The 144,179-nt window shown below is 41.6% G+C and overlaps 3 protein-coding genes across 8 annotated transcripts in view; 1 reads left to right on the plus strand and 2 right to left on the minus strand.

Annotated features, from left to right (window-relative positions):
* The first annotated feature begins 14,231 nt into the window (after positions 1-14,231).
* Positions 14,232-32,365, plus strand: LOC114647628 (gametocyte-specific factor 1-like). Of its 2 annotated transcripts, none has more exons than XM_028796234.2 (8): positions 14,232-14,381; positions 19,624-19,673; positions 21,724-21,827; positions 21,934-22,060; positions 22,407-22,493; positions 26,042-26,102; positions 26,183-26,253; positions 32,184-32,365. In XM_028796234.2, coding segments are annotated over exons 2-8 (486 nt in total). In that variant the 5' UTR covers positions 14,232-14,381; positions 19,624-19,639; the 3' UTR covers positions 32,186-32,365. The 2 variants fall into 2 exon arrangements, with proteins under 2 accessions (XP_028652067.2, XP_028652068.2); XM_028796235.2 differs by having other exon boundaries at positions 22,410-22,493.
* Positions 32,366-38,800: 6,435 nt separating this feature from the next.
* atf1 (activating transcription factor 1) lies at positions 38,801-94,097 on the minus strand. The gene is made up of 7 exons (XM_028798566.2): positions 93,874-94,097; positions 57,559-57,681; positions 53,482-53,582; positions 44,176-44,309; positions 41,418-41,600; positions 40,484-40,643; positions 38,801-40,125 (listed from the first exon to the last, which is right to left on the minus strand). Exons 2-7 carry the CDS (start codon positions 57,679-57,681, stop codon positions 39,981-39,983), a joined length of 846 nt encoding a protein of 281 aa, XP_028654399.2. The 5' UTR covers positions 93,874-94,097; the 3' UTR covers positions 38,801-39,980.
* A 28,693-nt stretch (positions 94,098-122,790) lies between these two features.
* The window catches only part of dip2bb (disco-interacting protein 2 homolog Bb), a 265,832-nt gene continuing 244,443 nt past the window's right edge, over positions 122,791-144,179 (minus strand). For all 5 annotated transcript variants that reach the window (XM_051925024.1, XM_051925021.1, XM_028798568.2 and 2 more), the window contains 5 exons: positions 142,837-142,894; positions 129,781-129,855; positions 129,518-129,692; positions 125,285-125,408; positions 122,791-125,187 (listed from right to left, as the gene is read on the minus strand). In XM_051925024.1, the coding sequence (XP_051780984.1) occupies positions 124,935-125,187; positions 125,285-125,408; positions 129,518-129,692; positions 129,781-129,855; positions 142,837-142,894 (685 nt within the window). In that variant the 3' untranslated portion in view covers positions 122,791-124,934. The remainder of the gene's footprint in view (positions 125,188-125,284; positions 125,409-129,517; positions 129,693-129,780; positions 129,856-142,836; positions 142,895-144,179) is intronic.

Raw genomic sequence — 144,179 nt, forward strand, 5'->3', positions numbered from 1 at the left:
CGCCACAAACAGAGTCGTTTGTTGTATGCCAATGCTCATTTAGACAAGCCAGATTCATTTTGGAACAAAGTGCTTTGGACTGATGAGACAAAAATGGAGTTATTTGGTCAGAACAAAAAGGGCTTTGCATGGTGGAAGAAGAACACCGCATTCCAAGTAAAACACCTGCTACCTACTGTCAAATTTGGTGGAGGTTCCATCATGCTGTGGGGCTGTGTTGTTAGTTCAGGAACTGGGGCCCTTGTTAAAGTCGAAGGTCGGATGAATTCAACCCAATATCAATAAATTCTTCAGGATAATGTTCAAGCATCGGTCACAAAGTTGAAGTTACGCAGGGGTTGGATATTCCAACAAGACTGACCCAAAACACAGTTCGAAATCTACAAAGGCATTCATGCAGAGGGAGAAGTACAATGTTCTGGAATGGCCGTCACAGTCCCCTGACTTGAATATCATCGAAAATCTATGGGATGATTTGAAGCAGGCTGTCCATGCTTGGCAGCCATCAAATTGAACTGAAGTGGAGAGATTTTGTATAGAAGAATGGTCAGAAATACCTCCATCCAGAATCAGACACTCATCAAAGGCTATAGGAGGACAGCGTCTAGAGGTGTTAGATTAACAAAAGGAGGCTCAGCTAAGTATTGATGTCATATCTCTGTTGGGGTGCCCACATTTATGCACCTGTCTAATTTTGTTATGATGCATATTGCATATTTTCTGTTAATCCAATAAACTTAATGTCACTGCTGAAATATTACTGTTCCAATAAGGCATGTCAGATATTAAAAGGAAGTTCAGCCAATGAGAAACAAAAATCCAAAGAATTAAGAGGGTTTCCCAAACTTTTTCATATGACTGTATAGAGAGGGCACAGGACTCACTTCTTCCACTGATTGATTCAGAACTACTGTGTTATTTTTTTGTACCACATTCTTTGGCAAAGTCCCTCATTTTAGGTTAAGCCTTCAATGTCTGGGACCCAGTCGAGGCTACAATATGTTGTAGATTGTGAAATACCGTGTTAGATTGTAGCTGATTAGACTTGTTGATATAATAGATTGATACAGGCTGTAAAAGTGTAATAAATTGTGTTTTTATATATATAACAATTTCCTAAATATATCTAAATAAAGTATATTTTAAAAAATGAATGCTAATAAAGACCTCCTTTTGTTAAATTAAAATATTGTGGCTTATTTTTCTTCCGCATTAGCCATGTGGGGCTGATGATTTCCAGCAGTCAGTCCTGCAGGCCTTTCCTCACTGATGAGGATCATTGTCTGAAAATGTATTTCTCAGCCTTTGAGAGTAGCCCATCTAAGCCAGTCTGAGTTCTTCTGTTAGTCGGTTCCTTGCCCACCTACATCGTGTTGTGTCCCCTCATCTACACACAGCTTCTTGGGCTTGATGCTGCTCTTCAAGTTGTTCCTGATAAATTTCAGTCGGGTCTGGGGTTGTGATTGAACCACTGGAAGTGACATTTGAATGAAAAAATGAAGACCTTCTTGTGATCCCCACAGAACATGGAGGTAAGTGGCATGCTTTGAAAGCCCTCGCTTAATACAGAGACCGTCCATACTGTATGTAGGGTTCCCATTTTAATTGATTTTTTTTCACTTCACTATATGCAATGATGAACATCACAGAACGCTTTACACAGCCATCCTTTTTCTGTACCAACTTCTTTTTTTTTTACGTAATTATTATAAAGGTCCATACCAATTTTTTCTTTAAAGCCCCCATCCCATGCGTCAAGTGCCACATTCGGTATACAGAACTATTGTGGCACTGCAATATTGAACACTGCTCACTAGATGAAAGATACCATGGATTTTTCTTTCTGCACACTTTATTGTGTTGTACATTGAATTTGAAATGGATACATTTGTCATTCTTGCCCATCAATCTACACTCAACAGCCCATAATTACAAAGTGAGAACATGTTTTCAGAAAGATCTGCAAATGTATTAACAGCTAAAACTGAACTCTGGCATTCATAGAAGTTCTCAGACCCTTAATGCAGTACTTTGTATCCTCTTTGTAAATCTCTGCAAGCTTTGCACACCTGGACTTGAGCAGTTTGTCTCATTCTTCCTGGCAGATTCTCTCAAGATTTATTAGATTGGGTTGAAAGTGCCTGTAAGCTGCCATCTATAACCTGAAAGATGTCTGGAAAGGACTGAGCATCATTACTGGACTCAATCAAACCAATGGTTATGGACAAAGCTAACCCCATGAACCAATTTTTTGCTTTGCACTTCTGCCTATTACCACCCCCACAAACCCCCACCATAACAAATTGTCTATGGAAGAGGTGCAAAAGCTTTAGATTTGTCAAAAATTTTGATCTCCTTTTTTCAACAGATCTTGACGTTTTAAGATCCCCGATGCCGAAAACATTGCCATCTCGATGATGGGTGTGAGTCTGTGTGTCCCAGTTTCTTGAGGACGGTCTTAAGCTAAGACAACTGGAAGGTTGTATCGGGGTCACATATGGAGTTTTATCATCACTCGCTGAAGGAGGCCCGGGCCGGTTTTGAGACCCAGTCCGCTCCTGCTGTTGAGTGTTAAATGTGAATAACTACACTGGTTGCACCGATTCCTGTTTTTAAATTGGGGTCAGTGCCTTTGAACAGGTTTGCACTGTTGCGGCGGGGCTTGTGGGATTTGTACTTTGTGGTTTGTAGGCATTGTACAAATAAAACCGCAAGAGAAGGATGTGGCGGGACTTTTTGATTGTGCCATTTTCCAAGAAATTTGATCATCAGGGGCTCCTAAACCTTTCATTAACTGGAAATTCCTAGCAGAGAAGGACGGTGCTTGGCTACCGGATTTAAGAATAGCAGTGGGTTCTTTTTCCTCCCAATCCAGTCCGCAGATGATCTTTAAGAAGAGGCGCGCCTCTGAATACTGTTCTTCTGGATTCCGGTGGTTGGACAGTATTGCACTATCCAAGTTCCGGGAAGCTGTGATTAAAAAGGAGCATTCCACACTTCTTTCCATCCTTTCGCCGTGGTTTACGTTTCAAGAAACACTTCCATCACTTATACAGTATGACTTTTTTCAGGACTGTAAATATCATCGAGTGGGGGTTAGTTTGTAGGGGTTGTTTAGTACTTTTTGTGCTTGTAAGTAGTTATTCTAGCAAATTCAGTAAGGAACATTTATATATTTTTGTGTTTGGTGTGTTTAATCCTTATGGGCATTTTCATGGGGTTTTGTGACTATTCGGGTGACAGGGTAGAAATGCAGTAGGGCTTAGGTGTTGGCCTGAATGTATCTGTCCCTCATTTTAGAGCGGAGTGGTGGCTCTGAGGCTAAGGATCTGCGCTGGCATCCCGAAGGTTGCTGGTTTGAATCCCCGTCACTGCCAAAAAAGAGATGCTACTCTGCTTGAGCAAGGCCCTTAACCTTCAATTGCTCCAGGGGCGCTGTACAATGGCTGACCCTGCGCTCTGACCCCAAGGGGTATGCGAAGAAGATGTATTTTACTGCGTGTTGTCTTGTATAACTATGTACTATGTGACAAATAAATAAAGAATGAATTAAGTCTGGTTATGAGACAGGTGTCTGGTCACACTTACAGGTAATCTAATCTAGACACCGTTAAAATATCCGACTACGCCACCCAGTTTTATTAAGAGACTGTGTACTCTTGAAATTTAACGATAATAGCACGCAAGTTTCTTTAAATTGGGCGGTGCGTAAACACACAATGAAAGACACAACAGTAATTTCTGGAAAAGCAACAATAAGTTCTATTACAAGACAATATAAAGTACATTAAAAAGATAAATGAACATGAAAAAACTAACAATATCAGGAACGAAATTCCCTTTTTTAAAAAGGAAAGCACACATTCCACAATGTAAAAGTCCGTTAAAAACAAGAATTGCAGGATACAACCTTTAGTGGTGCAGAGTCCAGTTTGCACACTGTGTTACCACAACAATAAATCGTCCAACTGTCCACGGATGCACTCTGTTCACCAGACGTTCGTTTCCCAACAGAAGTTTTGTCAAATCATTGAATCCCTGTCAGCGTCTCTTCGTTGTTCTTTCTATTCCACTCTGGGCTCCTTGTGTTGCTGCGACCTATAACGTCTCGCTTCTCGTCCGCCAGCTTTGTTCGGTCCTTTCATGTGGCTTCCCTCTCTCGTTGGACCCACAACCGGCGTCTCCTTGTGGAGCTGTCTCTTCTGCCTTGGAGGTAATTGTTGCCGTCCTTATACCCAGGCCCGGTCTTAGGTATTATGGGGCCCTAGGCGAAAGGGGGGTCCAGGGGCCCCCTGAGGGGGGCAGAGCCCCCCTGGAAGCTCTGTGAAATGCATGAAAATTAGACCAAGGAGTCGATTCGGGGCCCCCCGGACGCCGGGGCCCTAGGCGGTCGCCTACTTCGCCTATGCCTAAGGCCGGGCCTGATTGGGACAAATAATGCTGTAGTATATTTAAGTATATATGACAATTGCTCACTCGGACAATTTGTTTTGGGGGCCCCAAGAAGGCGGGGGCCCTAAGCTATAGCTTGTGTAGCTTATATGTAAATCCTGCACTGCTTATACCTCACGTTGTACCAACCACGTGCCGTACACTGTAAAAAAAAATAATGTTAAAATTACGGTAAAATACTGGCAGCTGGGGTCGCCAGAATTTTTCCGTAAAAAAGAAGGTGACAATATTTTTTGGTCTACGGTACACTTTAAAAAATGTTACATTTACGGTAAAATACTGGCAGCTGGGTTGCCAAAATTTTACTGTAATAAATAAGGTGACAATATTTTTAGGTCTACAGTATAATTTTGTAGTAAAAACTATTTGTTCTTTGCAGCAAATTCCAATAGAAGGGAATGTTTAACCATAACCAGAAATTCATGTTGTGTAATAAATATGCCAATCAATAAACAATATGTATTGTCAGGGTCAAACCCTAGTACACAGTTTGCATCAGTAAAGTAACAACAATCAATAGCAAGCATGTACCATTTAATTATACACATTGAAAACAATTCAATGTTTAAGGAAGTTATGGCATGTTGTCTGGTGGGGAAGTAAAGTTTGCTTTTGTGATGTATGGTGTCCTACTTATTGAATACAACCCACCATAAATCAACTTCCATAACCTCAGAAAACCTTCAGCACGCAGGGAAAAATAAATCTGTTTAATAAGTTTTTTCCCTACTATTCAAAGGTATGCAGTTCACCAGGAACAATATGGTAAAAGGGGGCGTGTCCTTATGCAGCTATCGTAACCGGTTTTACTGAAACAGCAATTTACCATTTTACATTTTACAGTTGTTTACCTTCGCTATTTAACAGTTTTACACTGTAAAATTAACAGATTTTTTCAGTGTAACTGTAATGCATCAATTTACGGTATTTAGCATATTTTGAAGGTAGAAAAATATCGATTTTATAGAACTTGGCTGTAAAAAATATTGAAATGTATTGTTTAAGATATACAGGTAATTTTTAGTAGAACATAAGGTAACTTTCCTTTTTTCATAAAAGGTCTTTTACTTTCACCATTTACAGTATTTTTACCGTTAAATTTACTGACATTTTTTACAGTGCAGACTGCCTGCTAGCCCCTGTGCTCTATGCGAGTATCTTAGCAGCGTTCTCAGTGGACCATCCCTCTCGCTGCCTTCTCCTGCCCAGAAGTTTAAATGTCCTTCAGTCCCTGCCTAGAACAACAGGATGATGGATTAAACAATGGCACATCCAAATTTCCTGAGTTTAACAAATAGTGTAAACACAGGTTAACAAAATGTATTGTTACCAGCAGGGCCGGATTTTCCTATAGGCTAACTAGGCTTCAGCCTAGGGCCTCAAGATCAAGAGGGGCCTACATTCAAATTGTTAGCAAAATTAAAATTACACTATTCTAAAAACAGTGAACACTAAAACACTGAAATTCTGCAATTAATAAGGAGAAATTCTACACATATGACAAACATAAACAAACATAAAAATGTATTGGTTAATCACAGTAATGATGTATTTTATTATCTCTCATGTAATTTACAAACTTAAAAATGGAAGGTGAAAGGGCCTCTTTTCATATAAATCCGGCCCTGGTTACCAGCTATCAATGAGTATACATATGCTGATTAGAAACCAATATTTTCAGACATGTTCATTTCTAAATCAGGTTAACACAAACATTTTCCAAGGAAGGAACATTTCTTTTATTACAATTTTGTATAGGACAGTAAGGAGACCTGGGTTCACGTCCCTGGTCCTCCCTGCATGGAGTTTGCATATTTGCCCCGTGTCTGCGTGGGTGTTCTCCCACAGTCCAAAGACATGCAGGTTAGGTGCATTGGCAATCCTAAATTGTCCCTAGTGTTTGTGTGTGCCCTGCAGTGGGCTGGTGCCCTGCCCGGTGTTTGTTCCTGCCTTGCGATTGGCTGCAGCAGAACCCCATGACCCTGTGTTAGGATATAGCGGGTTGGACAATGACTAACTGACTGACTTCTCACCCCAGTCCCACTATTGCCTCTTCATCTACTGTGTTTTAAATGTAATATTTGCATGTACCTTTGCCTATGAGAGACATTAAACCACCCAGTCTACAACAAAATGTCCCCTTCTGACACTAGTAGCAACCTCCGCTCTTACTGGAAGTCGGGGGTTAGCCACACGGTAAAATACCAAACTCGAAACTTAAGCCTGTTATGAGATGACGACGTGCTGATTAGTTTTTAAGCTAAATCGTGCAAGAGAAAGAGGCACTCTGGAGGAACCCTCAAATATCGTAATTCTGCAATTAATTATGAACTCTTCTCGTGAATTGCTATCGTGCTGATCTATTTAATGATCAGAAAGGTCAGCATCAGAGCGGTGAATAATTACTGAAATGTTAGAGAATAGTTCGGGTAACTTGGTTCCTCGGGTGCAAAGCCCGCTGATGCTCGCGTCCGAATTTTTTTTAATAGATTTTCACTCCCACTGCGCCACACCATCACTGCTACATCAACCACAGGTACATGTTAAACAAGCACTATCAAGAATATGTCCAGATTGCTATGTGTGCTATGTTGTTTTTTCAAATACACTAGCAAAAAATGGAAATTGAATCACTGTGACAGTGTTTTCCGATTTTCACCACACCTCATAAATGATGAAAATGATATACATTACAATTAATTATAACCACAAGGTTCTTAGACATTTTAAAGTTTGAATGAAAAAAAAATGTTCCCATGCATACGTTAGTGTGACGTGGCATAGGCTCAGTTAGAGTCTGGGTAACACTCTGTGAGGTGCCCCCAAATTTTGCCTTTCGGGCATTTGAGGCTATGATCTTCTGTAGGCCTCCTGTGTTAATAATAATGATAACAATAACATATCTAATGATAAAAAACAACTGTGCAAAGGCGGCAGAATATGCTGCGTTTCCTCTAACACAGGGGTTCCACAGAGGTGTGAGATGGCATTACAGGGTCTGCGACTAAGAGGAAGGCTGAATCACAAACGGCCAAAATGGAGTGAAGTGCGTTGCCCGACTTTATTATGGTGCAATCGGGATCTTGCAGTGTGCTGTCATTTGTAGTTCACTTATTAGTTGTCACTCCTGTTCTATAATATGAAAAGAGTCAAGCATTGCAAGCGCGATTGTCACCTGTGAATGACTAAAGGCATAAAGGCGAATCGCTTTCTTTTAACAGAGTGGGATTTCGCCCTTGCAATGATCCGTAAAGAAGGCTGAGGTCTGATTGATTTCTTTGCGAGAACTGATCGAGGTTGAAACGTCACTGATTTTGAGCTGGGACTGAATTGGATGCAACACCTACTGCATCCACTCAGCCCACCTCTCCTGCTGGTGGTCCTGGTGGTATAGCACAGCAATGTTAACTGTGCACCACATCCATTCTTGAACTGCAGTGTAGGTGTTATGAGACAAAGCACGTTGACTAGGTTTCATTGCTTAGCGGCACACCGGCACCTAGAGCTGGATTAACCATTAAACAAAATAAATATGTGCTTAGGGCATCAAGGGAAGGGGGGGCACCATAGAAATTTTCCATTTCTGGATTTACTACGGACCATATGGTGCAAAACTACAAATGGTGCAGCTGAACCGGGTTCCACAAAAAGGGGCTCCCTTATTTAATGAAAACATTACATACATATCTCTATATATAATCTTCATTTGGATCTTGATCTTTGTTTGTCCGCAAATTAATTAGAAGAAGCACTAGATGGCAGTAGAGAGACAGCGAAAACATAGGTATTGCATTAAGAATCTCCTCCAGGCTTATAGTACTGAAGACTGTAGTACTCCAGTCACACCTCAAAACACAGACATTCAAACTAAACAAATTGTTGTGCATTAAATTAACTAATCTTTATATATAATCTTCATTTGGATCTTGATCTTTGTTTGTCCGCGAATTCATGTTCCCCTGACACTGCCTTGGTTGTTACTTTTCTTTATAAACACTGTCGATACCACTCTTTGTGTTTAGATCTGGTGTCGACACCTGCTTCGTTGTCGAGACTGTGGTTTTTTCTGTTTCTATCGACCGTCGTTGGCAGCACTTCGTCCAGATGGAATGTTCACCCGCTTCTTGGAGTCAGCAGTCAGAGTATATAAGTCGGACACACTTCTGTGATTTTCCATCAGTCGGCGTTAGGAGTTCAAGAAAGAAGCATTGGTTCTTCCTTACTCTTTGGATTGGCACAAAGCAACCTGCGAGATTGGAGAAAGGTTGAGAAGAGATCGCGAGAGGAAACAACAGCGTCGTGAAAACGAGACGGACTGTGAACGGAGAGAAGCAGAAATGCTCCTCCACCACCACATAATTACTATTTGGACAGTGATTCCGAGTAGGCCGTTCCTATCGAATCAATGTCCGAGGGTTTTCTTTTGTAATTTTGTTTCCCTTATAAAAAATCATAATGCTGTGCGACGAAGGGCCCAGTTCATGACTGGCAGCCGCGTTTAAACAGGGAGCCTTCACAGACAACTTTAACACGCGCAACGTAGTTGGGCACACATGGCTAGTATTGTATATACAATAATAAAAATAATAATAAAATAGTAATAATAGAGACTAATTATATATATTAATCTTAGACATACAACAAAATTAGTATACTTGAACGATATTACATTCAGGGCCGGATTAAGGTGGGTGCTATTGATGCTGCAGCATTAGGCCCATTCCTGAAATAGGCCCAGATGAAAACAGACGAGTGAGTGTCAAATGCATATGCACCAATGATGCCGAGAAAAAATAAGCCTTTTTTGCGCTGCAGCATCAGGCCCAATTTCGTCTTGATCCGGCCCTGATTACACTGTAAAAAGTTGTAAATTCTAGTGAGAATGGCAAGAAAATGGCCATTAACAAATGAAACGAGACAGACCATTTATTACCCTTAGAAGTGTAGGCCTTTCCTTTGGAGAAATTGCAAAAAGAACACATCAAAGTGTCACTGAATATAGTGGTGTCCTACACAATTGAAAGGCAATTGGAAACTGGAAGAAACTCTGATAAGAAGAGAGTTGGCACACCCAAAGTCACAACTCAGTCAGAAGACATGTTTCTGAGGGTCAGCAGTTTGCACAATCACAGGCGCCTCAGTGCACAACAGCTTCAAGCACAGCTTAACAGTGGAGGTCGACAAAAGCAAGTGTCAGTCTCAACTGTGAAGAGATGACTTTGTGCTGCAGGCTTGACAGGGCGAGTGGCAGTAAGAAAGCCATTCCTTAAAGGACAGAACAGGGCCTTAAAATACGGGCTGTGGACTACTGCAGACTGATGAATCCAAATTTTAAATCTTCACTTCATCACCATGGGTGTTTGTACGCCGTCAAGTTGGTGACACCAACTGTCAAACACACAAGTGTGATGGTCTGGGGTTCTTTGGCTGAACACAGAGTTGGTGACTGACACAGAGTGACTGGCATTCTGAATCAAAAGGGTTACCACAGTTTGGCTGTTATAGCAGCAGAAGGTGTAGGCTACTTTGATGAATTAAAGCTTTAAACAACACTTTGTACACTTAACGATTCCTTGACTTATTTTTTCTATTTGTCATTGTTTATTTGTTCTATGTCTTGATTTGATTAAACATTAAGGTATTAAGCTGTGTGCATTGCCGGAAAAACTGGAAAAACTGAGGGTGTTCTAAAACTTTTGACTGGCAGTGTAAATGATAAACCTGCCAAGTCACCTGCTTGTCCGACTAGTGTGGCAAAACACAAGCAGACATTTTAAGGATAGCGAGCATCCTCAAAGAGCCATGTAACGAACAGAGAGTCCATCTATCGTGGTGCTCAGCGCCGATGCTATGTTGGTCTCAGAAGTGGGTAGAGAAGACCTACAGTCTGATTTATCAGAGAGCCAAGTGCATCAGAGACCTAAAACGGACCTGCTTGGCTCTCCGGAGGAGTTGCTGGAGAATCTTGAGGCTCAAATCTGTAACCTGGAGTGCCATCTTAAGCATCAGTACAGGTGGCAGAACAGCAGAGAGACTCCACCACTGTTTCTCCATATGCTAAGGTCCATTAACCCGGGTGTGTGGATTCCGGTGGAGCTTCGGCTTCATGGAGCTGGGGAAATGTGTGGCAGTTTGAGTTGCCACTGATCGCAAGTGAGCTGGTGGGAAAAATGCACAGGCAAAGGACAAGGCTGATTGCAGAGACATTGTGACACAGCGGTGGAGGGAGAGTCTCAAAGTCGAGATCCTGAACTGGAATGCGGTTTGCAGCTCCAGTTCAGTGAAGGAAAACAGCCAAGAGACTGGTACATCTGAATCTCCACTCAAGCCTTACTTGTCTACAACTGACCAGCGTTAGATGCCCCTGCTGCTCTGCATGACATCCCAGCATTCAACATCGCAATTGTGCCATTTGATAACATGGCATTCACGATCCCTGCTGATGTGCCCTCGTCACCAGCTGCACGACTGAAGCGAGACAGATAACCATGCTGCTGTTTCAACAGGTTTGTGCACCATTGCAAGGAGTTCAGTGAGAGGGCTATGTAATGGTGCGGGCAAGTTACATCAGCCAGGGATCAGTCAACCAAGTATGAGCTGGCATTACATCACCAGTGGCAGGGTGCCGCGATGTCGGTCTCATAAGGTTTTTCGGGCAGCTGTGCAGAAGGCGACTGCGCATTCGGCTTCGGACGGACGTGAGTGAGTGAGTGAGTGAGGAGACTGGCGAATTATGTATTAAGATTACTCAGAGATCAGTTGCTGTGAATAACTAATGTTCCTGAGGGATGTTAGATCATCATTTAAAGATTTCTTTTGATTTACAAGTGCTCATTTAAAGAAAAGTCATGCGAAAAGACAATTTCGACTTGGAGGTTAATGAATTACCTGTAGAGCAAATCAATCAAAATGAAAAATACACTAAAAGCCATTTAAGGATTATGTATGAATTGCCTATTTTTTAATAAACTCTTTGAATAAAATATACAGTGTCAAACTGATATTTAGGGATATCTGTAACTGACTTGAAGATATCTTTAATTCTATATCATAAAGATATTGTAACGATCTGGGAAAGAAATTGCCACTGAGGCAGTGTGTTCTAAAAAGTTAAAAAAAGACAGAGACACAACTGCCACTCTTAATAAGCAGCCTCTGGGGTGTTGGGGAGGAGGGACTTTTGAAAAAGGAGGTGCAGGTAAAAGCATAGACATATATAGATAGACGCCGCATTCACTGTGTTGCCCAGTCGACAAGGTATGTCAGCGTGTACGCCATATTGCAAGTGGCAAAAGTGCCATTTCAACTAATACAGGTAAACGTGGAAACTGGGTTTTCTGATGAAAAAACAATAACGTTTAAAACAGTATCATTTACATACAACAGATTTTGGCTAATCGTTTAAATGCAATTATTTATATCCATGTATACACTAATAATGACAATTAATAAATAATAATATTATTATTATTAAATAATTCCTCCCATATAAGTAACATTTCTCGGACTGCCTTCTTCCATCTCCGAAACATTTCTAGACTTTGTCCTGTTCTTATGCAACACAGTGCTGAAGTATTGGTTAATACCAAAGTCACCTCACGTATAGATTACTGTAATGCTATTCTATCTGGCATCTCACAAAAACGTATCCATCGCTTACAACCTCTTCAAAATTCTGCTGCCAGGATAATAACCTGCTGTTCTAAATCCACTGAACATATTACACCTCTTCTCTCTGAGCGTCACTGGCTCCCTGTTAACTACAGAATACAATACACAATACCGCTCTTAACATTTAAAGCTCTCCACAACCTCACTGATCTCCTCCAGACTTACACTCCTCTCGCTCACTCAGATCCTCATCTGCAGCTCGACTTTCTGTACCGCACATCAAACTCTGTGCTATGGGAGCTCGAGCGTCTCTCCTTGTGCTCCTCAACTTGGGAATTCTCTTCCCTCTCATATCCGTCAGCTCGATTCAATAACACATTTTAAAACTGCCCTCAAAACAAAATCTTTTCAAACTGGCATACCAATTGTGAATTTTGCACTATTACTGCCAGTTATTTTTGTTTGTCTTTCTTTTAACAGTGAAATGATACTCAATGACAAAAACAAACAATTCTATTGTATAAAAATTGGCTTAATAATTTCTGAAAACATTTCACTCATTCCTCTCTCAATCTCTCTCTCTCACACACACACACACACGCACACACTAACAATGTGGTTACTTAAATACAGTATATACAGGAAAGGATCTAAAATCCATGACACAGAACTGTCTTCCATAGCTTTTTCCATGTGTTGCCACTCTGTAATTTCAGAGTATTCAGTCTGGCAATATGGTGCAGCCTTAGTTTGTGGAAGACAGACACAACTAAAGACATGAACATGAAATGATGGTTGTCAATTTCAAACTGTGTTTCCTCGATGTGCTCCTTGAGAAAAAACACATCATCTGAACCAATCTCAGCCGAACAAACTGATTGATCAAAGATACACTGACAGCTTGCCCTAATGTCGACTGTCAGATAACACGCTCAGCTACTTTGACCACCTTGACTGGACCCTCAGAAGGAATCATCAGACCTCCTCTGTTTTTTAATGTGAGTGAGTGGTAGCTTTGATCATTTGATGCCAGTACAGCATCTGTTACCAAACTAGCACGGCACACATCACAGGACAGCTTTCTCAAAATCCCATCTAAGGGTCACCTCCCACTGCTTCTTGAGGTGGATTTATTTGGGAAAATTTCAAAGTTTGAGAAATGTTAACAGCTAACAACAATCTACATAGTTAGTGACTAAATACGTTTAGCCAAAACGTTTTTGGAGCCTCACTTGAGCACATAAATGCATAGCTTTGCTAGCTTAGCCTGGCAAGCTAAAGTTAAGATTATAAAACGGGATTTTCTAATGGCCAACCAAAACAATTGTTCATCTTCACCTATGAAATGTAATCCCTGTGATGTGGTTTGGAGCGTACAGCGGTTTGTACAATCCCAAGCAGCAGATGCGTGAGGCATCTTTATCCATGACTTCACTCCACAGCAGTGCCACTCGCAATATGGCGGCGACATTGACGTACGATGCTGCTGGTCATGAGGCGTCTAGTAATTCTATGTCTATGAGTGTAACGATCTGGGAAAGAAATTGCCACTGAGGCAGTGTGTTTTAAGAAGTAAAAAAATGAGGGGCAGGCAGAGACACACCTGCCACTCTTAATAAGCAGCCTCTGGGGTGCTGAGGAGGAGGGGATTTTTGAAAAAGGAGGTGCAGGTAAAATAAGAGTGTGTTTAACTCGTGGTGTGGGATGGTTTTTGAGTTTCAGTGTGCTTATGGTTTGTCCTGACTACGTTGTTTTTCGTCTTGTGAAGTCAGAAGAAAATAAATAAAACCATTGATTAGTTTTTTTGGACAATTACCACCACTTGCTTGCAAGATTTATTTGCCCGCCTTAGAAGGGTTATTACAATATCTTTAAATGATGCAAAGAAATGTTAATTGCATTTTAAAAAAATCTTTCATTGAGAAGTTCGTATTTGCAGCGTCTGCCTTAAATCGTAAATGCATAAAGAAAACAAGGGCTTATCTTTCCCCCATCCCCCAAGAAACACTGTTATCTTGACCCCGCACAGCACTGCCCTATTGGCGCCTAATGATCCTGCCCTAATATTGTGTTACCACGCCCACTCATGTTAACGATATGCGAAACAGATGCGGCTACAGCTAGAAATACTCACGTGAAAGGGGGCGCTACCAATAACTGGATGGATTTAAAGTAGTTGGGCGGGGTTTCGTCTTTCATTTGTCTTAACGGTGTCAGACCAAACACAGTAGTGTAGGAGTCCGCGAGGTGGTTTGGCTGGAGTTCAATTTTTTTTATCCCTGTTTTATTTAATTTTGGAAGCTACGAGCACGAAGTGGGTACGTAAAAGCGCAGTACGGTAGCGAGCATTCAGTAAAGTGTTTTAAAGTGTAACACATTGGTTTCATGGCGCGGTTTTCCAGTCCAATTCGAAGTACTGTACTTTGTTAGCGTGACACTGAAAAAAGTATGTGGTAATAGCAAAAATTTAATAAAGATGTCTGTTTTTCATAATTCTCTGAAAGATGTAAATGATTTCGAGTGAAATGTTTGTATTTTTGACGATACAGCTCGTGGTAGCTTTGAAGAGTGTCGAGTTATTGCTGGCTTCGTGAACTTTCTAAGAAAGCGCTCGTTCGTGCAGGGCTACCTTTTAGGCTAACCGTTTACTTTCTAATATCGATTAGGTTTTTTTTTTTTTTTTTTTTTCCCCTCTGAGGTTTTATTGGTTAGTCTTCGAATCTAATGGAGAAACGTCTGGAAGACCAACAAGAGAAAGCGAGCTCAAACGCACGTCTTGGAACGAGCGGGGCTGGCGTATAGCTGTCCTCGTGGGATTCATCATATTAAGTGTTTTCATTTTATTGAATGTCTTTAAGAAAGCCATGTAGTAGGGTGCTGGAGGGTGCAGTCTGCCAATATTTTTAACTTCTTTAAATAGTATTTTAGCGAGAACTTGTTTGGGCAGTTGGTATTGAAGGCTTTTGATTCTAAAATTATTGTAAATGAAAGTAATAAGGTAAATGCCCTAGTCTGGGCGTGTTTCTCACATCGATCAAAAATGCTTCGTTGGATTTTGTTTTAGAGGTTAATAGGGCCGGGTCATACACTTTTCTAAAGGTGTCGCCAAACCTCTTTCTCCAGCTTTTCTTGGGTTTTGTCGTTTTTGCCCAAAATAAGAACATCGCTTTAGCCGATTTAATACACGCGTAATGCATTTACGGAGAGTTGCTTTGGAATAAGTAAAACTTGTACAGTAATCCCTTCTCCATCGCGGGGGTTGCGCTCCAGAGCCACCCGCGAAATAAGATGTCAGAAAGTGAGAGAAAACCAAACCAATCAATAGGGCTGTTTGCCTTTTAAGTATGCGAAGCACCGCCGGTACAAAGCTGTTGAAGGCGGCAGCTCACACCCCCTCCGTCAGGAGCAGGAAGGAAGGGAGGGAGAGAGGAAAACAGTCAATCAAATGTAAATGCATGCTTAGTAGTTGGACGCCCAGTGACTGGCTGCAGTTTTAGCTTCTGTGTATAACTAACGTTTTTTTTTTTTTTTTTTAAGCAACCTGACATTTCATTTTGTCCTCACAGGTGGCACAGTGGTAGTGCTGCTGCTTTGCAGTAAGGAGACTGTGGAAGATTGTGGGTTTGCTTCCCGGTTCCTCCCTGTGTGGACAGCGCTTTGAGTACTGAGAAAAGCGCTATATAAATGTAATGAATTATTATAAGAATTCTAGAAGTTATTGTGCGCTTAGGATCCTCCTAGATCTGTGACTCGAAGCTCTACAGGCGTTTCCTCGGAACTCCTGGTTAGGTTTTTGGTTACTTGTAGGACCTTCCATGCACTGGTGTGTACATTTTACTAAACCAGTCCAATCACCGGAGTTAACCACGGGTAGATTGCAAGCAAGGTGTAGGAACCTCTCGGTGATTGCCAAAATAGGGTACACCCAAGCCAAAGGGCCTGAATAGTTGTATCAAATAGTTTTTGTTAACGTTTTCATTTTTTTTTTTTTTTTTTTTTTTAAATCCAGTCTTTTTGCTTTTGACATTCTGGGGGTTTTGGTGTCAAGTTCAAATGTGAATTGAAACTGGTTTTAGTATAAGGCTGTAACTGTGAATACTTTCTGAATCAATTTTCTTGGGCTTATTTTATAAACTGTATTAATGTAGTATAGGTGAGAACAAACACGCATGTTAGGTCAATTTTTAGAATCCCCAATCTGCCTAACCATGTCATTGGCCTGTGGGAGGAGACCAGAGAAAACCCATGCAAACTCCATGCGGCTTTACTGGAGAAAGGCAGTGCCATTAAGTATGTTTGTTTGTTGGTTCTCCTGATAATGGAACTAAATGTTAAGGTGGCTAATGTAGTGCTTTGGACTTCAAATCCTGAGGTTATGGGTTAAATGCTGTCTAACTCTCCAGCCATGAAGTAGCTTCACCTGCTTGTGCTCAAATTTTTTTTAAATAGCCAAGGTTTAACCCTTTTAGGTCTCAAGTGTTACTTGCCAAAAAAATTTTAAATGGATTCCCTGTTTGTTGCTCATGGTTTAATTTGTGGTGATTGAAAGGACTGTTTTGCTGTTGCTGCCCTAGTTTGGCAAGTGTGCTGACACTTAAGCTGCTTATTTACATGGTGCAATGCCAGACTCATCCCCAGGCTGCTGCAACACAGATTAACCTGACATTCCAACATAAAGCAACAAATGATTCTGTAAACTTTGAATAATTTCAAGAACACCTTTTTGTTTTAATATTTTGCCTATGATAGCATTTTATTTTTCCCAAGTGAGCATATTGCTTATTACAGAGGCAAAGTTAAATTATGAAAAACAAACCCCTCTGAAGTACACCAGAATGACTAAATGGCTGTCAGACCCAGTGAAGTGTTCTACGGGCATATTGCAGTTGGTATAAAGAAGCTACAGTAGCATTTCTTTACCATTAACGGATTGTCAGCAGAAGTGTAACTTTACAAAGCCCAAAAGAGTACAGCTCCCCTTAAATTAACTTATTCATATACTTTATGTAGCAATAACAAGTATTGCACAGGTGTTTGGCACAATCGCAAGCAGCAACATTCTTGTCAGTCCAATATGCAGTGGACTAAGACATCCATTGGTGTGCAAACGTAAGTATTTGGGACCGTCTGACTGGCTGTTAATCTTGAGCAGATTTCTTCCTAACACTAGTGATTTTCATTGCCTTCAGGATTATTTTTTGGACAATTTTGAAAAGTTCACTTCTGTCCAGCAGTAGTCTTGGCAGATGGATAGGTTTTCACCATCTGGAAACTTCATCACAAAATAACTAATGCATATTTACACCATTAGTGCTGAAGAAATGGGTGAAAGACTAATGCTTTGTCACCTTTCAACATGATTGGAGCACTTTTGCCTTGTTCCCCAGGTAAAAAGCACAAGTGTGAATTCCATGAAGTGCCTTGCATAAATCGACACCTGCTTATTTCAGCGGTCCAAAAGGGTCATGGCAAGTTACACTTGGTAACTAAACATTCTATAGCGACTATCGGTGTTGATCATCAACTTCTAGTCAATGAGAAACTTGACCTCTGAGGGTTTTTATTAGCAAATCTAATGTTGCCGAGTTCTCATTTAAATTTTAGTATTTCTTTCAAAATGGTGTTTTCAATGGATAGTCACTTACGTTTATTTGCTTGGCAGACACTTATCCATAGTGACTTACATTTATCTTAATACAGCATTCATTTTCATTCCCCACCTTTGTCAGCAGTTGAACTGCTAGAGTAGTTTTTGCATGTAGTTTTCCACATTTAATCAAAGCCAGTCTGCTGGGGGGATGCATCAGTAGAGTAATAAACATTCTACAGAATTAAGAACTTTTTTTCCCCATGCTCATCGGAGTAATGTTTCTGTGGCTTTAAGGTTGTAGGTATGAATGTAGTTAAAATTTGAGCTTTGAAATAAGTGCCTTGAGCATGGGAAAGGTGCTATAGAATTCACAGCTTAGGTGACACCATAGTGCACAATTGACATTGCCACATTGGTCCGTATGTATGAGTTGCTTGTGATAAACTGGCACTCTGTTCATGCTATTTTCCTTCATTGTACCCAGTGCTGCCAGGTTATGCTCTTGTTCCTCTGAATTGTAGTAAACAGGATTGTTGCCAGTGAACAATTCACAGTATTCTCGAACATTAAGACCATAAGAGAAAATAAGGTGATTTCTGTTAAAGGGATTAGTGTCCTTTTTCAGACCTGGGTGTCTGCTGTTGTGTAGTATCCCACCTCCACTTATCTTGAACCAGGATTGTGGGAACAATTTTTGGTAAGGTGTGGTCCTGACTACAAACTATACAGTGTGCATAAATGAACCATGTTGGCCCAAGTGACCTTCATACAGAACATGTATGAGGGGTTTCCAGGTTTAGCCCCTCTGCCACCAATTTATAAAATGCAAAAACAGGCTTGTTTTGCAAATTTTGTAGGATTTTTTGTTAAACCTTCAATAAACTCTACCTCTTCAATATTGTGGACACCTTACCAACTCTCTAATTGCATGATTGTATTGTGCCATTGCCAAATGACCTTCACAAACTGATTTGTCAAGATTCTGCTCAGTGAGACTTTAGTGAAATCTCTATTAGTGCATTAAGTGGCTTTGTTTTCAATTGAAGTGTGAAGTAACAGTGGAAGAAAATGCTAATGACTTGTTTCTGTGGCCTTTGTTAGCTAGAAGTCCAGCCTTACTAATACTCTATGCCAGCTAAAAGCAGTGCTGTGGCACTCTTCCCATGCCCCTTCCCACATCCTTAAGCATTCTTTGTGTGTCGGTGAATGTTTTGCTGGTTAAGGATTAATGCCAGTCATCCCACCCATAAACATTTTAAAGAAATGGTGATTAAGCATCTTGAAGCCTCAAATTGCCAGGGGTGGTCATTTCAAATTGAAATTGAATGAGCTCGTGAATTTCTGGAATTTTTGTTTTAGCACAAGAATATACTTTAACCTTTTAAGCTTTCAATTTAACAGTTTAGTAGTTTTAATAGTTTGACATGCAATACTGAGTCCTGCTGTGCAGTTGCTCGGCTCCACAGAATACCAGTTCTACCACTTCACTCTGGTCAATAGCAACTGCAGCAGGTAGCTAACATACATATGAGCTTAAAATATATCCAAAGAAATATATTCATAAGTAACTAGGTAAAATTATTCATTTTAAAGTGGAGATTGCTTAATTTTGTGCAAAAAACTTGCATATTAGAATTTGTGGGAATTACATAATTTGTGTGGGATACCCATAATCCTGTGTTGAATAAAGTTGTCTGCATTGTTGAACCAAAAAATTAATTTAAAGCATGAAATGTGCATAATCACAAATCTTAATCCCTCACTAGTGCTTTATTTTCACAATTGTCATTTTTAATATTGGGAGAAATTGTATTAGTCTGAAATGTGAATGTAAATTTTTATTGGTGTAGTGCATGACTGAGTTCAGCCTTTTGGGCAGAGGTAGGTGTAAAATCTGTGGCTGTTAGATCCTGTGGTTTGACAATTTAATATCTAACCCTACTTAAAAGGGATTTTTTTTTTTTTTTCAGGTTCCTGTAGAGGATCATGGCACAATACAGTCCTGATATCTCTGATTCTAGTGAGTTTTTTTTGTTACTGTCCCCTTGCCTCAGACAGCCATGTTATCTCTGGATCAGATCTGCCCAATCACATTTATGTACCTGAAACCGCACTGCCCAGTGTGCATGACTTGTTGCTTTACTTTGGAACTTTTAAAGTGGGCATTATTCAAACATCTCTGCCAGAGAATGTTTCCTCAACCCTAAAATACTCAAACCTCCAACAGTATAATCCTAAATTATGTACTGTTAAGATGCTGTTTGATATGGCACACCTTTACCTTTGGGACAATTGACCGCAAGTGGGTGGTTATGAGCTGTTACGCTTTTTATAAGTGAGCCCTCCTTTTACTCTCCTCCAGTGAGGGAGAAATCTGAACCAACAGAACAGGAGTGTAGTTTCTATAATTGTATATTAAACTATTGTCTGGCTCCATAAGGCTACTTCAAAAATTCAAGGTCAGTTTTCTGTGGTTTCTAAGGGCCGGTTTTATACTTCACGCTCAGAACGTGTACATGAACACATCATGGATGCCATGCGTTCCCGGTGTTCCTTTTATGCATCCTCTGAGCTCATCCTCCGAAATTAACATAATGCGGGCACAAGTTGCAGTACCAGAAAGTGTTTGGTGCAGTCATGCTCCAACTTGACCATACATCAGTCGCTATTTACTATCGGCATGTGACAACAAGCCACTTTGCAGGTCCTTCGGGGTCAGTGTTTGGTTTGTGGTGAAGCAGAATGCTGACATATAGGTGTCACATTTCTCAACGTAATGCCACAATACATTTTAAAGGTCTTGCATGCCATCTTGTGGGTTTTTTTTTTTTTTTTTTTTTTTTTTTTTGCACCTTCACAGCAGCATCAGAATGCCCAGAAGTGTATTTGAACCACACAAGAAAAATTAGGGACCCAGTGAAAAGGTTTATTGATTAAAGTGGAAATCTGCTTTAATCTGTTTCCACTGTAATGACATGACAAACTGTGATTAAAGTAGGCCATCACCCATCTTAAAACTGACCCAGTTAATCACTACATGCTTCTGGGGCTTCCTGAGCAGACAGCAGCTGCAGGCCACAATTGCTGCACAGAACGCTAAATTTGATATTTCATTATTTGAGGATTGTTAATTACTTGTGTGGGTGGTATGGTGGCAGATCGGTAGGGAGTCTCGTCCCTGGAGTTTGCATGTTTTCCTGGTGGTTTTCAAGTGCGCTCTGGTTTTCTTCCAAAGACGCAGGTTTAGTGGATGTTTTGGGCAACTTTCCACACACAGCTGAAAATGTTCTCACCATGGTGATATAGCACTGCCATCTTCCAGATGTAAAGTACACACAAGTACAGTAGACCCCTGTGAAGATGCAGTTCAGAGTTCAACAGTTCATGATTTTTACCTAGAACCTAACTAAATATCCTTTTTTATGGCTTTTTTGTGGTAATACTGCACTGTACAGGGAACAGGAAGCAACCGTAGAGGAAAACATGGCTTGGAATAGTGAAAGTAGCCAATCAAAGAGCGTACTCTACTAGAATTTGAAACTAACTCCCAGCGGTCCCTGTAGTGGCTCCAATTTGGTCGTCTGCTGAGGGTGCAGGGGCTGTTGGGGTCAAAGGATGTCAGCGTGGCTTTTAAAAATGGGGCCAGTGAATTTTTGTAATTTGTTTCAAGTGCCTGTCTCTCTGCCCCTTCTGTTGGGTTACCTGTACATATTTGTTTTGTCCTGGATCGTTTCGTGGTTGGGGTACAATCAGTATAATACCATACAGTATATGGGTTTACTTTTACATTTTTTAGGGAAAGTATTAAGCTGAGGTTGAAATGAAATTAGTGTTTTGGGGGCATATTTAGGGTTTAAACTATAAGTAGGCTTTTTTTAAACCACATCCATAAGTTGCAGTTTTTCACAATTCGTGGGGTTCTAGTAACGTAACCCTGTGAATTTCGAAGGTGTACTATACAAACGATGCACTGCTTGTATAGCAGTAGTGTCTACAGGAACATGTCGCATGAAGTATAAACCTGTCCAATGACCTCAGATTTTGATCATTCTGAATACTGTTGTCCTTAGATGTTGACCCCTGGGATCCAGCGGCATTGCAACAATGTCCGTATGATAAAAACCATCAGATCAGAGCCATCCGTTTTCCATATCACCTCATAAAATGTGGCAAGGTAACTATTCCCCCCCAGTTTTTTTTTTTTTTTTTTTTTTTTCTTTTGTCCCTTCTCCATTCTGACTAGAACTTCTTCTTCTTCTTCTTCTTCTTCTTGTTTACAGAACCATCCAGAGCTGGCAAAGCAGCTAAAGTCCTGCCCCTTCAATGCAAGACATCTTGTCCAGAAACATGAGCTTAGCAGCCACATTGCCAACTGTGAAGATCGTGTTGTTGTTACACATGAAGACTGTAAGCCTGTTGTACTGGAAGCCCTGTGTAAAGCGGGGGTGCACAGCTTGTAAACTGGTCTAGATCAGACCTGACAGGCACATTCTTTGCCCTACAAGCAACATTTAAGGCTCTCCCAATTCTATAATTTTACACATTTCTACCTACATGTTTAATGCTATGTTATGAAATCAGCAGAGATCAGGTTCCTCTGAAAAGAAACTAGCATTCTCTCCTGCTGGTGGATATCAATCTGTCCAACATTCAAGGTGAAGCTGTGCACCCCTACTCTAAATTCTGTATTATTGTAGGCAAAAGTAACTACAGAGTAGTGATTGACTTTAAAAGCTGCCTCCTGTTTCTTTAGCAGACACCCCAAGTATGAATTCCAGATGGCAGCCAGCTTCTGTGAGTAACTGGCAAGCTCCACCTTGTGAAGAGGACTGGGATCAAGGTAATGACTGGATCTGAAGCTTGGTCCTGAAAATCCATTGTGGTGGTTGAGGGTTTTTTTCTAGTCTCTTTAAGCTTAATTTTACCATTTGGAACTTTAAGTGTAATAGCTCAAATATTCTTCTAGTGCATCTATGAATCTGAAGTGAGAAGTAAACGAGTGACAAGTCCCAAACTGACAGTTGTGCATGTGTTAACTCATACCAGTGTTCATTTAATGCCTGCTTTCTCATGAGCCAGGGATTTTAATTTCTTAAACATTTAATTTTAAACATGTATTAATAGACATTACATACATGGACAACCTGCATTTAACAGTGCATAAACATTCAGAATTACATTTTGGGTTAACACTACCTTTTTTGTTCAGAGGTTTATATAGAGTGCTAATGTGTGATTACAGTATGTGGATTTTATCCTTCTGTAATTTTACTGACTTTGCAAAGTGCAAAGAATGTTTGCATGTACAATGAATGCTGCTTGATAGCTTTGTGTGTGGATGGGAAATGGACAGGTGGTCATCAAATGATCTGTGCACTGCTGGGGGGGGGGGGGGGGGGGGGGTTGGGGGAGATGTGATTTTTGCAAGGAGTACACAGAGCATTGGGTATTTTCAGAAACGGGAATGGTTGCTGCAGCTCCAATTTTTTTTTTTTTTTTTTTTTTTTTTTAAATAAGATTCATAGCATGGATCGCATTTCTTTGTCTTCATACCAAACCTGTTTCCTAAAGCTGTTTAGCAATATTCAGTTTGGAAGATTAATAAGTTTTTTGGGTGAAATGGTACCAAGTTGGTGGTTCCACTGCTGTGATTTTTACCTTGGGTCATTTTTTTTTTTTTTTTTTTTTTTTTTTTTTGCTAGCTTATCCTAAAGTGCTTAATGTTTGTGAAATGTGGTTTGCATCATCTCTGCATGCTGTAGAAATTTCTAAACACTGCATGCTAGCAGATATTTGTAAGAAAAGGGTGATCAGGCTAGTCAAAGTAACCTGTAGGTCAAAGTTTAACAGGCATTTCAGATAAATGTTTAATGGAAACCATTAGGAAAAATGAGCAGCACATGGCAATTAACACTGTTCTAGACAATGTGTTTTCAGATGGGGAAGGTTGTTTCAATAGTATGCTGGAATTCAATGAGGTGGCAATACTGTAGCTGGGTAATTGGCTTAATCGGATGAATTGCAGGGTTATGTTGAGACGAACTTGGTAAGTTGGGCCCCCCCCCACAGATCTGTGCTTAGGTTGCAGCTCTTGTACAGAGAGAATATGTATATATCAAATGGGGAAATTCTTTAACAGAATGCTGGATCAGCTATTGCAGTGCCCCTGGAGCAATTTTCAGGTTCTTGCTCAAGGACCCAACAGTATAGGATACCTTCTGGTATTAATGGAATTGGAACTGGCAATCCAGATAGCAGTGGATCCCTGGCCACAGCCACACCACTCTGCCTTCCTGCTTAATAAAAACCAACTAGGACGGGGTGGGTAAAGTCGGCCCTGGAGGGCTGTGGTGACTGTTTTCTAACAGTTGGAACAAAACCTGCAATCTTTTTGTAAATTTATTTAATGGCTTGTTAGTGCTTTAAATTTGTCCGGTCATTCTCGTATCCTAGATTTTTCTTCCCCTCCCCCAAAGATATATTCAAATGATTTGAATTTTTAAAATGAGTAATTCAGTCCTATTTCTTGATTTCCATATTTTTAAACCCAATAGTACACAATACGCTTGTAAATGGAAGCAAGCTAAGTGGGGGGGGGGGGGGGGGGTTCTTTGGAAGATGCTGGTTTCTTGTCACAAGCATCTTATTGCTAATAAGGAGCAATTTAAACAAAATAATGCTACAACAAAAATGAAGCCCAAGTTGCTTGAGAAATAAGTGCTTCAGCAATTGGGTTGGAACAAACTTGTAGCTACTGTGGCCCTACAGGAATAACTTTCACCACCGCTGATCTAGGTGACGTGCTAAGATTCCTGTCAAACTTGGTCAATACTTTTTTTTTTTTTTTTTTTTTTTTTGTATAGAGCTGTTCACTTATTGCAGGCAGAGTGCTCTGTGGTTTGTGTCTAGAAAAGGCACTTTAACCTCAAGGTTTTTTATATTGGTCAATAATTTAATACTGGAAATGCCAAAACTGTTAGCCTTGATTCACACAATAATAATAATTCATTACATTTATATAGCGCTTTTCTCAGATGTCCTGCAAGAGTTACCTATCTAACTTTTAACTCTGCACTGAGAAATCACAAATACAAAGCAAGAATATCCCCACCTCAGCCATTCTGCTCAGGAGACTTCCCTGCCGGGATTCCCTTGTGTATTGCCCAGTTTTCAGATTGCTTATCTTGAAAGGGTTACACTTGAGAACATCCCTGCAAAAGACCGCTACTCCTGCCAGGCTCTTGTATCCCGATGGCTACCCTTTGAAAGGGCTACAGTCTAATCACAACCCCTGACAGTAGGATACCTAATCCACATTTGTTTCATTAACAATTCAGACTTTGTGAACTGTTAAAACAGGGCCACTTAAGCACAGCAGTACACAACTATTTTAATCTGTTTATTTGAAGGAAAAAACAGGTGTAAATGTTGGAAATGAAAACCTACAACCTGCGATTTAAAATCTGTCAAGATTCATTTCAGGGGCCTATGGCTTTGGTTATTGCAGTCTTTGGTTTCTTAAACCAGCCATGATGCTTCAGCATACAGGGCCGGTCTGTAGGTTGCAAAGTCAGAGTGGTCTTTGGCAGTTTCTTACACTGAGGTTTAAGGCAAGTGCTTTGAAGCACTGTTTACATGAGTGTCATTATTAGTAAATCATTTAATGACTGTTGCTGTTGTCTCCCTGGCAGGGCTTTTTTTTTTTTTTTTTTTTAAAACAGTAAAACTTTCCCTTATGCAAGATACTGTCATTCAGAGCTTGGGAAGAACAAGCTCCTGAAGTATGATTCAGATCCACCCAAAAGTAACCAGTCCCAAGCCTCCATTTTACATATTCTTACAAGCATACACACACTGGTCACTTTCTCAAAGCTTAGATTTCAGTGGTGCGGAAACAAGTTACATCTGCCAGAGATGAGCCATGTAAAGAGTAGTGCATTCATCCTTTGTGGTGCTCTGTGCCAATGCTACAGTATACATTCTAATAAACAATGATGTTTTCTACCAAAATTTGACAGTCTTGGGGTACTACCTCATGAATGTTGATCTAAATGAGGTCATTTGTACCTTCCTGCCCTTTCAAATATAGAACATTTCCCACATGAGTTCAGAGCCCTTATCTAAATTCTAAAATTGACCGAAATAAAGCACACAAATCTTGTATTTAGTATACTGTAAATGCTCAATGTTCCAACAGCATTACATGCAAAGTATTCTTTAATTCAGATCTGAATTACTAAATACAGAACTGGTATAGAAGCTAATCTCCATTTCAAATAAAAGCTAGGCTTGCAGTGTGGCTTTTGTACAAAATTAGCAAACTGTACCATGTAGAGGTGTTGACTAAAACGCAGGAATTAATAATTTTTTTTTCGGATATTTCTTTAGAAGCTGAACTAAATCCTGTTAAGCCATTCTTTTGGGGAGAGACAGATTTCCTGAATAAGGGGTAAGGTTGTATGGTTTTCTTTTTCCCTCCCCAACCACTATGTAATTAATGTAATGGACCCTGGTACCTCTTGTTCCCAGTTTGCAGAAAAGTTCGGAGGTCAATGTGGCCCCTGGCATACGGGCTCCCCGGGTACTTCCTTGGAAGAACTGTAAGTAGGCAATCTTGGCACCTTCTGTACTTTCCAGACTTTATAAGGGTGTTGTACCATGTTAACCATTATGAATGTAGTGAGAAGTCGAGCAAAACGGCACCTTTTATTGACAAACTAAAGATTACAATATGCAAGCTTTCAAGGCAACTCCAGGCCCCTTGAGGCAAGATATCAATTACATGATTGCCTCTTGCTTGAAGGGGCCAGAGTTGCCTCAAAAGCTTGCAGACTAGAACTAAATTTCATTTTTTTTTTTTTTTTTTTTTTTTTTTAAAATGCCCAGTATACAGTATGATCTCTTGCAAAGATGGCAGATTCTTTCCAATTTTTCAGTTTTGGAAAAACTACAACTTTTTGAAAACTCCTCAGATATCAATGGGGTGGGGGTAGAAATCCTACTAGATTATCTGTACTGATATGGACTGGGTAATGTTAAGAATGAAAGTGTGCCAAATTGTTTGATGGAAATGAAGATATCACTGTCCCACCACCAAACCAGTCATGCTGAATGAAGTTTCAGGCAGCATAACGTTCTCCACGGCTTCTCCAGACCCTTTCATGTCTGTCACATGTGCTCCAGGTAAACCTGCTCTCAACTGTGAAAAGCACAGGGTGGACCTGCCAGTTTTGCTATTCTATGGCAAATGCCAATCAAGCTCCACAGTGCCAGGCAGCGAGCACGGCACCCCCTAGAGGATGTTGGAGACATTCACACCAGAGTGCCTCCCTGCTGGTCATTTTGTAGGCTCTGGCCGTGCTCATCCTGTTGCTCCTTGCCCAAAGGAGCAGATACTGGTGGGTCCTGCTGATAGGTTTAGGACCTTCTAAGGCCCTGTCCTGCTCTCCTAGAGTAACTGCCTGTCTCCTGGAATCTCCATGCCTTTGAGACTCGGCAAACCTGGCAATGGCACATATTGATGTGCCTGCCATCCTGGAGAAGTTGGACTACCTGTGCCAGATCTGTAGGGTCCTGGTATCTCATGCTGCCAGTAGTGACACTGACCGTAGCCAAATGCAAAATGAGTGATAACGCAGATGAGGGTAAAATGTCAGTGGCCTCCCTCCACCTGTTGAACCATTCATTCCAGTTTTGGAGGGGGGGGTCGTCTCATTGTTGCCCCTCTAGTGCACGAAAGCAGTTGAAACTGATCAAGCCCCTCTGCTACTTAACAGACCAGATAAATGGTCCACAAGCGTCATTGACTTGATGCTGTACTCAAGGTTTTTTTGAGCAGTATATATAGACTGATTTTTAAACGATTCAAATTGGTAAAGCCTTGCATAGCTATCTTGCAAGTTGGTAACCCCCATACTGATGGAGTGAATATCAGTGGCTTTTGCAGCTTTCCAGAAGTGTAGTAGGGTTTTTGATCCTAGCCCCAGTGAATTGTGGATTCACTGTACATGAGGCTTTTATGACCACATCAATTTTGTGGCATGGACTTCACTAATAAAATCAATTCCTCAATCTGGCTCCAGCTTGTGTAGCAGTTGACAGATGAGCTTTGCATGATGGAGCCTTGGGACTTTCCTCTCCGCCCAATTTTAACCCTTAAATTATGATCTTGACTGTTTGCTGGCCTTGTCATTGAGTTGATATGCCTTTCGTGAACAGGTTAACACTCTTACCTGTGTGGCAAGATGCATTATCCTGAAAACTTCATTGCCAAACCTACTTTTGATTGGAATGTGTCAAATTTTAATCTACACCTTTGCATTTACTGTAGGGGTAATGATTGCCATCTCCCCGGTCCTTTACCTGACATGCAACCCCATATCAATGTGTGTGGATATTTGCTAGTTCGGCCAATCTTTGTGTGGGTGTTTGGGTTTTTTTTTTTTTTTTTTTTTTTCCTCCCCCCTCATTGGAATGGCACCAAACAACTTCCAGCATCTCATTGGCCAATGCAACTTTGACTGTAACCTTGCTTTTGTGTTAATCAAATTTTGACTTCGGCTGATTTCTTACAGTTCAACTTTTTTCTGCCCTTTTGCTGTGCATTTCCTACTTTCCAGGTATAGTTTGGAGTTTTCTGTCAATCCACTTAGAAATATACATTTTAAGCCAAGGAAGATGTCGCTTTCCAATTTGTTTGTACTTGTTCCAGATTTTAGACACTGCTGATTGGGAACCACCATTTGCCACACTCTGTGGTGAATCACCTTCTTGAGGGAGTTTTAGAATTCTGATGAGGGCAGACTTTCAGCAGTAGTGACATTAGAACATCACACCAGTCGTCTAGAAAACTAACAAACCTTGGAATGAAAAACATCCTTGAAATGCATAATCCAAATTTGGACTTTCTTGCTTCTTGGAGTTGCTAAAATACCTAGTCGACGTCTGACTTGCAGATGTTTAAATGGCTTGTGCACATTTAATAAGCACGTTTTACACACCATGTTCCAAGTCCAACTTGGCAGCTGCCTTCCTCTTGGAGTCCTTGCACATCCGTCTGATCATTCTCCACTATTTCCAGCAGTGCTGTATATTCTGCCTTTGCTGGCCATGTCAGACTCCCTTAGAGCTCTGTATTCCTTGCACAGCTTTTAGAAGCCTCTCTGGCACAAGTCCAAATGAGGACAGCTCCCAGATTTTCTGGAAGATCATCCTTAATTTCTCCTCTACCAACTTTATTTAAATGTGATACACCCAAGTCTGTAAAGCCTTGTCTGACTACATAACAGCTGTGATGGCCACAAACTGCTCCTTCTGGGAGGGTTCATCAGATATGGATGAGCAGAATAGTTCTCAAGCTGTCTCTTTGCAGAGATCACTGATTAAGTCAGTGACCACCACTCCCATTTCAGTCTCTGGAGATTTAAGCTTAAACCCTGGTCCACTATTGATTCACACAACAGTCTGCAAGTTGTTTGGCAAAAACCCAGGAACTCTTCCTGTTGGCACAGAACTATGAAAAGGGCACACTTTTAAAAGGATGTTAGTGGTGACAAACAAAAGGAAATTAGTTGGGGCACAATATGTCAAAACAGTGTGTGGGGTTCTCTCCTTCCCCTAAAGCAGTTCAAATATTCTGTCGGGACTGAATTAACACACCACCTAAGTGGTATGGAGTAAATGGGGATATGCAAAGTTTAATTATGGATTTAGCTTTTTCTTGTGCACTAACCTTAACACTGTCCACTTGGGCTGTGCAGGCGTCACTGTAGTCGGTGCTTATCACTCCTCAGTACTCCACTCAAGCCCAGGCTAGCAAGACTCCATGAACCACAGGTGTCCATGAATAACTCCTAGATCCTGAAACATTTGGTTAATGGTGTGCACTCAAATGGACTTTCTCCTTTCTGTTCTGCTCACTATTGGAGATTTATCTGCTTTTCCTATTGTTACTAAATCTGCCCAGTTGGTTTCCTGCATGTACTTTTGATTCAGTCATATGCAGACAAGGATACATTTTAAAAAGCAAGGTAATGTCTTGAGAAATGACAGAATATAAATAGCAATGTCTTGGTTTAAAGCCCAAATAGAGATGCACCCTTGTTAGGTAAAGGTATTAAAGAATATGAAAGCTGAATAGTACCACAGGGGTGTATGGGGAGATTCCGTGTGAGTGAATGATTAGCTTGTCTCCATTTCAGTTGGAGACCACTTATCCTGACAAGGAAGTCTGCTTAGATGGTATCCCTCACCTTGTGGTGTCACCCACAAACTGTTTTGCAGATAATCTAAAGTGATTGAAGCTTTTATCGGTGGTTCACTTATGCTGTAAGGTTACCCATTGTTACTCCTCTATCATGTTTGTTATAAATTTACTGGTCATCCGAAGTTATTCCCGAAGAAAAGTACATAGGATTATGAACTAAACCAGAAAATGTATTCCTACAGTGCCACTCACAGGGTCTCATGGCTTCACTCAGATTTCCAAAATTCAAATGCCGTTCTTCATACATTGCCTGGGCAGACCTTGTAGAAAAAAAGTAGTCGGCTGTAGCTTTCTAAGCCAGATGTGTGCAGTCAGTTTGTCTCCAGTAAAGAATCCATTCCCGGGAATTCAGGAATCCATTTCATTCCCGGGGATGGCCCCCGTGCACGGGCATCTCGCATGAACAGTTTTAGAACAACCGACACTTTTATTAAAACTACTGCAATATGTTGACACCAGTAAGACTAACCTTATCTACAAGCAGTTCATACTGTCAGATAAGTACATGGATCTTTAGTTGTGGTAATAAGAGCATAGAAAGCACGTGTCCAGCGTGCGGTCGTCCAGGCGAGAGCACACCTTTGTGCAGATGTACACCAGCCGCTGAGAGAGCACTCTGCCTCCACTGAAGTAGGCGGCACAATCATCAGATACTGATACTCTTGTTCTGAACAACGCCCGTGGTTGCCGTTTGCTCTGAAATGCTGCCATTTCAGCTTTTACTGATGCATCAAGTTTCTTGTCGATTCTGTGATGGCAAGTTGCTTGGCACAGATGCAGATGCAACAGACGGATGCATTGAAATTTCAAGTTGCTGTTCAAAGCTGATGTCTGAAGTGCAAGCTGTAGCAATGGCACCACCTTATTTTCAACTGTTTTTTTTTTTTTTTTTTTTGTTAAACACCATTTTATATATATATATATATAATATAACACACACACACACACACACATATGCGAGCGTGGCTGTTCCCGTTTTCCTGGGAATGCAAAATGTCCAGGGAGCCCGGGAATGGATTCCCTAGTCTCCAGGCCCATTGCAGTGTGCTGCCTCAGATGAGAAAATCCAGACAAGTAACAAAATGAGCAGATACAGGAATTCTGGGTAAATGACAATCCAAAAGAAGATTAAAATGAAGTGAAATAGAACCTCCTTGGTGTTTACTGTAAGATCCTCTTCCACTCTGAATTATGTAAAGTTAACCCTGAGTACCTCTCTGGGTGTTAATCTTGAATAGTCCACTAGATGGCATAATGCTTAATCCTCTATTTTGCCACTCTGGTAACCACTATTCGTGAGTTGGGTACAAAGCTAGCTTCAGAACAAACTGAACAATTTAATTGGGCAATGCTGGTGTTTGTAAATTGCTCATCAGACATTGACCTGGATAGTGAAACAAGCATACAGTGCAGCAGGAACCACAACCCACCCCCAAAACAGCGTATGTTTAGTCGTGTGAAGCTTCACTGTGGTTCAAGGTTTGTGGCAAAAGATCATGTGAAAGGCAAGTCATTTGCCCCAAGTAGTCTTTGCAATGCTCAAACTGTCTTGTAAGTCATTGAGCCGTACACTGTGCTGGCCTGCATTAACACAAGGAGTGCATCAAGCATGCAGAACAGCTATTGACATTCTACTGTCATGCACAAGTGCATAGAAAAACACTTGTATTGTCCAGAGTGCAATGCCGTGTTGGCTGTCTTGGCAAATGTCCTATGAAGCATGTGTGCCAAATATGAATCAGTACAGCAGTGGGCACTGAACATGCCTTTCCATCTGTGAGATTTAACATTTAAACCCAGTTTTTCTGGGGGTAATCCTAACACGGGAGGTTAGGATTGATGGGGTTGTCAAAAACAATGGGAGTGTTCTAGTCCTGCTCCCTTAAAACTGTTGTCCCATCTGATCCCTTGGGGTCCTGTGCTGGAGCAGACCTATGAAGTAGAGCATCATTAGCAGCCTTTGCTATCAGAGGTCATTTTGACAAGGAACCCATGTCCTGCCAGGGGGGCTGCATATTTCTTCAGTTGACCCTCCCAACACTAACTAGTGTGTTCAAGTGGCCAGAAATTTAATCTGCTGCCATGTCTTTTAAGCCAGCAGGATGTTTTAGGGTAGTTGATTTGAACTGCTATTGCAGTAATGCCAAGGTGCAGTTTGCCAAAGGCTTTGCTAAAAGTATGAATATATAGGAGCCTCAAGCTGGCAAGTCTGTGTGAACCCTGATCTGCGCTGTGCTCACGGTTCCTTTTTGTTTTCTTTTGCAGAGGTGTTCCTGCTCACTGGAAGCTGTGCTGTTCTGTTTTGTCTTTTGTATTTTTTTGTTTCTACAGTGTAAGGGTTTTAATATTTGTGTTTTAAAGTGGGTTAGGGTGGGTACTTTAATGGTTTTTAATGTTGGTACTTAAATGTTATGCTCCAGCTGTTAATAAAAGTTTATTCTTTTGAATGGAGAGGATGCCTTTTTTTAATGTCCGTATTCAAGTGGGTCTTTTGTTTAGCCTACTTTTGTAATTTGACTGAGTTCTTAATCTCTCATCCTTTTAAATTTTACCATAAATAACATGTATGTATGCATGTGCTTCAGTTGTCTTCTAGCCTGATGCCATCATCAGCATGTGGAGATCTGGATGGTCATCCTACTACAATGGAGGTTCCCAGTTTTAGATGGGGGTGGTGGAGGGAGGAACTCCAAGATTCTCTTGTGGTGTTTGTTGCTATAGGAGCTCCAGACCTATAGGGGCACCCAGTATGTTTATTACCCGGCTCAGCAATCTTTTTTTTTTTTTTTTTGGGTGCTGGCTGACCACTCTTGAAGATTTGGGCTCTCGGGATCATTTCTCTTCCACCCACCATGTGCAGACTGCCTGGTTCGTGTGGGGAAGCAGTCTGTGCAGGTCATTCTGATGTGGGACAACATGAAATTGTGTAAAGTGAAGATGAAACCTATTTGGATGTCCGCATGGCCTTTAAAGTTGGTAGTGAAGTTGGAGCTTTCCCTCCACATAGGTACCAACTCGCCAGTACCATCTTAAATCAATGGGCAAAAACATTAACCTAACAAGACTGCTTTTAAATCTGGCTTGCACTGAGACATTTCCAGCAATTTTCAGTCGCCACCTTTCCAAAACTGAAGTGTCTTGGGCAGTTGCAGGAGGTGGTTATGGCCACCCATCCTGTGGAGAGCCACACTAAAATCAAATTGTGAGATTCAGCAGTGGTAGCTTTATTTTGTATTTTTCTGCAGTGTTGCCAGTCAGCATGAAACTAGACCACCTATCGATTGTGTTAAGCTGGTGAGGGGACGGACTACTCTCCCTTGCACTTGTGACAGTGTTGTATAGCAAGAAACCAGCCAGACTTTCCCAGTTCCATGTGCTTTAAGGGGAAGAGTTCCTTACAGATGACACTGCAGTTGACCCACTTGGCTGGCTACTTTAAGCAGCGGTTTAAAACTGATCCTCCAGCTAGGATGTTGGATATCTCTGGGTCCACAATGCTTGAGGCTGAACCCCCAATCTCGCTGAAATTACACAGGTGGTGAACTAGTTAAGGAGGGAAGGCTGCAGGTATCTGGGGTGAACTTCTCCAGGCTTGTGGTCAGGCTGTCCTGGCTTTGCAAGCAATCTTTGCTTCCACTTGGGAGGTGGGCGTCATCCCAGCTGCCTGGAAAATGGGACTTCTGCTCCCTATCTGGAAAGGTGAAGGGTGATTGCCTGGATTGTGGTGACTTTGCTTAGGGAGTAACACTGCTCTTGGGGCCAGTTAAGGTCATCCTCCATAGGATCTGTGGTCACTTGCTCATTTAGGCGTAAAAGCAGACTGCTGGTAAAGTCTACCATCAACCACATCCTGGCACGGAGTTCTCATGGAGTGCAAACCCAAATATCGAGTTTCTTTGCAGCCTTTGATTTTCATAAAGCATTTGACTCCATTGATGGAGCTGCGCTGGGGGACATCCGGAGTTTTGTTTGTGGAATCCCCCCAAGGTTGCTGAATGGCCTGTACACTGGTGCTGTGCAGAGTGGAGGCAGATCCTCTTCTTCCCAGTTCATTCTGGGGTTTGTTGGGGGTCTGTTTCTGCTCCTACTCTGTTCAATTATTGTATGGACTGGGTGTTAGTCAGGGTCGTGGGACATCTGTGGTGGAAAATTCACTGAGCTTGACTTTGCTGTGATCGTCTGAGTCAATGGAGGCTCTGATCGGGGCACTTGAGAGACTGAGTGAGGGTCTGGGCTTGCATGCGTCCTGGTGAAAAAAACCAACATCCAGGCCTTTAATGACCTCTTGGGCTCATCAGCAGTGTGACTGTCTGCAGAGAGTGTGTCAACCTTCTCAAGGTTTACTTACCTCAGCAGTGACAATTCAGGTCTGTGGTGACTCTTCCTCTGAAGTCAGACAGCTTGGACGAGGTCACATGAAAGGGGTGTGTGGTGCCCCCAATATCTCTGTAAAAGGATAAAGGTCCAAGTCTTTTTAGAGTCCTGGTGCTTCCTGTCTGAGACATGGACACTATCCAGTGACCCGAGATGAAGACTGGACTCCTTCAGTACTATCTCTCCCTGGAAAATCCTTGAGTACCACTGGTTTGACTGTGTTACTCATGGAGTCCCGAATGAGGCACATTACCTGCATTGTGAGGGAGCGTCAGTTATGGCACTAAGGACGTGGTGAGATTACCTGTGGGTGATCCAGCTTGTTGGAGCCTCATTGTTGGGGGCCCAATTGGCTGGACCAGGCCAAGGGGGTCACCCACATAACACATGGCTGCAGCAGATAGGTCATTTCTGGAGGGTGGGACTGGACTGTGTTCGCCTGAGGGGTTGTAACCAACTGGGATCCTGAGTTGTATTGTCATGTGGTGACACACTGTGCCAGTACCTGCTCCCCAACGACTTGATGTGATCTTTGTTTGCTCGTTTGAAAACTTAAATTTCGTCATGGCAACCCCTAATGTGACTCGATAGCATGTATGGCCCCCCACGTGCCTGTATGTGCTCCTGACAACATCTGGGCATGCTCCTGAGGAGACGGTGGTCTCCACTTAGCTGTTTGGGGGTGTATCCGTGCTATACCAGAAATAGCACATGCCCAGAGTGCTTGCCGGAGATTAAAAGTCCACTTTTGAACAAACCTAAACACACGTGTACAGAGGTTTAATGAGTCCCACCACATCTGCAGAATAACATTCATGGCAGCCTGTATAAAGAGGCAGTGTGTTGTACTTCTAGAAATATCACAGCCTGTTTTTCTGTCTGTGCACAGGTCAATTTTGGCACAATAAAATGGACAGTAGTCCATTAGTTGTGGCTCCCTGCAGATACACCAGCAACTTCAAGGACTTGGTGCACCCAGCCCAAAATCGGTAAAGGGGGCACACTTTGTGATAACAAACTCCTCACGCTTACTTATTATTAGGCTGACACCTTTATCTAAGCTGCCTTAGCATTTTGAGATACAGCTGATTCAAATGTTTTTCCCAACTGGAGCACAGGCAGCTAAAGTGAGCTCCTTGTGGTCAAACTGGGGGGGGCTTGAGTAAATGCGATTACATCAATCTTGATGATAACAGGCCATTCAGCCCATCAAAGCTCAATTATTTAAACATAACCAAGTACAGTTTTAAACGAGCTTCCAACTGTGTTCCCTTGTTCTTGATAAACGTGTTTTAAAGTCCCAGCGTCCCTCCACAGGACACCTTCCCTTAATTTTAAACACTTCAATCTTGTCACCTATTAATCTTCTTTTACTTAACTGTAAAGCACGGGTGTCCAACTCCAGGCCTGGTGGGCCGCAGTGGCTGCAGGTTTTCATTCTAACCCTTTTCCTATCAGTGATTAGTTTTCACTGCTAATTAACTTCTTTTCCCATCATTGTAATAGCCCCGTTTTTAAGGATTCAGCTCTCCAAATTGATTCTTTTCTTCATTAAATGACAGCCAAACAAATGATATGTGAAATGAGCCGAAAGATGACCAGCTAAATTGGGACTTCAAACTCCAGCCAATTTCACTCCCACCAGTTTCTTAATGAGAAGCAAATTATTGTTAGTAATTAAACCCGTTATTTAATTCCACTCTTTTGATTTTGTTTTTTTTAAGAAGATCATCAAAAAGTTTTGGCAACCTGAGAGATGAAGCTTAATGAGTGAGACCTTCACCTTTCTTTTCAGATATTGTGTGATGGGCACAGGTGGGCCCTCCAGGACTGGAGTTCAACACCCCAGCTGTAAAGGCTCAGCTCTTTTCATCTTTCCTCATAACTCATCCCCTGTAGCCCTCAATCAGATTTGTTGCTCTTCTCTGGACCTTTTCTTGTGCTGTTATGTCCTTTTTATAGCCTGGAGCCCAAAACTGCACCCAGGACTCCAGATGAGGCCTCACCAGTGTGTTATAAAGTTGGAGCAGACCTTCCTGTGACTTGTACTCCACACATCAAGGCGCTATATAACCTGACATTCTGTTGTTAGCCTTCTTAATGGCCTCTGAACACTGTCTGCCACTTGATAGCGTCTCGATTTTCAGACTTCCTATTGTGTATTCAACCCTCACATGTTCCTAAGTGTAATACAGGAATCCCTCACTTATCGCGGGAGATAGGTTCCAAGGCCGACTGTGATAACTGAATTTCCGCGAAGTAGGGACACTATATTTATTTAATTATTTAACATGTATTTGGACGTTTTTAAACCCTCCCTGTATTGTTTACAACCCACCCTTTACTCTATTAATAACAAGGACAACTGCTAAGCAATATGAAATCGGTAGATAAGTTTACACTTACTGTATAGCGAAGTACACGTAGCAGCTTGTAGGCGGTCATGACGTCATTGACCTTGTTGCAAAGATTCCTAAAGCAGATTCCATCCAGACTACTGCCTTATCATGTCCACTTGCAACTCATTTTGCACTCTGGTTAAAGGACACTGCAGCCGTAGATCTTATATGCTTTTCCTCCTTTTTAAATAAAGAGAATCGATGTCCTGCAGCGGTGTAGCTGTTCCCTTCCTTCAACATATCCAAAACGTTTACCTTTTCTGCAATCATTTGCATCTTCTGTTGGTGCTTGGACACGGCCCCTGAAGCATTAGCACGTTAATGATGAATGAGTGAGATGAGACTTCCTGGTTAATGCAGCACTCCATCGCTGAGCCAATCAGCAGCACACAGGAACTTAACTGCGTGCTCTGATTGGGTAGCTTCTCAGCCATCCGCCAATAGCATCTCTTGTATGAAATCAACTGGGCAAACCAACTGAGGAAGCAAGTAAAAAGACCCATTGTCCGCAGAAACCCGCGAAGCAGCGAAAAATCCGCGTTATGTATTTAGATATGCTTACATATAAAATCCGCGAAAAGTGAACCGCGAAGTAGCAAGGGATTACTGTACTTCACATTTACTGACATTAAACTTAAAGAGTAGCCTAACACTTGAATATACAAACACAAGTTTCACGAACAAGAGACCATTCAGTCAATTTTTCACCCATTGGTTTAGTAGGTAAGCTGTCCCCGTAGCTCCTCCAGCTCATTCTTCCAGCTTGTTGAGGTTTCTGTTTCAACTCCATGTCTTGGTAGTCTGTTCCAGAGTCCCACAATTCTTTCAGTAGAGGTGCTTCCTGGCTTCAGTCTTAAATGCACTTCCACTTAATTTCCACTGATGTCCCAGAGTATGTGATTCACTGTGTAGTTGAAAAAAATCTGCTGGATCTCCTTTATCAATCCCATGCAGTCTTCTCTCTTCAGACTAAACATCTGCCACAGTAGGACATGTCCTTAAGTCCCATGATGCACTTTGTTGCTCTCTTCTGCACTCCTTCAAGTTTTGCTATGGCTTTCTCATACCCTGGTGACCAGACCAGTACTCAATACTCCAGAGGTGGTCTCACTAGTAAGTACAATGTCCCTTGCGTTATATTCAACTCTTTTCATGGTGTACCCTAACATTTGATTTGCCTTTTTAGTCACTTGTACACATTGCTTAGTCAACGGAAATGTGTCAACATAAACCCCTAAATCCTTTCCAGAGGTTGCTTCCAACAGGCCAGTGTCTCCCATCTTGTATTTATAACTGAAGTTTCTTTTCCCCACACGTAGGCACTAGAGAAGTGTCAGCTAATTGAAACAAATTCAACAGAACATAACTGCTGTCCACAATACCCACATCCTCGCTAGCAGCAGACGCATTCAAGGGCTTCATTCTCGACAGATTGAGCGAGTCAACGTGCAGTGGTCACCGGTGAATTGTTCGCCAAACAATTTCCTAGAAATCTGCTGCACATACAGCTTTGACTAATTTTTTTCCCCAGAGCCCCATGATGCTTTGTAAAGCTAGCATGACATCACTGACCTGTAGCAGAAGACAGACATCGAGCCTACACCATAGCTACTGTGTGTGCATTGGCTACACCACTGTGCTGCAGGCACATGCTTGAATGTTCTTTGGCAATATTTGTAGCCTCTGACCTCTGGTGATCTATTTTGCCGAGTGTCTGTACCCTTGTTTATTATTTTTGTGCTGCTGCATGCACCTGAATTTCCCCTTTGGGATTAAGTTTATCTAATCAAATCAAAGTTGAACAACCTTCCCACAGTGTACTTCCCACCACTGAACCTGTTCCACTCCTGCTAGACACACTGTTGGATCAAGTAGATAAGTAAGCTTATCTTTGAGTGAGCACATCCCATGGCCAGCTGGCATCCCACCCCTGGGTTGGTGTCTACAACTTCCAGCCTGGCTACCAGGATACTCTCCATCGTCCCTTGGCCCTACAGTGGAGAATGCAGGTTAACTGTACAGATTCACATCGTGACGAGGTAACGGAGCTTCGTATGTAATGTGACTAATAAGAATAATAAGATTTAGGACACAACAGAAGACAATTGCTTATTTTTACTCACTGTGTATTAGCAGTAAAATAAAAACAGACACAAAATACTAAAACTGAGCATTTACAAATGTAGACATGAAAACGGTTCATCTAGCAAGAGGAAAGAACCCAGCTGGAGACGACTACCACCACGAATAGCAACTTGAATTTAGCGTTTTGCTGTACTTTCTCTCTCATGTCAATCCTGGACAGGTGCGTCTTGTGCCTCCGATTTATGGAAGAGGCTTACGTGGGCCCAATGGGTGCTTTCCACCTTGCTAGCAACTCAAAGGAGTACGAGTGCGACTTCCCTTAGTTGAAGTGAGGTCCCAACACTGGACTTTCAGCATACAGGGGCAGCACTTGGCTCCTGTTCTGTCCCAGACCCCAGCATCCAATAAAAGGAAAACAAATTAGAAAAGACAAATGTTTCTTTTCAAACCTCAACAAAAATTGGGCATTTGAATTCATCACATCTGTCGCATTAGGCAGCAACAACTGACAGCGTCATGGACCAAAAAAAAAAAATGTATGGACCTTGAGAAGACTGAAGCCAATGTCTACTGGTTTATTCAAATCAAAGCAAGATAAAAATGTCAGCTAAAGAATTGCTGTGACTTTCACTTTTTTGGTTAAAAAGTCACATCTTTTTTTTTTTTTTGTAGACCACCCCCAAACAGCCAATACCGATTTCTGATTTGCAAAGGACCAATGCATTGCACTATACAGTTGCTGATGGCAGCAGTCAAGTTTTCACAAGCTATCAATTAAAAAAGTACAGAGCCGTCGTTTCCTACTGAGCTGGTCCTACGTGATAAGGTGCACAGCAGCCAGCCAAGCAAACCTCACACACCTCACGCCAGCTTCACAGTCCAGCCGTGGGCTCAAAAAGATCTGCCACAGTCCTTAATATTTTTTGTTTTCAAAAAAAGCAACAGCCCCTCATAATAAAGTGCTGACGCTAATTTTTCCATTTTTTTGTTTTTTTTTAAAAAGGTAAAAACACTTTAAAAATGTTGGTCTCTTCTTCCCTCGACCACTTGTTAAAAATTCGCAAAAGGAAAAAAAAAAAAATAATAAAAACAAGAAAAATATAATATTAACAATCCCAACCCCAAAGTCTTTTTTTTTTGTTTGTATTTTTTTTTGTGTGTGTTTGTTTTTTGGTGACAGCGTCTGCAGTGGAGGATGATAGCATTACCCCGTCTTGACGCAGTAAAGGTCTTTTAAAGTCTTCAGCTCCACAATGAGGGTTTTGTTCTGGTTCTCCAAGACAGCCACTCTGTTTTCTAGACATTTGACGTATTCCTTCTTCTTCCTGCGACATTCGCGTGCTGCTTCTCTGCAAGACAAGAGGAGTTCTGTTTAACAGGAGGAATGAATGTGGCGTCACCGTGGAAAGTGAAGAGAGGAATGGAGCGGACTTTTTTTTTTTTGATTTTGTTGGACTAGTCAGAGTGAGTCACTGGGCATATCACACTACACGACTCTACTTTATGGCAGCATGCCCCCTGAATGCTTTGGACTCTTTGAAATCATGTAAATGAGGGTACAAAAGAAAATTGCTGGAAAAGTTGTGTAATGTGACATGGTCTTAAAAATCAAACTGCATTGTAAAAATTGTAAAAATATGTTAAATGCTGCTTCAGTAGAACTGCTCTGATGTAAAACTATCCCCTGGGGCTGCTAGGAGAGCTCACCTGTTTTTCGCTAGCCTGATTTCTCTCTTCATCTGGGGGTCATCTGTCTTGGTTGTCTGGGATGCAATGCTGACAGGAGACGTCATCACCACTGTCTGGGGCAGAGATGATGTTGTTGTGCTACTCCGAATCTGGTAGGCCTGCATGTCACCTGCAGAAGCTGGAGAAAGCGGCACAAAAACAAAAATCTAATCAGTGATGCGTCTGTCACCTGTTCCTTCACTACAGGCTAAACTAAAGGAAGAAATACATGTACAACAATGGCTTAGTCCTGTGGGTTTTACTCCTGTTTCCCAAAGAGTGTGTCATTCTTACTTTTAACTGATCTCACTGTTCCGTTATCTGGACTACAAAGAAAATCCAAAATATGTGCATTCTGTGCCATCACTTTACATGCTTATTGCTCTTTTTCTGTAAAGTCTGCTCCATTAATTGTACTCAAATGCTGGTGGTTAACAGGGCGCACACATGACTGCAAACCACACTGAATTATAAAGGGGATAAATGAATTCACTTTCTTATTTCTTACAAATAAAGCAAACCAGTCAAGCTCCCCTTTTACATTCGGTGTCATCAACATTTGGGCACAATTATTTGGACAAACTCTATAGGAAAGAGTGAAACAGATCAAATGAATATAGCAAAGGAAATTTACGTTTTAGAAAAAACACAAGTGAGAGAATCAAAAAAGATCAGCTAACTAAGCATTGACATTAATTAAAAGTAAGAATGACAAACTGTCATATTGGGCGAGATAAGAATGCACAGCCACAGGGACCTGTAGGACTGTATGGATTTTGAAAGCAGGGAAAAAAAATTGTACTGAAACACATTCAGGGCCTTAGCAAGCACGTTCAAGCTACTGCAGTGCACTACGTGAAAGGGAAATTCTAGTCATGGCACTAACGACACTGACATGTAAAGAATTACTCACTCTGTACCACCACTTGATTACTGGGCACAAGTATTTGTTGTCCGTCAGGTGTCTGTGCATACTGCAGAATGGTGGTTCCTTGTGGGGTTGTGCCAGTGCCTGCCATGGTTAGCGTCTGCAAACCCTGGATCGAGTCTCCACTGGCAGTGGCCAGCTGGATTGCTCCATTCGGTGCGATAGCAACTGAAAAGCAAACAAAAATGTTAACAATTTTGAAAAGTTAGTTAAGCTTAGAAATTGAGAAGAGATGGTCCACAACCTGATTCCATGACTCTCAGTGGCATCTAAATTTCACTCTGACAGTATTCTGCATATGATGTATCGACTTGCTGACCAACCACAAGCGTTACCTGGTAGGTAACCACCCAAACAATCAGATTGTGATTCAGACTACGAATGCCATGAATGTAATTACCCCGATCTACATGCTGTCAAATAAACGAACCACATGCCGTAGCACAGCGTTAGGGGCTTCGCCTCTGGCGCTGACGTTCAAGGTTTGATTCCCGAGAGGGGATGCAGTAAGTGTGTACGCCTGATGAGCCCAGAATTAGGGCGAAACACGTGTCGCGTACTCTTTGCATTATTTGACAGTAAAACTATTTCAACCATTCTATGATCTGCTTCTCGCAACTTAAAGAGGGCACCGTGGTGGATGTTAGCCGACTTGCTGACCAACCACAAGTGTTACCTGGTAGGTAACCACCCATACAATCAGATTGTGATTCAGACTACGAACGCCATGAATATATATATATATATATATATATATATATATATATATATGGTTGAAATAGTTTACTGTCAAATAATGCAAAGAGTACGCGACACGTGTTTCGCCCTCATTCTGGGCTCATCAGGCATACACACTCACTGCACTCCCCCTCTCAGGGAATCGAACCTCGGACGTCAGCGGCAAAGCCTCTAATGTTGCGCCACGGCGTGTGGTTCGTTCATTTGACAGTATGTAGATCGGGGTAATTACATTGCAGGCATTCGTAGTCTGAATCACAATCTGATTGTATGGGTGGTTACCTACCAGGTAACGCTTGTGGTTGGTCAGCAAGTCGGCTAACATCCGCCACGGTGCCCTCTTTCAGTTGCGAGAAGCAGATCAGAGAATGGTTGAAATAGTTTACTGTCAAATAATGCAGAGTATATATATATATATATATATATATATATATATACAGCACATTTTTTTCTTTATTTGAATTTTTATTTTAAGTAATCGAAGGCAAAAAACTGAAATTTAAATGTAATTTGTATTATTTACAGACTGGAGTAAAAGAGGTCTGTGACAGTGCTCTATCCGTGCTAAGCACGTGTGAGATCGCTCATACATTTTAGGAGCGTCACTTACAAAAAGACCCGACTTTCAAACTATTGGTTTATAATTCAGTTTTACAAGGAGACCTAACATTTTACAGTATTTACCTTTTAACTGCTTCTGCACATTGCACGGATGATAATTATTTCTGTAGCACATTTTCATATAAACAACAGAGCTTAAAGTGCTTAACAAGATGTCAAAAAGAAAGTTACAAGAAAAGAAATACAAGTAAGAGTAGGGAAGACTATTAATGAATAAGTAACAAAGAAAAAAAATCTATACAATTTTATCAAAAAGATAAATAACTACCAGAATTTGTTTACAAATAAAAAATAAATATATAATAATGATTTAACAATATAAACCCCGAAATGCTTTTCAGAGGTTGTGCCCTAGAGGCCAGCATCGCCCATCTTGTATTTGTTATTAATATTCCTTTACCTGCATGTATCATGTTACATTAAAACGAGTGTCTGTCTAGTTTTGACAGTTGTCCAGGTCTTTCTAAATATCTTGCGCTGCCCTCCTCTGTTATCCCTCTTAATTTGAGTGTAATCTGGAAGATTTCACGGTTTACCAACATCAAAACCAATGTCATTAGTATAAATTTGGGTGCTGAACCAAGCACAGATTTGAAAAACTCCATTTCATATCCGCAGGTACAGCTTTCTCCTTTAATCTTCTCCCCTTTAAGCAACTTGAAATCCAGTTTTGCAAGTTACCTCTGATGCCACTGGCTTCTAGCTTCAAAATTAAACTTCTGTGCAGAACTGTATCAAAGGCTTTTTCTCCTTCCTCTCAATTAATTTACGTTACATGCTTTACTTTTGTCTGTTACTCCAGTTGCCTGTTCATAAAAGTATGACAGAATTATCTACTGTGATATTTCATTCATAAACCAGGTAAACCCATGCTATTAGATAGCACATTAATTTCCTATAAACTGCCTGCTAATTTAAATGTTCACAGGTATTGACCCAGTGGTTCTGCCATAAGACGTCAACATCTGGTGCAATTTGACACACGGCTCTGACTAAAGTCATTATAGTGGATGAAAATCTCTGAACTGGCAAAGTCACAAGGCAAGATTAACTTTCAGTCAGAAATGTTAGAAACACCTGCTATATTTTACGAGGGCTCTTAGTTAACAATCTTCTCAATACTTTCTTAGTTAGTATCTCACAATTGGCTGAATTAGTTGATGGTCCTACCTTTTAAAAAAAACAAAAAAAAAAAAAACCAGAAAAAGCTTGTGTTCTAGAAACAGAGGAGCTCTTGAATGAGACCCTGCCTGAGAGTTACAGACACATCAGATCTAAGGAGAGTTAATGATTTCCAGCCTAAACTGTGGGCCATCTGTTGACTCAGCTGGACATTGCAGACATGCACATTTTTTCCCTTTTCAGTGTTGTAACCGATACTCACAATATTGCCCAGTGCTGGTCTGGTAGATTGGAGTGGACACAGTCATGGTGGAGATGGCTGAAGAGGAGGCAGTTTCTTCTTCACCTTCATTCCGTGCAGCCATTCCTTCAGAGGACAGCTCATTCAGGATTTTTCTTGTGGAAACAAAACAAAAACGTATTCAAGTGGGTGAAAAAAAGTCAGGGATTCTTGAACGTCTGGCTGATTTGTGTTCAGCGCTTTGCAGATGCAACTGAAAAGCACTGAATGACAATGAAATGCATCTCTTAATATGTGACTCTTTGTTAATCACTGAGAACTTGAACACATTATTACACATCATATACACATTAGCTGGTCTCCTTTTTTTATTTCTTCTGTAATACTTAATACCTTCTCTCAAAACTGTCTGATTTTTCTTTTTGCAATGCAAATGTTGCAGGCCCAGGGCAACGAGCTAATTTCAACACCTCATGGAAAAAACAAAAGAATCATTTTCTGCTTGTTTCTAGTCAGGCGTAAGCAATTATCGAATTTTTGTAACACTCATCTGTCACTCAGTGTGTTTAATAATCCAGTTATTCACAGAAACTGCATTAACATATGTAGATTTCTCTGGTAATAGGACCCTCAATTGGGTTACAGTTAAGGAATGTGTAGTTTGTTCGTGTTCACCTGCACTCTGTTTGCCTGTGCATCTGTTGGCTTCACACACGCCTTCACCAGCCACAGGTCAAACTGTGTGGAGAGGGTCCCGGTGTTCAGGTTTCTGGGTATGGAGCTGGAGGATGACCTGACCTGGAGCGCCAACACCAAGGAGCTGCTAAAGAAGGCGCAGCAGAGGCTGTATTTTCTGAGAATTCTCAGAAAGAACCATCTCCCAAAAAATCTGCTCCTTGCTTTTTATCACTGTTCCATCGAGAGTGTGCTTACATACGGACTTGTGTGTGTGGTACGGCAGCTGCACTTCCTCAGAAAAGAAAGCGCTCCACAGGGTCGTCAGGACAGCAGAGAGAACAATTGGTTGTACCCTCCTCACTCTGGAACAAATCTACACGTCCCGAAGCCGCAAAAAACCAATAGACATTTCACAGGACTCATCACATCCCGGTCATTGCCTCTTCCAGCTTTTGCCATCGGGCAAGAGATACAGAGCTATGAAAACCAGGACAAACCATCTTAAAAACGGCTTTTATCCGAAAGCAATCATGGCCCTGAACTCAGAATAAAACTGCTCCATATTATTCTTCCAATGTGCAATATAGACCTTAAGTCAGCCAGTGCAATTTGTATATTTATTACTATTCGGTTTGTTATTATATTCTGTCTTTTTGTCTTTTTAACTCTTATTCCTCACACTGAGTCGATTGCACCTTCAATTTCGTTGTTCCTTTGTAAAAGTGACAATGACAATAAATATCTATCTATCTATATAAACTGTCCACAAAAATAACTTTTCTGAGGCAAATGCCCAGGCAATCGCATTATTCCTTCTCCAGGTTGAAATAATCTGTCTGAATATTCCAGAAATTGCTAGATTTATGCTGACGAGTTGGTTGTACAGAGTGGCACAATCTCAAATGCAGCAGGGTAACACAGAAAAAGTAACGTGTGTTATGTAGTCCGATTACTCTGTCAAGTAATGAGTAACCTAACACAATACTTAATTTAATGACGTAAAACGCCCATGTTATCATTATTCTAGCATCACTGGGTGTAAGGCAAGAAACACATGTACCAGTATGCTGCTCCTTCGCAGGGCTCATCCGCACAGCCAAGCAGAAGAGAGTGAGCGGAGGGCAATCCGGAAACAGAAACATATTAATAAAGTGTCGGTTTACTTGTAATCCGGTTTGCTAAAGATATGCTGAAACAGTGTGACCGGGTGTCGCAGCAGCCAGGGCTCATACTGCAAATCATCAGAGGCTCAGGTCAAAGATGTAAAAAGGAGGGATGAATGTTATTTATGCCACCGCTTATCAAGGACAGAGTGTATTTATAAAACACAAGAAAATAAACACAGGCGTAATGCTCGTTTGTAGAATCATGGTGGCCAATGATGATGTGTAACTCTTTTTTTGTGCCGTTTAATGATGTTTTTACCACAAGTGGACTTGCGCATATAAACATGGATTTTTAAGAAACCAGGATTCCACCTTATCCCGGTTCTGTGTGTGCATGTAAACGCACTGAATAAAACTTCACTATTCCAAGACATCAACTCCATTTAAGTTCAACAGGCAGAACATCCAATTTAAAGAGAAAGGGAAGGAAAAGACAGAAGGATCCTCATTAAATGCCCCATTAACACACTGATTGCTGAACCCTTTATTCCCAGGAGGCTGCAGCATAGGTCAATGCATAGAAGATAAATCATGAACTCTATCAAAATTCATCAAAATGTAAAGGAATGTATTAGAAAGCAACTCTGACAAAAATGTAAAGAAGTGGTTAATTACTTTATTTAGACCAGCAACATGTCTAAAGGACTCCATTTGGGTCCTTGAAGGATGGCACCATGCAGATTGCAGGCGGAGAGGCACTTGCTCTGTAAACATAGCACCCTTGTTGCACACAACACATTTGGTAGTTAGTGACTGTAGTAGTTCTGCCAGCCAACACCATCACGCCAAAGATCCACATCAGTGCCAGGGCCCACAGGTTCCACATCTTCCAGTTGATTGTCACCATCTCAGTCACTGACATTATCATCAAAATATTCATTTTGCAACAACTCTAGTTGTTCCAAAACATCAGCAGCTTTATACCTTTTTCAGGAGAACATAAATATAAACTGTCTATTTAGAGTAATATTTTTTGTCTCTAAAAGAAAGAAAGAAAGAAACGTTTGTGGTTATCCACTAGATGGCAGCACTAGAGTAGATAACGAATACACAGCAGCAAAGCCAACAGGCCAGCTGGCGGCGGGTATACTGTAATGGCTGTTTCCTGAGATATGGCTTCTCTCATATGTCATATATATTGTGACAGGCTCAGTGAGATACGACTTATCTTGCGCCTCACGTTCAGTGTTAATTCATACTGAGAAAACTATATCCAATAATTAATTAACAACACTCATCACTCTTCTGACAACAGTCAAGGGATAGTGATTTATGATGCAAAATACTAATACTGTAAACATTTAAGCATGTTTGTTGTTGTTTTTGTGGTTATTTTGATTCTGTTGTAGCTGTGAATTGGATGTGGAACAACTTTTCCGCAGTGTGACTCCCAGCATTGAATATGATACATTCATGGAGTTAACGTAATGCTCCAATAGAGACACAGATGTTAAGATAACTTCAAACTTGCCAAAACTATGCTTTTCAAAATAGGACAGTGGTTAGTTAACAAGTCAATTGATTGCAGAGGATGGAACTGTCAGTGCAAATGTATACAAATGGAAAAAAAACGAAACAAAATCTAACACTGTTGGTTTTTAGCTAGCCAGCCTGTTTGTCATTAGAAATAGCAAGTTTTAAAAACAGTAAATAAATGCCATGTGCTTTTATGCAATCAAAGGTAAGTTGCAGCATTTGACTAACGTTGTTTAACATTTTGGAGAATAAGGGTCAGATTCATATTCAATGTAAAACCAACAGAAGTATACAATTTATGCATGAGGTTCAGAGGTAGTGCAATGAATCTTTTCAATACCAGAGCGCGTATTTTAGAGCAAGCAAGTAACACACACTACTGTGACTATGAAAAAGGACAAAAAAAAAAAAAAAGAATAATCTTACTTAAGCAATATATGTGTTAACCAATTGTTACCTCAGCAGCACTGCCAAGGATATAAGCATGACGCAACAGGAAACCAATCAGAACAGTCAGGCTACACGACGCAGCACATTTATTCATTTCATTTTTACTCAAATAAGCACACAAATCATTTTCATCTTTAAAACTCTGCTACTGTATGACAAAGCTGTTGCTCCAACTGTCTGTGATGCTTACAACCTGTAAATCTGAGAGGATTTCCTTATGCTGGGCTCCAAAGCTTCACCATGCAATTCATCTTCTGGGTGCTTCCCCTCTAAAGACGCCTGTCTTGCATTTTCATACTTCACTACCAAATGTCGTAACGGTTACTAGTATAGTGACGAAACTCTCAATTAAATGATTTCTGACTGCTCACTTGTTAAATGTTTTGTAATCAATATTTCACTACTATATAGGTTTCTGACTTGTTTAAAGGGGAAAACATTTGACAAATATGAAAAGCATTTGTTATTTTTTTCTTTATTGTACTGCCTCCTCAGTATTCTTCAAATACTTCACCTCTTCTTTCAATTTGTTTTTGCTGATAACATTTTTTAAAGAACTTCTAGGGATGACTTTTGTATTTTTGACAATAATATTCTGTACCTGCACTGCAATATATATATATATATATATATATATATATATATATATATATATATATATATATATATATACTGTATATATTTTTAAAATGTTGCTCTCACATGATCAAAATCAAATACTTTTCTGGGTAGTAATACATATTTGGGTTAAAAATGTAGATGAATATTTGAAGTTATTATTTAAGGAACATTAACTTGAAGCACCTTGAAGTGTCAATACAACAACATGGACATTCTGATACTTGTTTCGTGTGGTCCAACAACTCTGCCTACCGGTTTGATTTTTTTTTTCTGGTGAATGGAGGCAAGTAGCAGCTTACATACTTTACATGAAGGCAATGCCCAACTGAGAAAAATTGTAATTGTGAAAATATAACTCTATTCACTTGCAGTAATTTTGCTTTGTACAGTTTAATCAAATAATTAAAGAAAAAACTAAATACCCACACTTGCCAAGAAAAACAAAGACTAGAGCCAAACCTTAATATAGTGTACAGGCCTAAATTCCAAAACACATTATGACTGGTAGGGATTTTTAATGTACATAACTTGAACCCAGCGAAAATATAAAATGTTTGTATCTAAAATAGAAAGGATTAGAATGCTGCAATACCAAACATCCATGGCTATAAAAGTACTGGTGGTAGCAGTAGCAGACTTCCTCTTCTTCTTCTTCTTATAAATATGCTTGATCAACCTTCTTCATACAGCACAGTCTTGCACCTCCTCAGTGAGACCCTTTTCCTTCAGATCTTCTTTTACTTTATTCATCCACCTCCACTTTCGCCTGCCTTTTATCCTCTTCCCATCAAACTTTTGCCCACATATTCATTGCCTTTTCTCATCACATGTCCATACCACTTCAACTTACTTTCCTGTACTTTGTTTGATATCTACAACATTTTTGTTGTACCCAATTGTCTCGTTTCTTATGTTGTCCTTTTTCGTAACTGCACACATCCATCTCAACATTCTCGTTTCTGTCACATCTAACTTCTTCTGCCCATGTCTCAACTCCACACATCACTGCTGGCCTTCCCATTTTCTATTAAACCTTACCTTTAACCCTCCCCTTTATTCTTCGATCACACAATCCTCCTGATACCTTCTTGTAATTGTTCCTTCCACACTGCACTCTAACAGATATCCCTAATTCTCCATCTTGGGCTACCACTTATCCTAAATATTTAAACTTGTCCAGTCTTTTCGGTAGCTCTCCATGCTGGTTAACTTTTGAATCCTGATTATCATTAAACCTAATTTTTCTTCAATCATCTATCTTCCAAAGCCCTTTTCCAATCATCTAACTTCCTCTAGATGTCCTACATTCTGGTGTTACACAACACAATGTTATCAGCAAAAAGCCTGCACCATGGGGATTGTTCTTTTATTTCACAAGTCAACACATCCTTACCCAGATCAAAGAGGTAAGGACTTCAAGAAGATCCCTGGTGCAGGCCTCCTCTAACTGGGACCTTGTCTGTTACCCAACACTGCTTTTAACCCGAGTCCTCACTCCCTCATACAATAATACAATACCATTTATTTTTGTATAGCTCAAAATCACACAAGAAGTGCCGCAATGGACTTCAACAGTCCCTGCCTCTTGGCAGCCCCTCAGCCTTCACTCTCTAAGAAGACAAGGAACAACTCCCAAAAAACCCTTGTAGGGAAAAAATGGAAGAAACCTCAGGAAAGGCAGTTCAAAAATAGACTCCTTTCCAGGTAGGTTGGGCATGCAGTGGGTGTCAAAATAATACAATACACAGAACAGAACACATCTTCAATACAGTATAATTTTTTTTTTTTAAATGACAAGTATGGAGCAGAATTCAACAGTATATGATATCACATAATATGATTTGGATTTGTTTAGAGTCATGGAGACCTCAGCCATCAAGCTGCCTCCCCCATTTGGCCATTCCAAAGCTGAAACAGCACTGGGCCAGCCAATCTGATGAGAGGACTCCTCTACCCCACGATTCCTGCGATCCTCCATCAGAGATGACTTTACCTTTGGCAGGCAAAACATCTTGGCAGGTGGGCCGTGGCACCAAGTGCCACATTTGAGTACCGAGAAGAAAAATACATTTCTTGGACAATCCTCACCATACTTCTCTGGTCCTCCTTTCTCTTTCATACACCTCCAGACCTCTTTACGTGGGACTCCGTTATAAATCTTCTCCAGATAAAATAAACACCATATGCAAACCTTTATATTTTTCTCGATGCTTCTCTGTGAGCTGTCCCAATGTAAAGACTGCATGAGTTGTACTTGGAATAAAACCAAACTGCTCCTTCCCAATGGTGTTCTCCTCTGTATTGTAGCTGTCTGCCTATAAATATTGCCTTCCTCCAAATGATTCCACTTCAAACAAAGTCTAGAAGCTTTACAAATTTTTCACAAATATTTGGTACACAAGGGAAATTGTCTTTTTGCACTACCTTTATCTGTTTTCACATTCATTAATAGAAAGGACACTAGCAAGTTTAAGAAAGTTCCCTTCCAGCACTAAATAGTCAAGCCGAAAATGTCTTGCATGAAAGCCAGCATACAGTGATGCGAGCCAAAGAGTGGCCTGCATTAATATAGTTTAGGCCTTTGCCACTGAATGAATGAGAACTACAAATGTGTATGTCAGGGACAGGAAGACTGATGTCACATTTTTTTATCATCACAGTAAGACATAAAACATGTCTAATAGTAGTAGCAAATATAAATACTGTGCCAGGGGGGATAGTACTTTACGCAAAGGCATTTGAACTGTAAAACACATATGTGGTATTTACTGGGTCTGCAACACATACTACTCAGAGTTATGTTTGAGAGATTGTGGTAGAAAAAGAAAATAAGGTAACACATTGAAGAAAACAACGACTACCAACTCCAATGGCACACAACCTCTGATTTACTAGATCTAATTTCTCTATAATGTCATTATGTTACCTTCCTGTAATTCACTCAGTTCGTAATTATACAACTCAAACCAATTTCATGCAGCACCTTTTATATACGCCAGCACTGTGACATGTTTTACAAATCAATATGGTGACACTGCAGTATTAAGAAATAATAAAAGGCATACCAACCAAAACAGACAAACGTAGTAGTCAACAGGATACACAAAATCAGCAAATAATAATGCAAGGTTATAAAGCTTTCACAGAGCACAACATTATCATTTATTCATGTGATCTTGACTAATAAATAATAATAATACAACTCTTTCTATTATTCCACAACATGAGTACTGCATAGTTAAGTGTCTTACTCAAGAATCACGCAATGGGTGAATGGTGAGGACTGCACAGGCCAGGATGTAGTTTACAGTGAAACACATTAATAAACGGCGAGCATTATTTGGATGAGTTTCTGACAGTTTCTTTTCATCTTTTAAAAACAAACTTAATTGTCACTATAGAAGTGAGGGTGTCCTGCAACAGAATAACATCGCATCCACATTTTTTTCCGGCTGTTATTGTTTACATTTCAGCTAGAAATCCAAAATACATTTATGCAGGTCACGGCAAAAAGTACATATAGGGACATAACAGTACAACGCTGGAACGTGACAGGACTGTTAAGGAAATGGAAGCATGCAAAGCCAAATACCCACAATACAGCTTGGGCAATTGAAACGAAGGCTTATACAAATTAAGGATCACTGCAGCCAAATCAAATGTGCCCTCATCGTCAGAAAAAAAGCAAAAGACAACAGCAACCACCGAGTGATTAGAGTCTTATTGATCTAGTCTGTTGCTCTCCATCAAAGCCTGGTAATCCGAAAATACAGTTATCCTCACTAACCCTAACCCTTTCATAGAAGACCACTTTTCTCCATAACTATAAGTAAAAAGATAAAAGCCATTGCTTCAGAGACTGCAAAACAGCATTCCAGTAACTAAAATCTAAATACATACAAAAGAAAAGATATCAAAAATACTAAGGAAGACAGACAGACAGACAGACAGACAGAGGGCCCTCCATAATGTTTGGGACAAAGTCACACTTTTCCTTGATTTTCCCCTCTGGTCCACACTTTAAAATTACAAATCAGGCAATTCAGACATTTTGATTAAAGTGCACATCGCAGACTTTCATTTAAGGGTATCTGCATACATTTCGGTCATAACATGAAGAAATTACATTTTTTCTACATGCCTCACCCTATTCGCAGGGCACCATAATATTTGGACACAGCAATGACAGATCTATTAAAGCTATCATAGCACTTTGTCACATATCCCTTGCATTCAATGACTACTTGAAGTGTGCAATTCAGAGACATCATCAGGTGTTGAAGATCTTCTCTGATGATGATCTACCAAGCCATACGTAGATAGACAGATACAAGCAGAAGATGCTGTTCTATAATTATTAATCAAATTGTAAATATCATCACTGCCACATTTCACTAATATCAAGAAAATTAGTTACATTACATGCTAATATTTTTTTGGAACAGACATTTTTGTTAAGTCGGCAAATGGATCCTTTAAAATAAATGTTCATTCATACTTGGTGTCTATTGCAGCAGCATTGGGCACAAAGCGTAAAGTAACCTTTGACGGGTGTTGGTTCACTGCAGGACACTGGGCCAGGTGTTGTAAACCAAAGCAGCAGTGCTAACTAGTACGCTACAATGTAACCATAACATAATATATTCAGTTAGGTCCATAAATATTTGGACAGAGACAACTTTTTTCTAATTTTGGTTCTGTACATCACCACAATGAATTTTAAATGAAACAACTCAGATGCAGTTGAAGTGCAGACTTTCAGCTTTAATTCAGTGGGGTGAACAAAACGATTACATAAAAATGTGAGACAACTAAAGCATTTTTTGAACACAATCCCTTCATTTCAGGGGCTCAAAAGACAACACAGAGGTTTATTAAGCAGTCACAGAGGAGCAAACGGTGAAATGCTCAAACTGGGAATACTGATCTTGATTACCTGTAGGAGGGACGTCTGGTGAGGATCTCTCTGGATTTCTGAGAGGAAGCAACACTGTCTGAAGACTCCTGAGAGTCTTCACTGTCTGACAAAGAAGATACCTATGAGAAATAAAATGATGAAATTCAGATTACCAGCTCACATCTGACAAACCACAAAACGGAACACAAACAAAACTTAAAAAGCGCATTCCCTCGGAGTGAATGAAGTTCTTTTCAAAACTTGCAATGATTCAAACCTTTTGTTTTGTTAAATTCCCTTGAATTAATAACTGCTTTAAATTCCAAAATAACAATCTGAAAGATTAAACATCCCAGAGTACAGTGGGAAAAGGATCTCCCACTCAACATTTCAGAAACAGAGTGAAAAGCAGCCACGCACAGAATTCACTCTAGTTGCATGTGTGCAAAACATTAAATTATTCAACTTAAAATCTTTTATCGAGCACATCTATCTTCGTTTGAAATTGTCCAAAATGTTTCTAGGGCAAGATCCAACCTGCGAAAGTTACAACTAAGCCCCAGCTTCACTGGGCCACATGTTTTGGGGTGTACCAAATGAACATCATTCTGGACCAAAATTTTTAAATGCCTATCAGACAGCCTTGGTGTCACAATCCCTCCTAATCCATTAACAGCTGAGTTTGGTGGTCTCCCAGATGGGCTTAAAGAGGAGAAGGACAAACTGTAATTGTCTTTACTTCACTACTACCACTTAGACTTGTCTTAATCAACTTGAAGAATCTTAAGCCACCTCTTTTAAGTCAGTGGGTAACTGATGTTATATACTATTTGAAACTGGATCTGTTCAAAACTTTTTAAAACCTGGCAGGACCTAATCAATAACATCTTAGAATAAGCATTTATATTGGGGGAAAAGACTCCTTTCCCTCTTTACTACTCTTAACAGTTTTGCTCTGGTTGTTGGCCTTCTTAAGTTTGATTTGATTGCATGGAATGTTATATGCGTTTAATTAATTCAATAAAAGATCCAAAAAAAAAAAATTCAAACTAATAAACTGGAGAAGAATTAAGCTTTTCATACTAGTAATTTAGCACTGTCTCAAACCTTCCAAAAGATTCTTTCTGAATTATTTTCCAGTTAGAGATTTAATATAACTTCTCATGTGAGGATACCAGCATTTGCAACTTAGGTTCTTGTGTCAGCATAGGTTTCCTTTGGCTGCTCCGATTTCCTCCCATAGTCTGAAGACATGTAAGTTGGGTGGACTGGCAATGCTTAATTGGCCCTAGTGTGTGTGTGTGTGTGTGTGTTTAATACGCTAAATCTAGACACTGCCAGACAGAGACCAATACTTGCTAGATTCAGACAAATGTATTCAATATAAAAAAGATCAGAAACATACAAATTCATACATTACAGGGGATGTTGTAGAAGCTATAAATATTTAACACTGGTCAGGTTTCAAAATGACCAGATATATGCAGGAGTAGCTAATTTCCATTCATTATTATCCTCACTTTACATAATTTGCACAATTGTTTAGATAAATGCATTTATCAGAATACAGAACAAAAGAAAGACAATTTGTTAAGAACATTTGGCCACAAGTAGCTCATTAATTTATGTTCACGTAATGTTTGTGAAATGGCATTGATATCTGAAGGTTCACAATTTACTCCTCCATTAGCTACTACCTGGCAACTTATTTCAAGTATCTGCAGTTCTTTCAGTTAAAAAAAAACTTCCTAATACGTCTGTGGATTTTATTCTTAACCAGCCTCGGTTTGCACCCTATAGTTTTTTTTTTTTATTATTTTATTGAATTTATTAAAAACAAATAACATTAATTACAAGCAAGTTTTACAAAACTAGGTATGAAACCCCCACAATCTTGTAAGAGTAACTGAAGGTATCCACCTTACTTACGTTTGTCATGCCGTCCTCTCACTGTTAGTTTGCTTATTATGAAAAAAAATTAAAATTCATTTTTTTGCTCATTCGCGCAGCTCTGATATCAGTCTTGCTTCTCTTGTATGCATTTACCTTAGAACTCTTCTGTACTTTCTTGTGTTGTACACAGTAAAAGTGCACATATTGTTCCATAAGCAGCCTGAACAGTGTGTTATACAGTTAACACATTGACTGCTGGGCCATTTATAATTAGGACGCTGTAGGGTCTACTACACATATATGATAAATAATGAACTATATCAAAGTTTGCAAAAACTGTAAGCAAATGTATTAGAAAGCAACAATTTTATTATCAATCGTAGCTCTGTCAAATATGTAAAGAAACTGCTAATTACTTTATTTTGACCAGCAACATGACTTGATTAAGAATCCTTAAAGCATGGCACCTCGCAAATTTGAAGGTTTACAAGCACACGTGCCTTAGATATAATGCAGTCTTTTGCACTGTCTGTGCCTGCTGCACACAACATGCTTGGCAGTTGGTGACTGTTTGCAGTCACTGGGCAGCAGAATGTCCATGTTGTGCTGTCCTGACAAGTCAGATGTCTTGTGATGAAGAAATGTTTTCAGGGCAACTATCCACCAGAGCCTACAGGTAATTACCATCAAAATATTAATCTTTTTTTTTTTTTTATTTGATATAATATATTAAATCCCCAAGGGGAAACAGCCATTTGTTCAGCGCCCCTGGAACAATTTTCTTGCAATAAGTCTAGAGGTTTCAAAACTTCACCAGCTTTATACCTTTTTCACGACAACATAACTACTGTCTATTTATAACATTATTTTCCAGAAGCTGTTGTGTCAAATAATAATAAAAAAAATTCTATGGCTATCCACACTAGATGACAGCAACATAGGAAATAACTGAGACGAGTCAGCCAAGGTTGGCAGCAAGCTGATTGCGTCTATAGTGGCTGTATTCTGACCATGTCGTGACTTGAGGCTCACAGATATAACTTAACTCGTACCTTGCAATCAAAGCATAAGCTCATCAGACTTGTACTCCACATATATAATCTGGCATCCTCTTAGCTTTCTCAGTCTCTTCTGGATTGTGTCTAGTTATGGACAACAGCAACAACAACAAGCCCCACACAAAGGATATACTATTAAGTTTGAGACCCCCCCCCCCCATGTAAACATTATTTATAAGCTAACGTACCAGAAAGCCATGATGTGACATTCTCTGATTTACTACTATTTGGTGTAGGACAAAGTGGGCATTGCCCATTTTTATAGGCGTTTAGTAGCAAATAAGGCCTGTTAAGACAGCAGATATAGCAGGAATACAGAAATACAGCTTCACCCCCAACCTGCATTCCTGAGAAGATGATTAAACTGCAGCTTGTACTACAGTTGGTCAGCCCTGTACTTCATCTGATAACAAAAGGTGTAAACTAGAGTTGAGCTGACATTTTTGTAGAGGCTCCCCAAGACATGAAGGTGTGCCTCAATTGACATCTATCTTAGGACTGTATCTGAAAACTGAACTATGCCAGGATGTGGTTGGACAAAATAATGTTCCAGTTCTGTAACTGGAAGTGACCTTCATCAGAGGTAACCCCTTCCTTCAAAATTAGTTTCACTCATCACTGAGCAGCTCTCACTCTCTGAAAAGCTAAAAACGGATGAGCCGCTCTCTCTTTGGGAAATTGAAAACTGACAACCTCTTCTCTTAATGGACTTGAAACCTGAGATCCACTTTGCCAGGTCAAGCTCTGTGCCAGTGACTGAGCCCAGTCTGAAAGGTGTGAAAAGCAGATATTACATCAAAAAGGGAACTTTGATATCTTCACTCTTGTGCCAGTAAGAGTAAAGAAAAATAAAGGTAAGGAAAATAAATGTAGGATTACCAAATTATTTAATTTCTTTCCAGCATTGCACAAGGCAAAACTGATCATTAATTAACCAAGTTAAACTTCTCCTCCTCTTCCAGTGATGGTAACTTACTCCATGCACCTCTGTTTCCCTTGCATGAAGAAAAGCTTTCTAAGATTTTTTAAACAAGTATTAGACAGTTCTGATTCTTTATACTTAATGTTTCCAGTTTCCAGAATCAAATGACATGGCTCAGGTAGAACCTTCAAGAGAGCAGATGGTAATTTAATCACCGCCACTGTCGTGATATTTAATACTCACTTGCACAGTTTGAACCTGTGGGGATTGGATGACTGATGACTGAGCAGTCTGGATCACACTCTGGACTTGAATCTGACCCCCTGGAAGTTGCACAACAGTTACCGGAGACCCTCCCAAAGACATCTGAAGAAAGAAAGAAGAAAGAAAGAGTGATGCATTCAATTGTTTATTTGTGGCAGGGAAGTCTATAAATAAGGGGTGTCACGATACCAGAAAATTTCACTGAAATTTCATGATGCTTGATACTCATTCAATACCCTGGCAAAAACAGACACAGAATATTCAACATATTCACCTTAATTTAAAAATATCATTCTACGAACAAAAAGAAACAAGCAATGACATACAGCCTTCAATTAGATGACAGGTGCTTGTTATGAAATGTACCTCCATTATTCACGTGATTTTATTCTGCAAGTAAGTATGACATATTTAAAAACTACTAAAACAGCAATAGGGAGCTTTAAAAAGGTGGTATGGCCTTAAAGTACCTTATAGTAGTCTGCTAATTTTCTTAAATTAAATAGTGATAAAACAGAGGTTTTTCTGGTAGAAACTAAATCGGTTTTGGATAAATGTGATAATATTTCATTGAGTATTGATAATTCTCTAATCTCTTCTTCCTACCTGGTTAAGAGCTTAGGTGTTATTCTCGAGAGTACCTTAAAATTCAAGGCACATATTAATGTTACTCTGTCTGCATATTTCCATTTATGTAATATCAGCCGTTTACGTCCATCTCTTTCAGCTACCTGCACTGCTATTCTTGTTCTCGTATTGATTATTGTAATTCTATCCTTTCTGGTCTTCCTCACAAACACCAATTGATTCAGAATGCTGCAGCTTGTATTAGTACCAGAACCCCTTCCATAGAACACATTACTCCTGTCCTTCAACAGCTTCACTGGCTCCTTATTAAATATTGCATTGATTTTAAGATTCTGCTTATTACTTACAAGACCCTTTATAATCGGGCACCTCCTTATCTTTCTGATCTTCTTCACATCTCCATTCCTTCTCGTATCCTTAGACCTTCTTCCTCTATCAATCTTATTATACCTCCTGCTCGCTTGACTACCATGGGGTTCTGAGCTTTCAGTCGAGTAGCCCCTCGCCTCTGCAACCCTCTCCCACAAGACATTCGTAATATCAATTCTCTTCCTACTTTTAAATCTCATTTTAAAACATATCTTTTTAAGATGGCTTATTCTGTCTGATAATTTTAGCTGATAAATTTAAATTTAATGCTATTAATGTATTTATTCTAGTTTTATTGTACTGTAATATTTTCTTAATTTTATGTTGTGACTGTTGTTATTAATGTGCTCTGTAAGGTATCCTTGTGTGCCTTGAAATGCACCTATAAATACATTATTATTTTTTTATTCATGAATATCAAAATACAAGGAATTTTCTATTGCATAAAAAATAAACATATGAATCAAGGTTATTATAGTTAACGAAAACTAAAATCAAACCTGAAACTATTATTAAAAAAACATTTTCGTAAAGTGAAATAAAATAATGAACAAAACCAAAATGAAAAACTAAAACTAAATGAAACTATTAAAGTACAGTAATCCCTCGCTATATCGCGCTTCGCCTTTCGCGGCTTCATTCCATCGCGGACTTTATATGTAAGCATATTTAAATATATATCACGGATTTTTCGCTGCTTCGGGGGTTTCTGAGGACAATGGGTCTTTTAATTTCTGGTACATGCTTCCTCAGTTGGTTTGCCCAGTTGATTTCATACAAGGGACGCTATTGGCAGATGGCTGAGAAGCTACCCAGCTTACATTTCTCTTTCTCTTGCGCCGACTTTCTCTGATCCTGACGTAGGGGGATTGAGCAGGGGGGCTGTTCGCACACCTAGACGATACGGACGCTCGTCTAAAAATTCTGAAAGATTATCTTCACGTTGCTATCTTTTGTGCAGCTGCTTCCTGAAACGACATGCTGCACGGTGCTTCGCATACTTAAAAGCTCGAAGGGCACGTATTGATTTTTGTTGGTCTCTCTCTCTCCCTGCTCCTGACGGAGGGGGTGTGAGCTGCCGCCTTCAACAGCTTTGTGCCGCGGTGCTTCGCATACTTAAAAACCAAACAGCCCTATTGATTTGTTTGGTTTTTTCTCTCTCTGACAGTCACTGCTCCTGATGCGCACTCCTTTGAAGAGGAAGATATGTTTGCATTCTTTTAATTGTGAGACAGAACTGTCATCTCTGTCTTTTCATGGAGCGCAGTTTAAACTTTTGAAAAAGAGACAAATGTTTGTTTGCAGTGTTTGAATAACGTTCCTGTCTCTCTACAACCTCCTGTGTTTCTGCGCAAATCTGTGACCCAAGCATGACAATATAAAAATAACCATATAAACATATGGTTTCTACTTCGCGGATTTTCTTATTTCGCGGGTGGCTCTGGAACGCAACCCCCGCGATGGAGGAGGGATTACTGTAGCTGGAAAGACTTACTGAAATAAAATAGAAAATATTATAAAAGTTATAAAATTGTATACAATTGTTCATATTCAGTATCTGGTCTTGATTATGCTTGTTTTTATCTGACAAAAACAAAACCAGATAGTAAACCATGTTATGTTGTAAGCTTCCACTAATATTAAACTCGTATTATATCCAAATCCGTTAAGTGTACAATTCTGATGTCTGATTGTGACACAAAACTAAACTTCATAGTAGCTCCATGCCATAATTACTAAAACTAACAGATATAAACATAAAATAGAAATGTCTTTGTGAAATAAAAATTAAATTTAAACTAAAAACACACAATGAAGGAAAACTAAAACTGAACTGAATTTCCAAGTAAGATCAGAAAAAATATAGAAATAAAAACTAATATAAAAAGGCAAAACTGTAAGAACCTTGATAACACTAACCAACCGATTATGTTTTGAACTGTCACAATAACCAGTATTATCGCTTTGGGAACTTCAGTGTTTGAACATGTCAGGATGGAACACAGTAGAAGCTTAAACAGAAGTTTTCAATTGTGGGGAAAAAAATGAAGGCTTTAAAATGATATAACCTGAACTTTGAGTTAGGCTTGTCAAAAGTATTGAAATATCGATAAATGTAGATTTTAACATTTTCAAATGACTTCAATACTCATTTTTCATGGTACTGATTCTGCAGCCTGCATTACAAGTGCACTTCCAGCTTGCCACAGCCCAATTTGCACAGTTCCACACACTCACAGGTTTTAATATGGCAACTTTAGCGGCTTTGGAGCCTTCACTAGCACACTCAGCAAGTCAGAGGCAGCTGCAGCACACGGCTGTGGATCAAAAATTGTATAGTCTGATATACCCAGCTCCATCAGGCAGCGTATTATTGGCTGTCAGAAAAAGGGGGACTCTCGCATTACTTTGAAAATGTGAAACCGTGGTGGAAACTCTTTAAGCAGTCTTCTAATTTGACATACCATGTGATTTTGTTGGTTGAGTAATCTGACATGATCCAGCAACAAGTACGGCAACTACAGTTGTCAAGTTTAACAGTATATCGGACTAGAAGTCATGTAATGCGACATCAGCTTAAGTCACTACTGAGGACTTTTAAACTCTACCCATCCCTACTAAAACAATAAAGTACTCCTGGACATTACAGGAGCATTTTTATAAGAATTTTTATAAAACACAATATAACAAGGTCTTTAAAACAACTCCACAGACACACTCATAGGCATATGGGAAGCAGAATCGAAAACGATTACAAAGCCAAACCTAAATGGACGCTATTCCAATATTCAGGCTGTATAATAGCAAGCCATGATACCTACTGATCACAGGTAATAGAATAATTAAAAAATATTTGCTATCTCTTGCTGGTAGCGAGATCCTGCCCCAAGTGGAGGAGTTCAAGTATCTCGGGATCTTGTTCACGAGTGAGGAAAGAATAGAGCGGGAGATTGACAGGCGGATCAGTGCGGCATCCGCAGTGATGCGGGCTCTGCATCGGTCTGTCGTGGTGAAAAAGGAGCTGAGCCGCAAGGCAAATCTCTCAATTTACCAGTCGATCTACGTTCCTACCCTCACCTATGGTCATGAGCTATGGGTAGTGACCAAAAGAAGGAGATTGCGAATACAAGCGGCTGAAATGAGTTTCCTCCGCAGGGTGTCTGGGCTTTCCCTTAAAGACAGGGTGAGAAGCTCAGTCATCCGGGAGGGGCTCAGAGTAGAGCCGCTGCTCCTCCGCATCGAGGGGAGTCAGATGAGGTGGCTCGGGCATCTGATCAGGATGCCTCCCTGGTGAGGTGTTCTGGGCATCTAACCAGGAGGAGGCCCCAGGGAAGACCCAGGACACGCTGGAGGGACTATGTCTCCCGGCTGGCCTGGGAACGCCTTGGGATTCTCTCAGAAGAGCTAGAAGAAGTGGCCAGGGAGAGGGAAGTCTGGGCATCTCTGCTCAAGCTGCCGCCCCCCGCGACCCGATCTCGGATAAGCGGAAAAGGATGGATGGATGCCATCTCTTGCCCTACATGTACTTTCAGCGACTTTCCTCTGTATTTGCTCCCTCTCTCGAGTGCCAGCTTCTCAGACTCCGTCATTATCTTCAAGGTGTCTTTTTCACTTCCTGTCCAGTTTAATACTTTCTGTCTTTGAAGACGACTCTCTCTGTGTGCACTTTTACTCCCCCCTCATGCGTCTCAAACTTGCACTTCCCCTTTCTTTGCGTTAAACCAAAGCCAAACTGACTAATCAGATTGCTCTGAGAGGCTGGACTCACAGATCTTCGTGCTTCATTATACAGGAGATAAACGGTAACAACACTTTTTTAGGGTCAAGAAAGCCCCCCTTGATCTGTGTAACTGGCTAACCTTATTGCCACTACGCTTCACACAAGTCCCTCATTTTTTATCAAGGCAACAAGTGGCCGTATCCAACATAAGAATGACGCTATACAAGCACTGCTATATACCTTAGCATACATACCCTTTAAGCTCCAACACACTGCTCTCACTCCTAAAACTTTCTCCTGATGCTAGAAGCAACATGAAGTTACTATTTTAAAAAACTTGTTTAACAGAAAGACTATCAACTGCAGAGTTCTTACTTAGCAGTAGTGCTTTCTGGACATGCTGGGGTGTTGAGGTGTTGTTACCAATATGTGATTTGCAGACGATTCTGTATTTAATACTGAAAGTGAAGGATCTACGGGAAATTTTAAATGTGGGTGTAGAAGACTATGAGAAGAATTAACTGCTTTTATGCAGTTACAACACAGACTTACTGTATAAACCAACCATAACAATGAAAACAAAGATGAACATTCTAAGGCAAAACAATGGGAAGCAGACTAGAGAGCCATGAGATGTTATTTTTAGAAGAATGCGAAAAAATGTCTGGACTGACAAAGTAACAAATGAGCAGTTGAAATGACATTTACTTCCTTAGAAGACTGGCATCCTTCAACATCTTCAGTAAGATGCTGCAGATGTTCTATCAGATGGTTGTGGCGAGTGCCCTCTTCTACGCAGTGGTGTGCTGGGGAGGCAGCATTAAGAAGAAGGATGCCTCACGCCTGGACAAACTGGTGAGGAAGGCAGGCTATATTGTTGGCATAGAGCTGAACGGTTTGACATCCGTAGCAGAGCAACGGGCACTCAGCAGGCTCCTATCAATTATGGAGAATCCACTACATCCATTAAACAGTGTCATCTCCAGACAGAGGAGCAGTTTCAGCGACAGACTGCTGTCACTGTCCTGCTCCACTGACAGACTGAGAAGATCATTCCTCCCCCAAACTATGCGACTCTTCAATTCCACCAGAGGGGGTAAACGTTGAACATTATTCAAGTTATTGTCTGTTTTTTACCTGCATTTTTTATTACTCTTTAATTTAATATTTTTTGCTGCTGGAGTATGTGAATTTCCCCCTGGGATTAATAAAGTATCTATCTATCTATCTATCTATCTATCTATCTATCTAAAGAATAGACAATTCTAATATTTGGTACACGTCATCAGAGTTGAAAGTAATGAAAGTGATGTAGTGCTGAACAGACTCAATTGGAAGACAACAAGAGGAAGGCAGAGAAACACCACCTGTGGGAATGCTCTGAGATGAGTTGAGAACAACTTACGCTAAGTTGCAATGAGATTTTTACTATGGCAAGGAAAAGAGACAGGTGGAAGACTGTGATTGCCAACGTCTGTACTGGCCATGGCACTTGGAGAAAGAGTTAAGGTGCAAGTCAGTTGAACATTTAAAATATCACTTGAAAAAGACCTAAACTACCAAACTAAAGGAATCTAAACCTGCATCTATATCGCCATAAGGAACAGGTGATCTGTGTCACATGCTTTGATCCATAACAAAATGTGAATTGAAAGAAAGCCTTCAACTAAACAACTGCTGTCCCCTCCCCAACAAAGAGGCATGTGACAAAGTGGTATGTAGAGGGATATTTAAAGATAGTACATACAAAAATAAAAAGCAATACCAAAGCAAAGAGGGTCAACATTTACTATGGCCCAATGTATTGTTTAAACAATGTACTACACCATTCAAACTCACTGTTAATCATTAAATACGCACAATGAAGCGGCTGTTGTTTAAAAGCAGGGTTCAATGGAACACAAATGTTGATAGGGAAGTTTGAAAGGTAAATTAGTGAATAAGCCAGATGTTTTCATCTGAAAAAGAGACTCTTGGCAATCTACTATAAAGCTGCTCCCCACTGACTCAAAGTAACTCTAATCAGCAAAGGCAGCTGCCAAGAAATATATAGGCATATGTGCCACTCGAGTGCCAAAGCAGTTTCCAAATTAGATGCTTTTCACGGTTCTTTATTGAAAAGAAAAAAAAAAAGATCAACATTTACAGTTGTTTTTACCTTTAATTTCCTCACAGGTTGAATTATAATTTGTGCATCATTAAATACTTAACATATACCTTTGCCTAAACTGTGCAACCGGATGTCCAAATGATCAGATCAGGCCTGTCCAACCCAGACACCACCCAAGGTAATATGCACTTGGTCAAATTTTAACTTTAGCATGGTTATCACAATGAGACTTCTATTTATCTTTTCAGGTGGCATATGAAAGGCAAGCAGGCACTATGCTGAGGTTTTATTTTAAGTGTGAAAGGGGGGACAGGACGCTCATCAGCCACTGACAGCACTAGCATTTTTGAAGACTGCAGCTATGCCGCATACATGACACATTACCCAATGGAAATATGACTCACTGCTTTTCTACTTGCAGACATCTCTTGTGAACTGGTTTTATTCCTCCTTTGAGCTCCACCCATCTCTCTCATTTTTGAACAGTCTTTTATGTACAACAGCAAAAAAAGGAGTGAGAGAAAAAAAAAAGTGAGGACAGACATAAATCTGAAAAACTTAGGTCTATTAATTTTGCCAGACATATTTGGTAAGTTTTAATTAAATTTGGCTTTCATGTATTGAAAGGGGAAAAAACTGTAACAATGAAGCCCACTGTTCGTTGTCATGAAGAAAATGGGAAAAAAAGTGGTTCAGGAATAATTTTTATGTAAGCTAAATACGAGTAGCATTTCTACAAAAGACAGAGTTTGATAAACATCTAGACAGAGTAGAAGATCTGCCATTAAAGTGGATAAATCAATGCAGATGAACCTGGAGAGATCATCATCATCACTGGCTAATACGAAGCAAGTAAAACAGAATGTGAACTTAAGTAAAGATACATAGAGAACAATTAAAAATATAAATACATATTAAGTTCTGGTGGATCAAATCCGTCCCACTTTGACTAACACTTGAGCATCCCTTTCAAAAAAAAAAATAAGCCACTGGTCTCCATCTCCAATTATCAAATCAGCAGGCAGCAACTATTCAGCAAAAACATTCCAAAACAATGTTATTGTCTTCTTCTCTACAAGTTATTATAGTAATATTTAGTGGAACAATGGATAACACTGCTCGCTTATGGAATGGCACACTTTACGGGACTGGTATTTGCTGTACGCCCAATGCTGCCATGACGGGCCAACCTCCACAAATTTGTCTCTGAATTGGATGAAGTAGTTCTGATGATGTCAAAATGAAAGTTTAAAAACCATGTACAGATGTATGAATACAACACCCAAACCTACTTGGGGACCCTTAAGCATTCACCACATTAGACACCTGTAGTGTTGTCTGTAGAAAATGTCTCAACTATAAAAATGAATGGTTTGAATGACTATCTGGTTTTCTCGATCTCGACTTGAAGCAAGTAATACTATTTAACGATGTTTGATTTTTTTTTTGGTCGTGCCTGTTTATTTGTCACCAGCCTATCATTTGTGACTAAGGTTATCTTTTAAAGCAAATAATTTGAAATGAAAAAAGCAATGCCTCATAATCAACCAGATCTTTTGCAGAACAAACAAATTTACACCTGCACTTGTTATTTAAGATGAACTTACTTCCCTTTCAAAAAAAAAAAAAAAGGCTCAAACAGCTTGTTTTGAAAGCATAACAAAAAAAAAATCACAACTTAAGTTCTGTGAATAAAACAATTTGACCAATAATTTGAATAAGGGCATTCTTTTGATAATTATGGCCAAGCAAAAACACATATTTACAGGGGGGTTCAAAACCAGGGGCCAACCCCAGGAACTGAAGTCTGAACATCTGGCTTAAAATGATCAAACAAATGGCCAAGGTTTAATTTTTAATGCATTAAAGTGTTTTTATTTGGATACATTTCCAAGTGGGCAAGCTCTGATAATTTAAAACAGATTACTATTGCAATACAATAACAGTTGCAGATAAAATACCATGCAGCACAAGCTAAGACCTGCCAAGCTTGAGGGGTTTTAAGTTAAAACAAATCCAATCCTGACCCATCCTTGTTTCTTTTATAAAATGTGTACCTTTCATTTAATCTTGGTATCCGCCATATTGGATTTCAAACCCCCTTATTTAAATATACTTCACAGTAGGGCTGTACTGTAAACACCATGCAAGTCTTGAATTTCAGTGTAAGATTTTTATTTAAATGACCTCACAGATGCCTTTGCCTTCAGAAAAAATTAGACGTGTGCTGTTGTGATATGAAGCAGAGACTGAAGAAAACCCTAAACATTCACTTTCAAGTTTTGACTATTTTAAAAAAGTATTTGTATTTCATTTTAAAAGTTATAGTAAGATGTGTGCTTCTTATTTATTTATATATTTATTATTCAAATTAAAGCTGTTTTATGAAATCCTAATGTAGTAAATTCAGAGAGGGGTGGGGCGTCATGATTCCACTTACGGCCCCAGTTTGGTTAGGGGTTGTACTGCATAGCTATTATAATGGCATAGAGTCTTTGAATTAATCTGAGGAAAGTAATGTCCTATGTTATGGTTGTTAATCCAATAATTTATTTGCAGACTAGCTTTTTAAGTTTAAGGTGCAATGTCCTCACAGGTGGCGCAGTGGTAGTGCTGCTGCTTTGCAGTAAGGAGACTGTGGAAGATTGTGGGTTCGCTTCCCGGTTCCTCCCTGTGTGGATAGCGCTTTGAGTACTGAGAAAAGCGCTATATAAATGTAATGAATTATTTATTATTAACAATACCTAGCCTAGCAGAAATGGGAATACAGTAACACAGGAACAGGGCATAATCTCTCAAACGTTCACACCTACACATATGGGACAATTCAGAGTCACGAATTAATCTAAACTTTGGGATGTGGGAGGAAAATGTAGTGCCTGGAGAAATGCACATGCAGATAACAGACAATAGGTAGTCTGCACTTAAGCGGGGTATTGATAAGGGGGATGAGACAGAAAACAGGAGTCAGGTGGAGAACTTTGCTTCTTAGAGCAAAGAAAACTGTCTGCAACCTAGTATCTGCAAAACCAAGCAACTGTCTATTGACTTTGGCCACAACAAAGAGCCTCTATGTCTGGTCACTATTCATGGGGTGGATGTAGAGGTGGTCCACTCCTAAAAGTACTTAGGGGACCACATTAATGACAGGTTGAGCTGGTCTTGTAACACAGAGAAACTATAGGGCAGAACAGGGTCTTCTTCCTTAGGAGATTGTGCTCCTTTAATGTGGGAAGTGAAATCCTTCACATCTTCTACCTCACTGTGATGGCCAATAAAATCTTCTATACAGTGATGTTACCAGCATAAAACACATTCAAGAGCGGCTCATTGAATCAACAAGTTAATTAAAAGGACAGGCTCAGTTATGGGATGCACAGCGGACCACCTGAGGATAGTAGCAATAGAGAAAACTAAACAAAAACTGAGTGCCATTATGAAAAATACTGTACTGCACATCCTCTCTCTGACACACCAACACTGAGGACTTTCAGCCTACAAATTATTCAGCAGAAGTATCTCAAGAAACGCTATGGGAGCTCCTTTATACCAACAGCAATATGTTTGTATTGTGCCTCATTGCGACTGGGACTTCCAAGTCAGATGTTTACTTTCTTTTTTGTCATTCTGGAGTGTATTTATATATATTTATTTAAAGAGCTACAGTAAAAAGCCAAATTTACTCTGGGAACCAATAAAGTTCAATCTATCTATCTAGCTTATAAAACAATAGCAGCTGTTAACATCCATCCATTTTCCAACCCGCTGAATCCGAATACAGGGTCACGGGGGTCTGCTGGAGCCAATCCCAGCCAACACAGGGCACGAGGCAGGAAACCAATCCTGGGCAGGGTGCCAACCCATCGCAGGACACACACAAACACACCCACACACCAAGCACACACTAGGGCCAATTTAGAATCGCCAATCTACCTAACCTGCATGTCTTTGGACTGTGGGAAGAAACCGGAGCGCCCGGAGGAAACCCACGCAGACACGGGGAGAACATGCAGGGAGGACCCGGGAAGCGAACCCAGGTCCCCAGATCTCCCAACTGCAAGGCAGCAGCGCTACCCACTGCGCCACCGTGCCGCCCGCTGCTAACATCAATCTCCAAATAAGGCTAACAAGTAAGGGCATGGAGAGCTGAGCTCTGCTGACATCAGCAATAAGATTATACAATGCAATTGCTGAGCGCTTTGAGTAATGAGAAAAGCGCTATATAAATGCAAAGAATTATTATTATTATACCCACAGCTATTAAAACATAACAAACTTGGTAGCTCACATATTTTAATGATTACTGGTGCAATCTGTATATATAATACTGCTGCTACTACTACCACTACTGCTACTATTTATATGCCTTAAAAGATCGTTTTTGTTTACAAGTACAGTAGTATAATAAGACATGTTGAATGCCTTAGTAAATATTGTTTGGTTCAAGGTACCAACTTCATATTTTGTGCATTTACTAATTACACCATGCTCTTACCCATGAAGTAATTTTTTTTTTATGGTAGGCATTTCAAATATAGGCATGAAATGACCTTTTCCATTTTTAATGCCTCATAAATCCTAAAGTATGATTTATTTCAGAGATACATCTAGCTGCTAAAGAACTAAAACATGCATTAAAAACCATCAAAATTTAAAAGATCTGATGCGGTTAAGTATGCGAATATTGAAGTCCAATGCTCCCTCCTGACTCGTCGCCTGGATGTGGTCGAGCAGCTTCCTTTACCTTAGACATGAGAGTACATCTGGTGGGAGTGCAAAGCCTAATGGAAGACCTTCCGTGTTAAGCAGACGTCCCCAACAGTAAGTATCACAAATCACAACAGCATCTTCTCTGGCGGCACCCTCAGAACCTAACAAGGCTGCCCCATGGGACTAAAGTTCCCAGCATGCCTTGTGGGTGTCCATACTGGCCAGTCCCACCCAGGGATGCTGCCACCTGACATATCAGGGGAGCATGTAGCCCTGACCAGTTGTCTCCCCTGGTCCTTCTATTTCACTAGTCTCCCAGCCAGTTATTATTCTTTAGTCTAACCCTGCCTGGATCTCAGTGTACTCAGTTCCAAAATGGTATCTTCTGCCAAATTCCCAGCGAAGGCAATGAACACTCTACTTTATTTCTTCTGCTTCCGATGAACTTTCCCCACCCTGGCCAGGACTCCCACCAATGGACAGAGAATACTACTGAATATTAGTGAATAAATGCACATGGTAACACAAGTCAGGTAGTCAATGATGATTCTGTCATTCTTCACAAAACTCCCACTGAACCCAATCCCAAGTCCATGTGTAGTTATGTGGGGAAAGAAAAAATATGTGCTAAAGAAAATCCATCTTGCTAACCGAAGGTTGTAAACCGGATATGGACGCAGGGCGCTGGGCACATCGAGGCGCACGCGCACTGCCGCCTGCCACAGAGCAAAAAAAGAAACGAGAGGATTCGAAGGTTGTATTACAGTACGGACAGAATCCCCACAGGTCCATGCTGTGACAACGTGCTTGTGAAAGGAGTCACGGCTCAAACCAACTGTGACGACGCACGCGCCTACAACGCGCTTGCGAAAGGAGTCACGGCTCCAACCAAACAAAACACAGAAATGAGACTACGACCTGTGAACTACACCTGGGGTAAAGCGTGCACGCTGGGTTGTACAGCCGCCCGGACGTGACTGCCCACACCACCGCATATACCTTCCATGATATGTCTTCACGCAGCGGCTTCCCACCGAGGTGCATATTGCCATGTGGCGCTCGCCCCACAATCTGACGCAGCGGCTTCCCAGAGTCAGTAGGTGGCCCCCAAACAACACAACCTGTTTAAGCAGTCGGTGTCAGTGAAGGCAACAGACTCACGCACACTGCTGTGGTGCCCGCCCCAGAGTCAAACACAGCGGCTTCCCAAAACGCAGCGGCTTCCCAGAGTCGGTACGTGGCGCCCAAACAACGCAACCTGTGAGCTACACTTGCTCTAATCCACTGTACCGGTAATATAGATCACATATCGATCACAGACTCTAACCCAGCGGCTTCCCACACTCAGTGGCTGGCACACAAACACCACAACCTGTAAACTGAACTTGCTGTGCAAAACTCTGCCAGCAGTCGATGTCAGCACAGGCAATGGAATCACGTCTCCACAAAACAAGACCACTTTACTACAGATATGCTTATGTAGTTAAATGACATTTTCCCAGACGCACCCACCCTCCATGATATGTCATCCATCCAGATATCGGACAGAACAGAAACCGATTGCCATTCTTGGATTTCCGATTCGCTAGCGAATCACGGGCTTACTAGTTAAAAATAATACCTGTATCTTTAACTTGCTAACATGCCACTTTCTCGTCAGAAAATTACAGCAGGACAGTCCACCATGACCACTAATACATTAGTTTTATAAAGATAGATAGATAGATAGATAGATAGATAGATAGATAGATAGATAGATAGATAGATAGATAGATAGATAGATAGATAGATAGATAGATACTTTATTAATCCCAAAAGTGCACCTCCTCTTATAAGCCTAGCATGCCATGTACTATTATAAATACAGAATAGTAAAATCAAAACACACAATTACATACAAGAATATTATGAAAGCCATACACTTTGTGAAGGTAAGAGAACCAAACTACCACAATCTAAAATGATTCTGTCGCTCACAGCCAATAAAGATAATTCTTAGATTATAAATGTTACTTGAGCAATTTAACTTCCTAATGCATGTGTAATAAGTTGACACTGATTTGCAGGGCTGCACTGGTACATGTGCATACATGTGTTAGGTGTTAAAGTTGCTTACAGCCAATTATTCAACATGGGCATAGGGAAACCAAAGGAAGCAGTGAAAGATAACATCCATCCATCCATTATCCAACCCGCTATATCCTAACTACAGGGTCACAGGGGTCTGCTGGAGCCAATCCCAGCCAACACAGGGCGCAAGGCAGGAAACAAATCCCAGGCAGGGCGCCAGCCCACCGCAGTGGAAGATAACATTTCATTGAAAAAAAGCTGCATGTTTATCTAGCAGTGCAGTTCAAAGTACAACATTTAAGAATTTTCAAATCTGTATCTGAAACTCATTGGGGAAAAAAGGAGGAGGACATTTGAACTAAAGAGACATGCTGGGCTCTTCAAAAGGTATAAATCTAAGTATCACTGCATGATTGCTGCAAACTTGTGCAAGGCTTCTAAGCCTGTATGCAGTGAAGAACACCATGTAAAAGTGTAATAAATTGAAAAAAACTTTGATCCAAACAAAACTAAAACCCCCAAACAGATGTCGTATTGATGCCTTATCAGTATGAAATGAGAGGCCAGGAAAAAAAGTGGCCACCACAGGAAGTTTTCATTTGTCTGCAGGCACCTGTGTTCTTGCTACAATCTCCACCTTCTCTACATTGTGTAGCACTTTCTTCTTTGTCTTCATTGAGTAAAATTCCTCTAAGTTTTCTTACAAAATGTAGCCCCCTTTTTTACAAAACAAATCAGTGCACTTTCCCCAGCAATATGGCAAATTATTTTGGTTGATTGGTAAAACTCTCAAGTTAGAGAAACAGATTGTGCAATTTTTTTCATTCATTTTTAACACAGTCTCCTAAAATGCTCACCGCCCGTACTCCCCAAATTTTCTTCTTTTGAATTTGGACATTAATAAGTAATATCACCACAGCAAGATGAGAAATGCTTATGCTAATAACAAGGCAGACTCAAGTAAATCAATACTCTTTATTATTCCGGATGTACTGTGTATACAAAAAGGAACAACTTGTGGGTGGATGAAACCATAGACGTTACGCTCATTTTTTGGTTACTTGTAGGTGGAAGAGTGGAATCAAAAAGAAACAGACTCTTACATATTATTGGTTATGCATGTGAGAAAAGCAACAAAGGTATTTGAAAGTAGGATGGAAGGTTGAAGCTAAAGCAACAATAGAAAAACAATGACCAGATTAGGATTTTGATCTTAACCCTACTAACCAGTTCACCGCCAATGGTTTTACATGAAGTAAAAATCACAGAGCAGTAATGTCATGCTTAGGAGTTACACAAACACTCAAGGTACCCTTGACTTATACGTTGTAGATGCCACATGGGCTGGACGGGCATCTCGACCAGAAGAGGGGATGATTCCTTACCCGGATGGGAGGCTCCTAATAGGCAGATAGGCATCCTGGCCTGGGAGGAGAAACAGATCAAACCCTGAAAGATGGACCAGAAGGGGTGCCCACTGAAGAATGAAGATGTCGCTGGGGGCCTTTTCCTCCCTCGGCATGCTACATGACAGCAGCCCCGGATATCAGTCCCCAGTGGGAAGCCAGCAGGGCATGCCGCAAGATGTAGTCCGGCAGAACAGCCCTGCTGGGGTCACTGCATGCCACGCGACAAGCTCCCTGTTAAAATGGACTTCCATTTGACCTGGAAGTACTCCCATCGGGCAATCGCCCTGACATCGTAAGTACTCCCAGGTCTGTAATAAAAGGGGCTGCACTCCGTTATCCAGAGGAGTCGGAGCTGGAAGGAAGACAGGCAACACACTACTGGAGGAGGGCAGTGTGGTGGTGAGAGAGAATCTTGTGAGAAAGAGAGAGAAAGCTGTGCTTTGTGTGACTTTTGAGTATTGTGGTATAATAAACACACCTGTATTTGAACCCGGGACTCTGTGTGTGTTCGTGTTTGGGGCTTGCTGACTCCCCTGGTTCCATCACAACGTATATACTTTTTAGTATCCATGTTTTAAGTAGGGCCAGCCATTCCCAAAATGCATCAGCAGTTTGACATTAGTGGTACCTTCATGAACTCAAGCTGGACACTTTTGACGAGGCCTTCTCCACTTTACAGGATTTCTCAATTTTTAATGGGGTTTCCCATTTTTTCAGACTGTTACACGCACTTTGAGCTTTCATCTGAAGCAATTGATTGAGTGTTTATATTTTTGTAAATATAATTGTTCCCTTAGTATTTTTGTGAGTACTGTCCACGCAGGTGGTGCATTGGTAGGCACTGCTGCCTAGCAATAAGGAGATCATGGGTTTGTGTCCCAGGTCCTCCCTGTGGGACAGCATTTGAGTAGAGAGAATACCGCTATATAAATGTTAAGAATTATTACTATTATTAAGTGTAAAATACTTCTATTCACTTTATTAATTCCCAAGGAGAAGTTGTCTTTCCGCCTGACCTTGGTTGTCAGAGCACAGGGTCAGCCATTGTACAGCACCCCTGGAGCAATTTTCAGGTTAAGGGCCTTGCTCAAGGGCACAATGGAGTAGGATCCCTCCTGGCAGTAACAGGATTTGAACTGGCAACCTTCTACAACCCCAATTCCAATGAAGTTGGGACATTGTGTAAAACGTAAATAAAAACAGATCCTTTTCAACCTATATTCAATTGAATACACTACGAAGACAAGATATCGAATGTTCAAACTGATAAACTTTATTGTTGTTTTGCAAATCTTCACTCATTTTGAATCTGATGCCTGCAACACGTTCCAAAAAAGCTGGGACAGGGGCAGCAAAAGACTGGGAAAGTTGAGGAAAGTTCAAAAAACACCTGTTTTGAACATTCCACAGGTGAACAGGTTAATTGGAAACAGGTGTTTGTCATGATTGGGTATAAAAGGAGCATCCCCGAAAGGCTCAGTCGTTCACAAGCAAGGATGGGGTGAGTTGTCCACTTCGTGAACAACTGCGTGGGCAAATAGTCCAGCAGTTTAAGAACAATGTTTCTCAATGTACAATTGCAAGGAATCTAGGGATTTCATCATCTACTGTCCATAATATCATCAAAAGATTCAGAGAATCTGGAGAAATCTCTGCATGTAAGCAGCAAGGCCAAATACCAACACTGGATGCCCGTGACCTTCAATCCCTCAGGCGGCACTGCATTAAAAACTGACATAATTCTGTAAAGGATATTACCACGTGGGCTCAGGAAAACTTCAGAAAACCATTGTCAGTTAGCATAGTTCGTTGCTACATCTACAAGTGCAAGTTAAAACTCTACCATGCAAAGCGAAAGCCATATATCAACAACACCCAGAAATGCCGCCGACTTCTCTGGGCCCGAGCTCATCTGAGATGGACTGACGCAAAGTGGAAAAGTGTGCTGTGGTCTGACGAGTCCACATTTCAAATTGATTTTGGAAATCATGGACATCGTGTCCTCCGGGCCAAAGAGGAAAAGGACCATCCGGATTATTATCAGCTCAAAGTTCAAAAGCCAGCATCTGTGATGGTATGAGGGTATGTTAGTGCCCATGGCATGGGTAACTTGCACATCTGTGAAGGCACCATTAATGCTGAAAGGTACAAAAAGATTTTGAAGCAACATATGCTGCCATCCAAGCGACGTCTTTTTCAGGGACGTCCCTGCTTATTTCAGCAGGACAATGCGAAGCCACATTCTGCATGTGTTACAACAGAGTGGCTTCGTAGTAAAAGAGTGCGGGTACTAGACTGGCCTGCCTGCAGTCCAGACCTGTCTCCCATTGAAAATGTGTGGCGCATTATGAAGCGCAAAATACGGCAACGGAGACCCTGGACTGTTGAGCAACTAAAGTTGTACATCAAGCAAGAATGGGATAGAATTTCACCTACACAGCTTCAACAATTAGTGTCCTCAGTTCCCAAACGCTTATTGAGTGTTGTTAAAAGGACAGGTGATATAACACAGTGGTAAACATGCTCCTGTCCAGGCTTTTTTAGAACGTGTTGCAGGCATCAAATTCAAAATGAGTGAAGATTTGCAAAACAACAATAAAGTTTATCAGTTTGAACATTCGATATCTTGTCTATGTAGTGTATTCAATTGAATATAGGTTGAAAAGGATTTGCAAATCATTATATTCTGTTTTTATTTACGTTTTACACAATGTCCCAACTTCATTGGAATTGGGGTTTTAGATACCACTGTAGATCCTTAGCCTCAAAGCCTCAAGACACCAGCTATTCATCCATCCATCCATCCATTTTCCAACCCGCTGAAGCCGAACACAGGGTCACGGGGGTCTGCTGGAGCCAATCCCAGCCAACACAGGGCACAAGGCAGGGAACCAATCCCGGGCAGGGTGCCAACCCACCGCAGGACACACACAAACACACCCACACACCAAGCACACACTAGGGCCAATTTAGAATCACCAATCCACCTAACCTGCATGTCTTTGGACTGTGGGAGAAAACCGGAGCGCCCGGAGGAAACCCACGCAGACACGGGGAGAACATGCAAACTCCACGCAGGGAGGACCCGGGAAGCGAACCCGGATCTCCTAACTGCGAGGCAGCAGCGCTACCACTGCGCCACCGTGCCGCCCACACCAGCCATTCCCAATGTGAAATCTCTCCAATTAGCATTTCAGATAGAATTCAGTAAACCATCATTCAGCAAATGCAAACAGTAATTTAATTAATATTATTGATTTAAACACCCAAGTAATCTATATACGATTTAAAACAGAATGTCTGTCTGTCTTTATGTTCCATATACAAACTTATACCTTTAGACCAATCTGAACCAAATTTAGCATTGTTGCTCTCTAGGACCATACTGACAAGATAGACTACTTTGAAAAACAAAATTTTGACTCTGGGGGTCCAACTGTTTTTTTTTTCCCCCACTAAACTGTTTGCACACCAGTGCCACCTGCTGGCTCAGAGCAGGTGAGACATCAGAACAGAATGAAGCCTGACTAGCAGACAAAATGACCATAGTTTAACATTGCTTACCTGGGCAATGTTGTGTGCCGCTTCTATCTACTGTAATATTAAAAGGAGTATCATGCGCTTTTGATGGGGGGTGTTGAGCAAAGGCTTGATGGAGAGTGGAAGTGCAGTGCAACATAAAGGAGAATCAAAGGGTTGCTGTTTAAACTTTCTTTGTTGGCTTTTCTTCACAATTCAATATGGATGACAGACGGGACAGAGAACTTTAACAACAGAGTCACCATTTAAAAAACAGATAAACCTTTGCTTTCTTTCCTTAACCCATTCTGCAAATATACCTGGGCAGCACTGAATACTTTGGCTAGAATAATATATTGCCATCATTATTTTGATTGCCAGGAAACTACCCAAAATATACTGTATGAGGCAATATTAAATGATGTCTGTGCCCAGTGTAGATATTTGTTATGAAAGGTAGGATTCAAAAGTCATTTTAGAAAAGCAACAGTTCTGAACCATTTCAGCACTACTTTCCTTTTGCTAATATGTAGGTAGGGTCAGAGTTGGAGGTATGTATCTACTTTTAAAAGTAAGTTGTGTTGTAGTTTCAAAATCTACTCACGTTGTGACAATATTTTAGTTGAGGGATGCACGAGGATGAGTCAAAAATTATCTGCACTCCAGTTATATTAAAACTTCTGTTGGCAGCACTGTGTTATCTGCACTTTCCATACGAGGTCCCTGTCTCCCCAGTCACTGCTGTGCAGGTATGAACGTGTTACATCAGATCATTTGTAACCACGGTGCAAGAAACAATGGCTGCCCCACTTGTGATTTGCATGAAAGAAAAGCAATGTGCAGTAATTAATCATTTTGTGGTCTGAAGGTGTGCCTATTTATTGAAGACTTTATGCACACTATAGAGAAAGTGTTTTGTCGAGAACAAGTGTGTATGAATGGATAGAGAAGTTCAAGGAAGGTCACACAAGTGAAGAAGGTGCTGGACGCCCATCCACGTCCATGACTGATGACAACACTGAGCATGCAGGTGAAATGATTCTGTTGAATAGACGAGTCACAGTAAATGATGTGGCAAATCATTTGCAAATCAGTCATGGCTCTGCCTACATAATAATCCATGACAGACTCGGGCTTTGAAAGAAGCCCTATGAGGATGAAGATTTACATCTGATGAAGAGGTGAAGACAACAGTGCATTCGTGGCTCACAGCTCAGCCTAAAACATTTTTAATGAAGGAATATGAAAGTTAGTTGACTGATGGACAAAGTGCAGGTAATTTTTGACTCACACTCCTAGCAGATAAACGTATGTTACATTTTACAGCTGTAATACTAATGTCACCTGCTCATAGTCCTACCAATAACTAAACTTACTAAATCCTATTTCAGGGTCAAGAGCTTACCCACGAAGCATTGCGTATAATGCAACAGTAAATCATTAATATGGTGCTAGCGCATCATTGGACACGCTCATTCATACAAAGTCAGTTTAAATTTGCAAATCAACCCAACCTTCATCTTTGGCATGTGGCAGAAAAAGAGAATGGAGGGGGGGAAGAGTTTAAGGGGATTGCAAGTACCCATAGAAATACCCGGGCAAGAAAGCACTGGACATATACTCATAGCAACTGAGCCAGAATTCAAACACAATAGAGATGCAAGACAAAAGCACTGGTCATATTAAAGATAAATGCAAGTTAATTTTTTTCAGAATATCAAAAACTTTTCCATAAAATCTACCCTTTTCTATTATCATACAATTCCTCATATGACTGGAACCTTGGCATGATAGACGAGCTTGTGCAATCCCATGCCAATTTTTTGAGTTTCTGCTCCAAGAATAATTACTTTTGGCTAAGGGTGTCTAATGGGAGGGGTCAGAACAAAAAAAAAATGACTCAAATGTGTACCTTCCAGGAAAGTTTGGAATAAAGTAAAATGTGCCAAGAGGAGGGGCACAGAGCGACGCATGGGGGTGGTGTTCCACGGCAAGTAGCCAGTGACTGAGTAACTCACACAGCCTAGCCAGACTCAGTCCAAAAAAGCAATTTGATGTGTCTGCCACTCACAAAGTAAAGGGTGGGATTGCTAAGTCAAGGCAATGGAAAATGGGTCCCAGAACAGGCCGTGTTATTTTGCTGCCAACTGGAAATGTGTTGGTTAAATGACGTCATAATCATGTCTACACACAATATTTGCTTTGTGACCCAACTTCACAATCAGTTTCTCAATGTTGTGTTTGCCTAGCAGAGAATGAAAGAAGTACCTAGAAATCTGTGGCTAGGAAGAAAGTCTTCCTGATTTTAATCTGTGAAGTGAATCATTATTGGATTTCTGTGTTCATCATGTATTGTCCATAATAGATGCCATTTTTAAAGAGAATGATGCTTCCATGTTCAAGATGAGTTTAAGCCAAAAGTCAAACAGGTCCTGAATTTCATTTGAGAATGAAGAGGGGGCACATTCTACCAATGTAACAACAAACAAGGGATTTCATCAAAGGGTCTATAAGGAATGATATGATTATCATGAACTACATGATTTATCACACCATGTGCACATCCTAAATTAATTCAATTTCAGTTTCGGCTCTGTAACTGCAATATAAATACTGTTTAAAATCAATACTAAAAATAAAAATTCAAAATATATTATTGGTGTGACATGAATGACTGAATATCAAATGTTTACAGGATATTTTAATTTACAGAAAAATCTTTAATGCTGCTTTTGCAATAACATGTTTCTATAATCAATTCTGTCAACCAGTGATGTTTGCTGTTGTGAAATTTATGTTTATATCAGCATATGGAGGAGACATTCTTATGTAAATGTTCCTGTTCTAAAGAAAGCAGATGCCTCTTCACCTAATGACTACAGACCAGTGGCACGTCTCACATCATGAAGACCTTTAAGAGGCTGGTTCTGAACTATGTAAGTCCTCTTGTGGTAGACCACCTGGACCTACTGCAGTTTGCCTATTAGACAAAGACTTGAGTGGAGGATACAATTATCCATCTGTTCCACAAGGCTTATTCTCACCTGCACAAAGAGGGCTGCACTGTGAGGATTATGTTCTTTGATTTCTCTGGTGCCTTCAATATCATTCAGCCATCCCTGTTAAGGGATAAACACAAAGATATGCAGGTGGATGAGCCAACAGTGTCCTGTATGATGGACTATCAGTCAGGCAGACCACCATCTGTGAGACTCAAGGACTGTGTGAGCAACACTGGAGTACTACAAGAAACAGGCCTATCCCCTCTTCTCTTCACTCTGTACATGTGTGACTACAAATATAATAGCAGGTCAGGTCACTTACAGAAATTCTCAGAAGATTCTGCAATTATGGGGTGTACAGATAAGGGAGATGAGACACAGGAGAAGAGTCAGGTGAAGCACTTTGAGAACTATCTTCACTTTAACATCAGCAAAGTCAAGGTACTGGTTATAGACTTTCACCTAACCCAACAGCCTCCATGTCCGGTCGCTATTCAGAGACTGGTGTAGAGGTGGTCCATTCCTACAAATACTTGGGGATCCACATCAGTGATATGTTGGACTGGTCTGAGAACACAGAGAAACTACATAAGAAAGGGCAGAGCAGGCTCTTCTTCCTTAGGAGACTGCATTGATTTAATGTAGGAAGTGACATCCTTCTCATCTTCTACAACTCTGTATGTGTGTGTATATGTATATTTATTTTTCTATTTATGTATTTATTAAAGAGCTTCTGTTAGAAGCCAAACCTTCCCCATGCATAAAATAAAGTTCTATCTAAATTAATATACCTATAACATATAAAAATGTCCATAATCTAACCAAAATCAATGTATTTAAAAATGTTAGAACCCCACTGTCTAGCCTGAGGTAATCATATAATATCCAATGGCAGGAAGTTAAAAAGAACTTGCAGCAATACCAGTTAATTACCCTTGTGATAAAAGGTGTTCCAAATGTTGAACAGGGCATTATTCAGAGGGTGAATGACACTGTTCATGACAGCAAACAACCAAAACACTTCTCTGCCACTATCTCCAGATGGTGCCTTCTCAATAAATGTGTTAAGTCTGTAGCTTTCATCTCAAATAGGAAAATGCTGGCCTTGAGTGGGGATTTTTTTAGGAGAAGTACTAAACAGTGGACCCAATGTCCACAGAGAACATGATGCATGAAAAAAAAAAAAATCCGATGGGGATTGCACCATTAATGTGACTGAAGTAACAGTGGTAGTCAAAAAGACCTACTCAGGTACCTGCCATTGTGTGGCTTCATTTTGTATTAAAGAGGGTGTCTGTGTTCAGTCCATGTCCCTGTCCTTCTGCCACCAACTGTCTCATTCACTTACGTGTCCACTCCATTATATAAAATAGTAAATTAATTTCTGGATGTAGTACAATTTTCCTGGTGACCATTACAGTCATACAAATTCCTAAATAATTAGTTTAATCATGAGGCACAAACTGTTTTTCCTGTATTGTTTAAATTATGACATGAAAGTAGAACCAGCTGCATATATAAGAAAAAAAACACGCTCACACCTGATGATATCGGTGATTTGCAAGAAATTGTTCATAGGCTGTTTGCGCTAACTCAAGAAGTTGCCAGATGTATAAAATGCAACCTTTTGCAAATACAGGAGCACATGAACCAGAAGGAAACCAAACAGAGTCCCATGCCTTTTTTTACTGAAACCTTAATTTAAGTGATCAGCCTATTACTCTGGACACTCATGTCAAGTTTGAATAAATTCAGATAAAATAAGATTGGGAATCCAAGTGGGCAAAACAAGGTTTCTGTTGGTTAAAAGCTCAGTGAAAACTGAGAATTTCAGAGTAGAACTGCTGCTCCTCAGGAACAAAGAGCCAGATGAGATGATTTAGATATTTACTTAGTAGACAGTCAGTAAACATGTAGAACATGCTGGCAGAATCGTGTTGTTGTGCTGCTATTCTGACCCTAGCCAGGATAATCAGGAGTGTGTTACTTTTTTCGGCCTAAACGTAACTTTGCATTGCAGATTTACTGACCCAAACTTTCTGTTCTTCTGCCATTTTATACGGGCCCAACATAGAGAAAATGCACCTACTGAAACTTAATTAAAATACTGTCTTCCTGTAGGAATTTAGCCAGAAACCTGGGTGTCAAGAACAAGCTATAAGGATTTACATTTTACATTATTCGAGTGCCACTGATGATAATACTTCATTTTTACGTTACCATACAATACCACTTCTTGCATCAACTGTAATATGTCTAGTCAGCAGAAACGACAGAAGTGAAATACTGTACCTCTAGTGCCTGTCTACCATACTTGAACCTGTTTTTCCCTTACCATCTTTATTATCTTTGGAAGACAAAACACAACATAGCCATGCTCAGCAACTACATCCTCATAGTTTTATTTAAATGATATAACGGCATCAGCTGAATGGAATTTGATTGGATGTAGATGATACAAACATACAAAATAAGGAGTCACTGTTTACCAATGGCCGGAAACAACTAAATTCTTGCATATCAAATAAGAGCAGTATTCATTAAAGGTCAAGTTGTTAAGCTCATGCCACTTCTGGCTTGTGTATGATAGCCAACATCAAAACAACAAGAACTCCAAGATTATACTTTCATATTTGCTTTCAAGACATACTCTGAATGTAAATTTTCAGGCAAATTATCAACAATAGCAAAAACACTCACTGCGAGTGCCGCTAATTATAATCCACGTAGGCGGCCCCAAACTAGAATACTTTAATTATTAACAGTAGTCATCTATCTGCTGTATAATAAAACCCTGAGGTCTGTGTGTCCAGTTCCTTGAAGCAATCTGATTGGTCAGTTTTGAAACACACAAGGAGGAGTAAAGTTGCACGCTGAGAGAGTTGTCTTCAGAATCTAGACAGTATAAAAACAGATAGGAAAGGTACCTCGAAAATAATGACAGTCTGAGAAGCAGGCTTTATGGAAATTAACTTGAGAGGGAGAGCAGCAATGACAAGACGTTTAGACACATGCAAATACTGAGGAAAGGCATTGAAGGCACACATAGAACAACATACATTTCTAAATTATTCTATAACCTGTCTTTGACAGTCACTGTGGCTAGTAAGACGATATTGTGCTATAGTGTTCAAATGTATTCAGTATGAGTGTCATTTACACATAATTAGACATTAAATCTGGGAGAACTCTGCTTATTTTATTTCAATAATCTGAGCTGAACAGCCCATTGTCAGTAATGATTTTCTCTGCTACATGTGTGACCAAAAATGTGGCAATGTTCAAGGTAGAGAACTCTGCTGCATGTTGAAAGTAACCAGGACTTGACTCGGGTTCACTGCTTGTCAAAGCAGTCTCAGCAATCTATTAAATAACATTTTTTTACCAGTCAAATTTAATTTATATCAAGGTTACAGTACAGTAACAGTATGTGTATTAGTGGGGGTTAGATAGATATTTGGCTTTTTACAGAAGCTCTTTAAATGAATAAATACATAAATAAATAAGAGAGGCCAACCAAATTAACAGGCTAATTAAAAGGGAAAGCTCAGTTATAGGTTGCACTCTGGACCCCCTGGAGGTCATAGCAAAGGAGAGAATGACAACAAAACTGAGCATCACTATGAACAATGCTGCACATCCTCTATGTAACACACTAACACTGAGAACTTTCAGCCAACAAATTACTCAGCAGAAGCATGTCAAGAAACGCTACTGGGGCTCCTTTATACCAAGAGCAATATGTCTGCATAATGCCTCACTGTGAGTGCGACAGACAAGTCAGTACCTTACTCTCTTTCAAATTTTCTTGCTTTACAGTTTTTATGTTCATGCCAAAGTGTGTGTATATGCATTTATTTACTTACTTATCTATTTATGTATTATTTAAAGAGCTTCTGTAAAAAGCCAACTTTCCCCCAGGGACAAATACATTTCTCTCTGTTTATCTATCCATCTATACCTGAAGTTGAAATAAAAATTTGATGAGAACAAGTGAATTATGCTCTTCACTATCTATGCTATTAAAGGACTCAAAATCATGTCAAAATTTGATGGACCTATGGCACTACTTTCAACTAAACCTCAGAAATTACTTTGACATGTGAATAATTCAAAGTGTGAATGAATAATTCCTAATTTTTGTGCAAACACGGTTGTGCATTCTCACTGAAGAACTGGCATGAGTTTCCATAAAATGCAAGAGACACGACAGTGCTATCTATACGCTGTTTCATAACCAGGTTCTTTCACCTCTCTACAGAAACCTACACAAGTGTAGCAAAACCACACCTGAACAAAAACATTCCCTTTAGGCATTTGTGCAAGACTCAAGGAAATAATGTTACAGTAATAAATAATTATACATACTGTATACATTTTCATAACATGTTCAGTTCAAGCAGAGAATTGTAAAATAAACACTACTGAATTATAGACAAAAGAAATGTGAGCATCGACAGAGACAGCTAAAGCTTTTGGACCCTGGCCGGATCAGCTTCGAGACCCAAGCTGTCACAAGTAAGCCGTACTCTGCTCAGCTTTGGTCTGGGATGTTACCTAACAATAACATACTGAGGGTTAACCGAATGCCTTAAAATTAATTTCTGTTTGTGGTAGTTTATATTGTGTTGTTTCTAAATGAAACTTTTTCAGGCTATTATTGTAATATACAGTTAGGTCCATAAATATTTGGACAGAGACGTTTTTCTAATTTTGGTTCTGTACATTACCACATTGAATTTTAAATGAAACAACTCAGATGCAGTTGAAGTGCAGACTTTCAGCTTTAATTCAGTGGGGTGAACAAAACGATTGTATAAAAATGTGAGGCAACTAAAGCATTTTTTTAACACAATCCCTTCATTTCAGGGGCTCAAAAGTAATTGGACAAATAAAATAACTGGAAATAAAATGTTCATTTCTAATACTTGGTTGAAGACCCTTTGCTGGCAATGACAGCCTGAAGTCTTGAACTCATGGACATCACCAGATGTTGGGTTTCCTCCTTTTTAATGCTCTGCCAGGCCTTTACTGCAGCGGCTTTCAGTTGCTGTTTGTTTGTGGGCCTTTCTGTCTGAAGTTTAGTCTTCAACAAGTGAAATGTCTGCTCAGTTGGGTTAAGATCAAGTGACTGACTTGGCCATTCAAGAAGTTTCCACTTCTTTGCTTTAATAAACTCCTGGGTTGCTTTGGCTGTATGTTTTGGGTCATTGTCCATCTGTATCATGAAATGCCGCCCAATCAATGTGACTGCATTCAGCAGGATTTGAGCAGACAGTATGTCTCCGAACACCTCAGAATTCATTCGGCTGCTTCTGTCCTGAGTCACATCATCAAATAAACACGAGTGTCCCAGTGCCACTGGCAGCCATGCACCCAAGCCATCACACTGCCTCCACCGTGTTTTACAGATGATGTGCTATGCTTTGGATAATGAGCTGTTTCACGCCTTCTCCATACTTTTTTCTTGCCATCATTCTGGTAGAGGTTGATCTTGGTTTCATCTGTCTGAAGAATGTTTTTCCAGAACTGTGCTGGCTTTTTTAGATGTTCTTTAGCAAAGTCCAGTCTAGCCTTTATATTGTTGAGGCTTATGAGTGGCTTGCACTTTGCAGTGCACCCTGTGTATTTACTTTCATGCAGTCTTCTCTTTATGGTAGACTTGGATATCGATACGCCGACCCCCTGGAGAGTGTTGTTCACTTGGTTGGCTGTTGTGAAGGGGTTTCTCTTCACCCTGGAAATGAGTTTACAATCATCCACCACTGTTGTCTTCTGTGGATGTCCAGGTCTTTTTGCGTTGCTGACTTCACCAGTGCTTGCTTTCTTTCTCAGGATGGACCAAACTGTCGATTTTGCCACTCGTAATATTGTAGCAATTTTTCAGATGGGTTTTTTTCTGTTTTCGCAGCTTAAGGATGGCTTCTTTCACCTGCATGGAGAGCTCCTTTGGCCACATGTTGTCTGTACACAGCAAAATCTTCCACATGCAAGCACCACACCTCAAATCAACTCCAGGTCTTTTATCTGCTTAATTGATAAGGACATAACAACAGACTTGTCCACACCTGCCCATGAAATAGCCTTTGAGGCAACTGTGAAGGGATTGTGTTCAAAAAATGCTTTAGTTGCCTCACATTTTTATGCAATCGTTTTGTTCACCCCACTGAATTAAAGCTGAAAGTCTGCACTTCAACTGCATCCGAGTTGTTTCATTTAAAATTCATTGTGGTAATGTACAGAACCAAAATTAGAAAAACGTTGTCTCTGTCCAAATATTTATGGACCTAACTGTACATTAAGTGTTTGTTTAAACAAGGGAAAGCACAAGTAAGAATGTGATTTCTGAATGTAACCAAAATAGTGTAAGCTGTGCCTGAACACACAAAGTATAACAAAATAAAAATGTATATTAAAAGAATTTTGCTATTTTATTTCTTATCCATTTCCTTAAAGGGTCTTGTTCTGAACACACTACATGCCAATCAGACACCTGCAGCCAGCAAATTAAACATCCTAATAGAAACCCTCAAGTCTACCACTGGGTTAAAATTTACTGCCCTCAGACCTACCAAGAAATTCCTGGTACACTCTGGACAAAATCTCTCTGAAACACAAAACACCAAGTAGACATAATGGCGTCCCTTTAATTTTTTTCAAGTGATGAAACAAATTTAATTGATCGTTTTTCCAATAACATTCTGCAAAATGTTAACCATAATGTATTAAACAAACGCTGAATGTTTAGCAAACAACCCGATTCACAGTTAAATCAACTACTTCACATTTTCATAATTTAAAACTGAATTCATACTGAACTTAAGGCCATGTCATTCACACAATTTTTACAGGGATTTTCAGTTTCAGACCTCATGTAGCTAATCTTAGCAAGCTGGAGGCAGTCATGGCACATTCGCGTAACCACCAGTCACATAGTCTGACATACCCAGTGACTCACTCCAAACAGATTGCAACTTTCAATGACAAATTCATACAGGTTGTAGTGGGAGGCTGTGTGTGTGTTCCAGCTTGATTGTGAAGAATAATTCATATAATACAGCTGTGAGGAATGAAGAACATGGGTGGTTTGGACCTCACAAACAAAAGAAATAACAGTCTGTCTGACACCTTGTGTTTTAGGTACCATGACAGAATGAAGAAAAAGAAGGGGAATGATGATAATGGGGTTTGGAGAGATTGCAGGTGAACTGCTGTACCTGTAAGTCATTCCTACATCACTGGCTCTCTCAGGCAGCATGTTATTTATTGGCTGTGAGAAAAAGGGGTGAACTTGCGATTCTTTAGAACAATGCTGGAATGTCATCATTCAGTCATCACCTATGATTTCTATGTCGTGTAATCTGACATACTTAGGTGGAGAGATCTACAACTGCAGTTTTCAAGTTTGACATGATTTCTGAACAGAAGTCACAAACATTTAAGCAGTTTCAATTCTGGAATTATTTATATTTTTACTGTGTGACAGGAGAATTACAGAACTTTCTAAACACAGCCTCAATTCTTGAAATAGAAACAATCCTACTAGTTCATAAACTTTTTAGAATGTATTTTAATGTGTGCTTATACTCATCACTTGCCTTTTATTGCATTTTCTGAATGAGTTTGATTCCACAACATAATGGGGAGGCAAAATCTCATTCCTAAAGCATCTAGCATGTAGAAGGAGCAGACCCTAAATAAAATACCAATCCTTAACAGAGCTCATTCATACAGAAACACCATTGGGTCTACCCTGCATGTCTATGGGAAACTGGAAGAAACCTCAAGTGATGTGTGCTATGCAAAAAAAAAAAATAAATAATAATAATATATATATATATATATATATATATATATATTGTGAAGGGACAGCCCTGTGATTTACAGTTAAACTCCTCAGCTACTGGTGGTTACACAGCCTCATAACAGCATCTAATTTTTTACTGACTCTAGGAAGTACAATTAAATGCATTATCCTGACAGTTATTTCCCCCAATGAAAATCACAAGACAGGATTTCAACTAATTTTATAAAGGAGAAAGAACTCTTGCACAACATAAACGAATGTCTTTTTGTCTCTCTACAATTTGTGGCACAGAATAATGGTAACTGCTAAATTGCAGTACATTAAACCAAAGCATATAGTAATCCAAACTACAGTATGTAAAATTTATCACATTATAGATTACTCTAATCAGTATGTCTAAAAAAAATAAATAAATAAAAAAAAGTGTGTTAACATTTTTGAATAGGTTATAAGCAAGTGTGGCCTGCATGGTACTGATGCACTGTTCAAGATTGTTTCCTATTTTACACTCAAAGTTGGTTAGACAGAAACAATCCTTCTTCTACAACTCTGAACTAAATAAGTGGGCTAGAAAACCAAGGGATGGGTTTGTTAAACATTCCTAAATCCCTGACACCTCTTAGTCTAAGTTGCTGGGCCAACACTTGTATAAATAGTAATACAGAGAAGGCAAAGGCAAATCTTGAATGACACTCCAGGACACTGAACTGCACATTTTAACTCACTCACTCACTACTGTGTGTAAGTATTCCAGAGTATCCTTAACAATATTGATTTATAGGGTCATTGTTGTCGTATGTAGAGAGTATGCTGGAATTCCTACTTGCATATGCTGAACAACATCCAACAACAACAACAACATTTATTTATATAGCACATTTTCATACAAAAAGTAGCTCAAAGTGCTTAGTCTGTCACTACTCTCCAGCACCATGATTAGTGAGCGTAACGGCCTTACCTTGAAACTTCTACCTCCCTTACCTGAAAAATCACTAAACAAAAAAGTTTGTCCTTAAGAAACAAAACAAGGAAGGGGCCAGCTCTAGTTGTCTTGCAGTGAGCTAGGTTTACCCTTGGAAGTGTGTGCACATGTGAAACCTGAACTTTCCAATTTACTGATGGAACTTGAAGGCCTAGCGCCCCTTATTCTTGGCTTTAAAATGGTGACTGTCCTTTTAACTTTCTGATTTAAGCTTTTTGAAGATGACAGCCCAGGAAAAACAGGCTTTCATGGTTTAATATTATAAAAGGACAGAGGTGAAGCAGTTGCTTGGTTAAACCCATGTATGACCTGGTGAAATAACTAAATTTATAGATTATGTGACATCATATAGTCATATATGGTTGCGAGACATGGATGCTACCAAGAGGCCTGAGACGAAGACTGGACTCCTTTGTTACTGTGTCTCTCCGGAAAATCCTTGGGTACCGTTGGTTTGACTTTGTGTTGCTCATGGAGTCCCAAATGAGGCACATGACCTGCATTGTGTGGGCGCGTCAGTTATGGCGCTACAGCCATGTGGTGGGTTTCCCCGACGGTGACCCAGCTTGTAAGATCCTCATTGTTGGGGACCAGGCCAAGGGGTCGCCCACGTAACACCTGGCTGCGGCAGATAGGGGGTCATTTCCAGAGGGTGGGACTGGACCACGTGTCTGCAAGGGGGGGTTGCCAACTGGGATCCCGAACTGTTTCGTCATGTAGTGGGTACGGCAATGCACTGTACCAGTGCAAGCTCCCTAACTTGACTTGACTTGATAGTCTTGAGCACTCACTGTAGTCACTTGTGTTCATTAAAACACATTTTGTAAAAGTAACCAAAGATTTGTTCTTACTGCCAACTAAATGTCATCATTTTAGCACATAGTCTGACAAGCTCATCCTTCCTATTCACCTAGATTGTCCAAAGTAGCATCAAGTGGACATCTGAAGCCCTGCTCTCTAACTGATTCAATTTGTCTACAGTTCTTTGAGTGAATAAAAACATTCTAATATTTGTGCAAAATCGGCCCTTTACAAGTTTCTAACCGTGTCCCAGTGTTATTGATGCAGTTTATTTTCAAGTAACAACTGGGATCTACTGTACTAATTCCTTTCAGAATTTCAATTTGTGGACACAGGTCCTCTGCTGTATTCTGTAGTCTAGAAAGATACAACATAGAAAATTACTTTATAAGATATTCGGAAAACAGTTTTGTCATTATCCATGAACTCCAAGAATCCATTAAACACTTTACTGATTGGTTTTAATTCACATTTTCGGCAAAATTCTAATATGGCCATTTCACCTTAAACGACCTTTCCAGTGATTTTCGGTTACAGCCTTTATTTATTACATTATCCGTGTCAGTTTGAGGCAGTCAGAGGCACACTCCCGTGATGGTCAGTCACATAGTCTGACATACCCAGCCGCTCAGTTCAGCTACTCTGTTACTCAGCCCGAGGATTGATTTTATCTTAAGTCATAAAGACAGGGTCTGTGTGCATGACACCTGACAACCAATCAGCACCCACCCAAAGCACAATAGCTGTACATAAAATGTAGCGATGATGAACAAGGAATGCAGGTGGTTTGGACCTTGCAAACAGAAGAGAGGCATGTCGTTCCGATGTCTCCCGGCATTACGTCATTGGCTGTCAGAAAAGAAATGAGTTCATGATACTCTGAAAATGTGCAACAGTACTGGGAAGTCACCACACAGTCTTGTAATTTGACTTCCACTGGAATCTGTAGTTGTGTAAACTGACATGTGTGGGTAGGAAATCAGCAACTGCAGTCGTTAAGCTTGTCATCGGCTTTAACTGTATCGGACTTCTGACACTTAGCACAGACATGAGTACAAACTATGATGAGCTGCAAACATCTTGATGCCACTTCAGTATTATATCCAAGCACAAACTTTAACAGCAGAAACATTTATGAATAATTCAAAGAAGAAAAAAAAAAAAAAAAAGCATGATTAGGAAAAATAATTCAGTCTTGTGTGGAATGTTGTGGCCTCTGTGCTAAAACAACAGATTTAAAACCACAGGATTGCTGATTCAATCCCCACTAAAGAGTACTGTATCACCCTGAGTAAGACAAGCAAACTTGACTGGGCTCCAGGCATAACAAAGGCTGTATTACACTTATGAACTTGCAAAGCACATTGAAATAATACTCATTGAACGGTTTTACACTGAAAGAAGTTGGATTGCTTGTGCAAAAATTACTAGTTAAATTCCTGTAGAAAGTGTAAAAGAAATTCTCTTAAAATACATGGACTGTCACCAAAGATAAATATTTAAAAATAAATGTTCAGCACTGAACGGCTCTCGTCCAATTAAGTGCCACAGTTAGGGAAGGGTTGAAGCTCCAGTCCACTGGAGGACGCACACCTTAAGCGGACATCGCATTATGCGACATGTAGTCATAGGGCAGGGGACCCCAACCACCGGTCCGCGACCCACTACCGGGCCGCAGCCGTCTGACAGCCGGGCCGCGAGAGAACTGCCGGCAACGGAGACTCACTCAGACTTTTCAGAATGCTTGGTGGGCGGGGCTTTGCAGCGGCCCAGAGAGAGGAGAGAGACCGAGATGAGAGACTATTACAACAAAGTATTGTTACGGTCCCGACAGTTTCCCCATATGACACGAGACTATAGAAATCTCGTTACTACGAAGTACATTCAGCAGATGCTTTCATTACAACGAGGTGACCTTGAAATGCTTGAATGAATCATCCACATAGCAGTTAGATCTGTGGCCACAGCTCAGTTGTACACATTTAGGCTACACAACGATCCCCAAACAGAAACATTGTAAAAAAAAATTCTCTCTTTGAACTTTCCTCGTACTGTTTTTTTTTTTTTGCTGTTTTTGTTTTCAGTGATACCTTTTGCTTATTGCTTGTCAACATCTGAAAAACATCCACTGGAATTTAACTCATAGTCACCCTCCTATAGAAACGGCAAACACGAAAAAAACGATAACAGTGTTAATGTTTGTGATGTGCAGTCTGTTGGAATGGCAAAGGCAAAGCATATGTCTTTGTTATATGCAAAAAAAGAAGAAAAATCTCGGGTTGCAAACGTATGCAAACTGCTTAATAATAATAGAAATGTTATGTAAATTGTGTATAAAACTGCCCCCCCCATCGACTGGTCCGTGGAAAAATTTGCATCTAATAAAGTGGTCCTTGCTGTCAAAAAGGTTGGGGACCACTGTCATAGGGTATGTCAGACTTGACGAATGCATGGTCTCATCATCGGACCATGCCAGCTTAAACAACTGAAAATCTCTGGGCAAGTCAAATTACGTGACTGCGTGACAACTTTCCAGGGCAGTTGTGGTTGCCCCTTTTCTGACAGCCAATAGCATGCTGTCTGATGGAGCTGGTGCTGCACAAAGGATTAACAGGTAGGGTGAGTTCACTCAAAATTTGGACACTTTTTTCCTCTCTGTCATAATTCTTTGCATTGATATAGCGCTTTTCTCACTACTCAAAGCACTCAGCAATTGCAGGTTAAGGGCCTTGCTCAAGGGCCCAACAGAGCAGAGTCTCTTTTGGCATTTGCAGGATTTAAACCGGCAACCTTCCAATTGCCAGTGCAGATCCCTAGCCTCGAACACGAGCAGTGCTGTGGAGTCCGTACAGAAAACCTTCACCCTTCAATTTATGGTAGCGCCAACCCCAACTCCTCAATTTGTTTTGCTTGCGAGTTCTAAAACATCCGCAGTCCTTATTTATCATTGCTGACTTATATATAGTGTACTTCTGGAATGGCACTGACTGGTTGTCAGCTGTCATGCACACAGAGCCCACCCCTATGGCTAAAGGACAAAGTGAAATCAAAATCTGGGCAAGTTGCATACTAACTGGAGTGAGTCACTGGGTATGTCAGACTAGTTTGCCGCTGAATGCCTCCGATTAAGATTATGTAAATGAAGGCTATGATTGAAAAATAGTCCTCTAAAGGCCATGTCACATTGGACAACTCTTCCAGCGATTTTCAATCAAGCATTCACTTACATTTTTTTTTTTTTTTTTGCAAGTCAGTGGCATTCACTGGCACACTCCCATGATCACCAGTTGTGTAATCTGACATACCCTGCAACTCACTCCAACTTATCCACAACTTGCTCGGACAATATCAAACAGGTTTGATACAAGAAATGGCTGAACTTGCAGATGAACTCGCCATACATACAGCACCGGCCTAATCTGGTTATTGGCCGTCAGACAAAAGTGCAATCACAACTGTGCTTGAAAGTCAGCGCACAGTTGCATAACCGGACATTCCCAGTGACTTTTAGTTGTTTAAACGGAAAGATCCAGGGACAAGATCAGCATTTGACCTTATCATCTGACTCATCTTAGAATACAATATTAAATATTTAACTCTACTTTTTTTTTTTACTAATTGTATATCTATGCTATGTACTGGTTTGTTTTCTCCTACATATTCATTATTATTCTCATTTAACTTTTTTCTTGTAACTATTTCATTGACATCTGTAGGAAAATGTGCTAAATAAAGATTGCTGTTGTGGTCGGCAAGTCTGTCATACCCTATGACTTGAAAGCAAGTAATGAGCCATCACCTTTACATTAACTCATACCTGTGTGGCATACTGTCTACCTAAGAAACTTTACATCTCTGGAATAAGGGAGGACATCTGCAATTGCTGTAAAGAAATAAAACTCCCAAACAACAGGGGAAGGTGCAAACTCCACACCCATGTCAGGTCAGGATTGAAACACAGAACTCTTCAGTTCTGGGAGCAACAGAGCCAACATCTATGCCACCCTGCCGACTGACTGAACGTTCGATTATTGAAAACGTAAGGCGACTGATTAAATGACACAGAAGGCAGAAAGGAAAACCAGCGTGGGCCACAAGGGACGAATACACGAGCCCCTCCGAAACAACGGTTATCGGGTGTCTGCGAACAAAAGAAAAAGCAACTACAAAAAAAAATCTCAAATAAATCAGAAAGAAAGACAAAAGAAAGTGAAGCCGGATTGATGGATCCACATTACAGTCGAGCGGTGTACTGTACGTCCAGTGTTGATAGCATCCTCGCGGAAGCGATCATAGGTGATTCACGCGGGACGAAAGACGAGTTTCTCATTTAAAAAAAATAAAAGGAAAAACGCGCGTGAGCACCAAAGGAAACTTCTAGAAGTGCCAGGGGTAATCAGGCAAACTAAAAACTCAAGGAAATCCTAGGGAGATGGAATAACGAAGCGTAAGGCTGCCATGAGAATCCGAACGTACGCGAGGCACGACGAAAAAAGCGGGATGTACGCGGGGATCTTCCTCTGGCACGGCGGCTCACGGGTGCAATCGAAACCGTAAAAAGTGAGCGGGGAGAAGCGGGACGGAGACGTGCGAGGAAACGCGCTGCTCCCTCGTCCCCACCCGAGATTTCACTCGATAATACAAGGCCACGATATGAACACGCACTTCATGTGAAGTGTACACTGACACACACAACGAGTCGTCTTCCACCGAGGTACCCTGCAACCGCAACAACCTGCATTCGAGAGGGGGGGCGGCGGTGGTACCCCTCGCCTCTTGACCCAGCAGGCGCCACCGGGCTCAGGCCATAGGCAACACCGGTTTTCCGGGGGCGCTTACTAACCCCCGTGCGCACAAACAACACACGCGCCGCGGGACACGGGCTAACAGAACGTATCTGCCGACCGCCTTTCCCGCTCCGCTGCATTAAAGAGACGGCGAATTCGAACATTGCGCCTCGCCAGCCACTTGGCTCCCTTCGACCCCGTCTCCGTCTCTCTCGCTTACTCGCTCGCTCGCTCATGCACACTCCCTCTCTCTCTCTCTCCTTTCCCCCTTCGTGTTTATTCAGGGCTGCCGAAAAAACCTCAAGTCACCACGCACGCAGTGACCGCGTCAACAGCACGTCAGCGGCTCGGGCAGCCATTAAAGAGCTTCCCCTACGCCGGCGGACGGGAGGGAAGGACGCCATGACGCCCGCGCTTACCTCGGTCTGCAGTGCTGACACTCGCGCCGCTCTCTTCTCTGCGCGTCCGTCCAGCCGGCCGCTTCGCCGCCCGAGAGAGTAGAAAGCAGGGCTTGCTTAATTTTCTTTGTGTTTTTTTATTTTTTTAAATGAAATATACGGTTGATTTTTTTCTTTATTTTTTTTTTTTTTTTGTCGAAATGGAAACAAACGCCGCCCCCTCGCCTCTACGCACCGCTCTGCCGCGAGTTCATTGGTGGAGCGAGCGCCTCGAGAAGAAAAGGGCTGTGGGGGAAGTTGGGGCGGGCTCTTTGTGGCGGCAATGAGGCCACGTCTCCGCTAGGGGCGACATTTCCCCACGTTGAGGAAGCTATTGGGATTGTAATAACGACTACGTGCCGGTATGGGCGACATACCATTATGCCAGTGGTCGGCAACCTTTCAGCGGTGTCGTGCCGACCCTGTGTTACACTGTTATCCCGCGTGCCGACATAATTCTACCAATTTTGTTATATATATATATATATATATATATAGTAGGGCGGCACGGTGGCGCAGTGGGTAGCGCTGCTGCCTCGCAGTTGGGAGATCTGGGGACCTGGGTTCGATTCCCGGGTCCTCCCTGCGTGGAGTTTGCATGTTCTCCCCGTGTCTGCTTGGGTTTCCTCCGGGCGCTCCGGTTTCCTCCCACAGTCCAAAAACATGCAGGTTAGGTGGATTGGTGATTCTAAATTGGCCCTAGTGTGTGCTTGGTGTGTGGGTGTGTTTGTGTGTGTCCTGTGGTGGGTTGGCACCCTGCCCAGGATTGTTTCCTGCCTTGTGCCCTGTGTTGGCTGGGATTGGCTCCAGCAGACCCCCGTGACCCTGTGTTCGGATTCAGCGGGTTGGACAATGGATGGATATATATAGTATCAAACTTGGTCCAGTTATAATGGGCTTCAGAAGTATATACTCTTGAAGCCCATTTATAACTGGATCTTATATTATTGCTCATTCAATATTTCAAAATACATAGGTTCATACGTGAAAAGAACTTTTTGTCAATTTTTTTATAACTACATTCGGTGGCTTCATTTTTGATAGATAGACAGATACTTTATTAATCCCAAGGGATTAATAAATTTAATTTTGGTTCCAATTATTTGACTAAAATAAGTAGTTTGTTGCTTAAAGCCAGAAACAACACTTTTTATAGCTTCACTTTTCTCATCAGAGGTTTTTAAACGTGGATTGATGTTTAGTTTGATAATGTCTTTGGACACTTGATGTACGACAATTTCACAGCGTAATGCACAGACCTTTTGTACAAATCCATATTAATTCGTCCAAGGGTCTTGAAATGAGCGACCATCAAGTTGTTGTCTTTTATGAGTCATTTTAGGTCAGTATATTACTTAATATCGAGGTTTGTTTTAACGTACCATGGCCTGCACTGAACACGTGGTTTCCATTTCCATGTGAGTCGTGTGCGCAAAACGTGCAAATGATAGATAATAATAATACATTTTATTTATATAGCGCCGTTCCCATGCTCAAGGCACTTACAGAATATAATAAAGAATGGCAGTGTATACAGTACAGTATATAGAATTGTACAAACCAGATAAATAAATAAAGAAGATTAAGACAGTGAATTCTGAAAAAAAAACACAACATAATTGATGTTCTAGCACACACACACACACACACACACACACACACACACACACACACACACACATACAGGTCACATGAGCATCTTGACAGAGAAGTAAACTGAGAGAAGGGTAATAAAGTCAAGTAGAGCTAAAAGCCTTCCTGAACAGACGAGTTCTGAGTTGTTTTTTAAAAGAATTCATGGAGTCAGCTGACCTGATTAATTTCGGTAGGTCATTCCAGAGTCTGGGCGCTATACAGCTGAAGGCCCTGCTGTCACCCATGGAGTGTAGATTAGTGTGGGGCACAACAAGATTACCAGAATCAGAGGACCTTAGTGAGCGGACAGGCACATAGTGATGGAGAAGGTCACTGATGTAGTTTGGCGCGAGGTTATTTAAGGCTTTGTATGTTATTAGTAGGATTTTATATTTGATTCTGTAAGACACAGGGAGCCAGTGGAGACGGAGCAGGATGGGTGTGATGTGCTCGCTGCTGCTGGTTCGAGTAAGGACTAGATAGATAGATAGATAGATACTTTATTAATCCCAAGGGGAAATTCACATACTCCAGCAGCAGCATACTGATACAATAAACAATATTAAATTAAAGATTGATAATAATGCAGGTAAAAACAGACAATAACTTTGTATAAAGTTAACGTTTACCCCCCTCCCCCCCCGGGTGGAATTGAAGAGTCGCATAGTTTGGGGGAGGAACGATCTTCTCAGTCTAAATGTGTGTGCTGTAATTAAAATATATATATAATATTTTTTTACTATATTTCAATTCAATCAAGAGTGCCACAGAAAATCGTTGTGCATGCCACCGGTTGCCGACCCCTGCATTATACCATACAATCTTCTAGAGCTCGTTTTATCCTGTGCAGGGTCATGAAGAGGGTGGAGCCTATCACACCAAGCGTAGGGCGCAAGGCAGGAACAATCCCTGGACATGGCAGCGCTACATTGCAGGGCAGACACATCACATCAGATATATATAAAAGTCAATTTGATTGTGTGTGTGTGTGTGTGTGTGTATGCATGTATGTTTATACTGTATATACCAGGGGTCTCTAACTCCAGTCCTGGAGGGCCGCAGTGGCTGCAGGTTTTCATTCTCTTTTCTTAATTAGTGACCTGCTGCTAATTAACTATTTTCTCTTTATTTTAATTGACTTTTCTTGAGACTCTGACCACTGAATTGATTCTTGCCCTAAACATTAATTTGATGTGAAGTGAGCCAACAGATGGCCAACTAAGTTGGGGACTCAAACTCCAACCAACTTAACTTCATTGAGTTTCTTAATTCGAAGCCAATTCTCATTGCTAATTAAACCCGTTATTTAATTCCATGGCGCTCACTTATTCTGCCATGGCAGACATTTCCAAAACTGTTGATTTTCTTTTTTAAGAGCGCTGGCTGTCAAAATATTTTGTGGACCTGAGCAGATCAACATTACTGAGGCCTTCACCTTTCTTTATTTTTAATAATAATAATCTTTCTTCTTCTTCTTTTGGGTGCTCCCGTTAGGGGTTGCCACAGCAGATCATCTTCTTCCATATCTTTCTGTCCTCGTCATCTTGCTCTGTTACACCCATCACCTGCATGTCCTCTCTCACCACATCCATAAACCTTCTCTTAGGCCTTCCTCTTTTCCTCTTCCCTGACAGCTCTATCCTTAACACCCTTCTCTCATTATACCCAGCATCTCTCCTCTGCACATGTCCAAACCAATGCAATCTCGCCTCTCTGACTTTGTCTCCCACCTGAGCTGACCCTCTAATGTCCTCATTTCTAATCCTGTCCATCCTCGTCACACCCAATGCAAATCTTAGCATCTTTAACTCTGCCACCTCCAGCTCTGTCTCCTGCTTTGTGGTCAGTGCCACCGTCTCCAACCCATATAACACAGCTGGTCTCACTACCGTCCTGTAGACCTTCCCTTTCACTCTTGCCGATACCCGTCTGTCCAAATCACTCCTGACACTCTTCTCCACCCACTCCACCCTGCCTGCACTCTCTTCTTCACCTCTCTTCCACAATCCCCATTTTTCTGTACTGTTGATCCCAAGTATTTAAACTCATCCACCTTCGCCATCTCTACTCCCCGCATCCTCACCATTCCACTGACCTCCCTCTCATTCACACACATGTATTCTGTCTTGGTGGTCCTACTGACCTTCATTCCTCTCCTCTCCTCTCATATCTCCACCTCTCCAGGGTCTCCTCAACCTGCTCCCTACTATCACTACAGATCACAATGTCATCAGCAAACATCATAGTCCACGGGGACTCCTGTCTAATCTCATCTGTCAACTTGTCCACCACCATTGCAAATAAGAAAGGGCTCAGAGCCGATCCCTGATGTAATCCCACCTCCGTCACTCCACCGCAGACCTCACTACTGTCACACTTCCCTCGTACATGTCCTGTGCAACTCTTACGTACTTCTCTTCTTCTTTTTAATAATAATAATACATTTTATTTATATAAGGCGCCTTTCTAAGCACTCGGACACCGAACAAAGAATGAATAAAAAAAACACATTATAAACAAAACTTAAAACATCAGAAAATATAAAAATTAAAACCAAACAAAGCCACTGTAATCATAGAGAAAAAGCCATTTTAAACAGACGGGTTTTAAGTTAAATAATTCGATATTTCTAAGCTCAGTAGGTAGTGAGCAGAACGGCTGAATGCTCCGCTCCCCATGGTGGTTAGATGGGTGAGATGGACGGTCAGATGGATGGAGGAAGAGGATCTAAGGTTAAGGGAGGGAAGAAGGTTGGACAGATATGGAGGGGCGAGGTTATGAATGGCCTTAAATGTTAACAGCAGAATCTTAAAATCAATTCGAAACTTGATCAGGAGCCAATGAAGCTGCTGCAAGACCGGAGTAATATGGTGAATAGATGGGGGTCTGAGTAATGATGCGGGCAGCTGAATTCTGGACTAACTGAAGCTTATGGAGAGATTTATTAGGGAGACCAAAGAGGAGTGCAGACGAGAAGTAACAAGACCCTGAACAAGAATGGCAGTGGTGTGGGGAGTGAGGGAGAGGAGGATGTGATTTAACATTACGTAGGTGGAAGTAAGCAGACGGGGCGATATTATTACTGTGAGATTGGAAAGATAGAGTAGAGTTATTGTGTGACGGACGCAGGTTGTTGTTTATGCATTGGTACATTTTGTGTCTTAATATTGTTTGGTTGCTAATTAAGGAAAAAAGAAATAATTAAGGGGCCCGAGTCATAAGATGTGCATCAATTAAAATTAAAGCAAAGAGTTAATTAGCAGCAAAATCTGCTCACTAATTAAGAAAAGGGTTAAGAGTGAAAACCTGCAGCCACAGTAGCTCTCCAGGACTGGAGTTGGAGACCCCTGGTATATACCGTACGAGAGAGGGGTTAGGTTAGGAGCACGCGCTGTTAGCGCATGAGGGACGTTCAGAACGTTTCTGCACTTTTTTTTAACTCTTATTTATTAAGAGTTTCAAAAGCAAATGACATCGCTTTTCTACACAAGTCACCTTCCTTTGCGATGTAAATTTCCCAGCGTCGTACCAACGTTTTAATGCCATCAGCAGAAAGCCACTGATGCACCGCTGCTTTCACATCAGGGTTCTTTCTTCATTCCTGGTGGTCATGGCTGTAGCTGGACATCTGGAGCGCTCTGCACCCATTTTCGTACGGCCATTTTCGAACATTTCAATCCACTCCTAGACAGCTCTATGAGAGAGAACTTTATCCCCCTACTGAGCACACATGCGGAGATGAATTGGTGGTCCCGGCACACCGTCTGCCCACAAAAAGCATATGACATAACGCTGTTCCTCTTTGGTGCGATTTAGAAGTTTAACCCAGCCATCTTCACCACAGGGTGACAGCTCTTATAGTAAACTGCAAGGGCAGCCGGCTTGCCAGACAGAACTAGTCACGTGACACTCTCAGACACGCCCAATGACTCCTCCTCCCGCCTCCACCGTTTCCAACGAGAATATAAAAGTGTGGAAACTTTTTGAACGTCCCTCATACATATAGACCTGTGTATGTGTGTGTGTATATCTTCTTCTTCGTCGTCTTTTCCCACTTTTATGTGGGGTCGATGTGTTTGATCTGTCTCCTCCATACAGCTTGCGCCTGCACCTTCTCCCCAGTCGAGCCCTTTTCTTTCGGATCTTCTTTTACTTTATCCATATTCCTCCTCTCTGGCCCATTCCCATCACTCCTTTGCCCACATATTCATTGTCTGTCCTCATCACATGTCCACACGACTTCAGCCTACCTTCCTCTTCTTCTTAGTTCATCTTTTCCCACTTCTATATGGGGTTGATGTTCCTGATCGGCCTTCCCCATACAGCTCAGTCCTGCACCTTCTCACCAGTCAAGCCCTTTTCCTTCAGATCTTCACTTACTTTATCCATCCACCTCTGCTTTGGTCTCCCACACTTTCACGTGAGCTTGAATTCTCATCACTTTTTCGCCCACGTATTCTTTTGCCTCTCCTCATCCCATGTCCATACCACTTCACTTTCCTGTCCTTTCTTAGCTCTCTCTCCTTCTCTTGTTGTATCTCTGATGGTCTCGTTTCTCATTCTGTCCTTTTTTTGTAACTCCGCACATCCATCTCCACATTCTCATGTCTGCCACATCCAACTTCTTCTCTTTTTTTTTTTTAACTGTCCATGTCTCATCTTCATACATCATTGCTGGTCTCACCCATGTCTTGAAAACCTCACCTTTAACCCTCCTCGTAATTCTTTGGTCACATAATCCTCCCGATAGCTTCTTCCAATTGTTCCATCCACACTGCACTCTCCGGGTTATCCCTGCATCTAATTTTCCATCTTGGGCTACCACTGATCCTAGGTATTTAAATTTACTCTTTGCATTTTAATTGCTCTCCCTGTGGGCCAACGTCTGAATCCTGATGGTCACTAAACTCAAATATTCTCTCTTCTTCCTATTTATCATCAGTCCTCTGTTTTTCAAAGTTCTTCTCCATTTTTCCAAAGTCTTCGTCACTTCCTCTTTTCTGGTGCTACACAACACTCTTGACTGTTACACCAAAACTACTGTCTATCTATCTATTACTGTATATACTCACGTATAAGTCAGGTCTTGAAACCCAAAAAAATCGATCATAAAATCAGACCCCAACTTATACGCCCGTTCAAAAATGCAACACTTATTTTTATTCTTCTTGCCTCCTCCAATCTCACACCAGTTTCTCAGACACATTGAATTTTGATGCAGCAGTGCAGTTACCAATTTCTTTCGCCACTTCAATGTCTTTTAATTTAAAACCAGCTTCATATTTTCTTCTGACTGAACGCTCCATCGTAGATAAGAGATGCTCTTATGATAAAGGTGTATGAGGGTGTGAGATACAAAAAACACAAAACAGTGCAAACGTCGCTTCGGAAGAGTTTGGGTATCACTGTGTGGTCACGTAGGCACAACACATAGAAATAAAGGCTGTGTGCTCCGTGGTGACTCTCTCAGGCGGGCGTTAGCATATCGTAATCTCTTGGACCAACAGCGTGAGTTTTCCACATTCGACTTAATAATAATAATAATAATACATTTTATTTACAGGTGCTGGTCATAAAATTAGAATATCATGACCAAGTTGATTTATTTCAGTAATTCCATTCAAAAAGTGAAACTTGTATATTAGTAGATTCATTCATTACACACAGACTGATGTATTTCAAATGTTTATTTCTTTTAATGTTGATGATTACAACTGACAACTAATGAAAGTCCCAAATTCAGTATCTCGGAAAATTCAAATATTGTGAAAAGGTTCAATATTGAAGACACCTGGTGCCACACTCTAATCAGCTAATTAACTCAAAAGCCTTTAAATGGTCTCTCCGTCGAGTTCTGTAGGCTACACAATCATGGGGAAGACTGCTGACTTGACAGTTGTCCAAAAGACGACCATTGACACCTTGCACAAGGAGGGCAAGACACAAAAGGTCATTGCTAAAGAGGCTGGCTGTTCACAGAGCTCTGTGTCCAAGCACATTAATAGAGAGGCGAAGGGAAAAAGGACAAGATGTGGTAGAAAAAAGTGGACAAGCAATAGGGATAACCGCACCCTGGAGAGGATTGTGAAACAAAACCCATTCAGAAATGTGGGGGAGATTCACAAAGAGTGGACTGCAGCTGGAGTCAGTGCTTCAAGAACCACCACACACAGACGTATGCAAGACATGGGTGTCAGCTGTCACATTCCTTGTGTCAAGCCACTCTTGAACAAGAGACAGCGTCAGAAGCATCTCGCCTTTGGACTGCTGCTGAGTGGTCCAAGGTTATGTTCTCTGATGAAAGTAAATTTTGCATTTCCTTTGGAAATCAAGGTCCCAGAGTCTGGAGGAAGAGAGGAGAGGCACAGAATCCACGTTGCGTGAGGTCCAGTGTAAAGTTTCCACAGTCATTGATGGTTTGGGGTGCCATGTCATCTGCTGGTGTTGGTCCATTGTGTTTTCTGAGGTCCAAGGTCAACGCAGCCGTCTACCAGGAAGTTTTAGAGCACTTCACGCTTCCTGCTGCTGACGAACTTTATGGAGATACAGATTTCATTTTCCAACAGGACCTGGCACCTGCACACAGTGCCAAAGCTACCAGTACCTGGTTTAAGGACCATGGTATCCCTGTTCTTGATTGGCCAGCAAACTCGCCTGACCTTAACCCCATAGAAAATCTATGGGGTATTGTGAAGAGGAAGATGCAATACGCCAGACCCAACAATTCAGAAGAGCTGAAGGCCACTATCAGAGCAGCATGGGCTCTCATAACACCTGAGCAGTGCCACAGACTGAGCGACTCCATGCCACGCCGCATTGCTGCAGTAATCCAGGCCAAAGGAGCCCCAACTAAATATTGAGTGCTGTACCTGCTCATACTTTTCATGTTCATACCTTTCAGTTGGCCAACATTTATAAAAATCCTTTTTTTGCATTGGTCTTAATTGATATTCTAATTTTCCGAGATACTGAATTTGGGACTTTCATTAGTTGTCAGTTATAATCACCAACATTAAAAGAAATAAACATTTGAAATACATCAGTCTGTGTGTAATTAATGAATCTAATATACAAGTTTCACTTTTTGAATGGAATTACTGAAATAAATCAACTTTGTCATGATATTCTAATTTTATGACCAGCACCTGTATATAGTGCCTTTCCCATGCTCAAGACATATACGACCGACATTATAAAATACTGGAAATTATATGTTAAAATCAAGTCCCGACTTGTCTGCGGGTGAAGTTATCCCCGAGTATGTACAGTACATTGTACCTCTCATATCTATATGTTTTATGAGTGCCAGCATCCCGACCAGGATTGGAGGGTATAATAAAAGGACAGGGATGGACAATGGATGCGGTTCCCTTTTCCAGAAGGGAGGTCTGTGCAGAAGGACAGAGGGTGTTTGTTTCTTTTTTTTCCCCAATTCGCACACACCAAGGCAGCGTCCCACTGGTGGGACACCCATATGATGGATACCCGCAGGGCAGGCTGGGAATTGTAATCCCATGGGTCAACCCTGTCAGGGATCTTGGGTGCTGCCAGGGTGAGCGTCAAAGGGATCATTATACCCTTCCTGAAAGGGCGTCTGCCTGACCCGGAAGTGTTTCCTCTCTGCAATGGTGTGGCACCAGAAGTACTGCTGGCTCTGGCAAAGAAGAAGCCGGGTTTCCTGCATGAGTGGTGAGAGTCGGAAGAAGGTGGCTGAGACTACGTGGGTGGTGTGGTAGGAGGAGGAAAAAATTATTACTTTGGTGAGGAGGAAACTGGGACCCCAGTGGAGGTATTGTGTTGAATGAATGCCTTACATTTGAAAGCAGGACTGTGTTGTGTAGTTGCGTTTGGGGGATTGGGGTGCTGCTACACCCCCTGGTGGTCACATATGAATGGATGTCCAGTTTTCAAATCCACACAGCTGGACCAAACCCCGACACGATTTGCACAGCCCCCTCATTTGACCGTTTTTTACTACTGTTTGAACAACAGTGCCACCTGGTGGCTCAAAACACCAGAACAGAGTGAAGCCGGGCTGGCAGACCCACAGACCAGAGCTTAAAATGACCCGTTCAGTGCTGGGGGGTGGCAGTTTGTGGAGCTGCATGGACTTCATCCATTTTTTTAAACCCCTTATTAAATGAATCGAACAGCTGTGGCTGAAACTGGTTGATCATCAGGAGTTGGGAAGGAAATGCAGATATGCGGGAAACGTACAACCAAGACCTGCTTTTAACTTTTAACTCCTGTCTGGATACAGAACTAGCCATTCTGAATGTCTGCCAATTATGTGTCCTTAACAAATGTTACTCTATAGATTGATAGAAAGAACTTTATTTGTCCCTCGGGGGGGAAATCTGGCTTTGTACAGAAGCTGTTTAAATAAATAAATAAAATACACACACAGAGTATGGTGTGAACACTCATCAGAATGAGTAAAAAAGAAGAAAATTAAAAAAAGAAAGAAAACGTCTGACTTGGCGGTCCCAGGGAGGCGCTATACAGGCGTATTGCTGTTGGTCTAAAGGAGTCCCCCGTTGCGTTTCCTGACACATGTCTGCTGAATGACTCCTTGGCTCCAAGTCCTCAGTGTTGGTGGGTCACAGAGAGGATGTGCAGCATTGTTTATAATGGCACTCGGGTTTCTTTTCATTCTCTCCATCACTTTGACTTTCAGAGGTTCCAGAGTACATCCTATAACTGAACCTGCCTTTTGAATTGACTTGTTGATTCGGTGGCCTTCTATTGAAGTGACGTTACCAGCCCAGCACACCACACTGGCCATCACAGAGCTATAGAAGATATGAAGGATGTCACCTCTCACATTAAAGGCACGCCTACTCCTAAGGAAGAAGAGCCGGCTCTGCCCTTTCTTCTATAGTTCCTCTGTGTTAACGAGTCCAGCCTGTCATTGATGTGGACCACCTGTTCATCCACTCCGTTATAGTGACTGGACATAGAAGCCATTTGGTGGGGTGAAAGTCAGTAAGCAGTTCTTTGGTTTTGCTGATGTTAAGTTGCAGACAACTCTCAAAAGTTCTTCCCCTGCCTCCCCTCCTCTGTCTTATCCCCCTTTATCACTTCACCCCCATAAGTGCAGAATCCTCTGAGAATTTCTACAAGTGACCTGACCTGCTGTTCTATTTGTAGTCAGAGGTGCACAGAGTGACGAGTAAAGCAGACAGGCCTGCTCCTTGTGGTGTTGCTCACACAGTCCATGAGTCTCACAAACTGCGGCCTGCCTGACTGATAAATAATTGTATCCTTCCCTCCAGTCTTTGTGCAGTAGGCAAACTGCAGGGGGTCCAGGTGGTCTACCACAAGGGGACTCACATAGTCCAGGACCAGCCGCTCAAAAGTCTTCATGATGTGAGCCGTGCCACTTGGCCTGTAGTCATTAGGTGTGCCATCTTTGGAACAGACTCCATCTTATCCCCCTTTATCATTACATCCCCAGAAGTGCAGAATGATCTGATGCAGGTGACCTGGCCTGCTGTTTATTTCTAGTCACAGGCGTTCAGAGTGATGAGACGTGAAGACAGGCCTGTTCCTTGTGGTGTTCCAGTGTTGCTCCCACAGTCCTTGAGTCTCACAGATGGTGGTCTGTCTGACAGTCCATCATCAGGAGACCAAAGGTTCACCCACCTGCAGATCTCTGAGCAGACCCCTTAATTGGGATGGCTGGATGGTATTGAATGTGCTGGAAAATCCAAAAAATATCATTCTGTTCCAGATTGGAGTAAGCTTTGAGGAGCAGAATGATAATCGCATCCTCCACTCCAGTTTTTGTCCAATAGGCAAATTGCAGTGGGCCCAGGTGGTCTACCACAAGGGGACTCTTATAGTCCAGGACCAGCCGCTCAAAGGGCGTCATGATGTGAAACGTGAGTGCCACTGGTGTGTAGTCATTAGGTGAGGAGAGGCCTGCCATCTTTATCGTTTATCCCCCTTTATCACTTCACCCCCATAAGTGCAGAATCCTCTTGAGAATTTCTACAAGTCACCTGACCTGCTGTTCTGTTTCTAGTCAGAGGTGTTCAGAGTGATGAGTAAAGCAGACAGGCCTGCTCCTTGTGGTGTTGCTCACACAGTCCTTGAATCTCACAGATGATGGTCTACCCGTGACTGATAGTCCATCATCCAGGACACCACAGGCTCACCCACCTGCAGATCTCTGAGCTGACCCCTTAACTGGGATGGCTCTGAAGGCACCAGAGAAATCCAAGAACAGAATCCTCACAGTGTCCAGCTCTGTCCAGCCTTGAGGAGTAGATACTGTAGATAATTGCATCCTCCACTCCAATAGTTTACTGTTATTAATTACCAGGGTCCTAACTCTCTGTGACCACAGAAGATCTCTGGACATCTTTCAAAAAGAGTAGGGGGTTTTCTGATGTCCTGGCTAAATTGTACCCCATGGCCTGGTCATTGTGGCCCCTTAATCACCCCCTGTCATTAAATCTCTCACCACCTAACAGCTCATGTGTGGTCAGCACACTGGTGCAAAATGGCTGCCGTCACATCACGCAGGTGGATGCTGCACCTTGGTGGTGGTTGAAGTTGCCCCCCACTCCCTACGTAAAGGGCTTTGAGTAGTGAGAAAAGCGCTAGATAACCATAATGTCATCATCTTCATCTTCTAAACATCCCATCATTTTTTTTTTTTAATTTTTAACTGTGCTGCGTCTTTCAGGTCAATTTTGACCCACCATTGACTTTAATGGTTTTTCCATTGCATTTTGAGCAGACTCTTTGTTCACAATCCATAAAAAATATCTTAAATCTCATCCTTTTAGCGGCATAGTGTGAAGGTTTTTAGTAAAGCGCTATAATACCTCTCTATTAGGAAAAAAAATCTTGGAAGGTTGGAAGGAGACGAGACGTGATTTTCTCAGGGAGACACTTTCACGTCCTGTGAGACGAGCCTTTGTGCCAAGAGATTTAACCCCGCTGGGGGCTGGAAATAAAAGACAAAGAGTAGATGACAAAGTAGAACGTCGTAAAGAATGCAAAAATGTTGGCGTGATATACACATGCAGAGCAGATTAGAAATAATGGAAGTACGAAAAATCGAAAGTCTCAAAAAAAGGATAGTAAAGATCGCATTAGCGTAAACAAATGGAAATTATTACTCAGTGAAATAACAGAACAGCGAAAAGAGATCCAATATATGGACGTAGGTGATATGACAGAAGTATGGAGATATTGTTCAGATTTAAACTTGAAGTCGGAGACTTGTAGATCGTCTAATTCGTGTTGCCATCAGTGAAAAGTAGCGTTTCTTCCCAATGAAGAGGCGTGTCTGTGAGAATTAAAAGATGTGTCGTTTGGTGAAAGTGAAATCCCGCGAGAGAAAATTTCAAGCACTCACACGGATCAATCATTTCTCATTTGTGTGAATGCTATTGCCGGACACATTTCTTGTAGAGAGAAACGATGTTCACTCACGGGCAGTTATACGTTGCGTTGTCACGACGTCATTCCAAACACGGACTCAAAATTCAATGTGATATTGATGAAAAGGTAAACGTGAAAAGAGGTCGAGTATATGGACAGATATGACAGAAGTGCGCCGCGCGAGATGGAGATCACCCGGCACGGCAGCAAGCCAGCAGCTGATCGAGCAAAGAGGAGGTAATAAAATAAACTTATTAGTTTCCCATTGTATCACCGTTTAAGAGGGGGTTTCGGAGGAGCGACCGCGTCACCTTGGGGTGCATTCAGCCCCCCTCTTCACAACACGAGTGGCAGAGTGTCTGCCGGGTAGCGCAGGCCGGGTTTGGCAAGGGATGGGCGAGTGAAGCATGTGTGTGTTTGGGTGTGCAAAGCCCCCTAGTTATAAAAAAATAAATAAATCCAAAAGTCAAATTTTTTTCCAGCTGCTGCACATTTTCAACACCGCCACGTCCTTTGGGTCAGTTTTGCCCCACCGTATACGTGGATGGATTTTACTCTCCATTTAGGGTACTTTGTTCGTTCGCAACCCATAAATAAAATACCTAAAAGGCATCTGCTCCGCACTGCTGTGAAAAGGTATTTGCCCCCTACCTGATATCCTCTATTTTGAATATTTTCGACAATGAATGACCACAGGCCCCCCCCCCCCCCCCCAGACAATATACAATATTACAGATCGAGACCCTGAGAGTTTCTCAATCAGGACTTTCTTTATTCAAGAAAAAAAAAAAGCTATCCAATCACCCGTGTGAAAAAGTCATTGCCCCCATAGTTTCAGTACTTGGTTGCCACACCTTCAGTGGCCATAATCTGAACTAAACGCTTCCTCTGATTTGATCTCAGCCATTTCACATCATCCACTCTCCTATTGGCAGGACAGCTTTGATTTGGGTGGTCAGCTTCTCCTTTCAACATCTGTTTTGGGTTCAAGTCAGGACTTCAGCACTCCTGAGCCTTTCAGTTGTCGACTTGCTTGTGTGTTTTAGCTCCTGGTCCTTCAGGCCACAGACAGACGAGCGCACCTTCTCCTTCAGAATATTCTAGTAAAGTGGACACTTTAATAACGGCAAGTTTTCACAGCACCAAATCGGGGGGGGATTATTTGCAATGGTGATGGACAGGTCACCACAACGTGAGTCCTCTTACTGTTTCCCATAACTTCATGCTGTGGCTCATCAGTTTTATCCCCCTGTAGTTACTGCAGTCCTGCACGTCCCCCTTATTCTTAAATATCGGCACCAGTACACTTCTTCTCCACTCCTCAACCATCCTCTCACTTTCCAAGATTCCATTAAACAATCTGGTTAAAAACTCCACTGCCATCTCTCCTAAACACCTCCATGATACGACAGGTATGTCATCTGGACCCACCCATCACTCCCACATTCTACTTGGAGGTCTGATGTTCTTACCCTGTGGTGGGTTGGCACCCTGCCCGGGATTGTTTCCACCCTTGTGCCCAGTGTTGGCTGGGATTGGCTCTAGCAGACCCCCTGTGACCCTGTGTTTGGATTCAGCAGGTTGGAAAATGGATGGATGGATGGATGTTCTTACCATCGGACACCAGACATGGTGGGCCGGTGTCATCCACAGAGTTTGGCTTTGGGCTTTTGAATTGAAGACCCGCCTCTCCTCCTCTTTCATTGGTCAAAAGTCCTCTCTTCAATTCTAAAGTTCACTCCAGCGTGGATACGTTTCTTCAGCAGGCACTGCAAAATATGTGCTGTAACCACAAGGGGGCGCCACTGAACCCCAAAGTACAAACACAGCAATACCCAACACAATTCCAGGATCAAATAAGGAATTTCTGTTTGACAAAACGCCTTCTTCATATAATCACCAGTAAAATATTCCATTCTCAATCCTCCATCCTTCTCCATGAGAGCGTTGTCCACCACCTCTCAGCTTTGACTCGATTATGTGAGGTGGGCTCTCTTTTAAACTCAACCTGGGAACTGCATTTCGGGGTCGTTCCGAAATCAAGTCAGTCCCTCCCCTGGCAGCACCCTCTTGGTGGTATCCAAAGACCCCGATTGGGCTGTGTTTCCGGACTCCAACTCCCATCCTACCCTGCGTGTGTCTTAATGTGGTCCAGCCGTGAGGAACACTGCCACCTATCGTGTGGGAGGATGAACTGCTCCTGGTGTGCCCGTTCACCCAGTCCATCCATTATGGCCTCCTGGCCAGGTGTGAATCCTTCCTTTATCCCAGCCCATGGCACCTACAACAGCCTGGTGTGAACATACGAGTGGGGGGCTTCAACATTTGGAGTATGTGACACAAGTCGCATGTGATTTTTTTCAGCGATGTTTATGTTGTTTGCCGTGGTTCAGTTTTGGTCTCCATAGACGCCTAGCTTGTTATCTCCATGCCCCATGAGAACACGAACTTTAAAATTTGTGCTCACTCTTCCATTTTTTTTTTTTGCTTGCTTTGTGCTCTCATAAACATCATGAGAAAGCCGGGAGTATGGCTGACAAAGTGGTTTGGTGGCCACTTCTAGACCAGGGGTGTCAAAGCTCCAAGTTAAGACACGGATTGGCCTCTTGTACCAAACAGCAGCGACCTAAAGTTCCACAACTGCTGGAACCTGGAAATGCTGGACCACCACAGCTTTTCATCGTCTTGATCCTGGGAATTTTAAATTGCTGCTCTGCTAACCTTTAATTAATTCGAACTTCTGTGAGCTCCAACAGCATCTGGAGTATCAACTAAGAGCAATCAACTAACTGCAGCGTTCATCTCTCTTTACTCATGTTGGGTGCACCTGATTGTGAATTTGCACACAATATGATCAAAAGCAAAGTGGACCCCCCCCCATAAGACTGAGTTGAGGAGTTTCATTGTTAGCCCGCACATCAAAAGAAGCCCATAAGCCACTTGATCTCCCACTGACAAACACTGGGCTGTACTGAAGGGCTCAGTGACATTAAACTGGCACTGTGATAAGATGTCACCTTTGCCAAAAGTCAGTCCATGAAATTCCTGCTCTGCCTGATCCTCCCCGGTCAACCGTAGACGCAGTTATTGTGAAGTTGATGAGCAGCAGCAACCATGAAGTGGTGGACCACACAAACTCACAGACCGGCGCCGCCTGAGTGCCGAAGCTCATAAAAATGGCCTCCCCTCTGGACAGACTGGCATCATGCATTTTGCTAGGCCTGGTGCACAAGTCCCTGGCGTAAAACGCTGCTGCCACTCACTCTTAATCTCAGCTAAGGACTCTCAGTTCCCTCTCCACGATCAATCACAAGCCAGCAAACAGACAAGAGATCTAAGTAAGAAAGCACAAGCAAAGGACCACAATTCAGTGATAGCTAACCGGGACAAAACTTTGCTGCAGTCACGTCAGGTCAGGTTGGGGAGCCTGCACTGGTACAGTGTGTTGAGGCACCCACCACACGAAGAAACAGCTCGGGATCCCAGTTGGCAGCCCACCAGGCAGACACGTGGTCCAGTCCCACTCTCCAGCAATGACCCTCTATCTGGTGTCACATGGGCGTCCCCTTGGCCTGGTCCAGCCACTCGGGTCCTCAACAATAAGCCAGACCACCCTCGGGTAATCGCGCCACGTGGCCGTAGTGCTGTAACTGACACTCCCTCACAATGCAGGTCATTCGGGACTCCATGAGCAACACCCCAAGGATTCTCTGAAGAGACACAGGAGTCCAGTCTTCATCTCAGGTCACTGGAGAGCATCCATGTCTCACAAACAGGGAGCACCAGGACTCTAATGACTTGGACCTTCATTCTTTTGCAGAGATATCTGGAGCACCACACACCCCTTTAAAGTGACCTCCCCCCACCATGCTATCCCAATCCGTCTACTGACTTCAGAGGAAGAGTCACCAGAGACATGAAAACCTCACAATGAGGTTGACGCTCTCTGAAGACAGACACACAGCTGATGGCCGTGCCCAAGAGGTCATTAAAGGCCTGGTCTTTGCTCCAGTAGTCAACCATAAAGGACGGACTGCCATGCAACCAAAGAAAGTAACGGCCAGACGCTGATTCCTTCCTTTAAAAACCTTAGCACACCCCAAATCTGTGCTCCCTCCATCAAGCCCACTGCTCAGCCCAGCCTTTACTTCTTCTCTTTAAAGAAGGGACCCCCTTAACCAGGACACGGCTGGAGAAATCCCCCTTTACTTCAAAGGGCAACCATGATGGACTAGATGGGTGCAGAACTTGTCTGTATTGGAAGTGGACAAGGGAGCCCACCCATTCCATGGTCGTTTTGTACCCACTTCCATCTGGCAGAAGGTTTTGTAGCACCTGAACCAGTTCTGCTACACCTTCTACCCCTTTGGTGGTCCAAACTCTGAATTATGTGCTGCCCCCCAACCCCAACCCTCAGATCTGTCCCTAGCAGAAAAATTACAGTACATTTGTTACTCCTGTTGTATTTATTCCTGCGGTTGGCTGGCGCCCTGCCCAGGGTTTGTTTCCTGCCTTGTGCCCGGTGTTGGCTGGGATTGACTCCAGCAGACCCCCGTGACCCTGTAGTTAGGATAATGGATGGATGGGTGTATTTATTCACTTCCCTATTTTTTTTTTTATTTATAGAATAATATATTTCTTTAATTATACCCATCAGGGGGCAAATGATCCCAACTTGGCGTTGGTCCCAAGCCCAGATAGAGACGGTTGGTATCTGGAAGGGCATTCAGCTGTAAAACTTTAGTCCACACATTTAATGATGAAGTCGATTTTATCAGCTTCAGAAAATGTCAGGGTGTACCCCGTAGGTGATGTTCAGGGGTCTCGCCTGATCCTACTGGGAAGTGACTGAGGGCTACCAGGCCAAGGGTGGGCCTGGGTAAAGAATTGAGTCCAGAAGACGCAGAAGAAGAACACAGACGAGGGATTAAAGGTAAGAGTGAGGACGCTGAATGTTGGGACAATGACTGGGAAAAGGAGGGAGTGGGCAGAGATGATGGACAGGAGGAAAGTGGGAGTGTTGTGTGTGCAGGAAGTGAGATGGAAGAAAAAAAATAAGGAAAGAGAATTGGAAGGAGCAAAGGAGGAATGGTGGAGGTCTACTAGTATCCAAAGAACTAAAAGACGCTGGGACTGGGAGGTGGAATAGGGTGAGGAGGGCCATGATGGGCCTTGGCGAGACTGTACAGTCGTGGGCAAATGTTTGAAGAATGACCCAAGTGTTGACTTCCACAAAGTGTGCTGCTTCAGTGTTTTTAGATCTTTGTGTCAGATGTTTCTCTGGTGTACTGAAGTAGAATTACAAGCAGTTCAGAAGTTTCAAAGGCATTTATCAACAATGACATGAAGTTTATGTGCAGAGTCCATATTTGCAGTGTTGGCCCTTCTTTCTTTTTCAAGACCTCTGCAATTCTCCCTGGCAGGCTGGCAATCAACTTCTGGGCCCAATCCTGACTGATGGCAGCTGCCCATTCTGGTATAATTAGAATTGGTGGGTTTTTTGTTTGTTCACCCACCGCCTCTTGAGGATTGACCACAAGTTCTCAATGGGGCGTTTCCTGGCCATGGACGCCAAATTGTCGATGTTTTGTTCCCCGAGCCACTTAGTTCTCACTTTTCCCTTACGGCCCGGTGCTCCATCATGCTGGATTGTTCATTGTTAGTCACCAAACCGTTCCTGGATGGTTGGCAGAAGTTGCTCTCGAAAGATGTCGGGGATCGGGGCACCACCAGGGCAGAGCTGGCTCAGGAATGGCAGCAGGTAGTTGTGAGCGAGGCAAAAACTTTTGGAGGATGGCCTGGTGGGTGTCCAGAAGGGCAGCAAAGAAGCCATCAGGGACAGACTGATATTCTGGGATTGGATTACTGTGGACTGCTGGGGTCAAGTCATTGTCTCTGATGAATCCCCTTTCTGCTTGTTTGAAAAGGTGAGAGGCGCTACCATCAGTCCTGTGTCACTGTGCCAACAGTAAAGCATCCTGAGACCATTCATGAGTGGCCTTGCTTCTCACTCACAATTTTGCCTAAGAACACAGCCATGAATAAAGAATGGGACCAAAACATCCCACAGGAGTGACTACACTGGCAATGATTTTGAAAGTGAAATCCGTGATACTGAGGATTTAGATAATGACTTACCTGCAGGGCACACCGTTCCTGACAGTGGTCATATAACTAGGACAGCTAACACCAATTCATTCTCAGGCGCAGGTGCAGAATTCAAACTGTCACACCGATAGGTCTTCAAAATGTAGACGCATTGACGGTGCTTGAGATGAGAACTGTGCACCTTTGTCTTACAGATTGTGTACTGAGACTCAAAATATGGTCTTATAACAGTGTAAAATGTCACTTTACTACAAAGGTTTACTTTTCAAGTTCAAAATATGACATTTCAAAAATCATTGAAAATTGTTGGAGAGCCCAGGGTTATGAGTGGGAAAGGGTGGGGAGGCCAGGGTTCAAAGGGTTAAACCTCTGGTATTCCACCATCATCTTCTTCCTATTTATCTTCAATCCTATCTTCCAAAGCCCTTCTCCACTTCGTCATTTCTGGTGTTACACAACACAACGGCATCATCACAAAGCTGGCACCATGGGGACTATCCTTTTATCCCACAAGTCAACACCTCCATCACCAGTTCCAAGAGGTCAGAACTTCAAGACCATCCCAGGTTAAGACCTCCTCTAACTGGGATCTTGTCTGTTACCCCAACCTGAGTCCTCACTCCCGCACACATATCCTGGACAATCCTCACACACTTCTCTGGTCCTCTTTTGCCTCTCATGCACCCCCTGCCCCGGACCTCTTGACGTGGTGCTCTATCATAAGCCTTCTCCATGTCACTAAACACCATAAGCAGACCCTTCTGTTTTTCTTGATGCTTCTCCTTCAACTGTCTCAATGCAAAGACTCCATCAGTTGTTCCTCACCCTGGCATAAAACCAAACTGCTCCTCCCCTATGGTGGTCTCTTCACTAGGCCTTCTCTCTTTAACCCTTTGTGTGTGACATCAGCTTTATTCCTCTGTAGTTTCCCCAATCCTGAATGTCGCTCTTCTCCTTATAAATGCGTACAATCCCACTGTTCCTCCACTCCTCTGGTCTCCTCTCCTGTTCATATATCTTCTGCATTTCATCCCACAGCACATCTACTCCCTCTTCTCCTAAACTCTTCCTCAATTCTGCTGGTAGGCAATCTGGTCCTGTTGTCTTTCCATTTTGCATTCTTTTCAGTGCCTCCTTTACTTCCTCCCTTCTTATTCTTGGTACTCGCCCTTCATTTGGGACTCCATCCCCAAATACAACCCTGGGATTTTCTTCATTCAACAGTTTTTCATCTCTTCTTGATCCTATCGTGCTCACTCAAAACCACACCTTGCTCATCTTTCATCTACTTAATCTGATTAAAGTCCTTCCCCGCTGTGTTCCTACCCTTTGCTATTCACACCGTCAGATTTTAACAGCAACTGTTTGGCTTGTTCAGCTGTAAATCGCTGCCTTTTTGGCCGTGTTTCGTCTCCGGTACCTGTTTTACTACAACTAGGTTTTGGAGCAGCTGACTGCTCAGTTTGCCACTTCTTGCCACCCGCTGCAGTACTACCAACTGATTTTTACGTTTCAGCATGATAAAGCAATCAAAACCACACTGAATTTACCGACAAAACGTTTTCACTTTCACTTTATAAACCCACACGCAAAAACGAAAGCAATTCAATTTTTGGATAAGCAAAACCAAGCTGTATCAGTGGTGTAGACAATAATATAGCACTGGCTGGTATAGCGGCCCGCCGGGTATTGACAGTAGATTGGGCAGACCGGTAAACTGGCCTTTCGGGTATATACACCTTTCCAACGGGCTGGTTTTCCGGTCTGCCAGCTTCAAAGAGTTAACGATAATCAGGATTCAGAAGTCAGCCTGCAGGGAAAGAAGAGCGGATATGGAGATCCTCGGGTGGGCAGAAGTTGGAATTCTCAAATCTACCACATTGATTTGGTGTCCCTGGGTGTGTGCGTCTTGCCATTTTGTTTTTAGTTACTAAGCAACACTGACATTTAAGAGAGTAAGATTAATAAATCAATTGTTGGTTAACACTTTAGTTGAGGTACTGCAAAAATACATCTATTACTCATTCACTCTTATGTAACAAGACCTTGACATACACTTCCTAGGGTCTTCAGAACACTTACAAAGCAAACAGTAAAGTGTTTATTCATCTCTGCAATGTGACCTGCTAACAAAACGCCACTTTGGAGGAGTCTGAGGTGACTTAACGGAGACACATTTCTCTTGATATTGCGTAGAACACCCACAAATCCTTCATATTTTACCATCATGTCAATATGCCGCCCTGCACAGAGACGAATAACCTGTCCACTGATATTTCACAAGTGTTAGGAACACAAAACGAAGCCTCCCGAAGGTCTTGTTACATAAGAGTGCACGAGTCATAGATGCATTTTTGCAGTACCTCAACTAAAGTGTTACCCAATTCTTTTTTCCCCCCCTCACACCATTTCCTACACAACAAGAGTTCCAAACTGCATTCGGAAGCAACATCAGCATGAGACCTGTGCGTCATAAACTTCATGAATTAGATTTCCATGGCTGAGCAGGTTCTTAGTCCGTGGAGCGATTTGTTTGGTTAATTCTGATAACAAATGAGAATCCCTCCTGCTAAATAGTTTGGCACCTCCGAGCCGTTGGCGTCAATCTTCTTAAGAGGGACAAGTGGCTTTCAGTCACATGAGTTTGAGCAAGAACAGGCAGTGTTGTGCATGAACTCGTTCAAAAGAGCGCCTTCACTGAACAAGCTCATTTTTCTAAGAACGGTGAACTTCACGTACTGTATTTGCAAGTGAAGAACTTGAACGTGAGCGAGTTCAGTTTTAGGTGACATTCTGGATCTGGTTTACGTTTTGCCTTACCCTGGAATGTAGGGGTGGAGCCGAATCTGAATACGGTACAGTGCATCCGGAAAGTCTTCACAGCGCATCACTTTTTCCACATTTTGTTATGTTACAGCCTTATTCCAAAATGGATTCAATTCATTTTTTTCCTCAGAATTCTACACACAACACCCCATAATGACAACGTGAAAAAAGTTTACTTGAGGTTTTTGCAAATTTATTAAAAATAAAAAAACTGAGAAATCTCATGTCCAAAAGTATTCACAGCCTTTGCCATGAAGCTCCAAATTGAGCTCAGGTGCATCCTGTTTCCCCTGATCATCCTTGAGATGTTTCTGCAGCTTCATTGGAGTCCACCTGTGGTAAATTCAGTTGACTGGACCCGATTTGGAAAGGCACACACCTGTCTATATAAGGTCCCACAGTTGACAATTCATGTCAGAGCACAAACCAAGCATGAAGTCAAAGGAATTGTCTGTAGACCTCCAAGACAGGATTGTCTCGAGGCACAAATCTGGGGAAGGTTACAGAAAAATTTCTGCTGCTTTGAAGGTCCCAATGAGCACAGTGGCCTCCATCATCCGTAAGTGGAAGAAGTTCGAAACCACCAGGACTCTTCCTAGAGCTGGCCGGCCATCTAAACTGAGCGATCGGGGGAGAAGGGCCTTAGTCAGGGAGGTGACCAAGAACCTGATGGTGACTCTGTCAGAGCTCCAGAGGTCCTCTTTGGAGAGAGGAGAACCTTCCAGAAGGACAACCATCTCTGCAGCAATCCACAAATCAGGCCTGTATGGTAGAGTGGCCAGACGGAAGCCACTCCTTAGTAAAAGACACATGGCAGCCCGCCTGGAGTTTGCCAAAAGGCACCTGAAGGACTCTCAGACCATGAGAAAGAAAATTCTCTGGTTTGATGAGACAAAGATTGAACTCTTTGGTGTGAATGCAAGGTGTCACGTTTGGAGGAAACCAGGCACCGCTCCTCACCAGGCCAATACCATCCCTACAGTGAAGCATGGTGGTGGCAGCATCATGCTGTGGGACTGGGAGACTAGTCAGGATAAAGGGAAAGATGACTGCAGCAATGTACAGAGACATCCTGGATGAAAACCTGCTCCAGAGCGCTCTTGACCTCAGACCGGGGCGACGGTTCATCTTTCAGCAGGACAACGACCCTAAGCACACAGCTAAGATATCAAAGGAGTGGCTTCAGGACAACTCTGTGAATGTCCTTGAGTGGCCCAGCCAGAGCCCAGACTTGAATCCCATTGAACATCTCTGGAGAGATCTTAAAATGGCTGTGCACCGACGCTTCCCATCCAACCTGATGGAGCTTGAGAGGTGCTGCAAAGAGGAATGGGCGAAACTGGCCAAGGATAGGTGTGCCAAGCTTGTGGCATCATATTCAACAAGACTTGAGGCTGGAATTGCTGCCAAAGGGGCATCGACAAAGTATTGAGCAAAGGCTGTGAATACTTATGGACATAGGATTTCTCAGTTTTTTTATTTTTAATAAATTTGCAAAAACCTCAAGTAAACTTTTTTCACGTTGTCATTATGGGGTGTTGTGTGTAGAATTCTGAGGAAAAAAATGAATTTAATCCATTTTGTAATAAGGCTGTGACATAACAAAATGTGGAAAGAGTGATGCGCTGGGAATACTTTCTGGATGCACTGTATATTTGGATGAGCACAAATAGAGAATTTTTACAAATATGTATTTTGTATGAATTTTTTGCCATTTATTTGTTTTTGGAAAAAAATAACGTCAAATCAAATCGGCACCGTCTGGATCTGCATGCTTGTGCTTAAGCTGCACTCCCCCTGACATGAGCACGTGGTGAAGCTCCGCTTTCACTTTTAGGAAAAACGGACTTCGCGAGGTCACTTTATATTTTTCCCCGTTGGACATGCAATATGTGACGTGAATTTTGACCGGCAGTGTAATCGTTTAGTTCACCACAGTCACCATTTGTGTCACACGGTTGGAAATAGAGCAGTAATTTATATGGATACTTACTTATATGGTTATTTCTTTTTTGACCTGGATGACAATAGCATATATGGTTATAACCATGTTTATATGATTATTTTTATATATTTTAAGCTCTTATAAACTCTCCCACACTCTTATAAACATTTCCTGCAGTTATACAGCATAAACCGCCTTATTACCTCCACTTACATCTTGTTTCGCGCTCTGGTTAAAGGACACTGCGGCTGTAGATCTTGTATTCTTTTCATCCTTCTTAATATAACGAACCTTGGACTCATTGATGCCATAATGGCGTCCTACAGTGGCGTAGCTGTTCCCTTCCTTCAACATATCCAAAACTTTTACCTTATCGGCAACCGTTAGCATCTTCCGTTGGCGCTTGGGCACGGCCCCAGAAGCAGTAGCAGGAGAATATCGTTTTGGAGACATAACGAAGGGCTCAACTACACACAAAAGAGCACAAAAGTTAACTCTTTACACAGCGAAACACGTTGATGCTGAATGAGCGAGACGAGATGCTGGCTAACGCAAAGTGGAATCGAATGCTGCTCTCCGTCACTGAGCCAATCAGCATCCAGGAACTTAACCGCGTGCTCTGATTGGATAGCTTCTCAGCCATCCGCCAGTAGTGTCCCTTGTATGAAATCAACTGGGCAAACCAACTGAGGAAACATGTACCAGAAATAAAAAGTCCCATTGTCCAAGCAGAAACCCACGATATATATTTAGATATGCTTACATATAAAATAAGTGATAGAGTGAAGCCGCGAAAGTCGAAGCGCGATATAACGAGGGATCACTGCAGTTCAAAATTGAAATGGTGACCTATGAATGTGAATGGATTCATTTTAATCTGTGTGAACTGAACTTTGAGCCTGTTCTTGTGAGGTGTGAATTTGCACAACACTGATAACAGGTCTGTGATGCCCTCAGATGTCCGGGGCTGCAGTGAATGGATCAACGTGCGTCTACCCAGCGCTGAGAGGTGTGGGTAAGCGGTTGAACCCCATTCGTGATGGGGACTGGTGCTTGCAATTGTTCCCCACAAACAAGGAATTCCCAGTAAGTGTGGGTCATAAGCTCCCTGCCCTTTGTACACACCGCCAGTTGCCAGTGAGGTCCTTGGGTCGGCCCTGCCGCGGTCACTCCTCAGATGACGATGCACAAGGCTGATTGCTGGCTGTAGTGGTCACCATTGGACGCTGTAGCGATAGAAATGCTTCACTCTCCAGCCGTCTGATGGACCAAACTGGGTTTGGTGGATGCCAGGAGAATGCTACCATCTGGACTGCACAGTGCCTACAGCAAAGTTTGGTGAAGGAGTGATAATGGTGGGGTTTGGGCTCAGCCCCTTGGTTATTTTGTGCACTTCAGTTTGTTGACGGTCCTTTTCTGCGTATCCCTGTGCACAACGCCAGGTCCATAAAGATTTGGAGGAACTCGGGTGGCCAGCACAGAAGCTCTGACCCTCAACATTTATGAACACCTTTGGAATGAATTGGAAATGCCGATTACAAGCCAGGACCTTCTCGCCCAACATCGGTACCTGACCTCACAAATGCTCTTTTGGCTGAATCGGCACAAATTCCTCAGATACTCACTCCAAAATTTTGTGGAAAAGAAGAGTGGAGGCTGTTAACTCTATGGTCTAGGAATGGGCTGTCCAACAAGCTCATACTGTTGTGATGGCCTGGCATCCAGACATTTGGCCATATAGTGTATGCTGAAAGCCTCTTTAATACCGGGTGAGCCAGAATGAAGTACCCCACTTCTCAAGGTCATTGTGAAAGGTAGAGGCAGTTGAGTGGGTTGTTGGGCTGGGGGTCCTTTGATAGGCTGATCCCTTGTAGTTTTCAGTCGGCTGCATGCCTTGGTCCAGTGTGCACTGTGCTTTCTCTGTCAAAGTGTTCTTCAGAAACAACAAATCCATCATCACTACATAAACGTGTCTTACGACTGCACTTCAGAGATGGCGACGTCCCAAATCGGAACACAATTATTCAGCGGGTGGCTACATTTAGGCAGACGGGTACAACATTGGAGAGAAAATCTCCAGGCCGTCCTCGGACTGTACGGACGCCTGAAAACATCCAAGCTGTAAGGCCATCCGTTTGCAGTCTCCTAGACGTTCAGTGTACTTCTGCCTTCGGCATTTCCAACACGTCTTTGATTTTGCATGAGGACCTTAATTTCCATCCACACAAAATGATGGCACTCGCTGAGAGAGCCGTAGACAGTTTTGTGCGCAAACATTCAGCAAACCGCTCATCGAGATGCCACTGTCATGTGACGTCAGCAACGAGGCACAATTTCATTTGAATGGATGCGTAAATAAGCAAAGCTTTCGCTGTTGGGCCGAAACCAATCCATATAAACTTCATCAGTGACCCCTGCACAGAGAGTTTGTTACAGTATGGTGTGCCGTTGTAGAATTTGGCATTGTAGGCCCTTAGGGGGTTAGCAACGGTCACCGTCACTTCAGAATGTTACACTGAAATGCTAGAGAACTGGAAGAAATGGATGTGGCGGATGCCTGGTGTCAACAGGATGGAGCAACAGCTCATACGGCCTGTGCGGAGATCCATGCAAGTGTAGCGGGAGATGTTTCTGGGGAAGCTGATCTCCCTGTGCGGTGATGTCGGGTGGCCTTCACGTTCTCCTGATCTTGTTCCGTACGATTTCTTCTTGTGGGGCTTATCTCAAGTTGAAGGTATACACACACCGACCTCACAACCATGAAGCCCTCAAGGACGCCATTTGCCACAAAATTGTCGGTATTCTCCTTGAAATGGTCGAACGAGTCACGCGAGCGTTCAGAAATCGTCTCAAGAGCGTATCACTAATGATGGCCGCCACCACCTTGAAGACAGTGAAAAAAATCTACTCTGTATACCCCTTCTTGTGTTGTAATGAAATTTATTTGCTCTTGTAGCGTTTTTGTAGAATAAACGTTTGAAATGTGATACTTCATCCTGTATAACAAAAAGGTAAATAAAATGTTAGGTTAAATAATAATAATAATAATTCTTTGCATTCATATAGCGCTTTTCTCACTACTCAAAGCACTCAGCAATTGCAGGTTAAGGGCCTTGCTGAAGGGCCCAACAGAGCAGAGTCCCCATTGGCACTTTACGGGATTCGAACCGGCAACCTTCCGATTGCCAGTGCAGATCTCTAGCCTCAGAGCCACCACTCCGTCCTAAAAACGGACCATAAATCATAAAAACTGTTGAATTTAAGTCAAGGGATGCTATGCTCAGACTTTATAATGCATTTGTAAGACCACACCTGGAGTCCTGTGTGCAGTTCTGGTCACCACGGTACAAGAAAGACATAGCAGCACTTGAAGCTGTGCACAGGAGAACAAAACGAGTGCATCTCAGAGCTTGAGGACTCCGAGAAGGAAACCTGTTTAGTCTCAAGCAGAGGAGACCGAGTGGGGAACCTCACCCAGGCATTTCAAATCCTCAAAGGCATCGACAGAGTGGAATTCTTTCAACTCAATGGTGAATCACATTTTCGAGGACACCAAGTGGAGATTAAGTGGAAGTGTATTTAGGACTCAAATCAGAAAGCAACTCATTATGCAAAGAGTTATGGGAGTTTGGAACAACGTGGAGTTGAAGCAGAAACCTCGACAACCTTGAAGAAGAATCTGAGTGAGATGTTGGGGCTGCTTAGCTATTAGCTAAACAAACGGGCTCGATGGTCTCCTCTTGTTTGTCAAATTTCTGACGTTCTTAGTATAAACATTTGCGTTGTTATTTTATCGCCACTGCGGTTTTGAGGTGACGACCTATTCTGCAGGGAGATCCCCGGACCTCAAGCTGCTCCAGCTCGTCCTGCTGGACACGTCCTCCTTCAGGTGTTCAAAGGGGGATTACTCAATGAATGAAGAACTTGACGACAGTTCAAAAAAAAAAAAAAAAAAAGTTCAACACTGCCACAAAATAAGACTTTTTATTTGTTTTTTTTTTTTAAATGAAATGAAATAAAAAAAAAGAAAACCAATTTATCATCAATGTACAAAAACAAAAAAAAAAGAAAAAGAAAAAAGTACATTATCAGTATCTGAAAAGGTCAACAATAGTCTACCGTAGTTAGTGGTTCCTATAGTCATCGCTTCACCTGCTAATGATCTGAACGACGATCACAGGACATTGGAACAACACAGCAACGATGTGCACTTAGACTTGGCGACGACACCACAGGCAGCGATGAGATGCTTTCGCGCTTTTTGAGTTGACCCACAACGGTTTGGCTGTGATGTTGTGGTGGAGCCCACCACCGGAGTTGTGGACACGAGTGCATAATAAGAACGGCTCTACATCGCCTCCCCACCATTCAAACGAGGCTGTGAAACAGTTGCATAGAGTGTGTATGGCTGGCTGGCTGGCTGGCCGGCCGGCCGGCGGAGGTGCAATTCCAGAAAAAGCAGACGAGTCGTCACAGGGTGGTTTGGTGGGCTAGTTGGGCCTGGCATGTAGTGTTCTTCAAGTTAGGGTCCAACCTTACGTGTACGTCAAAAAAAAAAAAGCTGGACGTCAAGATACACTGAAATAACAACAGATGAAAGTGGCAACCCAGGGAAGTCTTGAAACTCCAGGCGAAAGTGAAACACATTTGGCAAAAGAAATAAAATAAAAAATAAATAAATAAAAAACGGTGGCAAAACTAAACATTGGCACTGGGCATCCTCCGATGAAGAAGAAGTGCCCTAAAATAATGCTACACCTGGCTCATTACAGGCTTAGAACTAAGAAAACGCAAAAGAAATCTGGGGAGCCAAGTGGAAGAACAAAAAGAAAAGAAAAAGGCGGGGAGGGCGGGTACTTGAAACAAACAAATTCAGCTTAGGATTTCTCCGAAGAGGCGGTGGACACAGCAAAAAAAACAAAAAAGAAAAAAGTGACTTAAAAAATTAAATAAAACATTCCCATATCAAACATTACTTTTTCTTATTAATTAATTAATTAATTAATTATATATTACAGACCACAGACAAATGGACACACACACACACTAAACATGTCATTAAAAGAACAGCTTTTCACATTTACACAATCGATCCGAGACGGCGACCCATGGAATTGAATTTCCAGCCTCTCTTTCCTTTGGGCAAGTAAAATGTGTACATATTAAAAAAAAAAATTAATAATAAATTCAGACTTTCCTCTTAAAGAAATGGAATTTAAAAAAAAATTATTTGGGGGGGGGGCAGACACCCTGCTGTGTGTTTTTCTTTTTGTTTTGCCACCTTAACTTGTCAAGTGCTACACTGTAGGTGGGCATTAAAGCAGGTAACCGCTCAGCAAACCTAATCTTCCCCTAAAAAAGGCAAGACGGGTACCTCATCCTCCCGACGGCGGCTGCCAGTCACTGTCATCTCTGACCAATGGCGGTACGACAGGAATGTGTGTGTTCTCGAAAGGAGCCCCACCCCCAGCCCCCCATTGGCAGCTCTGTTTGTTGACGCCAGCTACGATTTTTTCTTTTTCCTCTTTGGTGCTTTAGAGAGTTGTAGAAATGCGCATAAAATAGCCATGGCGACGTCAGAAGAGCCGAGGAAGTTTGCTGGCCACCTGCGTGTTTTAAAGAACCATCCCCTTTGGGAAGGAGCGAAAGGAAGACTAAAGCGTTCATCGTTCGATAACCTCAGTGTCTGCCGGTTCTACTCACACGACGATTCCGCTAATTTTTTAAAGAGAGTTTCTGCCTCGTCTCAATAATACACGGCGACAACGCCTTCACTTTCCTCAAAGGCTCTCCAGCTCAATTTCACACTCTTCCCTTCGGCCTGTCAAAAGTCGCCTGCCTCATTGCAAAATAACCTAAAAAGTCCTAAAAGTCGCAGACCCTGGTGGAAGGTTTACAGACCGGAGTCTTCAAAGTGTCCCGTGTGCTGCTGTGAAAAGAGGAAGAAATTAAAAAAAAAAAGAGCAAAACCTGCTGGAAATGAGGGGCTCCTCTCTAAAATGTGTGAATTAGACACAAGTAGTCATCAGTTTGCTATTTAACCACTAAAATATATATATATATATATATAAGCATATATTCTTCTTCCCATTGAAACAAACTGAAAGAGCAACGCAGCCTCTATTGTGCAAACTAGTGATGCTGCCCAGTCTTTCTTTGTTGGGTTATTCCAGAAAGTGTGAAAAGTAAACCCCCTGCAAAGACCCCCCCCCCTCCCCCCCCCCGCCCCAACGCCTTTCACAGAGCTCTTTAAAAATGTACACTTCTCTATAAAATACTTTTAATATATTCTATCTATTGTTTTTTTCTTTTTAAGTGTACAAGGCCACCAGCGCCAATCACAGTGGGGCTCCCAGCTGGTGGTCTTGACGTTCACAATAACAATCATTCAAAAGCAGAGTCAAGTATTTCTCGTTGGGAAAGAAAACAACAACAACAAAAAAAAAAAGGTTTGCATCAAGTAAAAACTGCTCACGACATCACGTACCCCCCCGAGCCTCCCCCCCCTCCCCCAAAACAACCCGAACCAATCAGCAGAGATACCTAAAAAGACCAAAATGCCATTAGGCCTGTATGCACCCCTGTATTTACTACTTGCCCCCCGCTTTTGCAGTTCAGTAACCTTAAAAATGAATAAAATTAAAATTAAATATATCCTACAGGATATAAGGCAACTTGTCATCCCATTTCTTGAAATGATTTGGGTTTTTGCACCAATATCAAGATGTACTTGCAGCTTTTTTTGTGTGTGTGTGTTTTTTTTTCCTCGCTTTCCTATACAAATTGCATGGGCTGATTCCAGGAGTCCAGGATCAGATGGAAAAAGCAGACTCGATAATCATCTCCTTGGTTTTACTGCCACTGAAAGAAGACGGGTATGAAACTTCGGTTAGCTCCATGTGCCGCAGAGCCATTGATCAGGGCACAGCAGACCCTGTGACATCACTCCACGTCCAGTGGCAGCCAATGAGATGCTTTCGTTTTTATTATTTTTTTTTTCCTTTTAACTTTCTGTCCCAAGCTCCGGGAAGCTTCTTGGTGGAGACAGTAGACTCAGATGCCCAGAACCAGTTGTAAGGGTCCGGAAGGGCAGAGCTCCTCTCACTGCTCTCGTTTCACATGGATCTTATTGCTACATGTTGTAGGCCACATAGATGGGGTCCAGCTGGTCGGCAAGGAAACTGTCCCTTAGGTGCATGCGTTGCTTCTCGCCACGTGAGTTGATGGGGATCACGCCGGGGTCCACCACAACCACCACACCCACTATCAAGTGATGCTCCTCCAGAACTACATTGGTTACCAACGGAACAAGGTCTAAGGCCTCTTGCTCTGATCCACACAACTCAACCACCACGACTAGCAGGTTGGTCCAAGTGAACACAGCACTGTGGAGAGAAGGAGAAGGCCATGTTTTACATCTTGGGTCATTTTGTACATAATGAGAAACCTTTCAAATGACATACGCAGGCTGGTGGAGCTTACCATTCACCGATGCTCCTATGGGTCCGGGACACGGAGGTCTCGATGTCAATGGGGTGGTATCGCAGCCCCCTGAGTTCCAAAGTTTCATCCAGTGCACCCACCACGTACAGAGCATCATGGCGGTCTGCAGAAACAAAGTTCAGAGACAGACAAAGTGTTAAGAATTTGCTGAGATTAGGTGAGGAAACGGAACATACGACGGGGGACTCGAGAGGAGTTGTGGTATTGTATGAGGAAGTCGGGAGTGGCAGAGAAGTGCGTAAGAGTGGTACAGGATATGTACGAGGGGAGTGTGACAGTGGTGAGGTCTGCAACAGGAGTGACGGATGCATTCAAGGTGGAGGTGGGATTACATCAGGGATCGGCTCTGAGCCCTTTCTTATTTGCAATGGTGATGGACAGGTTGACAGATGAGATTGGACAGGAGACCCGTGGACTGTGATGTTTGCTGATGACATTGTGATCTGTAGCGATAGTAGGGAGCAGGTTTGAGGAGACCATGGAGAGATAGAGATCTGCTCTAGAGAGGAGAGGAATGAAGGTCAGTAGGAACAAAACAGAATACACGTGTGTGAATGAGAGGGCGGTCATTGGAATGGTGAGGATGCAGGGAGTAGAGTTGGCGAAGGTGGATGAGTTTAAATACTTGGGATCAAGAGTACAGAGTAATGGGGATTGTGGAAGAGAGGTGAAGAAGAGAGTGCAGGCAGGGTGGAGAAGAGTGTCAGGAGTGATTTGTGACAGAGGAGTATCGGCAAAAGTGAAAGGGAAGGTCTACAGGGCGGTAGTGAGACCAGCTATGTTTTATGGGCTGGAGACGGTGGCACTGAACAGAAAGCAGGAGACAGAGCTGGAGGTGGCAGAGTTAAAGATGCTAAGATTTGCATTGGGTCTGACGAGGATGGACAGGATTAGAAATGAGGACATTAGAGGGTCAGCTCAAGTTGGAAGGTTGGGAGACAAAGTCAAGAGAGGCAAGATTGCGTTGGTTTGGACATGTGCAGAGGAGAGATGCTGGGTATATTGGGAGAAGGATGCTAAGGATAGAGCTGCCAGGGAAGAGGAAAAGAGGAAGGCCTAAGAGAAGGTTTATGGATGTAGTGAGAGAGGACATGCAGGTGATGGGTGTGACAGAACAAGATGACGAGGACAGGAAGATATGGAAGAAGATGATCTGCTGTGGCAACCCCTATGGAAGCAGCCGAAAGAAGAAGGTGGTGAGCAAACGGAACACAGTAATACGACAGGGGTTGGCACCAGACCAAATGTACTGAGGGGCATAAATCTACTCTCTCTCTCTCTATAATATATATATATATCCTAAGCCTGAAAGTGCAACGATTTTATGTGACTTTTTTGTCATGCTTTAAATCGGGCTTATTTTAAAACCTACATATATATGTTTGTTAGATTTTCAGATTCTTATTCCATTTTTAAATTATAAACTAAAATATCAAGAAAGTCGTGGTTTTTATTTTTGATCAAGTAAACTTTCTTTCACAGGAACAAAGTATTAGAAAAAATTATGATCTATTTATAACACCAATGTTTGTATTTAGGTGATTTAGTTAGCTGAAGGTTTGTTTGGTGAAAGTGAAATAAACCCACAAACACTACAGGCAAAATCTCCGAATCGACAATAATCTGCTCCCATTCGCATCACTCAATACTCAAAATGTAGATTTACACAATAACGGACCGTAAGCTATGAGAATCTGTGGTCCCGCAACAATTAAAGCTGCGACAAGTTCAATTTCGAATAAACCACAATTCGGTCAAGTGTATATTTATGATCACGGAGAAGCAATGCAACATAGAATTAAAAGAGTTAAATGATCGGACATATTAGAAATTCTACAGCCAATAATGGATACAAATTCATACGTCAAAAAGTATCGCACTTTACACGAAATTTATCTGCAAAACACGGACAAAGAAATTTTCTTGGATTTCTAAATGAATCCGTAAGATCACGGTCGCATTTATAATAAACCAACATGTGACAAATTGTCAGCAATAATAGTTTCGAAACGACGGAGATATCAACGACAGAGTTGATATTCTTGTTTATCCAAAAGCAAAGCACAATTCAAAAGATCTTGATATGCCATTTATATTAAAACGCTTACAGTTCCCGTGAGAATAGCTTTTGCTATGACAATTAACAAATCACAGGGACAAACATTCGAAAAAGTCGGTTAATTTATTAGAGAGAAAGAAACGATATTCACTCACGGGCAGTTATACGTTGCGTTGTCATGAAGTAAGTCCAAACACGGAATCAAAATTCAATGCGATCTTGAAGAAAAGTTAATTCCAAATATTGTTTTTACTGCAGTTTAAAAGTAAAAGTGAAAATAATGCATATGTAACAATTCCCATGAAAATAATCTCTTTAAATTGTATATCTGGTTAACCAAACTGGGGGGTTGGCGAGCGAAGCGAGCAGGGGGCAGAGCCTAGTATATATATATATATATATATACACACACACACACAGTGGGTACGGAAAGTATTCAGACCCCCTTCAATTTTTCACTCTTTGTCATATTGCAGCCATTTTAAAATCATTTAAATTCATTTTTTCCCTCATTAATGTACACACAGCACCCCATATTGACAGACAAAAAAAAAGAATTTTTGAAATTGTTGCTGATTTATTAAAAAAGAAAAACTGACATGGTCCTAAGTATTCAGACCCTTTGCTCAGTATTTAGTAGAAGCGCCCTTTTGAGCTAATACAGCCATGAGTCTTCTTGGGAAAGATGCAACAAGTTTTTCACACCTGGATTTGGGGATCCTCTGCCATTCCTCCTTGCAGATCCTCTCCAGTTCTGTCAGGTTGGATGGTAAACGTTGGTGGACAGCCATTTTTAGGTCTCTCCAGAGATGCTCAATTGGGTTTAAGTCAGGGCTCTGGCTGGGCCATTCAAGAACAGTCACAGAGTTGTTGTGAAGCCACTCCTTCGTTATTTTAGCTGTGTGCTTAGGGTCATTGTCTTGTTGGAAGGTAAACCTTCGGCCCAGTCTGAGGTCCTTAGCACTCTGGAGAAGGTTTTTGTCCAGGATATCCATGTATTTGGCCACATTCATCTTTCCCTCGATTGCAACCAGTCGTCCTGTCCCTGCAGCTGAAAAACACCCCCACAGCAAGATGCTGCCACCGCCATGCTTCACTGTGGGGACTGTATTGGACAAGTGATGAGCAGTGCCTGGTTGTCTCCACACATACCTCAGTGCAAGACACATGAAAGCCCGCATGGAGTTTGCTAAAAGACACCTGAAGGACTCTGAGATGGTGAGAAACAAGATTCTCTGGTCTGATGAGACCAAGATAGAACTTTTTGGCCTTAATTCTAAGCGGTATGTGTGGAGACAACCAGGCACTGCTCATCACTTGTCCAATACAGTCCCCACAGTGAAGCATGGCGGTGGCAGCATCATGCTGTGGGGGTGTTTTTCAGCTGCAGGGACAGGACGACTGGTTGCAATCGAGGGAAAGATGAATGCGGCCAAGTACAGGGATATCCTGGACAAAAACCTTCTCCAGAGTGCTAAGGACCTCAGACTGGGCCGAAGGTTTACCTTCCAACAAGACAATGACCCTAAGCACACAGCTAAAATAACGAAGGAGTGGCTTCACAACAACTCTGTGACTGTTCTTGAATGGCCCAGCCAGAGCCCTGACTTAAACCCAATTGAGCATCTCTGGAGAGACCTAAAAATGGCTGTCCACCAACGTTTACCATCCAACCTGACAGAACTGGAGAGGATCTGCAAGGAGGAATGGCAGAGGATCCCCAAATCCAGGTGTGAAAAACTTGTTGCATCTTTCCCAAGAAGACTCCTGGCTGTATTAGTTCAAAAGAGGGCTTCTACTAAATACTGAGCAAAGGGTCTGAATACTTAGGACCATGTGATATTTCAGTTTTTCTTTTTTAATAAATCTGCAACAATTTCAAAAATTCTTTTATTTGTCTGTCAATATGGGGTGCTGTGTGTACATTAATGAGGGAAAAAATTAATTTAAATGATTTTAGCAAATGGCTGCAATATGACAAAGAGTGAAAAATTGAAGGGGGCCTGAATACTTTCCGTACACACTGTGTGTATATATATATATATATATATATATATATATATATATATATATATATATATATAAATAAATAATTTGTGCTTGTGGGACAAAGATGTCTGGGTGGTGTAGTGCTGAGCGTAAATTTGACTGACCTTTGCTGGCACCTAAAAGTTCAGTCCTCTTGACAAATCCCAGGTATCCGGTCCGAGCCCATAAGGTCTCCGTGTCTGCAAAGCTCAGCTTGGTGTTGAAATGGTCAGCCTGAAGACTCTCGTCGCCATAGATGGTATAATAGCCACTGGCATTGTGCTGGCTATTCACCCAGATCTGGAACAAGAACTGAAATGGGTCAGGAGAGACACCAGAGATTTGTGCGCATATATGTGTGTGTGCGTACCTTCTGTCTGTTACTCACCTCTCCAAGATGAGAATCTCCCAAAGGCCCCTTAGTCTCAGGATTCACTATGAGAACTCTGACACCCGGAAGCATCTATTGGAAAAAAAGAAAAACACAAATCACAGTTCAAATGTTCATAAACAGGGATTTGAATCGGAGGTGGAGGATGTTTCTCAAAGAAAACCATTGCAGTTAGTACAACCCCAATTCCAATGAAGTTGGGACGTTGTGTAAAACGTAAATAAAAACAGAATATGATGATTTGCAAATCCTTTTCAACCTATATTCAATTGAATACACTACATAGACAAGATAACGAATGGTCAAACTGATAAACTTTAACGTTGTTTTGCAAATCTTCACTCATTTTGAATTTGATGCCTGCAACACGTTCCAAAAAAGCTGGGACAGGAGCATGTTTACCACTGTGTTATATCACCTTTCCTTTTAACAACACTCAATAAGCGTTTGGGAACTGAGGACACTAATTGTTGAAGCTGTGTAGGTGGAATTCTTTCCCATTCTTGCTTGATGTACAACTTCAGTTGCTCAACAGTCCGGGGTCTCCGTTGTCGTATTTTGCGCTTCATAATGCGCCACAGGTCTGGACTGCAGGCAGGCCAGTCTAGTACCCGCACTCTTTTACTACGAAGCCACACTGTTGTAACACATGCAGAATGTGGCTTCGCATTGTCCTGGTGAAATAAGCAGGGATGTCCCTGTAAAAGACGTCGCATGGATGGCAGCATATGTTGCTCCAAAACCTGTATGTACCTTTCAGCATTAATGGTGCCTTCACAGATGTGCAAGTTACCCATGCCATACCCATGGGCACTAACACATCCCCATACCATCACAGATGCTGGCTTTTGAACTTTGCACTGATAACAATCCAGATGGTCCTTTTCCTCTTTGGCCCGGAGGACATGACGTCCATGATTTCCAAAAACAATTTGAAATGTGGACTCGTCAGACCACAGCACACTTTTTCACTTTGCGTCAGTCCATCTCAGATGAGCTCGGGCCCAGAGAAGTCGGCGGCGTTTCTGTGTGGTGTTGATATGGCTTTCGGTTTGCATGGTAGAATTTTAACTTGTACTTGTAGATGTAGCGACGAACTGTGTTAACTGACGATGGTTTTCTGAAGTATTCCTGAGCCCACATGGTAATATCCTTTACAGAATGATGTCGGTTTTTAATGCAGTGCCGCCTGAGGGATCGAAGGTCACGGGCATCCAGTGTTGGTATTCGGCCTTGCCGCTTACATGCAGAGATTTCTCCAGATTCTCTGAATCTTTTGATGATATTATGGACAGTAGATGATGAAATCCCTAGATTCCTTGCAATTGTACGTTGAGAAACGTTATTCTTAAACTGCTGGACTATTTGCCCATGCAGTTGTTCACGAAGTGGTGAACCTCGCCCCATCCTTACTTGTGAACGACTGAGCCTTTCGGGGATGCTCCTTTTATACCCAATCATGACAAACACCTGTTTCCAATTAACCTGTTCATCTGTGGAATGTTCAAAACAGGTGTTTTTTGAACATTCCTCAACTTTCCCAGTCTTTTGCTGCCCCTGTCCCAGCTTTTTTGGAATGTATTGCAGGCATCAAATTCAAAATGAGTGAAGTATGGCAAAACAACAATAAAGTTTATCAGTTTGAACATTCGATATCTTGTCTTCATAGTGTATTCAGTTGAATATAGGTTAAAAAGGATTTGCAAATCATTGCACGGGATTCCCTTCCTCATGCTGCCCTCTGTTAAGTGCACACACACAGTCAGGATTAACACGTCTTTGAAAATCCAATTTTAGTCATACAGAAATAACAGTCTGAGTGATGATTTACTTTGTTCATGCCACACGGTGGGCACAGCAGAAGTCAGGCTTCACCTTTTAACACTAGAATTACCAGAGCCTACGAAAAAACTCGTAAATCCGTCCCACCTTAAATCGCATCTTAAATCCGTTTGCACCTCTCCGCCAGAGTCCTTTGTCATCTAAATGTGCTGATAAACACAAGCTACTAGCAGCCAGCTATTCCATCCCCCCACCGACTTAGAACAAATTTCTCCTAGCTCATGCCTTGCCTTGATTTGATTATCTGGGATTGAAGTGGAGTTTTAGAGTGGAAATAATATAGTGTTATTTGGAATACATGCATTTCATGTGTGTTCCGTTTCTATAGTAGTCTGTGCAAACACATTTTTAAAACAGAAAAGTTTTTCATATTCTAATAGTAAATGACAAAATGTAGGCATAAACTATAACACGTATGAAGCCTGAAGTCCATATATCAAAGAAACACTTTCACAAAAGGTACAAATAAGAGAACACGTGCGCTGTTATTCAAAAATATAACTGCACAAAAAAAAAAAAAAAAACGCCGCGTTACCATGCCACATTGACACTCTTACTACAACTGCCACGGTGGCGTAATGGTATCAGCTCCTGACTGGGAATCAGAGGGTGGTGAGTTCGATCCCGCACGGCTCCACTTCGAGAAGTGAACTACTCGTATTCTTACAATTTTAGAATAACAACATAAATTTGATTTCAGTCTGTAACAGCCGGTGTAACTTATGATACTGGTAAAGGTTAGCTTTTTTTTTTTTTTTTTTTTAATTCACTTTTCATTTTCGCAGTCGCATTCAGAATCAATCCATACAACCCCATCTGACATAAAGACGCGCTATAGGTCTGCAGTGTACCACGATGCATACTTCCGCCCGCCCCCCCCCCCCCCCCGCCCAAAATGGTTCTGACACACAAACGCTGGCGAAGCTGCCTTCTTCGTATCTCACCGTCACTTGATATCAGCAGTTCTTAGCATTGCACCATGCAAGCTGTCGTATCAACCACCAACTGTAACTTGCTTTCTTTATTCTTCGGTTATAGTCTTGAATAAAAGTGCACTTTTATTTATGTGAAAACAGCTGTGTCAGATGGGATTGTATGGATTGATTCTGAATGCGACTGAGAGAATGAAAAGTGAATTAAAAAAAAAAAAAAAAAGCTAACCTTTACCAGTATCATAAGTTACACCGGCTGTTACAGACTGAAATCAAATTTATGTTGTTATTCTAAAATTGTAAGAATAAGAGCAGTTCACTTCTTGAAGTGGAGCCGTGCGGGATCGAACTCGCCACCCTCTGATTCCCAGTCAGGAGCTGATACCATTACACCACCGCGGCGGTTGTAGTAAGAGTGTCAATGTGGCATGGTAACGCGGCTTTTTTTTTTTTGTGCAGTTATATTTTTGAATAACAGCGCATGTGTTCTCTTATTTGTACCTTTTGTGAAAGTGTTTCTTTGATATATGGACTTCAGGCTTCATACGTTATATAGTTTATGCCTACATTTTGTCATTTACTATTAGAATATGAAAAACGTTTCTGTTTTAAAAATGTGTTTGCACAGACTACTATAGAAACGGAACACACATGAAATGCGTGTATTCCAAATAATGCTATATTATTTCCACTCTAAAACTCCACTTCAATCCCAGATAATCAAATCAAGGCAAGGCATGAGCTAGGAGAAATTCGTTCTAAGTCGGTAGGGGATGGAATAGCTGGCTGCTAGTAGCTTGTGTTTATCAGCACATTTAGATGACAAAGGACTCTGGCGGAGAGGTGCAAACGGATTTAAGACGTGATTTAAGGTGGGACGGATTTACGAGTTTTTTCGTAGGCTCTGGTAATTCTAGTGTTAACCACTGGGTAAGCCCAGAATAACACACTGTGCAGCAGACATAAGGCGCCCAGCTTTTATCCTGGTCTCCGATTTGTCATCCAAGGTAATACTTATAAAAGCAATTGTCACTCTATTTGTCAGGTTCTTGTGCTGATCAAGTGGAGCACATTTACCACAAACGTAACTAAAATTGTCAGGCTGGTTGACGCAGCTGCGCCTATTCATTTTAAAGTTAAAACAGGAAAACTCAGCAACATAACCTTAGCAAGCTCTAGGCCTGCCCTCAGTCACCTCTCGCTTTATATAGTTACTGCTGACATTGGCTGAGCGACATGCTCAAATGGGCCCAGACAATCCTGCCGGCCAACCTCCAGGAACACAGTGATGCTGGGGGCTAGCGGGTCTACCGCTGTTGTAGTCAAAGGTTTGAAGTGTGCCACTGTGATCTTTACTCCACATTTCATTATTTTACTTAAGACGGGTAACTGAGTCCATGAATAGACACAGCTGAAGCATACAAGTCACACAAGCAGAAGGAACAAATGGAGGTGACTCGGGCAGGCTATCAAAAAGAGCCATACCCCTTTGTTTGACGGTCAATTTACAAATAACAATTACCACTGCATCTGCAAATGATTGTATCTCATGTTTGCACTGGACATTAGACCTTACCTATGGATGGGTGGAAGACATTGCTTCCGCCCGTACCTAAAAGAAATTGCCTCCCGCACTCAAAGTGGCCAGAGCCGAGCAGGATCCCCACATGACTGCATCACGCTTTGCCAGGAACTTTCTTAGTAACTGTATTATTGTGAGTGTCAGCCAATATTAAAAGAAATGTATCCTTTCTTTAGTTTTATTTTTTTCTTTCTTCATCTTAGAATTACTGCCGTTGTAGGGAATGATATTAAATTTTTTTTAGAGTTGGGACTCAATTAGAAAAAATTAATTACATACATTTATGTGATTAAGTAGTTAATCAAAATTAATCGCGTCTAACATTAACAGTTAGGAAGCAGTATGTGAGACTGGGCCCTTGTATGTCAGATCCAATGTCAATTAGCTTAGGCTCCCACCCAAGCTGTGTTCTTTCACCCTTCCTGTCTTCACTTTATCACAAATGACTGCAGATCCATGGAGAAATCCATAAAAATCCTAAAGTTTGCAGATGACACTACCATAGTGGGTCTCATTTCTAATAATGACACGTCTTACTATCAAAGTGAGGTGGGCCGTCTTATAGAATGGTGTTCTTGTAACATTTTGGAGCTCAATACTATGAAGACAATGGAAGTGAGGATCGATTTCCACCGAAAAGACACTTTGCAAATTAATGTTCAGTCGTTCAAATTCCTGGGGACTACTTTCACTAATACATTAACATGGGACAAGCACATCACCTCCATCATCAAGAAAGCCAAGCAGAGATTGTTCTTCCTTCTCCAGCTTAAGAAGCTTGGTATATCAAGGCATATGTTGTTAAAGTGAACGAGTCGCACAGTAGATGCACACAATGCAAGTTAACCTAACTCAAGACGATCATGAAAAGTGGGCCAGACATTAGACTTGACTATCTAAACTGGCACAAAATGTCGCAATAGGAAAAGTTAATCATCATCAATTGGCCAGGCACAGCACCAGCCTAATGTAACTTAACTCAACTCAGCAGGCCAAATGAAACGGCTTAAGTGAACCACACACTAACGCTATGAAAAATGAATTGTCGTAAAATGGCCAAATGCTACATCAACAGCTATGTTTGGGGTGAACTACATATTATGCTGACTAACAGGATAAGTGAATCATCACATGAGAATGGGACCAGCCAACAACGTAACTGCCTGTCTTCAGTGTGACTCAACAAGATCAATGAGTAATCCTAAGAGAGCCTTAAGAAACAGACGTGACCTGAACAGAAGAGGATGAGTAATTGTTGCAGATATTCTGCCTCTGTTTAGTCCTGTTGCCTCAATGGCAGTGCCAACTGACATATTTAGAAGAGTATCCGAGAATGACGCCCCCTATGCCTGTATTATCAGTGTATACAACTACAAGAGGAACATCATTCATTTTCCACTGCTTATCGAACACCAAGTCATGAGGCAACAAACAGTCTTAGCAGTGAGGCCTATATATCCCTTTCTCCAGCCACACTTGCCAACTCATACTGCGAGAATCCCAAGGCATTCCCCTAGGACAGGGGTGGCAAACTCCAGTCCTGGTGGGCCGCAGTGGCTGCAGGTTTTCATTCTAACCATCTTCTTCATTAGTTTTTGCTGCTAATTAACTTCTTTTACCTTAATTTTAATTAACTTGATTCAGGCCCCTTAGTTGTTTCTTTTTCTTTAATTAGCTGCCAAACAACAATGAGACACAAAACAAATTGCCACATGACCAGCTCACCCGTGTTATTATCACACAATACCTGAAAATAAAGAAAAGTGAAGGTCTCGGTAAGGTTGATCTCTCAGGTCCCCAAAACATTTTGACAATGTTCTTAGTAAAAACAGAAAATCAACAGTTATGGAAATGTCTGCTGTGTCAGAATGAGAGCAGCAACAAGCCATGGAATTAAATAACGAGTTTAATTAACAGCAAGAATTGGCTTCTCATTAAGAAACTGGTTGGAGTGAAATTAGTTGGAGTTTGAAGCCCCAATTTAGCTGGTCAACTGTCGACTTGTTTCACATTTGATTTCTGTTTGGCTGTCATGTAATGAAGAGAATAATTAACTCAGAGCTGAATCCTGTTGAGAGGTTTACTTACCTTGGCAATGACATTCATGTCTTTGGTGACTCTTCCTATGAAGTCAGACGGATTGGGAGAGCATGGGAGGTCATGAGGTCGCTGGAAAGGGGTGTATGGCCCTCCCGATATCTATGCAAAAGGATGAAGGTATGGTTGCGAGACATGGATGCTATCCAGTGACCCGAGACAAAGACTGGACTCCTTCAGTATTGTGTCTCTCTGGAAAATCCTTGGGTACCGTTGGTTTGGTCGCTCATGGAGTCCTGAATGAGGCACATTACATGCATTGTGAGGGAGCGTCAGTTACGGCACTACGGCCATGTGGCGCGTTTCCCCGAGGGTGATCCAGTTCGTAAGATCCTCATTGTTGGGGACCCAAGTGGCTGGACCAGACCAAGGGGTCGCCCACGTAACACCTGGCTGCGGCAGATAGAGGGTCATTTCCGGAGGGTGGGACTGGACCGCGTGTCTGCCTGGGGGGCTGCAAACTGAGATCCCGAGGCAATACGCTGTACCAGTGCATGCTCCCCAACTTGACTAGACTTGACTGAATGCTTAAAAACAGGGCTATTAAAATGAAGGGAAAAAGGAGTTAATTAGCAGTGAAAACTGGTCACTGATTAGGAAAAGGGTTAGAATGAAAACCTGCAGCCACTGCGGCCCTCCAGGCCTGGAGTTTACCACCCCTGGGAGATGTAATCCTACCAAGCGAGACCTGGGCCTTTCTCGCTCTCAGCTGGTCGTAATCGTAAAACCTCCACAGGGAGGCATGCGTTTCAGATGCTTGAACCATCTCAATTGGCTCCTCTCAGTGAGGAGGGTCAGCAGCTCTACTCTGAACCTCTCCCGGATGTCTACACTTCTCACCCTGTGCCTAAGGGAGAGCCCAGCCAGTGGAGAAAGCTCACTTCAGCTGCTTGTAACTGCGTTCTTATCCTTTCCATCATTACCCAAAGCTTATGGATATAAGTGAGGGTAGGGATGTAGATTAACTGGTATATCAAGAGCTTCACTTTCTGGCTCTCAGCTTCTTCTTCACTGTTACAGACTGGTATAGAGACCCCATAACTGCACTTGCTGCCCTGATCCATCTGTTGATCTCATTATCCTTTTTCTCCTCACTCATGAACAAGACCTCATGGTACTTAAACCCCACTTGAGGCAGTAACTCACTTCCCACATGGAGAGGGCAGCCCACCCTTTTCCTTCTGAAGACTATGGCCTGATCTCTGGTGTTTCACATGTGGTCACAAACCGTCCCAATGTGTGCTGGAGTTTATTGACTGATGGAAGCCAACAGGACCATGCTATGTACAAAAACAGCCCGAGTGTAGATTGATTGACAAAAATGTGACATTTATCCATTTTAAATGAAATCTACAAAACTATAATAATAAAGTGTGCAGAAAGTGAAGGGGTCTAAATACACAACGAATCCACTATATGTATACACATGCATACACAACACATATACACTTTGGAGGCTACAGTTTGTAACTGATATCGACCGAATTGGAAATTCGCAGTCACATCAATCTTCACGACACACACCCTCTCTGTCTAAGTTGTATGCTCTCATGAACGAGCACTTATAGCTGCAGCCTGGCATCCGCAATCTGCCGATTTAAACCACCATAACTGCAGAACTTCTGCAAGATAAACAGCAGTCTGCTCTTGTGTGTGCTACTGTTTAAATTAATGTTTTGGAAGTCTGTGAGGAATGTGTTTTTAGTTATGCGATTCACTTACAAAAACAACTAATGTGAACGTTGGATGACTCACAAGACTACCCCTCAATAGATAACAAAACACGGCGAGTGAAAACATCAATGACTACAGGCTTCTTCATCTCTTTTTTTCCATCCTCTCCTCTTCCACAAGAGATCTGTGGCAGTCTCAAATTATAAATAGCATACGACATAGGCTCTTCAACTATGAGTCGAGATTCACAATTATATTCAATGGGAAAGGGTCGCATACATTTCATGAAGTGTCTCGTGAAGGGTGGTAGTGGGCAGTTTAAGCAAACAACATTGTCCTGCTCTGACCAAGAGGGACCCAAGTACCACACCCTAGGGTTACAGTTGGTGGTGATTCTGGCTCTCAAAGATTCAAAAACGACAAAATTGCTATTATCCAATTCCTCCGCAATAAGAGTGTCTATTTGTGGTACCTGTAATGCGTCCAGAAATGCATTAGATCATGTCTTGTATTCTTGAATCTCAGTAGAATATAAGGATTTATAGTAGCCTCTAAATGTGTGCATTATATTTTTGTGGTCAATGATTTTGTCTCAGTTTGTGTTAGTGATTGCTGGGATTGCATTGCGAACTTCTTGCCTGTGGATTTGTTGAGCATAATAATGATGTCTTGATTTAAGTATGTTGTGTTCAGTTTCTTTAGTTGTTAAGAGGTTGGGCTCTGAATGCAAAGCCTGCCTTTTCCTATATGAAGCGCCACACTTGGACACCTGGCATGTCCTTGATCTATTCTAGTCATTTCGTTGATTAGCTCTGATACCTTCATGGTTTCCAATTTATTTCAAATCCAAGGTATTTGACCGTAAAGCATAACAACAACTGTCCCAATGCCTTGGGCTGCCTTCCCTCCCAAAATGTAACTAGATAGATAGATAGACAGACAGACAGACAGACAGACAGACAGACAGACAGACAGACAGACAGACATGAAAGGCACAATAGATAGATAGATAGATAGATAGATAGATAGATAGATAGATAGATAGATAGATAGATAGATAGATAGATAGATAGATAGATAGATAGATAGATAGATAGATAGATAGATACTTTATTAATCCCAAGGGGAAATTCAGAATAGAGCACCTTTGAGATGTCCTACATCTCAAGACATGACCCTCTGCCTAAAAGTGGCTGACAACTTCATCGGGCCTATTTTGCAGGACTGGGCCGACGAGCTTTAAGCTATGTCCACACTGCTTTGTTTTCATTTTAATGCGGCATTTTAAAAGAAGGGTGGCATGGTTTCACAGTGGGTAGCACTGCTGCCTCACAGTTAGGAGACCCAGGTTTGCTTCCCGGGTCCTTCCTGCGTGGAGTTTGCATGTTCTCCCCGTGTCAGTGTGGGTTTCCTCCTACTGTCCAAAGACGTACAGGTTAGGTGCATTGGCGATTCTAAATTGTCCCTAGTGTGTGCTTGGTGTATGTGTCCTGTGTTGGGCTGGCGCCCTGCCCGAGGTTTGTTTCCTGCCTTGCGCCCTGTATTGGCTGGGATTGGCTCCAGCAGACCCCCCCGTGACCCTGTAGTTAGGATATAGCGGGTTGGATAATGGATGAATTTTAAAAGAAAAACAGTTTACATCCAAGCTAGCAACTTCACATTGATTATGAAAGTACCTCCACCCACATTAAACCGACTGAAAACGCATATGACATAGCCATTCACGTACAATGGGCATCGGTGGAAACAGGAAGAGGAAGTGCAGGGATGGTTATGCCAGCGGCCACAGAAAACACAAAACTGTAGTGACTGGTAAATTTATTTCCTTTTTTGTGCATCTAGGTGGCTTTCACAATACACAAAATACAATTTAGATGCACACGGGTGTGTCTGCTATGTTGCAATACGTGCCCCCCACCAGTGAAGAGTTTCCAGTCATGGAATGTGAAGTTATAATAAACAGGATCCAATCAGGGAAGGGCCACATAAGACATACAAAAATATCACAGGGTGATTACAGTCTGTATTTTCAAAACTCTCATCTTCACCCATCCATGCTGCAATGTGGAGAAGTAAATGGCTCTAAAGAGTGTTTTCAAAAATTTCTGTTTTTGGGGGTTAAAAATAATCGAGAATAGTGCAGATGGAAGGTGAAAATGGGGCATAATGTCTGTGTTTTTAAACGAAAACACTTTAGAAAGTTAAATATTTGAGTGAAACTCAAATTATACTTTTCTGAAGTAGAATAGAATATAATCTTCTTATAGCTATTAGAATATGGTATAGTCTTCCACCCCCTGTAAGTTAATAGGAGTTAGAACTTTCTTGCTATCTGCAATACAGTGTGTTAACTGAGACAGTTTGGGTTTGAAATTAGTATTAGTAGTTTATTTATATAGCACCCTTCACAGACAAAACGTCACAGAGCATTGAACAGCAAATACAGTACAAATACAACAGTTAAAACAAAAACAATAAATAAACAAACTATTTAGCACTGATTAATAGCCTGTTTAAAAAGAAATGTTTTCAGTTGATTTTAAAAAGAATCAACAGACTCGGCTTTGCATAGACCACAAGGCAGGCTATTCCATAGTCTTGGTGCCACAGACTGAAAAGCACAATCCCCACGGGTTTTTAGCCGAGGGCGTGGGACAACTAGAAGGCCCTGCTGCCCATATCTAAGAGTCCGACAAGCTGTATAGCGTTGGAGCAGACTGGTTAGGTACTCAGGAGCTTGTCGATGCAAAGCTCTGTAAGCAGCAAAAGTTTAGAATGAATTCTATAAAACGCTGGGAAGCCAGCACAGTGTGTACAAAATGGGGGTGATATGATCACACCGGCTAGCACGAATTAGGAGCCTGGCAGCTGCATTTTGGACTAACTGAAGACATGAGAGAGAGGACTTGCTCAAACCAGTAAAGAGAGCATTACAGTAATCAAGCTGCGAGGAAATAAAAGAATTAACAAGCATCTCCAATTCTGATTTTGAAACAGCATTTCTTAGTTTTGAAAGATTTCTTAAATGAAAGAAACTCGAGCGGCTAACTGATCTTACATATTCATCAAGCGTCAGGGACTGGTCAAGGTTACACAGACTCGACTTAATAACAGGGGAGACAGAAAATAATTTTAAGATAATCTCAGAATGAAGAACAGGAGGAGCAACAATTAGTACCTCAGTCTTTCCTGAATTCAACTGCAGGTAATTACTACTGAGGCAGTCGTTAACCTGAGACAGACAATCAACCAATGTGACCAACGTATTAATTAAGTTAGGCTTAAATGAAAAATAAAGCTGTATATCATCTGCATATATATGATATGAGCTACAGTATCCTTAAAAGAGTTTAGAATCTGTGATACAGGAAGAATATAAAAAGAGAAAAGTACAGGTCCAAGAACCGAGCCCTGTGGCACTCCACATGTCAAAGGAGCAGAGTCGAATGAAAAGCCAGCCACACATGGGAAATTAGTCCCATGGCTAGCATAGACGGAAAGACCCACTTGCAGATTTTAAGTGGTACTAGGCTCACCCGCCTTTTAAGGCGAGCGACTTTTAAGTCGACCACTTAAGGCAATTCAATATGTTGATCAATTTGATATTTTATACAGTGAAAAATAAAATTCATGTACCACAACTCATTCATTTGGTTATATTGAATGTGAGCCGCATTACTTTAATACTTGTAGTTTCTGTTATTTTTGCGACGAAATTTAAACTTTTGTTCTATAAAACTTCCTTGAATACTATATTCGGTGTCAAAACTCTATTAGTGCCTTTTATCAGTTTTCCCTGTTGTGGAGTGTCCACTACATGGACAACTACGTCCTCGGAGTGCTTTGCTCTTGAAAATGTTGTGTCGCAAAAGTCAATGAATGACTGCTAATAAAGTGACCAAGTTAGAAGTAGTAAGGCAGGACAAAATTTCTTTGTATACAAATCTACAAATAGCCTACCTAATCTCCAAGAACGCGCACAAAAGCAAGGGAACGATGGGAGCACCAGAACTCTGTTCACATCGCGTCGCTTCGTACCGCAAGCCACAAGTAGTAAGTCTATGTTAAGCGGAATACTGCTATGCTTTGCACTCACTGGATGGAAGGACAATCCCGATCGCTTTTATATAGTGTCTTGATACGCATACAGTTTTCAGACCATTTAGAAATGGTTAAACTGTATAAGCAAATTTAAAGAAATGAAAAAAAGATTTATAAGCTTTAAACAGAACTTTTCTTTTCTTGCAATACCAGCCTTTTCTCTATTTTTATGTGAACTGTTTTACTTTGAATTTTTACAAAGATTTTTAAAACGAGGATATTTTGTCTGTGGAATCATTTCAACGTGTCAAGCTATTGCTGAATCTCACTTGCAAACTGGAGCTGCTGAACTTTGGTAATTTTTGTTAAACGCAGCTACAGTAGTAGTAGGGTGTCCTGCTGTGATGGCCACAAAAGATGTTGAGAGACCGCATGATGAATGTTCATGTCCTCAGTTGTTCTTGTTTTTTGGTTTCTATTGTCATCCTCTGTGGCTTTCCTATTAGTCTTTCCGTTTTGAAGTTTAAAAATTCAGTCCATTAACAAATGATTTTTCGTTTCCCCACCAGTATATAAAGTAAATCATGCAGTCAATTCATGCATGAATACTTTGTAATCGACCCCCATATGTGTATGTCTGAACATCCAATTATCTATTAATTGAGGAATTTGTAATTATGAACTGTGCAACCCGCCTCAGAGAGTATATGTGGAGACCACTGTGGGAGGACTCACTGTCACCCATCAGAGTTCACAATGGAAGGGACAGGTGTGTTCTGTAAGTGCTTAGGATTCAAGATTCTTATCAACAGACTCCAGGACTTCTGCTAACCGCACACCATAAGGCAGAACGAACAAGCTGCCCAGGAAAGGGCACAGACTTACCTTTCCTGACTCCATCAGCGGTAGGCTCTGGGGGGCTCCACGCTCAACCAAGCGAATTCTGGAGACAAAAAAAAAAAAAGTACAATTAAGTGTGTGACCAATTTTATTTGTGTGAGTCCTGCAATGTGTGCTCCTAATGCTGCACTCAGAATGAGAAGTACAATAAAGCAATGGCAGCCTGAAATGTAAAAAATGTAAATTTTTAAACTCATCCAAAGGATTATAGGTTCAAATTCTGCTTTAAGTCAAGACGGAGGTAAAGAATTTAGGGGTAACTTTTGACTGAAACCTGAATTTTAAATCGCATATTAATCAGATCACTAGGACAGCATTTTTTCGCTTAAGAAACATAGCAAAAGTTAGACCTCTTATATCATTGAAAGATGCCGAGAAATTAGTTCATGCGTTTGTTTTCAGTCGGCTAGATTACTGTAATGCACTCCTCTCAGGACCACCCAAAAAAAGACAAATGGTTTGCAACGAGTGCAGAATGCAGCTGCTAGAATCCTAACTAGGAAAAGAAAATCCGAGCACATCTCTCCAGTTTTGATGTCACTACACTGGTTACCTGTGTCATTCAGAATTGACTTTAAAATTCTGCTTATGGTTTATAAAGCCATATATATTCTTAATGGCTTATGAAAAGTTGCTAGTGTTGAGTCCACTATGACTCCAAAATCCTTTTCATAAGGTGGACTTTCGATTTTCAGACCTCCCCTTGTGTATTCAAACCTCACATTTTTACCTCCAACATGTAAAGCTTTACATTTACTGACATTAAATTTCATCTGCCACAAATCTGCCCAAGCCTGTCTGCTGTCTAAGTCCCTCTGTGATGATTCAATGGATTCTCGATTATCTGCTAATCCACCTATCTTGGTATCATCTGCAAACTTCAACAGCTTGTTACTTTTATTCCTATCCAAACCATTTATTCACACATACATATGTGTGTTAAAAATAACCACACTGCCCCCTGCTGGACACCACACTTAACATCAGTCAATTCTGATGAGGTTCCTTGTACCATTACCCTCTGCTTCCTGTGTCTGAGCCAATTCTGCACCCATCTACACACCACACCCTGAACTGCCACTTTTAGTTTGATGCCCAACCACCTCTTTATGTGGCACGTTATCAAATGTTTTCTGACTGTCCAGATCAATAATATCATATGCTCCACTTTGATCATACCCTTTTGTTGCCTCCTCATAGAATTCCAGCATGTTAGTAAAACACAACCTCCCTCTTCTGAACCCATGCTAACTGTTCAGTAAAACACCTGTTCCTGCCATGTGCTGCTCAATCTTATCCTTAATAACCAGCAAGCCCGCGATTCTTGA

Source organism: Erpetoichthys calabaricus, chromosome 3, assembly GCF_900747795.2.
Source record: "Erpetoichthys calabaricus chromosome 3, fErpCal1.3, whole genome shotgun sequence".
NCBI classification, from domain to species: Eukaryota; Metazoa; Chordata; class Cladistia; order Polypteriformes; family Polypteridae; genus Erpetoichthys; species Erpetoichthys calabaricus.

Bases quoted from the DNA above. Each gene is read 5' to 3' on its own strand.
- LOC114647628 (XM_028796234.2), top strand. From the start codon at position 19,640: ATGGCACAATACAGTCCTGATATCTCTGATTCTA. The intron at 21,828-21,933 runs GTAACTATTCCC...TCTTGTTTACAG, and splicing joins ACCTCATAAAATGTGGCAAG to AACCATCCAGAGCTGGCAAA. The intron at 22,494-26,041 runs GTAATGACTGGA...ATATTTCTTTAG, and splicing joins TGAAGAGGACTGGGATCAAG to AAGCTGAACTAAATCCTGTT.
- atf1 (XM_028798566.2), bottom strand. From the start codon at position 57,681: ATGTCTTTGGGAGGGTCTCCGGTAACTGTTGTGCAACTTCCAGGGGGT. The intron at 44,310-53,481 runs GTAATCAAGATC...TGTTTCCACAAG, and splicing joins ACCAGACGTCCCTCCTACAG to AAAAATCCTGAATGAGCTGT. The intron at 40,644-41,417 runs GTGAGTAATTCT...CGCTTTCTCCAG, and splicing joins TAATCAAGTGGTGGTACAGA to CTTCTGCAGGTGACATGCAG.